This window comes from Vicia villosa, linkage group LG2, assembly GCF_029867415.1.
Source record: "Vicia villosa cultivar HV-30 ecotype Madison, WI linkage group LG2, Vvil1.0, whole genome shotgun sequence".
In the NCBI taxonomy this organism is placed as follows: Eukaryota; Viridiplantae; Streptophyta; class Magnoliopsida; order Fabales; family Fabaceae; genus Vicia; species Vicia villosa.
In genome coordinates, this window is record NC_081181.1 from 222,063,441 (window position 1) to 222,207,619 (window position 144,179).

The 144,179-nt window shown below is 33.5% G+C and overlaps 4 protein-coding genes and 3 long non-coding RNA genes across 7 annotated transcripts; 6 read left to right on the plus strand and 1 right to left on the minus strand.

Annotated features, from left to right (window-relative positions):
* Window positions 1-64,007: 64,007 nt before the first annotated feature.
* LOC131651423 (uncharacterized) lies at window positions 64,008-64,955 on the plus strand. Its single transcript, XM_058921089.1, has one exon. The coding sequence runs from the start codon at window positions 64,008-64,010 to the stop codon at window positions 64,953-64,955; it is 948 nt and encodes a 315-aa protein (XP_058777072.1).
* A 66-nt stretch (window positions 64,956-65,021) lies between these two features.
* On the plus strand, window positions 65,022-65,657 carry LOC131651424 (uncharacterized). The gene has a single exon (XM_058921090.1). It carries the CDS (start codon window positions 65,022-65,024, stop codon window positions 65,655-65,657), a length of 636 nt encoding a protein of 211 aa, XP_058777073.1.
* An 8,389-nt stretch (window positions 65,658-74,046) lies between these two features.
* Window positions 74,047-75,089, plus strand: LOC131648313 (uncharacterized). The gene is made up of 2 exons (XR_009298104.1): window positions 74,047-74,264; window positions 74,872-75,089. It is a non-coding gene; the product is annotated as an uncharacterized LOC131648313 (long non-coding RNA).
* Window positions 75,090-85,302: 10,213 nt separating this feature from the next.
* On the plus strand, window positions 85,303-86,345 carry LOC131648314 (uncharacterized). The gene is made up of 2 exons (XR_009298105.1): window positions 85,303-85,520; window positions 86,128-86,345. It is a non-coding gene; the product is annotated as an uncharacterized LOC131648314 (long non-coding RNA).
* Window positions 86,346-102,888: 16,543 nt separating this feature from the next.
* LOC131651425 (aspartic proteinase CDR1-like) lies at window positions 102,889-104,223 on the plus strand. The gene has a single exon (XM_058921092.1). The coding sequence runs from the start codon at window positions 102,889-102,891 to the stop codon at window positions 104,221-104,223; it is 1,335 nt and encodes a 444-aa protein (XP_058777075.1).
* A 28,012-nt stretch (window positions 104,224-132,235) lies between these two features.
* LOC131651426 (PKS-NRPS hybrid synthetase cheA-like) lies at window positions 132,236-134,401 on the minus strand. The gene is made up of 5 exons (XM_058921093.1): window positions 133,725-134,401; window positions 133,255-133,646; window positions 132,714-132,887; window positions 132,481-132,578; window positions 132,236-132,391 (listed from the first exon to the last, which is right to left on the minus strand). Exons 1-5 carry the CDS (start codon window positions 134,399-134,401, stop codon window positions 132,236-132,238), a joined length of 1,497 nt encoding a protein of 498 aa, XP_058777076.1.
* Window positions 134,402-139,489: 5,088 nt separating this feature from the next.
* On the plus strand, window positions 139,490-141,507 carry LOC131648315 (uncharacterized). Its single transcript, XR_009298106.1, has 3 exons — window positions 139,490-139,734; window positions 140,236-140,686; window positions 141,186-141,507. It is a non-coding gene; the product is annotated as an uncharacterized LOC131648315 (long non-coding RNA).
* Window positions 141,508-144,179: the final 2,672 nt, after the last annotated feature.

Here is a 144,179-nt window from a genome sequence, read left to right on the forward strand (position 1 = left end):
ATTGAAAAGTGTTGTGAAAACCGATACCAATAACAAAGTATAATAGGGAATTAGAGAGGATAAGAAGAACACAAGAATTGGTTATAACTGCTATTCTTTCACTTTCTCTTAGAACAAGATTACAAGTTTACAAGAATAACAAATAACCTCTCTCGCCCTAAATTAGGATTTGCAGCTTAGCAATGATGAGAGACTAGTATGCTATTTATAATAAAACCTAACATACTGACTAATGGGCTTTTTCAGCAAGGCCCATTACACAAGCCAACTTAATAAACAAGCTAACTTAACAAATTAGGGTTTAAACACTAAAACCTAATTTAACATGCTAACAACCCTAGCATCTTCGACATCTGCATGCTAGACCCATCTTCGACTACAGCATGCACACTTCGACACCAGCATGTGAACAATCCTTCGACTTCATGCTTAACTCTATCGAACTGTCGAACCAAGAAGCTACCTTTCGACAATACTAGAGTTCGATCCAATATCTCACAAATCTCCACCTTGGACCTAACTCTACAACGTCAAGGAACAAACTAGCTTTCTTCATGCAGCTTTATCAACTGCATACAATGGAAAAACTTGCAACTCGGCAATGTCTTAGTGATCATATCAGCAGCATTGTCTTCAATCGAAACCTTCAGCACTTGGACTTCTCCACGCTCGATTACTCCTCTGACGAAATGCAGCCTCACATCAATGTGCTTAGTTCGCTCATGATAGGCTGAATTCTTCGACAGGTGTATTGCACTTTGACTATCACATTTAACACTGATACCTCGACCTTGAAGTTTCAGCTCCTTCGCAAAACCTTCAAGCCACAATGCTTCTTTCACAGCTTCAGTTAGGGCAATATACTCCGCTTCAGTGGTTGATAGAGCAACAACCTTCTGAAGTGTTGCTTTCCAACTAATTGCAGTGCCAAACATAGTGAAAACATATCCAGAAATAGATTTTCTGGAATCCATACAACCTGCATAATCAGAGTCGACATATCCTTCTATTACTGCTTTACTATCTTCACCCAAGGCTCCACCATAAATTAGGACTCTATTCAGAGACCCATTTATGTACCTTAAAATCCACTTCAATGCTTGCCAGTGAGCCTTTCCAGGATTCGCGTATGCTATGTCGGGTCTAGTACAGACCATAGCATACATCAAAGAGCCGACTATATTAGCATATGGGATGTTGTTCATATAGGCTCTTTCGACATCAGTACTGGGACACTGATCAATACTCAGCTTGAATTGAGGGTTTGTTGGAGTCACAACTGGCTTCGAATTCGACATACCAAACTTTTCACGAATCTTCCGTAGGTATGCCTTTTGAGATAAGCATAACTTCGACTTCTTTCTATCTCTTCGAATGTCAATTCCAAGAATCCTGGAAGCAGCTCCCAGATCCTTCATATCGAACTCCTTATTGAGTTCAGCCTTCACCCTCGTCACATCTTCAACATTGTTGCTTGCTATAAGAATATCATCCACATAAAGCAACAAAATAACAAATGAATTACCATGTCGAAATCTGAAGTAAACGCAGTGGTCGAACTGACTTCTAATGAAACTTATGCGTGCCATGAACTTGTCGAATTTCCTATTCCACTGTCGAGGAGATTGTTTCAGCCCATACAAAGATCTCTTTAACTTGCACACATAATCTTCCTTCCCCTTTTCGACATACCCTTCAAGTTGCCTCATCAGGATCGTTTCATCTAGATCACCATACAAGAATGCAGTCTTCACATCCATCTGTTCCAGTTCAAGATTGAACTGTGCCACCATGGCAAGCAACATTCGAATGGACCTATGCTTCACAACAGGAGAAAACACATCATTGAAGTCGACACCTTCTTTCTGAGTGAAACCCCTTGCAACTAACCTTGCCTTGTATCTTTTCGACGTCACTCCTTCAATTCCTTCCTTAACTTTGAAAATCCATTTACAGCTGACTAACCTTGCCCCAACAGGTTTCTTGATCAGTTCCCAAGTATGATTATCATGAAGAGATTTCATCTCATCATCCATGGCCTTCAGCCATTCAGTCTTATTTCGACTCCTCATAACTTCCTTATAGTCTCTAGGTTCTTCGTCTAGAACCTCACTTGCAGAGATTAAGGCATAAGCTATAAGATCTGCATATCCAAGTCTTTGAGGTGGCTTGATGACTCTTCTCGACCTATCTCTCGACAATAGGTAGTCATCGTCAGTTTCCTCAACTTCAGCATCTTCTGCTTCTTCTTCGACTTCATCTGGGATATGCAATTAGCATCAACATGCTCCACCTCAACAGGAATCTCTACCTGTTCCAGCTCTTCGTCAGATGTTTCTGTACTTCGACCAACATCATCAGTTTTCTTAAAAGCCATTTCAGCTTCATTGAAAACTACATCTCGACTGGTGATACACCTCCTGTGACCTGGCTCTAGGTACCATAGCCTATAAGCTTTGACTCCTTCAGGGTATCCCATGAACATGCATTTCAGAGCTCTAGGTTCGACCTTGTCTTGCCTAATGTGAGCATAGGCTACACAGCCAAATACTCTCAGTTTGTCGAGATCTGGTGGATGTCCCGACCAAATTTCTTCAGGTGTCTTCATATCTAACGCTGTCGAAGGACATCTGTTTATCAGATATGATGCTGTCGAAACAGCCTCAGCCCAGAACCCCTTTGTTAACCCCGCACTAGTCAACATGCATCTGACTCTCTCCAAAATAGTTCGATTAAACCTTTCAGCCAAACCATTTTGCTGTGGAGTACCTGCAGTAGTTCTATGCCTTGCAATACCAGAGGCAGCACAAAAACTGTCGAATGCCTCATTGCAAAATTCAAGGCCATTGTCGGTTCTCAACCTCTTGACCTTTCCGCCAGTCTGATTTTCAACCAGAGTCTTCCAACTTTTGAAATTCTCAAAAGTTTCATCCTTAGTCTTCTGGATGAATACCCATAATTTTCTGGAATAATCATCTACTATGGATAGAAAATACCTTGCTCCTGAATGTGATGGACACCTTGCAGGCCTCCAAAGATCAGCATGGATGTAATCAAGGGATCCATGTGTTCTTTGTTTGCCTTTGTTGAACTTCACTTTGCAAGATTTTCCAAGTACACAGGGTTCACAAAACTTCAGCTTTTCGATTTTGTCTCCACCAAGCAGATTTTGTTTCCCTAATTCGACCAGACCCCTTTCACTGACATGGCCCAATCTCATGTGCCAGATTTCTGTTTTCGACAAAGGTTTCGTGGATGCAACATTTGTCGAACCACTTACAACTTCAGCCTCAAGGGTATACAAGCCTTGTTTCTTCACGCCTCTCAAGACTTCCTTCGAACCCTTCATGACTCTTAGGATACTTTTCTCTCATTGGAAAACATATCCTTTCTTGTCGAATTCACCAAGAGAAAGCAGATTTCTCTTCAAACCAGGAACATACCTGACTTCAGTCAACAACCTTATTGACTCATCATGGAGCTTGAATCTCACAGATCCAACACCTGCAATCTTGCAAGCCTTGTTGTTTCCCAGCAATACTGATCCACCATCTTGATCACATAATTCCTCGAACAAGTCTTTGTTTGGAGTCATGTGCCAAGTGCAACCTGAATCCATAATCCACTCCTTCTTAGAGTCACTGCTTGAAACCACAAGAACATCAGATGATTCGAAATCATCTTGAACAATGGCAGCGTTGCCATTATCCTTACCTCCATGATATTTCAAGCGTTTAGGACACACCTTTCTTGTGTGATCCTCCTTCTTACAATGGTAGCATCGAATGCCAGATGCTTCGCCACTGTAAGTCTTCGACTGGCTTTTGCCTTTCTTCTTGTCGAACTTACCATCCTTTCGTAAGAGTTTTCCTTTAACGGCCAAACCTTCGCCAACAGTCAAAGGTTTATGCTCCTTTCGTTCATTCAAGTCCTTAGAGTACAAGGCTGATTGAACTTCTTCAAACGTCAGGGACTCCCTTCCATACAAGATAGTTTCTTTGAAGTGAGCATGTGATCGAGGCAAAGAACACAATAGTAACAGCGCTTGATCTTCATCATTGATCTTCACATCAATATTTTCAAGATCAAGAATCAGCTTGTTGAACATATCCAACTGCTCAGCCAACACTTTGTCTTCAACCATCTTGAATGAATACAAAGCCTGCTTCAGGTAGAGTCGATTTACCAGCGATTTGGTCATATTCAAACTTTCAAGTTTCGCCCATAACCCTGATGCCGTCGTCTCCTTTGATACCTGTCGTAGAACCTTATCACCAAGGCTCAACAGAATTGCGCTGTGTGCTTTCTCGATCATAGTTGTCTTCTCCGCTGCCGTTAATGCAGCATTCATGGCTGCCTCTCCCTTTAACGCTTCCAAACAACCCTGCTGAACCAGTAGGGCTTTCATCTTCAAGCGCCACAGACCGAAATCATTCACTCCGGTGAACTTTTCAATCTCATACTTTGTTGAAGGCATCTTCTCCACGCTCACCGCACCAATTTGTTGTGAAAACCGATACCAATAACAAAGTATAATAGGGAATTAGAGAGGATAAGAAGAACACAAGAATTGGTTATAACTGTTATTCTTTCACTTTCTCTTAGAACAAGATTACAAGTTTACAAGAATAACAAATAACCTCTCTCACCCTAAATTAGGATTTGCAGCTTAGCAATGATGAGAGACTAGTATGCTATTTATAATAAAACCTAACATACTAACTAATGGGCTTTTTCAGCAAGGCCCATTACACAAGCCAACTTAATAAACAAGCTAACTTAACAAATTAGGGTTTAAACACTAAAACCTAATTTAACATGCTAACAACCCTAGCATCTTCGACATCTGCATGCTAGACCCATCTTCGACTACAGCATGCACACTTCGACACCAGTATGTGAACAATCCTTCGACTTCATGCTTAACTCTGTCGAACTGTCGAACCAAGAAGCTACCTTTCGACAATACTAGAGTTCGATCCAATATCTCACAAAAAGAAATTAATTTTGTATTCCTGGTAAAGACAAGGTTCAAATGCCCAAGTTACTAGTTTTTTTATCTACCATAGTTTTTACTTATTCTTGAATGTTGGAATTTCTTTTCTCTTGTTTCCTATATAAAAAAATATTTCATGCGATATGATTCGATAGTATATAATTTTATTGCTAATTTCTATTATTTTTTTATCATGTAGAACAAATCTATCGGAAGGAGATGTTGACGGATCAATGTCATAATTCGAACCCCGGATACTACAAGCAATAATGACTAATTAATATTTGAAATTTGTTTAGTTGGTTGGTTTAGCCAAATTTAGAGACATTGGTATAAAAATGTTAGTATTTGCATAGTCTTATAATTCTTGATCTTTGTTATATTATGAGATTTTTTCTCTTGTAGATTTTATAATATAATTATTCTGTCTTTTGAAATTTGTTTTATGAGAGTTCAAAAAAAAATTTTTTTTAATAGTTTTTAATATTTTGCGGGGGTTCTTAACTGCCACAGAAAAACCTCCTCCGTTTGTTCGGCTCGATACCAGCGGTCACTCAAAACCCCTGCAAATAAATTGTGGCAATCGAATAAGAGGCGGTTCTTATAACTCCCGCAAAACATTTTGAGGAGGTTGAAAACCCCCGCAAACTGGGATAAAAACCCCCGCAAATTTTGCGCGTTTTTTGTAGTGAAAAAACGTTGTCGATTTAGTGCTTCCTAAAACCAGTTTTGGCGTAGTGAATATTAAAAAAAAAGTCGTCGAAAACACGTCACGAACTCAGAAAGAAAAGTTTAAAAAATAATGACGTTAGGTTTGCACATTGGGGAAATTTGAATTTTTCAAAAATTAAGTTATGGCGCGTAAAACACGTCACAAATTTAAATTCAAAAATAAAAAATATTTGAAAGGGAAGTTTGCTGAGGGAGGAACTGATGGGTGCGGTGACTGACACCTTGATGTAGTGTCATATTTTTCACGTCCCAAAATTATAACTGATAGAAGATTGCGACATAATTTTCATGTTACTGACGTATTTTTATATTCCCAAATCATACGCTTATTACCATTATTTAGTTGCGACGTGATTTTGACGTCTCTGAAGAATCTATATATTTATCTTTCACACGCTCATTCACCCGTTCAGTAACATCACATCCTTCATTTTTTTTCCTTTCCTCTTGCTCCCTCCTCCAACATTTCTCCGATCTTCTTTAAAATTTCTAGCTTCTTCCTCCACCATCATCCATATATTATGTCCCTCAATTTTAGTTTTTTCATCTTTAAATTAAAAGGTATGAAGTTTAATTTTTTTCATTCTTTATATGTTAAATATTAAGTTGATTTTTTTTAACATTGTTGTTTCCGAAAAAGAACCTATCTTTGAGGTCATTGTTCTTTACAGGAACTTCTTGACTTTATAACTCAAAATCCACATTTTTTGGGAGTTCCTACTCAATGACAAAGTTTTCATGTGTAACTTGCTCTTCATTTTGGCCTTTGGAGCATGAAAAATGGTTGTTTAATGAAGAAGTTATAGTCTTTCAAAGTTGAGCATATAAACATGTAAAATCTACATAACTTAGAAAAATAGTCAAAACCCAAATTTTGACTTTTTGAACTTTTGATTGATTTTCTTGATTAAACATGATCAAATGGATTCAATAGTCATATTTTCATGATTTTTATCTTTTGAAGTCCATAATTGACCAAATTTCCCAAAAGTCAAAGTTGAACAATGCACAATTTACTTTTCCAGTTGAATTGCATTCCTTGAAATACCAATTGAATCAAGCTCTTCTAGTCAAATGAATGGTATGAGTGGGCTATAATGAACCATTTGAGATCTTTGAATCATGATTTGATCCATAAGACCATGCTTTGACCAAAAGTCAACTTCTTCAGAGAATTAGGTCAAAACCCTTATTGGTGTACCTGATGAATTTAAAATTTGTTGATCTTGAATTCAACCACACTTTGGCTTGGATATTAATGAGGGAGATCATTTGAGCATATGAGAAAGCTTAAGTCCCTTTGTGAGCCTCAAAACCCTAATTTCCCGCGTCTTTTTGATCAATCACCTATATTGTGAGGTAAGCAACAAGCAAACACGTTTCTATGTATATTTTTTTGTTAATAAATGATGCATGGATGATTTTATATGAAATGAACGATGATAATGATGATCATACTCTTTTAATTTCAATGCAAATATAGTTGGTTCTTAGGGTAAAAAAATGGGGTATGACACATACCCAAGGTATTCGTATCCATATTGTGAATTTATGTCCACATGGTGATTATTATTTAGAGGATTCATAACTGGTATCTGGAGACGGCGAGGTGCCTCATTCTTTATAGAGGGTGGAGCAGACCCTTCAGGAGAAGAAACAAGCCCTTCAGAAGGTGGTAAGTGTTTTCTTAGATGAGCAACACCAATTTTGGAGGGGCCGAACTCTGGAAAGAACCCTAGTAGGAGGTTATTATTGACAAGGGTGCCAACATCATTAGCGTGGAGAGTTTCTTTGAGAGAGGCTTTTCAGTCTTCATCTTGCTTTGCCAAAGACTGTTCAAGGCATTCATTATTTGCTCCATAGACCATTTCATTTCTTCTACACTTCCTTTTACCCCTTCTATCTTGTCTTTAAGGATACTTCTATGTTCAATGTGTTCCATCGTCTTCTTTCGATGTGCTCTAGTTTGGAGTCGGGAAGTCATCTTGCTTTTTCAATGTTCTGGTGAAGATGAGATGAAATAAATGAATTTTCAATGCAAATGTATATGCATGGGTATGGGTATGTATGCATATGCCAAATTTTTTTTTTTATTTAGATGGAACTTCAAAATTTATATTTATTATGAGCATTGAGAAGTACGAGAATAAAGATAAGAAATAATAGAGAAACAAGTTGTTGAGAAAGGAAAAATCTTATTTATTGAACACTCTGGGTCTTATTTCCTTTTGTTTAATTTTTAGTTTGTTTTATGTTATTTCTTTTATAATTTTTTTTAATAAAGTTAAAAAATATCTTAAAGTTATATTAAATCAAAAATCAAATAATTACTAATATCATTCCAAAATAAAGGATCCCTCTATTCCTTTTTATTTCTATTTTCATTTGATTTCTTTTATTTTGTTTAGCTTAATTAAGTAAAATGACTAACAAATATTTAGAAAATAATTTTTGTTTCTCAATTAATTAATTAATCTTTTTCAATAATCAAACCATTGTTCAAAACTTAATGGTTTTTTCTTTAGCCACCTCCCTATGGGGTCACCCCCAGCGAAAAACTCAAATTACCCTGCTTCGGAAATAAACTTCCGAAGCATTTTTTTTAAAAAAAAATTTCCACAATTCGGAAGTGCATCTCCGAAAACACCTCATGGGGGGTGTTTTCGGAGATGAACTTCCGAAAACACCTTTGTTCAGATTTTGGGGGGTTTCGGAAATGAACTTCCGAATTATGCAGAAACTGTTTTTTTTTTATGTTTTTCACAGTCTCGTATTTTTAATTAAAGGAAACCGGGAAATAAAATAAATGACATATAAACAGAAAAAACTAATATGATAAAAAAAGTAATATATACAAGCCGATCCAAATCCAAATAAAAATAGTGTGCTAAAGATACAATCCGAAAACAAAAAATAAATAAACCCGACCACTACTGGGTGTGCCTAACCCTCTCACCCTGGGCCCTCCTCTGCCGCCTGTATGCCGCCGCACGGCCCGCATCAGTGACGATCATCTCCATCACGGCGACTGCCTCTGGACCGCCCTGATGAACGACACCTCGATCCAACGCGTCCCGCCCAAGCATCTCTATCCGCTGGCAGATCGGCAGGAGATCAATGGCGTGGTCATCCTCGGCCTGCTGGTTCTCCAGGATCTCCTCGTGTGCTGGCCTAGGAGCGCCGGGAGCGTCGGGTGTCAGCAGAGGATGAGACACCCGGTAGAACCATGTGACGTACCCCTCCACACTGTGCCAGTCCTGGGTGACCCGCATGAGATGGTACTCCTCCGGTACCACATGATGCTCCCAATCGTCCCACATGGCAGTGAGCTGCACTCTGGTCACTGTTTCGGGAGCAGCCTCGAAGGGTGACCTGGGTATCATCTGCACGAATCCAAACTGCCGCATGCACCGCTCAGGGAGATACCGGACCATGATGGTAGTCCCGCATGCCAACCAGCCAAAATATTGAGATATGCCGTCAAAGGGGACAATTTGAGTGTAGTCGCCGAACGGCCTCCGGGTGATGTCGTCGTGCATCGTGCGGTCCAGGTACCCACGGTATGGTCCCACCGCATTGTTCCCCCTCTGGTGAACGTATCTGGCGGCCCTGAGCATGGCGTCAACGTACGCAGGATCGATGTGAAAGCCGTGGATGCGGGAGAAGTAGGAGATGATCCAGCTCTAAAACATAAATAAATACGAAACACAAATACGAAACATAAATAAATACGAAACAATTAAAATGAAACGTACCGTGAGTAGTGTGCAGGATCCAACCAACTGCCTCGTCCTCCAGTTGGAGGCCTCATTCAGCTTCTGGTAGAGGTATGCCAGAGTAGCTGCCCCCCAGTTCCACAGGTGAACGGTATCCAGGTCCATGAAGTAGCGGAGGTAGGTCACGTCGACGTACCTTGCACTCTTGTCCACAAAGCATGCAGCGCCTATCACATGCATGTACCAGCACCGGAGAGCGCAGCCGCGGTGATACTGTGTGAATAGATTGTCACCCGCGGCTTCGGCATCGGCCGCCGCGTCCAGGTAGTGCTCGAAATAGCGGCTCAGTGTGGTGAACTGGATATGAGGCCCAGATGTCGTGGCGCACTCAAAGTCAGCAACTTCGGGCTCCATGCCCAAATAGAGCGCCATCCACTGACTGGCCTCGACCCTCTGGATCCGGGAGTGGGTCAACAGCGGCCCCCTGATGGGCAGGTGGAGAAGAAATTGTACATCATGCAAGGTGATCGTCATCTCCCCAACCGGTAAGTGGAAAGAAGACGTCTCCTTGTGCCAGCGCTCCACAAATGCCCCCTGCATGCCGTGGCTGATGGTGGTGTAACCCGTCATGCAGAGCCCGCTAAGCCCTGAACCTCGCACTGCGTCGTTAAACCATTGAGCTGCTGGTTTAAACAGACTAAATATCTTCCGGGCGTGGTTCACCATTTTCAAAGGCTCTCTCTCCTGTTACAAAACAAAACAAATAAAAGCATATGTTAAATAGACCGTTAAGAAAATATCGAATAAACGTCTAAATTATAAACGGTTAAATTAAAAAAAATACCTCTCCCTCCCAGATACGCAGAGCGACGTGGTCACGGTAGGATATCAGCACGGAAGTGTCAACGGGCCCTCCCTGGTAGCTGTCCTCCTGCTCATCCTCCTCCCCAGGTGGAGGGTCAACATCCGGTACCCCCTCCGGCTCATGGTATGGCACTGCCACCTCCTCCTCCTCCTCCTCTTCCTCTCGCTGGCGGGAAGAAGATACCCGAGCCAACCGACTCCTAGATCCAAATGAAGAGGTACCCTCTCCCACGTCCACGGGAACTCGCACACGTCGTCCTCGGCCCTGCCCCCGTCCCTGGGTCGACGCCAGCTGCGCCGCCGCCTGCTCGCGTCTAGCCGATGCAGTCTGGGTCTCATTACCCTGTTTGATGCATGCTGGTTGGTTGCCTAACATGTTCCTGTAAACAATTGAAATCGATTAATATGCGAGACAAAAGAAAAAACAAAAAAATTGCACTTCTGATACAGTTCGGAAGTTCATTTCCGAAAACTGGGATGGAGATGTTTTCGGAAATGAACTTCCGAAACACCCTTGCGCAGAACTTCTCTGCAACCTCCAATGGCAGACCCCAAAATCAAACTTCAAAACAACCCATAATGCTTCTAAACAACCTAAATACTACTAACAACCTACCCCTATATCATTTATGCAATTGAAAACAACCCTAACATGCATTTGAAATATGGATCTAACAAATATAAAACTTACAAATTGAGTGATTTGAGGGCTTTTGAATGTAGTATAGCAAGGTGATTGGAGCCTTTGATGCAGCCTTGAAAGTGTGTTAGCAGAAAATCTCAGAGGAGTTGAGTTTGATATTGGTTTAGGGTAAATGATTTGGGGGGAGGGGGGCTGTTTTGCTTAATCTGCAAAACGCGCAATATTTCAGAAATGAACTTCCGAAATGGTGTTTTCGGAAGTGCATTTCCGAAATAAGTCAATTTTTTTTTAAAAAAAGGCGCTTTCGGAGATGCATATCCGAAAACACCTTTTCCTTGCATTTCGGAAATGCATTTCCGAAGTCAGGGGTAGTTTGAGTTTTTCAGCAGAGGTGGGCTAGAAGGTTGGGAGGTGGCCAAAGAAATTTCCAACTTAATCAATATTTACTATTCAAATGAAAATCCAATTCCAAACGTAGACAAATCAAACATGTTAAATCCTTTCATTAATAAAGTTGAATTAAAAAGGACAATTAGATGCATACCCTTTTGACACCATAATAATTGGACCCCAGGCGCACATCTCGATCTAACTGAGCATCCATCTTGCGCCTAAAATACTTAATTAAAACTTGGATTAAAAAGGACGATCAGATGAACATCCCTGAGTGATCAAACTCGAGGCGCACAACTTGGTCTAATTGGTCACCTGTCTTCCGCATAGTTAATTTCTATAGAAAAATTGGATTAAAAAAGACAATTGGTTGCAAATCCTATAGATCCCCGAATAATCGGACGTGAGGCGCACGCTTCGTTCCAAACGAGCATTCGTCTTTCACATAAAAACAATTTAAATCTATCAAACTTATTTTTTCCCTAGCGCATTTTAAGTCAAACTTTCACAAACAAGTGGTGCTTTATCCATTTAGACGTGAAACAAACAAATGCTTCAGCCTCCAAGTGCGAACGACAAGAGATTTTTAACCGTTCAATGTGACCTAAGCATCATTCTCTAAAAGCAACCAACAAACAAAGTTTTGGTGCCCAGAACCACGTAACCTTGAATTCCTCATAGCACATAAGGATAAATATGAGAAAGACTCGTAATATTGTCAAGAAACATAATAAAAAAAAATTTCTTTAGTTCTTTTTAACAAAGTACTACATAACTTTTAATTTCTCATCTTACCAGAGAATACGTAGGAGCAAGATTCAACATCTTCTCAACCAACCTAATAAAACATATATTTTTAGTCAAATACACTAAGCTAACACTCTTATTCACCAATTAACTAGACGAATTCTATTGAGTACAAACGATGTGAGGGGTGTTAATACCTTTCCCTTGTATAATTGACTATCGAATCCAATTTTGATTGTGATGACCATTCTTTTTCTCTTTTAGGAGAGGTTTGGTCATAACATATATTACAAGATTTGCATTGAGTCCAAATCAAGTCACTACCTGTATCTATAAAACCATAAAGCTTAAATGGCGGGGTACCAATTGAATAACTCATCATATACAAACCATAAATATCATATATCAAAGATGATTCGGGTTTGCTTGTATTAGGATTTAATTTTTATTGATATAATTGACACGATTGAAAGAACGACGTACATCATTGATTATTTGTTGAAACTTAGTTTGTGTCGGGTTATTATTAAATGGTGAATTAACAGAATCACGGTGAATGAGTTCAACACTAAAACCATTATTTATAGCGTGAGAAATAAATATCAAACTAGAAAGGAAAAATAAAATTATAACCCAGAGTCATTATTTCACTTCTTTTTATAAGATAAGAATGCACATAGGTATAAAGATAAAAATAAAGAAAACTCGAGCAATAAAATCATTGAATATTCCTCTAAGCTTTAATTTATTCTGTTTTTATTGACATTTTTCTAGATATTTGACTGAAGAAGAGTAATGATATTGGTACATTAAAAATGACATTACACCGTGTATTGATACTGTTTGGTTTTTTTAATTATATTTAATAATTATATTTTTTATTTTTTCAATAAAATGATACAAATCTGTGTTGTATATTACTTGGTGTAAGTTATATGGTGTAAAGATTTTATTGTAAGCATAGCACCCCTCTCTTGACTGAAAACTTGTTACCATAGTCACATTATTTTCCTTATTATTTTAAGATAAGAACGCACATAGATCAAAAAAGGAAAACTAGAGCACAATAAAAAGATTGAATATGGCTTTCGTCACAGGTTTATTATTTTTTTAGTAAATAAATATTCATGTCTATTGTTTTTTTTTTTGAACACTGTTAATATTCATGTCTATTGTTAAATCTAAATTTTTAATGTTAGCTACTCTTGTAATATCTAATTCTTTTAATGTTATTCACTCATGTTGATTGTTATATCTAATTTTTCAATGTTTTTGGTCTAGTAGTTTAATAGTCAAAATTCAAGCTTTAAATTATACCTATTTTATTATTATTTTTTTAATAAACAATGAGATTTAAACGGAGTATAAGAGGTACTCCGGCCGAAAACAAGGTGAAAAACCTCTAAGTCTCAAAACAAGAGAGGAGTAGAATATTCCAAACGTAAAAGTTACAATAATCCATTAAATTATAATAAGATAGAAGCCACGACCACGAATTAAAAACAACCTTCATCATGTATTCGGTAAAACTGAACGTCTCCTTCCTAAAAAATGAACGTCTCCGTCATATATTCATTCAATACTAAGTATACTACACGTGCAACGCACGAGTTTTTGTATAATATACTAGGGGTGATCGTATCCGAACCAATCCAAAAGTAAAACCGCAAATTGAACCAATCCAAACCGAAACCGCAAAAAACCACGTTTGGTTTGGATGATTTTGGATGATTTTTGGACTGAACCGCACGGTTCGGTTTGGTTTGCGGTTTTTATTTCAGAAAACCGAACCAAACCGCATATTTAACTTAAGTTTTGAATTTTAATAATTAACTAGTCAGAGACCCGTGCTTCCGCACGGGTGATTTTTTTTTCTGGTGTAGTATTTTTGTAATGATATGAATAATATAAATAAAAAGAATTATAAGCAATATGCATAATTAAAAGGAGTTGTTTTACTTGAATAGAGTTAGAGTTTTATTGGTTGCTCTCCCAATTCTTTGAAAACCAAATATCCATAGGAATCGTTTTGAAATTTGAAAATAAATACTTTAGTTTTCAAATAAAAGTCATTATTGTTTAAAATAAAATAGGCATTGTATTGAAAGTGACCCTTAAGATTAAACATTATTATCGTATTCATGTGCTAATTTTGTGTGTAATAAAGAACCATATAAAAAAGGATATGTGAGTTGGAGAAAAAATAAAATTTTAACAAATACAAATGTAAAATTTTAAATATAAATGAAAAATATGAAATAATTTACTTAATTGTAAATTTAACAATAATTATATAGAAAACAATGATCCACAAAAAAAATGTTTAAGATAGGTTAAGAACACAATAGCAAAATTGAGTCAGGTAATTTAATAATTGACGGTCCAACAACAGTTAAAAGAAAACGATATAGATCACTATGGTTTATTTTTAAATGAAAAATGATCATATAAATTCAATTATATTAAATAATCATATAAAAAATACTATAAGATGGAGATCATAAAAATGAAATATTAACATTTAAAAATAAAAATTATCTCTCAATTAATAGTAATTGTTGATTAAAATAAAATAGCTACTATGTTGATAATGACCCGTGAAATAAAAAAATAATTTGATGCGATATAAAATATATTTAAAAACAAATGTAAAATAAACAATAATCATGGAAATTTAATTGTATTAAATAATGATAAAAAATCTTGAGATGGAGAAAAAAATAAAAATAAAGATATTATCTCTTAAATAAAGACAATGATTGATTAAAATAAAATAGAAATTATGTTGATAGTGACCCGTGAGATAATAAATAAATAAATAAATAGAGAAAAAAATTAAAATAAAAGTAAGAAAGTGTGAAAAAATGTGGGAGAAATTTGAAATTTTAATTAAGATAGAGAAAATGTGTAATGATCGATTAAATATTGAGTTGATAGTGGTCCGTGAAATAATTAAATATTTTTGGGAATAATAATTAAATGATCGATTATTAATATTTTTTGCGATAATAGATAAATGTAGAAAAATTAAAATGAAAGTATGGAAAAATGAAATGTAAAAGAAATTTGAAATTTTTAGTAAGATTAAAATTTAAAAATAGATTATTAATATTTTTTGTGTTAATAAATAAATTAAGAAAAATTAAAATGAAAGTAAGAAAGTGTGGAAAAATGAAATGTAAGGGAAATTTAAATATGACTTCCATCATCCATGGCTTACATGTGATGTCATCACTCATGCAATAAAGTTGTAGGGAAAATGTTATTTAATTCGGACCAATGAAAAGCTAACACTTGAGGCATTCATTCAATAAAGTTGAAAGAGTGAATACTTAATTTGTTAGTTACAAAAATGACCTTTTATTAGTGCAAATAAATTTTGGTGAAAGGGTAATTTAGGCAATTTGGTCAATCTATTATTAATGAATAGATAGTAGATTTATTGTCTTTCCAAATCCAATTGCACACAGCCACTCCTCACGTTTTGAATTTTAATAATTAATTTATTAACTTAAGTTTTGGCATAATCCACTTAGTTTTTATATTTTATTGAGTTATATATATATATATATATATATATATATATATATATATATATATATATATATATATATATATATATATATATATATATATATATATATATATATATATATATATATATATATATATATATATATATATATATATATATATATATATATATATATATATATATATATATATATATTGTCTCATATATGTATTTCATTTATAATGTATTTTTAGTTCTCTACCGTTCTTGTAATATAATTTCTTTTGTATGGTATAATATCATATATTATATTGACATTGAATTACTTTTCTTTTTCCTTTTATTTTAGTACATTTTTATTTTATACTGTAAACCGCAATCCACCGAACCGATTCTAACCGCATTGGTTTGGTTTGGATGACTTTTTAAAAATCAACCGAACTAAACCGAACTGCATGCATTTTTATCTTGCGGTTAGGATGGCTTTTATACTTAAAACCGAACCAAACCGCATCGCGAACACCCCTATAATATACATTTAATTTTTTTAATAATTAAAAATAATTAGATAATAATTTAATGAATAATTTTCTTAAAAAAAATATTGCAATGCAATTGTATTCAATATTAATCTCAAAAAAAAAAATAAAAAAATATTTAAAATATGAGAATTCATATGAATTTAGATTATGAATTATTTAATATTTTTATATGATTAGTATTTATTCTTTCTATTATAAAATATCTAATATATTACAGGATATAACTTTAAAAATAACTTAAATTTATAGTTTTTTATCACGATAATTTTTTAACTAATATTTTATTTATTTCCTAAATACTTACTTTGAACTTTAATTAATAATTTGATTTAAAATTTTTTTCTAATCAAATATAATTCTTTAAATGAATACTAATAGGATAAAAATATTTTAAATACATTTTTTTCTGTTAACATTATTAAATTAATTTTGAATCTGCATCATTAAAATAATTCTTTAAATCTCGTAGTGTTAACATCATTTTTTTTATGTTAACATCATTTATTTAAACTAAATACCGAAAACCAAAATATTGTAGGTTAAATTAACTTTTTTATAAAATTTGTAATGGTGAAAGATTATTAAAATGCAACAAAAAGTCAAACATTATTAAAATGTAACTCAATTCCGGTAAAAAAAATTTAATGTAACTCAATTAAATTTAATTTTTTCTTAAATAACAAAGTTTATAAAATATCAAATTCTTTAATTCTTACTTTATTAATTTTGTTTTTCATTTTTGTTTTATAGTGTGTATTAGTTATAACAAATAATTTTAATGACTAAGTGATATGTGAAAGAAAATAAATTTAAAAATTGTGAGAATTAAAGTTTCAAAAATGATGACTCTTATGAAATGGACAATTCAATTAATAGTTAAGAAAGAAAATTAAATAGTGATAGTCAATAAAAAAATAGAAGAGATATTATTTTTTCATATAATATATTTTATCTTACTTTTCTATTTGAGAGATGTTTTTTGATGGGGTACATATAAATATAAATTTTATATTATAATCTTAAATTTTAACATGAAAATTATAATATAAAAGTATTAAAAATTTATAAGAGTATTGCATGTGATTTTTTATATAATATCACATCAAATAAAAGTCGTAAAAAAATTTGACCTATTTATGTGATAATTAAAACTGAGAATAAAAAAAAATGAAATTATAAAATGTGAAAATTAAAAGGATAAGATTAAAATTATAAAAAAAAAATGGAGGTACTAAATATTTATAATATTAAAATAAGACGGGTTAATACCTATTTTTTCCCCTGTCATATAGGCGTCATTTGAAAAACCCCCCTGCAAAAAAAAAAGTTGCAAGAATATCCCTAACATTTCAAGATTCTCTCATTTTTTACCTTCATCACATTCAGTCAGCAAAAAAGCTGACGTGACATGTATTTTTTTGATTTTTTTAATTTTTTTTGTTGACTGGATGACACATGTGACTTTTTATATTATTTAAAGCGCGTGACCATTAGGCTAGGTGGTTTGTTTTGTTCAACAAATACTTTGAATGGTATTAATAGCATACTGCAATTTTATTTACAATTCCAATAGTATATATATATATTTTCATTAAAAGCATTGTTATATTTTAACTTAATAAATTTAATTTAAAGATTTTATATAATTTAATATAAATTGTTTAGCGTTATAAAATAGTAAAATATTAAAATATTATTTTACTATTTTATAAATTTAATAAATTAGTAAAGTTAATAGTAAATTAAATTAAATTAGTAAATTAATAACGTTAAACAATATTAATTAATAAAGTTAATAGTAAGTTAAATTAAATATAAATATTAATATAAATTGTTTAAAATAATATTATTTTACTATTATCATTATAAACTAAATAATTATAAACTAAATTAATTTGTTTTAATTTAAATAGGTTTTACTATTTTTAATTTAACTATATTAATTAAACTAGTTTTAAATTAATTAATATGTATTAATATAATTAGTTTAGTTTATTTTTAATTTATTTAAATAGCTACAGTATTGGTTTTGTAATTTAACTAAATATTAATTAATAACGTTAACTATTAACTAATATTAATTTAAATATTAACTATTAACTAATATATTACTTTATTTGTACATTATTTTTATATAGTAATTTAAATATTAATATTTTTAAATAGAAACGATATTTAACATAATTATTTTAGTTTATACTAACTGAACCAATTTATATATATAGTTTATATATTATTATTATTTAACGTAAATATATTATTATTATATATAAAACGTAAATATTTAACGTAAGTATAGTCAAGGTTTTAAATTGCGGTCCGCAACCGCAATTGCAGCCGCAATATTGCTGATGCGGTAACCTCCGCATCCGCATCGGACCACAATTGCGGTGTGATTTGTAATCACGCGTCCGACAACACTAGACTTTGCATCAAACACCTTCAACCATGTTTCTTGACATATTTTCATCATAACTCAATATTTGAGAATCCATAAACATAATTCAAATATTTTCTAATTTAAATTCACGCCGTAACGACCGCAATGCGCATCGCAGCAACCGCAATGCCCGCAATCGCAACACCCGCAACCGCTACCGTAATTTAAAACCATGAGTATAGTATATATATATATATATATATATAGTATATATTATATATATATAAATATATATATATATATATATATATATATATATATAAATATATATATATATATATATATATATATATATATATATATATATATATATATATATATATATATATATATATATATATATATATATATATATATATATATATATATATATATATAACAACTTGAAACATTCAGCATAGTGGTCAGGCGCTCCACACCTTAAGTGGAAGGGTGTTAGTTCAACTCCCACCTCCAACAAATTTTTAACATGTTTTTTTATATTAATCAAAAATAAAAATAATATTTAGTACATGTGGCAATAAAAATAATAAATAAATAATCTTTTTTGCTGACTGGATGTGATGAAGGTAAAAAATGAGAGAATCTTGAAATGTTAGGGAAATTCTTGCAACTTTTTTTTTTGCAGGGGGTTTTTTAAATGACCCCTATATTGCAGGGGAAAAATAGGTATTAACCCAAATAAGAACTATTAAGGTGAGATTTAAATATTTCATAAAAAGAAGTGAGAATTAAAAGTTATAAAGGTTAATGAAAAAAAATATTTTTCAAAGTAGATATTATTTTGTAGTGACATTTATTTTAGATAAGATTGTATATCGTCTTTTTGTTTATTTTTTATTTTAAAAAATGAATTTATTATTTGAGAAATTTTATAAGTGTTAAAATAAATTAAATAATTAAATACTATTCTATTACTACTAAAAGAATCTATAAATGCCAATAAAATTAATCATACTTTACTCTTTAATAATTTTTTATTTATTTCGGAAGAGCAAAATAAAAATTTAACCAATTAATATTGATATAAGAAAAACTTAACTATTTTTGATTTTCTTCGAAGACAATTAAGGAGTCGTAAATTTTAAAAATTAAACATTTATTTTAAATTTGAATAAAAAAACATTAATATGCATGTGAAATCTTATTTACTATTATATTTGTAGTGAAATTATTCTTCTTTAAATAATCATTAAAAGATGTTAAGGTTAGATTCCATTATATTGAGATGTAGTTAGGTAGGCTAATGTATATAAACTACAAATAGTCTTTTCTAGTTTTTCTATAAGCTTTCCAAAGTTTTATTCTAGTTTCCTTTTAAGGTATGTCAAAATTGATCAAAGAACAAACGAATGTATCACTTTTATTTGAAAAAGTGTTTGATGAGTTTCAATTTTTATAACTCGTGACTACATGAATAATTGGTTAGAAACATAATTGATGAACTACATAGCACTATAAATACCGATTGCTATTAGAGATCAACCACATCAATCCATCTTCAAACAATATGGCAAGCAAAATAGCATCCTCCCTTTTTATTATTCTTGTTCTTTCAACAGCATTTGTGTTTGAAGCTGAAGTTTCTGGAAGAGCTGCTCTTCCTCAATGTTTTTTTTATATGATAATAATTATTCATAATTGTTATTTATAAGAGGTGCTCATAATTGTTAAATTACTAATAATAGGTACATAATTGTTATTACATTATTAAATAATAATATCAATTATCATTTGGAGTTGGAGACGGCAACAGTGGAACTGTCTATGCAAGGGGAGCTGAGCAATAACAGTTTGTCTTACACTCTTGATGGACTTAAGGAAGAGCAGCTCTTCCAGAAGCTTCGGCTTCAAACACAAATGTCATTGAAAGAAAAAGAATAATAACAAGGTCGGATGTTATTTTGCTTGCCATATTGTTCGAAGATGGATTGATGTGGTTGATCCCTCTTAGCAATTGGTATTTATTGATAGAGTAAGGATTGTGATTAATTATAAATAGAATTTATATTATTATTATTTAAGTTGTAATGCTTTTTAGAATGTTCTTAGGACCTTAAAATATTATTGAGGTGGACTTTAATTAGTTTTTGGACCTTTAGTTACTATCCTCTTCTACTATATATATATATATATATATATATATATATATATATATATATATATATATATATATATATATATATATATATATATATATATATATATATATATATATATATATATATATATATATATATATATATATATATATATATATATATATATATATATATATATATATATATATATATATATATATATATATATATATATAATCATTGAGAGATGACAAAATTATGAAATGAATGAAAATGTTATCTTTATTTTAATTTTCTTAGATAATTTTTAACGTTCTTTCCCTTTTCTATTTGAAACCCGAATCTCATAGTTTTTGTAGGAATTTCCTATGATTTATAGTGCTATGTGGTTCATCTCTTATGTTTCTAACCAATTATTCATGTAGTCACGGGTTAAAAAAATCACATATATTCCTTAGAAATTATTTATTATATTTTTCCTTATGTAAATTCATTCATGTAATAAATAACTAAGTCTACATCATGATATTATATTTATTTACTATTTATAACAATATTGTGCGTCTCGTGCGAACGCACGGATAGATGATTACTTAATTATTTTCTTTATTTTACCAACTAAAATATATATTTTTCGATGGGTCGATACTACTTAATTTGTATATATTTTATATACATTTTTTAACTATCACTTTACTATATTTATTTACTATTTATAACTATATTGCTTGACCCGCGCGAACGCACACACACCAGAAGATGTCTAATTAATTATTCCATTTATTTTGCTACTAAATATAATTTTTTTACAGGTCTTCGCTACTTAATTTGTATATATTTTATATACATTTTAAACTATCACTATACTATATTTGTTTTTGTTAGTAATATTTATTTATAAAATTAAAATAGTATTTTCAACTACCATGTTATTAGTTATATTTATAAAACAATTTTGTTTTTCTGTTTTTTCATTCTTATTACAATTTTGTTTTTATTTTAAAAATAATAACAAACATTGGAAAACAATTTTGTTTTTCTTAATTACATTTTTATTATATTTTGAAAACAAAAGTGTACGTATTATGCTAGAATCCGGGCAAACTTACGGGTTATTTCTTTTTTTTACAATTAAAGAATTAAAAGTTAATATATTTTAAATAAGGTATCAATCTGAACACGGGAAAAATGTATTTATTTATGTTACTAATATTTATTTATACAAGTAAACTAATATTTTCAAATACTATATTATTAGTAGATATTTATAAAACTAAATGATTGCATAAATATTTTTATAAATAATGTCAAAACAAATTTAGTATTTACATACGGGAAAAATATACGATTTATCCAAATATTTGTAAATATATGAAAAACCTATATTTATGCTCCAAATATAAATAAAAATATGTTTTTATCTTAAAAATAATAAACTTTTTTGGTTAAACAATTTTCTATTTCTAGCCTTTCATTTTTATTACATTTTTAAAATCAGTGCGAACGCACCAATATTCAGATCAGAATTTGTATGAAACCACAGGCTGTTACATTTTTTTTATACCTACAATCAAAGAAAAGAAAAATAAATATATTTAAAATTATGTACGAATCCAAACACGAGAAAAATGTGTCGTATTTTTATTTTAAAATCATTTTGAATTAATGATATAATATTTTTTAAAATAATATATGAAAAGTTGAAATATATTTTATTGATGTAAAACAATTTTGGTAAAACAATTTTTTATTTTAAAAATATATATTTTTATTTTAAATAATAAATTATTTTGGTAAAAACAATTTTATCTTTTTATTTACATTTTTGTTACATTTTGAAAATAAAAGCGTACATAACATGTAGAGATGCATGCCAAGAGGGGTCTTAGGCAAGGGAATCCACTATCCCCTATGCTTTTTGTAATTGTGATGGAATACTTACATAGGAAACTGGCTGAGTTGAAAAACATCCCCAATTTCAAATATCATGAGTTGAAAAACATCCCCAATTTCAAATATCATAGCAAGTGAGAGAAATTGAACATAGTAGACATTAGCTTTGTTGATGACCTACTATTATTCACAAGAGTAGGGATGGCAACGGGTGCCCGCGGGTGCGGGTTTTATACTACCCAAACCCGCACCCGAAATTACCACCCGAACCCGAACCCAAACCCAAAAGCTATCCGGGTGACAAAATAACACCCACGCCCACACCCGTTGGGTTCGGGTTTTTTCACCCAAACCCAAACCCGCAACAAAATACATAAAATATATTATTCCTACAATTTTCTTACAACTTTCCATAAAATATATATATATATATATATATATATATATATATATATATATATATATATATATATATATATATATATATATATATATATATATATATATATATATATATATATATATTCGGGTGTGATTTCGGGTTTCGGGCGCGGGTTTCACACTACCCAAACCCGCACCCGAAATATCGGGTGGCACCCGAACCCGAACCCAAACCCAGTCAACTCGGGTTTTCACCCGTTGACTCGGGTTCGGGTGCGGGTGGCCCCGCGGGTTTGGGTCTGTTTGCCATCCCTACACAAGAGGTGATGTGAATTCTGTGCAATTAGTAATGGATAGGTTTCACGATTTCTCTAAAGCCACAAGCCTGTATGTCAATCCTATTAAATGCAAACTCTATTATGGAGGGATGGATAGTTGTGTTATGAATCAGATTGTTGGAATCACTGGTTTTGGTATTGGATAGCTGCCATTCAGATATCTTGGGATACCACTGAGCAGCAAGAAGTTATCTGTCACCCAATGTATGACATTGTTTCAAAGAATAGGTGCTCGTATAAAGCATTGGAGCTCTCACCTCCTTAGTTACTCGGGAAGAATTCAACTTATCAATAGCGTGATTTTTAGCACAACTAACTATTGGCTGCAGTGTATACCTCTCCCAAAGGAGGTAACTAGAAGGCTGACAGATTTGTGTAGAACCTTCCTTTGGACTGGTATAGGTAATGTGACAAGGAAAGCCCCTATTGCTTGGAGCAAAATCTTCCAACCAAGATGTCAAGGTGGTTTGAGTGTGATTGATCTGGCTAAGTGGAATGAAGCTTGTATGATGAAACTTCTGTGGAATCTTAGTCCAAAAGCAGACAACCTGTGAGTTAAGTGGGTCCATATATACTATGTTAAAGATGATCACTTGATGAATGTCCCAATCAAATACTTGTGCTCATGGATCCTGAAAGGAATCCTTGGTAACAGAAGTAAAGTGGCTGACATGGTTTACTGGAGGAATCTGGAAATTTTAGAACTAGGAGAATGTACAATGGCTTAATAGAGCAGAGTCCCAAAGTGCCTTGGAGGAAGATTCTGTATGATTCTGAAGCATCACCGAGAGTAGGTTTTATTAAATGGCTGGCTTGTCATAATAGGTAGCAACGAAAGATCAGTTGTATAAGTTTGGTATGATACAAGAGGAAAACTGTGCATTCTGCCACGATAAAGAGTCGTTATAGCATTTCTTGTTTGAGTGTTGCACCATGAAGAATATATGGAGAGAGGTGCTGATGTGGATGGGTAGGAATCGTTGTCCTGTGGACTGGAAGCAAGAACTTGATTGGATGATAGACGCGATCAAGAACAAGGGCTGGCAAACCAGAATTCTCAAAACAGCATTTGCTGAAACTGTATATGCTTGTTGGATACATAGGAACAAATCTGTGTATAGAGTTAATGAGAATAGAATTGATACAAGTAGTATAGATAGAAACATTATAGATAGAGTAACACATAGATGCAGGAGAAAGCCTAAGTTGCGTGAACATATAGCTCAGCTGAGTATGGTTTAGATTGTACAGTTTGTGGTTTGTAATTGAACCCTATGGGTTGCTTTGTATTGGATTGTTTTTTGGATATAATATATAATATCTTATTTCTCCAACAAAAAAGCGTACATACCACGCCAGTACCCGTGCGAACGCACGGATATCCCACAAGTTATTTTGAAAAATGAGTTTCATTTCAGACTGGTTCCAGCTTTTAAGTATCTTATATTATGAATTTCAAAAGGAAAAAATGTTTCTAACTTTAATTGCAAATCACATATATTCCTTAAAAATTATTTAAGGACTCTTCTCCTAAAATCATTGAACATGGCGAAGGTATTCAATGAGATGAGAATATGCCTGATTCTTGTGATGAAAAAAAAGACGAAGATGGGCCAACCAATGATGATGCACAAGAGAAAACCGCGGTTGCTTATTTATCACAAAGAAGAATTGGATAATCTTTCACGCCATCTTGTTTTCCAAACCTCCTCTCCAAACTGTAGTTGCTTCTTTATCACAACAAGAATTGCAAAATCTCAATAAAAACAAACATTGAGATTATCTAAGATTGATGATGAGTACAAAGGGTAGCTTCAGTGATAGGTGTTAAAGCATGAAGAATGTTAAATTGTAGTTATATTTGTATATAGTTTTGCGGCACTTATCGTGTCTCTTTTTCCTCAACTTGTGCGTGAATGCGTATGTTTTCGTTATATTTGTACATATTACGTATTCTTCGAGTTTTCAATTCATTTATGTACCATTTGATAGTTTTTCATTCATTTTGTAGATATTCATTCATAATTGGAGCATCGAGTAATAAGAGCCAAAGGCTAAGCCTCAAGAATGCAATGTTTAGCAATTCATCAAAGAATAAGGCTCAAAATAAGGATGATAAAAATAATCAATTTGGTTTCATATATAGTGATTCTTAGATATAGAATTGAATGAGCTTTCCAAAGCTTTAAACTGGGCGCAAATCGGAGTTACAGTTCTTAAGTTATGGCCAAAACAATATTTCAAGTTGCAGCATATCGGGCTTAGCGTGCTTTTGTTACCGCTAAGCGAGATCTGCTGGGAAGAATTGTATATTTAGGGTAAAAACACATTTTTATTAGCTATGGTTTGGGCATTTTTAGATCCTAACACCATCACCTTCATTTCTTTGATTCTTGGAAGATTCTATAACACATTTGGAGCTTACATCTTGAGGATTCGGAGTCGGATTAAGCTTCAATTGCATTTGACACTGTGGGAGTTGGTTGATTCCTCTTATCTCTTCTCTATGTGTTTTCCTCTTGTGTGGTTTTTTATGAATATTTATTTTGATTCTATGTATATCTACTGATTATGGTGTTGTATAAACTCTATTTCTCAAATCTTTATCAGTGATTATCCTTGATTTATGTTTTATGCGTGGAGTTTGAGTTGCAATAGACATATACTTCTCGAATCTATATCTAGGAATATTATCTGTAATATTTTGGACTCTAGAGATAGATTTAGGTTTGATGTTCACAGTGGGTATTGGTTCTTAATGCTTTTGTGTTGTTGAGTTGAGTGCGACATCGCCTCCGAGACAATACAATTGTTCTATCAACTTTGCGTTAGACATAACCTTGTTGTGAGCGATATGTGATGATATTGACGAGTGATTTTGGTTGAGTACAATTGATCATTAGGTTTAAGTAGTTGATAGGTGGATGTAACAAAAACCTGTCGTATTTTCTTGGATTAAAAGAGGGAATTCTTTTTATGTTCATATCTTTTAGGCTTAAATGCACCTTTGGTCCCTGTAAGTTAGCGAGTTTTTGATTTTCGTCCCTGTAAGTTTTTTTTGTTGGTATGAGTCCCTATATCTTACTTTTTGCTTGCGGTTTAGTCCCTAAAGCCAAAATCCGCAGGAAAATCTGCAGCTTTTCCTGCGAATTTTCCTGCAGATTTTAATTTTAGGGACTAAAACAAACACGAAAGTGAAATATAGGGACTCAGACCCAGAAAAAAACTTACAGGGACGAAAATCAAAACCTCGTAATTTACAGGGACCAATGGTGCATTTAAGCCTATCTTTTAATTCCCGCATTTACTTTAAACTATTCAAAATTAAGCTCAGAAATGCAGAAACCGTTGAATGACATTCTAACCAGACCATTCTCTGTGGACACGATAAATCCCGAAATACTTCTAATCATACAACGTATAAAGGCCCCGAGCTAACAACGTATAATAAGCTCAGAAATGCGAAAACCGTTGAATGACATTCTAACCAGACTGTTGTATAACAAGCGCTTGTTTATTTTGTAAATTAGATGTTTAGGTGAAGTGGAGGTTAGATTGCAAGATCAAAAGCAACTCTAATTTTTCTGATTTTTCTTGGTATCGCTAAGCTCGGTCTCTACACGCTTAGTGCGCTCAGGAATTTTGGCCCTTTGTTTTGTGCCAATGGAATATTCACTTGGCCCCCCTTTCTCCCACTTTCACATTGTATGATGAAAACCTATGATCTGTGATGAAATTGAAGCATGTAGTCGGTAGAAATCATAACATTGGGACTGGATTTGTATAGGAAATCACAATAGGAAAACATGTTCGCACACATTCTCCTTGCGAATCGATTCAACCTCAGAGCGAGTCGATTAACCCAGGATACGCCGGGCGATCGAGTAGGCGAGTGGAGGGGTGAGGCTATTGACTTGGTTTGCCTAAGGGTTGGCCAGGTGAAAAAGGAACTCGCTTGTCTAATAAATTGAGAAAATTAGGTGTTAGCTACTGACTTCAGTTGTCAGGCGAATAAGGGGGCTTGTTGGGCGAATGTTGCATGAACCAGAATTTTTATGAAGGTCGTAAATTGAGTTTTCGAACTCTGTTTGACGCATCGTTCGAAGCATAGAGAAGCTAATAAAATAATCTATACCCTGGTGGAATAAAATGAGTTATAGGACATAGTTTTATAGTACTTGCTTTATCATGAGATGATGATACCTTGTGATGATATAATAGTAAGTATGCCTTCTATTATGAAATTGAATTAACCATGTCTAGTCATTACTTGACTTGTGTTCTATGATGTTTTGATGTTGTTGTGATGATATGTGTATTTATGAAGTACGTGATGAGGTAAGATTAATATGATGAATGATGATATGTCTTGACTAGCCGTAGTCGTATTTTATGTGTTGTTGCGCATCATGCATTCATAGCATTTTTCAGGACGAATAGTCTAGTGATGTTTTGCAGGATATTTATCCAGTTATGTATAAAGGATGGTACGGTCTAGTGATGGCCTTAATCCCATACAGTGGATTGAGTGCAATTTTGGTGAATTGCTCTAGTTCCAAGCAGGACCCGATCCTATTGGTATGGATCTTTGTAGATAGCTATGACTAAGTCATCTATGATGTTTTGGTACCACATGCATGAGTTTATTAATGTTGCACCTCATTATTTATGGCATTGCACAATATTTGAATTAAGTGATGTGTTTAATTTGATTCCTAAGTTTTGGTGTTTCAATGTGAAAAACTTATGATTGCTGATTTTTGCTATGAACGTAGTAAATGATGTTATGTTGTTGTCATTCCTATGTTATAGCTACTATATCTTTTAATTATGTATTTTATAATGATGATGATTTACTCACCCTTTCTACTTGAAAATGTCGCCTCGAAACGTGGGTAACTTCTAGGTAATCAAGATTAGTGCAGAAAACTTAGGAGGTAGCTTCAGAGTGAGCTTATTTAGTTTTCGTTGAGTCCAGTGGGTCTTGCTCTGATATATAACATCGGGTTTGGGTTCGATTGATTATGAACCTTGAATAATTTTGTTATTTTGAAGAATTTTGTACTACTTTTATAACCGTGAAGTTATAAACATGAAGTGTGATGATTTTGTTGATGTCGAGTTATCTTGCATGGTATTGATTAATTTGTGAAGAAGTTTTTAAGAATTATTTATTCCGTTGCAAAGTTTGAAGTATTTTGATTATTAGTTCCAAAGACACTATTTACGTTTAAGTGTTTTGCAACCCGTGTTACGGAGCAAGATTGTTTGTTATATGAAGTTATATGAAGATGTGACGCCATTATGGTCTATTTGTTTTAGTTTTTATTAAAATACATGCAAAAATATATGTGGATTAGAAAGGTGTTACATTAGTGGTATCAGAGCAGGTCAGTCTGTCCGGCCAGGTAGTTGAGTCTGTAGTGTCTAACAGTGGAATATTGTTGAGTTAGTTTCCAACCATTGTGACTATTCTGGATGTTAAGCACAGAAATGGAGGGAAGGAATGATGTTGCGATTGCTGCTGCTTTGTAGGCTGTTTGCTCAAGCTGTGTAGAATCAGCCCAACACTGGAGGGAATGATGGATGCCGTGTGTTAGAGATGTTTTAGAGGAATTATCCGCCTACTTTCAAGGTTCGACATGATCCTGATGGAGAAAATATTTGGATCAAGGAGATTGAGAGAATCTTTCAAGTCATGGATTATTCTGAGGCATCGAAGGTGCGCTTTGGTACGCATATGCTGGAGGTGGAAGGATGACTAGTGGGTTGAGACCCATCAAAGGTTTATAGTAGTTGGTGAGCCTATTACTTTGGCTGTGTTCAATAGGGAATTTCAGAGAAAATATTTTTTTGAGGATGTGCGCGGAAAAAAAGAGATTGAGTTCCTAGAGTTAAAGAAAAGGATAGGTGTAGAATCTTCGAGGAGGATAGCAAAGCTTATTCGACTCAGTACAAGAGTCTGAGTAAGAAAAGAGGAAAACAACATCAGAATCGTATGAAGCCTTACGATGTTGATAAAAGGAAGTAGAAGGCGTTTGATGGGTAAAGAATAAGTGGGGGAGGAGCTCCCGCTCCTATCAAATGCTACCGGTGTGGTGAACAAGGTCACCATTCCAATGTATGTGCACTACAAGAAAATTGTCATATATCAACGGAGATTTTTAGTGACGGTCTTAAAAACCGTAGGGATAGACTTCTTTTAACTACGAGTTCATGTTTATGTAATTATTTACGTATTCCTTAGGTATATGCATTAAAAACACTAAATATTAATATTAATATATAGTATGTTAATCAAAATAAAAATCAAACAAAAATGTATTTTATTTTAAGACATTTGAAGACATGAAGTTAAACTTGCATTGAGAGGTAATAAGAACGTTGGTGTTTGAAGAGATGATGGATGCATAGGGTCGAGAGGGTTTTAAAGGTTTTAGATTCACTGTCGGAAACTCAATTTGGTAACTACTTAAACACCGGTGTCTCTTTATGATTAATCACATAACCTATATGATTCATAACAAAACTTAGACTTATTTCTTAGGCGGTAATTAATTCAACTTTTCATTGTTGTTTCTATGATTACATTAAGCTTTTATTTTCTTTTTATTGAAGCACCAGAGAAAATATTGGAAAGGTGTAAGGTACAGAGGGATGGTTCTTGACTTAATAATTCACACATTGTTTATGTTGAAGGAGAGAACACCAATGACATTTATTACAAAGAGTCTTCAAATGTAGGAGGCCAAACAGTTGACTTAGAAGGTTCTTTCCTTACTTTATGATGCAAAGTAATTCCATAATGTTGATTTGTGCTGTTTTTCTGTACTTCACCTGCACAATAACTGCCTCACAGATATGTGATGAATTGTGATAGGAAGTTATTCCTATCAAAACTAGGGTTTATAGAATAGGAAAGGATAACACTAAAAGACTAGAGAAGACAAATAAAAACTAATTAAAAAGATAAAATTCATTTGATTTCTTGATACCCTTAATTGTGTCTAAGACACTACATATATAGTTCTCATAATGGATGTTCCATTAAAAGCCCAAATACACAAAAGCCCAATAACATATACTAATAATATAAGTCTTATTATTACCCCTATCAATAACAATACTAATCATATAATATCCTTCTATCATTCCCGCGGGGTTCACTTGAACCTTGTCCTCAAGGTTCTAAAATTACTCCCGGATCCCATTGCTTAAACTGAACAATCATAACAGAAAATTTATAAAAGGCGAGCAGTACCATACGCCCATGTGGATCCCATGTTGTACACTTGACAAAACCACTGCTAGTTGATGACCATTGTTCTGATGTCCCAGTGATTGTTTTCCAAAGATAAAATGTTCTATCAAATTTTGAAGCAAAGAAGTAATCTCCAGTGAAACTTACACAGTGAAGCTTACCAAATTCTGAGTCATTTCCAGTAACACAACTTATTAGGCCTTTGGGAAAACCAGCCAAGAGAAAGCAATGAACCAAGTGCAGAGCAGCAACAGCTCCCTGAGTTGGAGGCTTAAGTACAGTAGAATTTCCAGCAATTTTTGCCCATGATTTTTGTTCCAATTTTGCCGAATATATAACCTTATTAACCTCTTCTTGTGAACAAGCGAGAAACCCAAAACTCTGAATATCCGGCTTGCACGACATTTCTTCAATTTCCTTAAGCAAACTCAGAGCAATCTCTTCCTTCGAGTGCGCACAAGCAGTACTAATTCTAGTATTGAATGTAACAATATCTCTCCCAATACCTTGTTTAGGCATATCCTCAAACACTTCATAAGCATCTTTCAAGTTATTCACCACAGCCTGAAAGCAAGTAACCGTTTGAAAACACCTTAATTCTTGGCTAAAATCAGCCAACCCAATGGTATGATGAAGAATCCTATTACTTCCATAATCATTAGAATTAGGTTCACCAACGATACAAATAAGCGGCAAATTCTCACTATAAGCACCAGCTATGGCATTAAGAACACTAAGCCCACTGACAGTGAACGTAACCACACAATCTCCGACGCCACGTGATCGAGCGTAACCTTCGACAGCATACCCCGCATTGAGCTCGTTACAGCATCCGATTAAGTTAAGCCCCGGTTCATCGATGAGATGATCGAGTAGCGTGAGGATGAAATCACCGGGAACGGAGAAAACATCGGTGACGCCGACTTGGACTAGTCTCCGTGCTAGGTGGTGGCCTAGATTAGCGTCGGTGAATGAAATCGTGCATGATGGAATGGACGGCTGGATGGAGGATGTACTGTTTGCTTTAACGCATGAAACGACGTCGTTGCTGGTTGGTTTGCTTAAATCTAAAGAGCCTAGCCTTGTGTCTGATAGGAAGCTTGCGGAAACCATGGTTGACGCTGTGAATAGAGATTTGGGTGGTCTTGGGTCATATGGTTGGGTATTAGGGATCAAGGTGTCCACCCCTGTGCTGGATCTAATTGCATCTTCTCCACAGAGTGGCTCCTGCAGTGTGTTAGTTTGGTAATTTGTCAACACATGGACAAAACTGCCATCCTTCTCTTCCCAAATCTGTTGTAAATCCTTGGAACTTTCACGATGGAAAAGCCATCTTAGGGATTCTTTTTGCTGTTGGAGAAGATCTGATTTGATTATGTTAGAAGGAGGGTTTAATGGTTCATGAGTCTGGTTTTTGGAAGCTGGGTTTTCACAAACGAGTTTGAAGATTTGGTCTAGGTTTTCGTCACAGGTGATTTTTGTGGTGGTGGATTTGTCACGGGAGTTGTTTCTATTTGGTGGCTTTATCGCTAGGATTTTATCCATCGTATGAGCAAATGAAATTGGCCCCTCGGATGAAAATCGATTATCCACTGCGAACATACCCGAACCTTTGGGTTGTTTTACATACGGATCCGATGATTCTTCTAGGTTCTCCTCAACGATACAACTTTTCTCTTTCAAGAATGACGATTCTTGAACAGTGTCTTCTTCGTTCTCCTCAACAGAATTGTTTGGTGAATAAAAGGATCCCGTTGACTCATATGGTGGTTCCTGGTGTGGCTCCTCTTCTTCATCGTCCAGGGGTAAAATAAGTCTCCATTCCGGCTTAAATCTCCATAGTAGTGCTGTTGTAAAAGTATCCCAATTATATCTGCGATGAACACGAGACCACCATATCCACCATTTGAAAGCCGAACCTCTCAATGCTCCAACAGCTTTCAAAACCTTCAATGAATTGGGTGTTTGATGCTCCTTGAAAATTTTCTCCAAACAGAGTATCCACCAATAGGCATCTTCTTCTTCTTCTTCTCCATAGAACACTGGAAGTGCCATATAATTGGGGAGAATGAGATCGAAATGAAAGCACCAATTGATAGGAAGTTATTCCTATCAAAACTAGGGTTTATAGAATAGGAAACGATAACACTAAAAGACTAGAGAAGACAAATAAAAACTAATTAAAAAGATAAAATTCATTTGATTTCTTGATACCCTTAATTGTGTCTAAGACACTACATATATAGTTCTCATAATGGATGTTCCATTAAAAGCCCAAATACACAAAAGCCCAATAACATATACTAATAATATAAGTCTTATTATTACCCCTATCAATAACAATACTAATCATATAATATCCTTCTATCAAATTGTTGTGAACAAAATATTCAGTAGCTAATTCTTTTGATTCTTAGTCTACTACAAGTTCTTATTTTTATGATATTTTTATTCTCTCTAAATCATAACTTCATAATGTCTTATTTTTCAAGGAATTATTAGCTCTGTAGTAATTCCATTTATATCTAAATTTGCAATGCTATTTTCTATGAATCTGTTTGATCTCGTTACTGTGTGTTGTTTGGTAGAGCTAAGCTTTAAATAGTTATAACACTTTTAACTAGTGGAGTTGTGTTTTGTTTTATTAATTGAGTTTTATCCGTTAATTTCACTTAATTGTATGAGATTGAGGTTGTGCATTGGACATAGAAATTAAAATTTGAGGATTTGTTTTTGTGCTCCTTAGGTTATTGGAGCTACGAGGATTGTAGGGGAGTATCCGGAACATGTTGGACATCTAGTGTGCCAGGTACTTTGTTCTGCGCCTGCTGAATTACTTTCTGCATGTATATCAATTGATGATTGAGTTTAACAATTAGCTATTTTAAACTGATAGAACAAAAAAAAAACCACAATTGTGCCACTCAAATAACCAAACTGTAGACATCGTCACTTCATGATTCAATAAGTTGGAATGTTGAGTTCGGTTTTTAAAACATTGATGTTGAGTAGTTTTATTTTGAATGCATATCAGTTTGGATGTTGAGTTTTATTATGTTTTGATTGTCTTCAAAATCAGTTATTTTCATTTTGTATTGACTATATATCTGCTTATTATTAAACCGCGGCATTATATTAGAGGACGGGGTCATGCAAATTTGGTGCTTCATGCAGGTACCGCCATCGTAGACAGGCAGTATTATATATATATATATATATATATATATATATATATATATATATATATATATATATATATATATATATATGATTATTAAAAAATATTAATTATTAGAAAAAAATATTTGTTAAAAAAAGAAATATCAACGGCATTTCATCCTATACCAACGGATATATATTATGGGTAAAGTTATTAAATAGTGCAAGAAGTCGTTGCTATAGCCTCAAAATTTGTCCAACAGTTGAAAATTGTCGTTGGAATAAGATATTGGGACGGAAAATTGTCATTGGTATAGGAAATTATAGTTGATGGAAGCAATTTTCTGTTGGTATAGGTTTTTAACTTTTACCAACGGTTTTTGGACCTTTACCAACGGAATTATTCCGTTGGTAAATGGAAAATTTCTTGTAGTGGTGAGAATAAGGTGCTGAGGTGCTACAAGTGTGGCAAGAGTGGCCATCGTGCTCCTGAATGCAAGAATGATGGTCCTACTTGTTTCAATTGTGGCGAACAAGGTCATATCAGTACCAAATAACATAAGCCAAAGAAGGAGGTTGCAGCTCAGACCAACGACAAAGTGTTTGCTTTGAGTCGGTAAGAGGATTCCAAGAAGGACAACTTGATTCAAGGCACTTGCTTTAATGATGATTTTGAGTTAGTTGCTATTATTGTTACTGGTGTTACTCAATCGTTTATTTCTCTTGAATGTGATACCAAGTTGGAATTGAAGTTGTCTGATATGAATGGTAGTATGATAATAGATACTCCTGCTAGTGGTTCTATTACTACTACTTATGTTTGTTGGAAGTGTTTGTTGACTATCTTTGATAAAGGTTTTATGATGGATTTGGTATGTATTTGTTGAATGCAGTATAGGGCAAGCAACAAAAAAGTTTTGCAAATATTGATCCGGGAATTATCGTCCTCAGAGATGGAGAGATGCCATTCAACAGTTTCTACGGTTTCGAACTTTAGATTGAATGAGTAAAAAGTAAGCAAAGATATAGACAGGAAAAAAATAAACACATTCTTAAAAGAGAAAGAACTTATCAGGAATGTAAATATATTCACTCTTCACAAACATACACTTACGAACTCGTTATAATCAACCTACGATACTCATCTATGTCATCACGTATCTCTCACATAAGCGTCCATCTCTGGAGCACAAACGGGATCATCTCACAACTAAGGTTATCTCTAACGCGAAGTCAGGAGAACATCCGTATTCTCGCGTCGGCGATCTCTCGCGCGCCGCTCAAACATGAAAGCATTAAGTATAGATACCCAGAGTGAATGCTAGCTCTAAATCTGTCTCTAGAGTTCAGAACCAACAGATAATCATCCTAGATAAGGATTCAAGAAGTTTATCTCTAAAGCACCCCAAATCCCCAGCATAGAGCAAAAATCCAGAACAACATCAACACATATTTGTAAAGCAAGTTAAACATAACATTATAATCGGTAAATATACATAAGATTCAAGTAAATATACAAATAAAACCCAACCAAAGAGAAATACACAAAGAAGAAGAGAAATGAACCGAAAATATCCCGATCTGTCAGCTCCGTTCGACGCTCAATCCACCCCCGATCATTCGCATGAAACCTCCGAAGTTGTTTTCTAAGCTAATTTGATCTAAGAATGAAAATGATGGAGATGGGACTAAAACCTTCCCAAAACCATAACCCTAAAATGTCTCAATGAAGAAATATAAAGAAAATTTTGCGCAGGTTCGCTCAGCGGACTCAAAATTGCATCCAGAATCTGATTTTCTCCGCTGGAGTTCCGCTCAGCGGACCCCCTCCGCTTAGCGGATGACAACAAAAGTGAAATCTTGTTTTCGCCATAAGTTGAGAACCGTAATTCCGAATTGCGCCCGGTTCGAAGCGTTGAAAAGCTTATTCAATTCTCTATCCAATAATGAATGAATGGAAACCAAAATGATAATTTTTATCATCCTTATTTTGAGCCTTATTCTTTGATGGATTGGTAGAATTTGCATTCTTGAAGCTTAGCCTTTGGTCTTTATTACTCAATGCTCCAAAGATGCATGAATACCTATAAAATGAATGGAAAACTATTAATTGGTATAAAAATGAATCAAAAACACAAGTATGCACATATTTACACAAAAGTTAGGATTTTATTACAAAAATCATAAGAATAGAATCGATAAGTGCCACAAATATATACTCAAAATATCGACATTTTGACGCTTATCAAACTGTCCCCAACTTGAAACTTTGTTTGTCCTCAAACAATGTCAAATAAATCAAAGAATCAAAAGCAATAAACCAAAGAATTGTGAATCAACAAGTTTTGAAAACCAAAAACAAATGTATGGCTTAATACAAAAACGTATCAACAAAGTAAATACTTACCACTATCCTACAACGACAACATATGAGCGAAACAAATCCTAAGCACAAAGAGCATATAAAACATTCTAACATAATACACGCTCACATCATGATTCACACCTAGCAAAAATTCATCAATGGATGAAGAACACACCAAGGTGAAGGACTTTTAACACTCATCCAACAATCTTGCAAACAAAAGATTAAATTATGCATTCATCCAAAAATCACATTGAAGATACAAAAGCAAGAATCACAAGGACTTTTCAAGGTTGTAATGTGGCTTGGTTAACAAACAAGGGATATGTCCTAAGGCTAATCGAAACAAAAACTTGCCTAAACCTAAGGGAGTGATCAATACACTAAAGATTCTAACAACAAAATCTCGATTAAACTTCTTCCTTAACCACAAGTTTCTCAAACCAATACATACTACTTATTAGCACAATTATTCGCTTCTCATTTCTTTTTGTTTTTCAAAACTTTTTCACATTTTTTTTTATTTTTCTTTTCTTTTCACATTTTTTTCTTTTTCTTTCTTTTCAACCTCATAGCAACAACCACATAAGTAGCAACCATTTCTCTCCCCAACTTGAATTCAACCACATCATCATGTGAATACTCTCTACTTCTATGGCAAGGTAAAAATTCATACCAAAAATCATGGTTGAGGGTTCAAGAAAACAAAGAATCAATCATCCATGCAAAAATGAGAACTAAACACTCAAAGATAAGCATTCATAAAAAATAACATGGACATTGACAAAAAGGCTCAAAATGGTTAACAAATGATCACACACTCACAAGGTGAATTGACTATTTGGTTATGGTGGTTGTGCTCAAAATGAAACAAAATGCCTTGATCCTTTTCATGCTTCCATAAAATCAACATAAACAAAAGATCAAGCATAAAAAAATCCAGTTAAAACAAAGATTGTGGCCTCCAGCATATGTAAACAATGGAAAGCTTCCTCACATTTATGGTTTGGGAACTAAAGTGATTCAATCAATAAGCAAGTAATGCAAAAGAATGAATGGTATGTAATTGTACAAATGAAAAGTTTTCTAAACATGTTATGCTATAGAAAGCGATAAATGAGTACCTTGAATGATACGACTTCAAAAATAATATCCTACCATACATTCGCAAGTTGAAACACTCAAGCTTTGGAAAATTACCTCAAAAATCTTCAAATTACGGACAAAATTTAAGTATAAACAACCAACAAAAGAATTAGAAAAACAAAACTAATATATATTACTAATTAGCCTTGGTGAAAGTGGGAAAAAGAATGAACCAAGTTGAATGGAAACCCCACTGGTACAAAGCAGGAAAACAAAATTTTACTGTCATCGCTTAGCGGAGCTAGGCTCGCTTAGCGGATGATAGAAAAATCAGAAAAATCAGAACAGAAACAGCTGTTCCAATTTTCCTCCACTTCAGCTAAATACTTCTTAATCCTAATATAAACAACATTTACAACATTTGGGGTGCCTCCCAACAAGCGCTTGTTTTACGTCGTTAGCTCGACGCCTTTATTGTTTCGGTGTTTGGAAAGTAGCTTCCTCCAATCATGCCATGGCGACGTCTCACCGCACAAGCCTAAAGAAAGTGTCCTAACCAAACACTCAACAAACGTTACGAGTATAACTATATACAATGATTAAACAAACATAAAGGAAAACACAAGTATACAAATATGTATATGAACAAACACATATATACAAACATGAAACACATATAACTATGAACATACAGAAAGAGAAAGTTGGTGAATGTTGGATGCACAAGTTTAAAAGTGAAGAATTATAAGGAAATAGCTAATCCGAGATCAACATGTTTCACCAACATTCACCAATAAAAGTATAATTATATGTAACATATACAAGTAAACTTATATGGTGAACATAAACAAGTAAACATGTACAAGTAAATATATATACAAGTGAAACTATACAATATATACAAAGCTCAAGACCACAGAAACTATTGCGATGCAATCACAACCATCCCCGGCAACGGCGCCATTTTGTTGAATGCAGTATAGGGCAAGCAACAAAAAAGATTTGGAAATATTGATCCGGGAATTATCGTCCTCAGAGATGGAGAATTTCCATTCAACTGTTTCTACGGTTTCGAACTTTGGATTGAATGAGAAAAAAGTAAACAAAGATATAGGCAGGAAAAGAATAAACACACTCTTAGAAGAGAAAGAACTTATCAGGAATGTAAATATATTCACTCTTCACAAACATACACTTACCAACCCGTTATACTCAACCTACGATACTCATCTATTTCATCACGTATCTCTCACACAAGCGTCCATCTCTGGAGCACAAACGGGATCATCTCACAACTAAGGTTATCTCTAACGCGAAGTCAGGAGAACATCCGTATTCTCGCGTCAACGATCTCTCGTGCGCCGCTCAAACACGAAAGCATTAAGTACAGATACCCACAGTGAATGCTAGCTCTAAATCTGTCTCTAGAGTTCAGAACCAGCAGATAATCATCCTAGATAAGGATTCAAGAAGTTTATCTCTAAAGCACCTCAAATCCCCAGCATAGAGCAAAAATCCAGAACAACATCAACACAGATTTGTAAAGCAAGTTAAACATAACATTATGTCATACCCTAATTTTTGACCCCCTGAGATGTCATATCTTTTAGATTTTTCATCAAAGACAAAATAAATACTCAGAAGAGTCACTTGTTCATCTGATACCCAGTCTAGGGTTTTGAGCCCCCATCAAAACCCTAGAAAACTCTAGAAAATCAGGGATCACATTTGGGAAACCCTAGAAAACTCCAGGGCATCACTCAAAGGCATAAATCATCTTCAAGTAGCTCATATGACAACATCCATTGGGCATTACACTCCAATCCAAGATCCACAGTCATCAATTTCATGTGGTCGACAATTAGGGTTTTTGACCTAATTCACCTGGATGGTTGACTTTTAATCAGGACATGGATCCAAAACTCAAGACATGGTTCAAGGACTTCAACTAACTCAATATAATCCATTTACATCACCCATTTGAGGAGAAGAGCTTGATTCCACACAAAAGTCCAAAATCTCACTTTATCAGAAAAAAGTCAATTGTATAGGATCACCCTTGACTTTTAAGGTTTTTGGTCAAACCATGACTTTTAAAGATAAATATCATTAATGTATGGTTATTAAATTCATTTGACCAAAGAAATTCAAAGAGATTCACCAAGGAGCAAAAAGTCGAGAATTAGGGTTTTTGAAGGCATTGTCGGAACTCAAAATTTCACCTACACAACTCAAAAAACTTCCAACATGAAAGTTGTAGATCTTGCAAACTAAAACAACATCTTTCATAGGTACTTTTTTCAAAAGATCAACCATTTAAGAGATTTGGAATTTTGAAGCTTTAGGTCATGAAAACTTAGAAATTTTTCTAAGTGTTTTTAACCTAGTTTTCATCCAACTTTGGGCTCATTTTTCACAATTTTCCCAAATGATTCTGAAGAAACCATAAACTAATGATTTGAATTAGATGTTTAGGGATATCCAAATTGTGCTCCACCTTCTCCAAATTCATTTTGAGCTAGGAGTTATGCTTGTTCAAAGTTGGCCTCATGAAGTGAAATTATAGGTCATGCCCCATTTTGGAACTTTGAAATTTTGTGCACATGACCTCACTTATGGATGCTACAGGACCCATAACACATCTGAAAACATTCCATGCATTCATTTTCACCATAGCATAAAAATTGAGGAAGATTCCCAAAACAAGAACATGTGATTATGTAATGATTACATTTGGGAATTTTTGGCAAATTGATGAATCACCCAAGGAATCTTCTCACCAACCAATTAGAGCTCATTTCTGTCTCAGAATTGTCCCCTAAGATCAAGCAAAATCGAGGGCTAGGGGATTGATCAAATGGAATGAAAATTCTCATCATTGCATTTTGGATATTTTTGAAATTCCTTCATAGCCAAGAAACTAAATGAACCTCATTAAGCAAGCTCACTCTCTCAATCAGTACTGAACCATTTGCCTATAAATAGAGGGCTCTTTCTCATTCAGAAAACACACCAAAGAAACCATATTCCTTGCTTTCTCTTTCTCTTCTCATGCTTATGGTTTTTCAAAGTTCTTTGGCAAGAAGAATCGTTTTCTTCAAACCAGAGCTTCTCTTTGGAAAGTAAGCATTCTAACATCTCAAGGGGGCTCATTTGAGGTGATCCAAGCACCTGGATCACTTCTGTAGGTGGAAGAACACCATTGTTGCTCTCACTTTGGAGCTGTTGCAGTTGGAGGTCCATAGAGCAATTCAGAAGGTTTCCAACAAAGCCAAGCATTCAGACACATTCCTGTGAATACAAGATCATAAGCACAAAGATGTTTTTGATTCATGGCAAAACTCAATAAGCATACAAGCAACAAGGCACAAGCAGAAGAACTCAAGGAAAAGCAAGCATTGGTCATTTGGAACAGAGTAGGTCGACCTACTATGCATATAGGTCGACCCAACACAAGCAAAATAAGAAAAATGCAGAAAAGCAGCAATTAGGTCAACCTACTGTCAACCTAGGTCGACCTAAAATGGAGAAAAATTCATATACTTCTGCTAGGTCGACCCACACATCAACTAGGTCGACCTAAACTGAAGAAATATCCCAAAAACTCATTTGAAGAGGTTTTTGGTCGACCTACTTCCCAAACAGGTCGACCTAACTGGGAGCAAAATCATTTCAAGTTAATGCACCTCTGTTAGGTCGACCTAAGCTCTACAAGAGGTCGACCTAACTGATCAAAAATGCCAAAATGTCTGTTATTCTTGGCTCCAACTGAGAGGCACTCACATATATTATCAAGTGTTCATTCATTGTATTCAACACCAACGACTGAAAGATACACAAAGTCTTCTCATCTTCATTCTTCGTCATCTCCAACACAATTACACATAATCATTCTTGCGTTGAGGGTTAGTGATGAGTTCGATAACGTCCATGGAACGGAATTGAAGATTCCTAGTGGGTGAAGATTTGTGGGGTTTTTGGTGAGTAAAATCTGCGGGTTTTGTCCTCCACGACAGGTGGTTCTTGGGGGTTTTTATCAAGAGGTTTTCATCGAGGATTCGGCTGAGTGTGACGATTGAGGAACAAGGGTTCAAGTAATCAAGACACTGCAGAAAGGAATCAAAGTGAAACTCTTGGATCACCTTGATCTTGCTCAAGATTAAGGGGGAAGAAGATTCAAAGGATCGACATAAGTAGTTTATCATTTATCGCTTTGTTATCTTCTTTGTATAAACTACTTTCAACATTAATGAAAGATTTCCCAATTTCAATTTGGAATTGGGGGCAGACGTAGTCGTAGCGAGGACGATCGACGAACTGCCTAAACAAATATCGTGTTCTTGTCGCTTTTACCTTTTAATTTACATTCTGTTCATAATTGGTATAATTGCAAAATTGATTAACGATTCAAGTGTTAAAATTGTGAATTAAAGTTCTGCATAAACATCACAATTCACCACATCTTGAATTATCATCAATTTGAACATTATCACCAAGTGTTTGTCTTTTTGCTTATTCCACTATTACTGCATTGCAAATCAAAGTTTGTCAATCTAGAAGTTAATTGATTTTCAGTTGTGAAACGTATTTATTCGATAACATATCACTTCATCGTTAATCTCAATTATCTTGTGGTTTTGTAACATATACGACCCTTGCAATAGCGGTCCGGAATAGACGCAAGTCGATTCAGAGCCGCTTTCGCTCTAGTTCGTAATAATTCCGGAAAAACTGCGGAAGATCTATTCACCCCCCTCTAGATCCTCAGGCCAGCGTCTAACAAGTGGCATCAAGAGCTTGGTTAATTCCGTGCTACGTGAAAAACTTATTGGAAAGATGGCTTCCGGACCTAAAGGGGCTCATAATAGAGCTCCAGTTTTCAACGGTGAAAACTACGGCTATTGGAAGGATTGTATGTGTGTCCATATCAATGCAATTGATAGGAACATCTGGACAGCTATTGTCAATGGTCCATTTCAGATCACCATGACAAATGCAGTTGGTGCAGTTGTTCCAAAACCAGAAAATACTTGGGATGCTGAAGATGAAAAGAGATGTGCATACGATTGGAAAGCGAGAAACATTCTAATCTCAGCTCTAGGAGTTGATGAATACTATCGCGTTTCCCATTGTAGATCCGCTAAAGCGATGTGGGACACATTGCAAGTTGCCCACGAGGGAACAGATGATGTCAAACTAGCCAGGATCAATACGTTAACTCAAGAGTTCGAACTGTTCCACATGGAAGATGGTGAATCCATCGAAAACATGCAGAAGAGATTCGTTCACCTGAAAAATCGGTTAAATTCTCTTGATAGACCTGTTTCCAATGCAGTTGCTACTAACAAAATCTTAAGATGTTTGAACAGGGAATGGCAACCCAAAGTTACAGCAATAAAGGAAGCAAATGATCTAAACTCTTTAGACATTACCACTCTCTTTGGTAAACTAGAGGAACATGAACAACACCTTAAATGCCTTGACATGCATGAGAAAAGGGCAAAGAAAGAAAAGAACATGGAGAAGGAGGTAGAGAAGAAGTCAATAGCTCTAAAAGCTTCAAGCTCCAAGACCTCAAGACAAGAGCTAGAGGATAGTGATACAAGTGATGACGAAGACTCCGATGATGAGGAAATGGGACTGTTTGTGCGAAGATACAACAAATATCTAAAGAAAAATGGAGCAAAACATTCTGAAAAAGGCTTGATCAACTATAGAAAGCAATCAAACAAGTTCAAACAAGATGACAACAACAAGGGAAAAATCAAAGGGCTTTGCTTCAATTGTGGGAAAGCCGGTCACTACAAACCGGACTGTCCATACCTTAAGAAGGAAAAAGAGAAGAACCAAAGCAAAGGCCATAGCAAATCTAAAAGAGCCTACATAGCATGGGAAAGTGATTCATCTAGTGAAAGCTCATCAAGCAATGAAGAAGAATTAGCAAACTTATGCTTTATGGCTCATCAATACAAGAGAAAGAAAGCTGTAAGTCATTTTAAACCTGAACTTGTAGATAAGGTATCTCATGATCAATTGAAATTAGCTTTTGAAAAACTACATAGAGATGCAATTGAAGCTTTCAAACTTTTGGCCTCAAATAAGAAAATTTTTTCATACCTTGAATCAAAAGTTGAGAAGACCGAAAAGGACATGGAAGCTTTAAAACAATCTATGCTAGACATTCAAAAGGATAAAGTTGATATCGATCCTACATCATGGTTTGGTTGTGAGACATGTCACATTTGGCAAAAAGAAGTGAGAAATCTAAAAGCCAAATTAGACAAGGCTCTACAACCAAAAGTGACCTTTGCGGTTGATCCAAACAAATTCAAGAGATCTTATACTCCGCCATATAGCAAATACACCTTCGTACCTAAAGCATCAACCGGTAAAACGGTATATTCTCCTCATATTACATGTCACTATTGTTGCAAAAAGGGACATACCATTGAAAAATGCAAGTTTAGGAGAATCTTAGTTCCTAAAGGCGTATTTCAATGGTTGCCTAAGTGCAACAATGTCTGTACTCACCATCTAGGACCCAATGAAGATTGGGGACCTTCCACTCTAAATTAATTTTTGCAGGAAAAGTGTCTTGACATCGCCAAAAGGTGGTGGTCCCTTAATAGCTGATGCTCAAGACACATAAAGGAAGACATATCACTCTTGGTATGTCATCTATGAAGACAGCAAATCGAAGAACTACACTTGGCAAAGAGAATGCAGGTGACCTGGCCACCACAAATGTATAAGATACATCACAAATACAAGTTAACCCGAAAAACACAAAAGACTCATTACTTGATGTGCAATTGGAAAATTGCATTGCAAGAAAATTTAAACCTATTCTAAGCAGAATAATGTTTGGGACCCTGTCCCGCATCCGGGAGAACATCAAGTGATCGATACTAGATGAGTTTTTCGCAAAATCAAGTCATGAAACATTCTATCAAGACAATTCATCATCAAATCTAGGAGTATGGCACACTGACAAGAGGACTCCACACAATGATGACAAAACACCTACACATTGAGAAAGCGGTAACATGCTTATTGTTCACTTCCAAATATTTTATTGATACTATAATATGCTATCAATTAACATGCTTATAGTGACTTCATGTATGTCTATCCATATATCTCAATTACATATATGTGTTTATCATCTCCATTCATAACATATCATGTTTTGGGCATACAAGCAAGTAACTAAGCATGAATGCATCATATAGTAACATTTCTAAGGCATTTCAAACATTTAAGGCAACTTAGGTCGACCTACCCTGCATCTGAGTCGACCTACATAAGAAAACTTTCAGCAGAAATCAAAAATGCTCAGTTACGTCGACCTACCCACATTTTAGGTCGACCTAAATTGATCATTTTTCACATTACTTCTGTCAGGTCGACCCAGCCTCCTTTTTGGTCGACCTACTGCTGTTATTTTTCCAAATTTGGGTCTGTTGGTCGACCCGACCCATCCCCACTCATTCATAATCTTTCATCTTTCCATTCCCACTCATTCTCATAACATTGTGTACGGCTAACCCTAATTCCTCAAGTTCAAAGAGTGTCAAAGATCATCTCTTTTATTCTACTACTCAACAATCATGCCTCCAAAATCAAGAAAGGGAAAGGAAATTGCCTCTAGTTCATCATCTCAACCGGTAAGTGCTCTTGTTCATCTTGATTGTAGGGAAAATTTTGAGAAATGGCAGATGAAAAGAAAAATCGTTAAGCAATATACCTATGATCCAAATCTTGTCAAAAACATGCATATCCCCGAAGTCGCTGCTTTGATTGAACATCAAAATATTCATCCCTTAGTGCAATGTGATACTCCGTACTGTGAAAATACCGTCAGGGCTTTCTATGCAGGATTTACAAAAGGGGATGGTTGTAATTTCCGTTTCAAAATGGGCTCTAGGTCGCATGTTGTTGACAAACGGGCTTGGATTAGTATCTTTGGCCTCAAAATTGTAGGTGATGAATTATGCATAGAAGACGGGGATGTACCGGGAATCTATGACCATGTGGCCTACATGAAGTCTATCCTCAAAGACCCTTTTGTCTTTGACAAACCAAATGAAACTATAACAGCCGGTCACCTGAAGAGAGATCCTAGGCTCCTAAATTGGGTCATCTCAAGAATCATTTGACCAAGAGCAGGAGGGTACTCAAGAATTGAAAGGAATGAAGTCATACTCATGTATCTACTGCAAAACAGAACGCATATACATTGGCCTTACTTCCTAGCTGCTAAGTTTCATGAGGTCCAACAGAAAACTACAGCCCTGTGTTATGGATCAATCATTCAAACAATTGTCAATCACTTCGGCATGCGGCTTGATCACCTACACTACATCAGCATACACCAATCTCAAGAATTCTCACAAACCACCTTGACTCTTATGGGATACCATTGGAATCCAGTTAGGAAAACCTACTATCTCATTCAAAAGGGAACCGGGAAGGTTATTTACAATTATGATGATCCCACGGAGTTTGGAAACAATGCAGGAAATGAAGAAGAAGGACTTGATCAAGACAATGCAAATAATGATGATCATCACATGGAAGATGTTGCACAAGATACGGATGCAAATTGGAGATATGTTCCGCCACAACAAGAGGATATCCCTTGGGGATATACGGCTCCGCCTCCGCCGGATCAAACCAACATCATCTCCATGTTAGAGAATATGCAACTCCTGCAACAACAACACTTCCACACACAACAACTCCAATTCCAACAAATGCAACAGCTCCAACAAGATCGCTATGATGAACAACAACGACAATATCAATCATTGTACAACTTAGTTCAAGACCACAAAAGCGATTTTGAGACTTTTGCCTCCAACTCGACTCTAAGACAGAATCAGTTTGAGGAAACGGCATTGCATCGTCATGCCAACATAAGCCAAAGCTTCAACACTCTCAACCTGTCTGTGCTGGATCTGTTGGAATAAGTTGAAGAAGATCGACCTCATACATTTCAGAGAGGACGAGGAAGAAGGGGCAGGCGTTAGGATGCATTCTCCATCATATCATCATATCATTGCATTTCATTTCATTATTATTATGTTAAAATCCTATATGTTGTCGTACTTTTTTCTGTTTTGTTAATCTCCTGGATTATTATGTATGTTGTAGTGTTCTTTTAAAACATGTTTGGTTCTTATGGTTTCACTATCTACATGTTATCTATTACTATGAATGCCGGTATTTTCTTTATGTTTCTCTTGTTACTCTCCTCTTCTGTTCCTTTGTTTCTCTTTTGATGTTGTCAAAAGGGGAGATAGAAGCTGAGTGTACGGGGGAGATCAGCTGAGTGTACGGGGGAGCTTTGTTATAGATGCTGAGTGTACGGGGGAACCTTGTTGAGCCTTCATTACTTACTGCCAAAGAGCTTCTACTATCGGTTTGCCATCATCAAAAAGGGGGAGTATGTGAATACAAGATCACAAGCACAAAGATGTTTTTGATTCATGGCGAAACTCAATAAGCATACAAGCAACAAGGCACAAGCAGAAGAACTCAAGGAAAAGCAAGCATTGGTCATTTGGAACAGAGCAGGTCGACCTACTATGCATATAGGTCGACCCAACACAAGCAAAATAAGAAAAATGCAGAAAAGCAGCAGTTAGGTCGACCTACTGTCAACCTAGGTCGACCTAAAATGGAGAAAAATTCATATACTTCTGCTAGGTCGACCCACACATCAACTAGGTCGACCTAAACTGAAGAAATATCCCAAAAACTCATTTGAAGAGGTTTTTGGTCGACCTACTTCCCAAACAGGTCGACCTAACTGGGAGCAAAATCATTTCAAGTTAATGCACCTCTGTTAGGTCGACCTAAGCTCTACAAGAGGTCGACCTAACTGATCAAAAATGCCAAAATGTCTGTTATTCTTGGCTCCAACTGAGAGGCACTCACATATATTATCAAGTGTTCATTCATTGTATTCAACACCAACGACTGAAAGATACACAAAGTCTTCTCATCTTCGTTCTTCGTCATCTCCAACACAATTACACATAATCATTCTTGCGTTGAGGGTTAGTGATGAGTTCGATAACGTCCATGGAACGGAATTGAAGATTCATAGTGGGTGAAGATTTGTGGGGTTTTTGGTGAATAAAATCTGCGGGTTTTGTCCTCCACGACAGGTGGTTCTTGGGGGTTTTTATCAAGAGGTTTTCATCGAGGATTCGGCTGAGTGTGACGATTGAGGAACAAGGGTTCAAGTAATCAAGACACTGCAGAAAGGAATCAAAGTGAAACTCTTGGATCACCTTGATCTTGCTCAAGATTAAGGGGGAAGAAGATTCAAAGGATCTACATAAGTGGTTTATCGTTTATTGCTTTGTTATCTTCTTTGTATAAACTGCTTTCAACATTAATGAAAGATTTCCCAATTTCAATTTGGAATTGGGGGCAGACGTAGTCGTAGCGAGGACGATCGACGAACTGCCTAAACAAATATCGTGTTCTTGTCGCTTTTACCTTTTCATTTACATTCTGTTCATAATTGGTATAATTGCAAAATTGATTAACGATTCAAGTGTTAAAATTGTGAATTAAAGTTCTGCATAAACATCACAATCTAGAAGTTTTACCTTTTCATTATCACCAAGTGTTTGTCTTTTTGCTTATTCCACTATTACTGTATTGCAAATCAAAGTTTGTCAATCTAGAAGTTAATTGATTTTCAGTTGTGAAACATATTGATTCGATAACATATCACTTCATCGTTAATCTCAATTATCTTGTGGTTTTGTAACATATACAACCCTTGCAATAGCGGTCCGGAATAGACGCAAGTCGATTCAGAACCGCTTTCGCTCTAGTTCGTAATAATTCCGGAAAAACTGCGGAAGATCTATTCACCCCCCTCTAGATCCTCAGGCCAGCGTCTAACAATTCCTTAGGTCATAGTGAAGCTGTTCAGATGGCTGCAGCTCATCTGTAACTCAAGATTCATCACCCTCCATGTCCACTTGAAGCTTAAATCGAAGGTGTCGGGTAGAGCAATTCAGAAGGATTGAAGTCACAATAAGCATTCAGTTAGCATCACTGAGTCCTAAGTAAGCTTTTAAGATCACTCATACAAGCCCAGGTGTTCTCCATCATCCTCACGACCTCCATTTTTAGAGGTAAGTTTCTCAACTCCACCTCTTTAATTCGTGTACCTTTTTGGTTAAAACTCAACACTATTTCATTCAGCATCATAAGAGGATCAAAAACCCTCTATCATCATTCATTTATCCTTCAGTATAGCCGTTTAATTTGATTTTCGAATTTTAGGGTTCTTCACATTTTTTAGTAAATTTGTTAGATGTAGTTAATATAAATCTGTGTTAGTTACATATTTGAGTTCGTGAGGAAATTTAGAGTGAAATCCATGTTTACATCACCCTGTTTGGTTGAGAAATGAGCAAGTTCACAAATTCAAAATTTGAGAGCTTGAGGAAGAAGACGATCATGGCTATGGCGCGCAAATTTCAAATCTCTGGGCAAAGTTTATTTTATTTTCAATGGTAGGCGTTTCCTAAAAGAATGAATAACCTGCCCCAGTGGCCTCACATGCGCTCTTAGTCTCCTCATGCCTCAAGTCTGGGGTTTGAATCCTCCTCGCCCCAGACTTTTTGATTCTTTTATTTTTCAATGATTTATCACTTGTTTTGAAACATAACCAAATGGGTGTGTGTTATAATCACCAAGCGCGCGTTGGCTCAGTGGTGTTATTTTGAGCTGGTGACTTAGAGGGCGTGTGTTCAAACCTTGGAGGAGACAAACCCAATTTTTTACCACTATTTTTCTTTGTTTTATTCACAAACTTCACACAATTATGTAACCTATCAAATAAATCCATTTTCACCTCATTTTTCACACACTTGTTATTTAATATATCTATTTTGTGAATAATCAAAAAAATCATAAAAATATTATTTATTTCATATATTTTTATTAGGTTTAAAATTATATGTTTTAAGTATTTTCTTAAATACTTTGAAAATATATATTTTCATTTTGTTTTAACCTAATTATTTTGTGAATAATTTTATGATAAAACCCTAATTATTTAGGTCTTAATTAGGTATAGATTTCATCTTTGCCTTAATTAAGTTGACTTTTGTCAATGTTCAAAACTGTTTTCAGTCTCTGATTAAACGGATGATTAAGATTTTCAAACAACAAAACCTTATATCATTTCAATCATTGTTCAATTGTTTTCATAAACGGTAAATCATTTTCATGGGCCTCTATTAGAGTGTAAGACCCAACACCTTCTTTCTTTTCATAGTTTGTTTTCAAAAACTGTATTTACAAAATCTTCCTTTCTGTTTTCAAAACATTCTTCTGGTATTTGAAGGACATTATTCCCGGTGAAACTCTTCAGATACCTATGTGACCTTTGTCCATCTTCACTTCTTCTGTTTTCAAAAACCTTTAACTGTTTATCATAAATATTCAACTGTTATCAATAAAACAACAAAAATTGCTGGTAAAGCTTTGTACATACTTCTTCAAAGGCCTCCACTCCATCCAGGTTAGGCTTTACAAGCTTTCAATTTACAGTCTTTATTTAAATTACTGTCAAATATAGAACTGTTTATATATATATTAGAACTACGTTTGAGTGTGAACCCTAGGACAATTAAACTATATATATATATATATATATATATATATATATATATATATATATATATATATATATATATATATATATATATATATATATATATATATATATATTTATTATAGGAATATGTCCTAGGATTGAGAATGTCTTCCCGATGAAGGCTCTTTCCTAATTAGAGATCTGTAGTTCAAACCCCCAAGATGAATTATCCCCGGTGAAACATCTTGGTAAAAGCCTTAGAACAAAAAATAGGACACATCCACCCAAAGAGGAATTATTCCCGGTGAAACCTCTTACCCATTTGCTTAAAGCCAAAATAAGTTCAAAACCACATAGCTTTCTCTTGTGCTATAACAAGGACCCTCGATGACCCTCGATTAGCCTCCTCTTGGGCTTTGTACAAGGACCCACAGGCTTCTTAAAAGCATTTCCAGCGTCCTCTTGAGCTTGTATACAAGGACCCATCAGGTTTCTTATAAACATAGGAACAGGTCTTTAGTTACCTTTTAGCCTATCCTGGTGAGTTTCTTCCATTCTTTAAACCAGACTTTAAACAAACTAAGTTTGTCTCAATTTCACATTGAGCACACCTTTTGGAATGAGAGACATGGACAGTCTCTGTCACCCTTATCTTCATCAATCTTCCTTAGCAGAGTCTAGGATCCATGTTTTGTTTATCCTCAGTCAGTGTCAGCCTTAATCTTGGGCTTTAAAACAAGAAGTCTCCATTAGATAATCTTTCTGCCATTCATTTTAACAAAAACCCCTGGAAAGGGTTAGCCTCCACATATTCTTTCATTTCAATAAAAACCTCTGGAAAGGGTTAGCCTCCACACATTCTTTCATTTCAATAAAAACCCCTGGAAAGGGTTATCCTCCAAACATTCCTTCATTTTAACAAAAACCCCTGGAAAGGGTCAGCCTCCAAAAAACATGATAAAAATTCAGTCTTTTAATAGTCAATTTCCCCAAAAAAGTCAAAATCCCTGGAAAGGGTTAGCTTCCAAAAACACAAAAATAATAAATTAGTTTGTTAGAACCTCTAGCAGAATAAAACTCCCCCAGTGAGTCTTTCATTTTTAGCCACAACCTTGGGCTTTGTACAAGGCAGATGAACCATATTTCCCTGTGTCAATGATTCCTAATCTCAAGGATCTTTCCCCCATAGAGTCTTCCATACTCAGTTTCTTTAAAAGTCGTTACAACCTTGGGCTTTGTACAAGGCAGAAAGTAATATTCCCCTAGATAGAGTAGCAACAACCTTGGGCTTCATACAAGGCAAATTAATAACCATCCTCAGCAGCCAGCCACAACCTTGGGCTTTGTACAAGGCACACAAAATAGAGTCATCTATAGTCTTAAAAAACCCAGTTATCCTCAGCAGTTAGCCACAACCTTGGGCTTCATACAAGGCACGCAAATAGAGTCTCCCTAAGTAGAGTCAGCCACAATTCTGGGCTTTGTACAGAACACCAAATAAAATCCATCAAATAAACACTCTCCAACTAGAGTCAGCCTCAATTCTAGGCTTTGTACAGAACACAAAAACTCCTTATTTTAAATTCTCCCCAGTAGAGTTATCTTCCAGAGTCAATAAATCAATCAAAAAGCCTCAAGCTTGGGCCTCATGCAAGCCAGCTAAAGTCAAATCTTTTATACAGTAGATAGACATAGCTTATCTCTATAGAGAGATATTTTTACTACTCTACCACATTCAAACAAACAAACATTACATTTCATTTTAATTTCAATCAAGTCTCCCATTTAGGATTTTGAAAGGCATGAGCTGGCAGTAAAACCCAGACATGTGATTAACTTTCCCTAATTTGGACGAGCATCTTTCTTTCATTTAAGAGATACTAGCATACTTGCAAACACACAAGTAAGGTCACTCTCTTAATGAAATGATTTCAGTTATTTTGTCACTCTTTTAATGTTTGTGGTAGAATAGTAGAAGTACTTCTCTATAAAGATGGCTTCATGTCTCTTTACTGTAAACAGAGATTTAATTCAAAGCTTCAACCTTGAGCTTCAAGCAAGGCACCAAAAATAATTAATTTCCCTAGTTAGTTCCCCGAACTACATTAAGCTCTGACTTCCACTAGGGATATGTAGGCATGAGGTTCACAAGGAATCTCAGCGAGCTAATAAAATACCAAAAATAGTCAGTCAGTCAGTCTGTCTGTCTTTTTAAATCAACTCAATTCTCTCTCCTAACACAAAGGAGAAACTTTCCCAATCATTAGCAACAAACACAATCACAATGACACAGAGAAGGTTCCCGTAGAGTACTACGGATATGTAAGGTGCTTAAAATCTTCCCTATATATAACCGACCCCCCGAACTCCAGAATTTCTAGTCTAGGTGAAATCCCCACACTTAGCAAACTCCTAGGGTTTAGTTGAGATCTTTTTTTTCCTTTCCTACTCGTAGGACAAATAAGAAAGTTCGTGTGATATCGTAGGAAGAACTGAAACAAAATCCATCCCATCCCGGGCGCATTCTCCTTCCAAATTTCGCGTGAAGGGTCTAGCGTGCCGTCCTCCCAAGTGAAACCGGGAGGTAAAAAAAACGACACCACACATTATAATGGGTAAATATACATAAGATTCAAGTAAATATACAAATAAAACCCAACCAAAGAGAAATACACAAAGAAGAAGAGAAATGAACCAAAAATATCCCGGTTTGTCAGCTCCTTTCGACGCTCAATCCACCCCCGATCATCCGTATGCAACCTCCGAAGTTGTTTTCTAAGCTAATTTTGATCTCAGAATGAAAATGATGGAGTTGGGACTAAAACCTTCCCAAAACCATAACCCTAAAATGTCTCAAATGAAGAAATATAAAGAAAATTCTGCACAGGTCCGCTCAGCGGACTCAAAATTGCACCCAGACTCTGATTTTCTCCGCTGGAGCTCCGCTCAGCGGACCCCCTCCGCTAAGCGGATGACAGCAAAAGTGAAATCTTGTTTTCGCCATAAGTTGAGAACCGTAACTCCGAGTTGCGCCCGGTTCGAAGCGTTGGAAAGCTTATTCAATGCTCTATCCAATAATGAATGAATGGAAACCAAAATGATAATTTTTATCATCCTTATTTTGAGCCTTATTCTTTGATGAATTGGTAGAATTTACATTCTTGAAGCTTAGCCTTTGGTCTTTATTACTCAATGCTCCGAAGATGCATGAATACCTATAAAATGAATGGAACACTATTAATTGGTATAAAAATGAATCAAAAACACAAGTATGCACATATTTACACAAAAGTTAGGATTTTATTACAAAAATCATAAGAATAGAATCTATAAGTGCCACAAATATATACTCAAAATATCGACATTTTGACACTTATCAAACTCTCCCCAACTTGAAACTTTGTTTGTCCTCAAACAATGTCAAATAAATCAAAGAATCAAAAGCAATAAACCAAAGAATTGTGAATCAACAAGTTTTGAAAACCAAAAACAAATGTATGGCGTAATACAAAAACGTTTAAACAAAGTAAATACTTACCACTATCCTACAACGACAACATATGAACGAAACAAATCCTAAACACAAAGAGCATATAAAACATTCTAACGCAATACACGCTCACATCATGATTCACACCTAGAAAAAATTCATCAATGGATGAAGAACACACAAAGGTGAAGGACTTTTAACACTCATCCAACAATCTTGCAAACAAAAGATTAAATTATGCATTCATCCAAAAATCACATTGAAGATACAAAAGCAAGAATCAAAAGGACTTTTCAAGGTTGTAATGTGGCTTGGTTAACAAACAAGGGATATGTCCTAAGGCTAATCGAAACAAAAACTTGCCTAAACCTAAGGGAGTGATCAATCCACCAAAGATTCAAACAACAAAATATCGATTAAACTTCTTCCTTAACCACAAGTTTCTCAAACCAATATATACTACTTATTAGCACAATTATTCGCTTCTCTTTTCTTTTTGTTTTTCAAAACTTTTTCACATTTTTTTTTTATTTTTCTTTTATTTTCACATTTTTTTCTTTTTCTTTCTTTTCAACCTCATAGCAACAACCACATAAGTAGCAACCATTTCTCTCCCCAACTTGAACTCAACCACATCATCATGTGAATATTCCCTACTTCTAAGGCAAGGTAAAAATTCATACCAAAAATCATGGTTGAGGGTTCAAGAATACAAAGAATCAATCATCCATGCAAAAATGATAACTAAACACTCAAAGATAAGCATTTAGAAAAAATAACATGGACATTGACAAAAAGGCTCAAAAGGGTTAACAAATGATCACACACTCACAAGGTGAAATGACTATTTGGTTATGGTGGTTGTGCTCAAAATGAAACAAAATGCCTTGATCCTTTTCATGCTTCCATAAAATCAACATAAACAAAAGATTAAGCATAATAAAATCCAGTTAAAACAAAGATTGTGGCCTCCAGCATATGTAAACAATGGAAAGCTTCCTCACATTTATGGTTTGGGAACTAAAGTGATTCAATCAATAAGCAAGTAATGTAAAAGAATGAATGGTATCTAATTGTACAAACGAAAAGTTTCCTAAACATGTTATGCTATAGAAAGCAATAAATGAGTACCTTGAATGATACGACTTCAAATATAATATCCTACCATACATTCGCAAGTTGAAACACTCAAGCTTTGGAAAATCACCTCAAAAATCTTCGAATTACGGACAAAATTTAAGTACAAACAACCAACAAAAGAATTAGAAAAACAAAACTAATATATACTACTAATTAGCCTTGGTGAAAGTGGGAAAAAGAATGAACCAAGTTGAATGGAAACCCCACTGGTAAAAAGCAGGAAAACAAAATTTTACTGTCATCGCTTAGCGGAGCTAGGCTCGCTTAGCGGATGACAGAAAAATCAGAACAGAAACAACTGTTCCAATTTTCCCCCACTTCACCTAAATACTTCTTAATCCTAATATAAACAACATTTACAACCGTTGGGGTGCCTCCCAACAAGATCTTGTTTTACGTCGTTAGCTCGACGCCTTTATTGTTTTGGTGTTTGGAAAGTAGCTTCCTCCAATCATGCCATGGCGACCTCTCACCGCACAAGCCTAAAGAAAGTGTCCTAACCAAACACTCAACAAACGTTACGAGTACAACTATATATAATGATTAAACAAACATAAAGGAAAACACAAGTATACAAATATGTATATGAACAAACACATATATACAAACATGAAACACATATAACTATTAGCTTATAGAAAGAGAAAGTTGGTGAATGTTGGATGCACAAGTTTAAAAGTGAAGAATAGTAAGGAAATAACTAATCCGAGATCAACATGTTTCTCCAACATTCACCTATAAAAGTATAATTATATGTAACATATACAAGTAAACTTATATGGTGAACATAAACAAGTAAACATGTACAAGTAAATATATATACAAGTGAAACTATACAATATATACGATATATACAAAGCTCAAGACCACAGAAACTATTGCGATGCAATCACAACCATCCCCGGCAACGGCACCATTTTGTTGAATGCAGTATAGGGCAAGCAACAAAAAAGATTTGGAAATATTGATCTGGGAATTATCGTCCTCAGAGATGGAGAGATTTCATTCAACAGTTTCTACGGTTTCGAACTTTGGATTGAATGAGAAAAAAGTAAATAAAGATATAGACAGGAAAAGAATAAACACATTCTTAAAAGAGAAAGAACTTATCAAGAATGAAAATATATTCACTCTTCACAAACATACACTTACCAACCCGTTATACTTAACCTACGATACTCATCTATGTCATCACGTATCTCTCACATAAGCGTCCATCTTTGGAGCCCAAACGGGATCATCTCACAACTAAGGTTATCTCTAACGCGAAGTCAGGAGAACATCCGTATTCTCGCGTCGGCGATCTCTTGCGCGCCGCTCAAACACGAAAGCGTTAAGTACATATACCCACAGTGAATGCTAGATCTAAATCTACTCTAGAGTTCAGAACCAACAGATAATCATCCTAGATAAGGATTCAAGAAGTTTATCTCTAAAGCACCCCAAATCCCCAGCATAGAGCAAAAATCTAGAACAACATCAACACAGATTTGTAAAGCAAGTTAAACATAACATTATAATTGGTAAATATACATAAGATTCAAGTAAATATACAAATAAAACCCAACCAAAGAGAAATACACAAAGAAGAACAGAAATGAACCGAAAAATCTCCCGGTTTGTCAGCTCCGTTCGACGCTTAATCCACCCCCGATCATCCGTATGCAACCTCCGAAGTTGTTTTCTAAGCTAATTTTGATGTAAGAATGAAAATGATGGAGTTGGGACTAAAACCTTCCCAAAACCATAACCCTAAAATGTCTCAAATGAAGAAATATAAAGAAAATTCTGCGCAGGTCCGCTCAGCGGACTCAAAATTGCATCCAGACATTGTATTGTTAGTCACCAGCAGTTTGGCTCGTACATTGTATTGTGAGTCACGGCAGTTGGTCGTGCAAGTGTAATCAGGTTCTGATTATAATGGATTAAGACCTCTATCGAGAGAGTAAAATCACCTTGTTGAGGGTTGAATGGAGGTGGCCTTAAAACACACTTATTCAACCTCCCTTCTAAGTGTTTTCTCAACCTTCAATATTTGTACCCGCCTATACCCATGTGAATATCCGTGGATTTTGAGATACCCACAGGTATTAAAGAGATATCCATGAATAATATTATTTAAATACTTTTCTTAAAAAATAACATAGTTAATTACGTTACAGTTTGTTACAGTTCGCGGACGATACGATCAATGTGGGTTAAGCATCCTGGCAGAATTTATGGAGTTTGAAGGTGGTCTTGCACGGTTTTGAAATGGTATCCGGGTTGAGAGTTAACATGGCGAAGAGTAAACTGTATGGAGTCAGCATTGATGAAGGTTTCTTGGAGACTGCTGCACAGTTTGTGAGTTGTAGTACGGATAGCATCCCATTCAAATTTTTGGGGCTGACTGTTGGTGGTAATCATAGGCGTGTGAATTTTTGGAATCCCTTAATTTCGTCATTGAAGGCTAGGTTGTCAACGTGGAAAGGTCGATTGTTGTCTATGGGGGGAAGAATAGCCTTAATTAATGCTATCATCTCTAACATTCCTATTTACCAACTTTCATTCTTCAAGGTCCCGTAAAAAATTGCGTATTTAATCACTTGCATCCAAAGGGATTTCCTTTGGAATGGATCGATAGAGAAACGCGGTTTGACGTTGTTGAGTTGGGAAACAATCTATAGATCAAAGGAGGATGGGGGCTTGGGATTAAGGATGTCGGCGTCTTAATAAAGCACTAATGTTCAAGTAGATATGGCGGTGTATTGTGGATGAAAATGCGGTTTGGCAGAATGTCATAAAAATGAGATACAGGGACACTGTTACTCAGTTTGTGGCTGGGGGGAGGTAGAAACAAAGCTAAACAATCATTGTGGTGGCGTGATTTGCGGAATCTGAATGAGTTTCATTTTCTAGAAAATCACGGTTTCTCGAATTTATTGAATTGGAGGTTGGGGAATGGAACAAAAATTCTGTTTTGGTATTCTAAATGGTTTGGAACAGAGAAACTGTGTGTTGGTTTTCCAGGTTTGTTCAAGGCGGTGGTGGATAAGAATACAACTGTTAGCAAGTGCGGTGAATGGGACGTTAATGAATGGAAGTGGTCGTTTGCGTTTAACGTGGTGCAGAATAACCCTGTGATCCTGGCTGAAGCTACTGAACTGGAAGTTTTGTTGCGGGGCTGTTCGCCAATTTCTACGAGTGCGGATCGTGTCGTTTGGCCGTTTGATTCCGGAAACCAATTCCCGGTCAAATATTGCTATGCAAAGCTGGAACAGGGGCGGGTTGGTGCTGATATTCTTGTGCAATTAAAAGAAGCTCTTGGCTTTAATTGGAAAACTAAAGTTCCGCATAAAGTTCAAGTGTTAGGTTGGAAATTATTTTATGAGCGCATACCGATGCGGGATTTACTACTAACGAGGGGTATTATTGAGGAGTTGGTTAATTGCAGGTGCGTGTTTTGTAATGATGTAGTTGAGTCATGCAATCATATTTTTATACACTGTGTTTTTGCTAGAGCAGTTTGGAAGTTGATTTTTGACTGTCTAGATTTGAAGGGGAATGATATTGAGATTCAATTAGGGGATGTTTGTTGTAGCCTTCTTCATTAAATTCCTGTTGCGTAAGACTTCTCGTTATCGAGAAGGTATATGATTTGGTTGACAACAGTGTGGTGCATTTGGAATTCTCGTAACAGGATTATTTTCAAAAACGAAGCGGGGGATGTAGAAGAATTGGTTTTCAAAATCAAGATGCATTCTTGGTGGTGGCTCCAAATAGATGCTAATAGATTACAATGTAATTTTTATGAATGGTATAAGTACCCGTTGGACTTTTTGTAATATTGGCGATTTAGGTTGAGGTGGTGAATCGGTGATTTTTGTATGTCGGGTTAGAGTACCCCTAGTACTCTGAAGTGGAATATACTTTGTTGCTTATAAAAAAAAAACAAATGATTTGAGTTTTATCAAATTCTATATTTTTTAAAATCAGATAGTGAAGACAATTTTTTTTTTGTCTGATATGCTATTTAAATATCACTAGAAAAACTATTAATCTATATAGAAATCTTATTGGACCTAGTTTATAGTAACGTATCATGCTTTTCACGTGGTTTTTTTTTAGGTAGTCATACAAAGACAATAATTATAGGTAGTAGTCATATAAAGACAAGAATGTTAGGTAGTAGACATAACAAGATGAGGCTAGACAATAATGATAGGTATGCTCTCATGAAGGTAGATATTTATCAGCTCCTTCATACAAAACAGTGTGTAACATATCAATGTTAGAAGTGTTTAGTGTTTAGTGTTTATTGATTCTAATGTTATTCATGTTGAATCAACACCACAACTCCTCCATATTATAAGAGAGAGTTTATGCTCTTGTCTTAAATCTTAAAGATGCAGCAGTAAGAGTTGTGGTGGTAGATTCAACATAAATACCATCAGAACCAGAAGAAGGAATTGTAGTAGGTGGTAGATTGTAGATTCAAGTTAATGTCTTACATTTTCTTTATCTTCCTAAAATATGTCATTGATTAGTACTGAAATTTCAATATATATATATATATATATATATATATATATATATATATATATATATATAGGGCATATCATATGAGAATGGTTTTTTTATATGAGAATGTGAGAATGAATCAGAACCATTGGATTTTAAAATAAATAGTGGAGATTATGTGTGAATCTTTTTTTTCTCTCTCCTCCATCATTAATATAGGAGATTGAAGAGAGATAAAAAATGATTCACACATAATCTCCACCATTTATTTTAAAATCCAATGGTTCAGATTCATTCTCACATTCTCATATAAAAAAGTCATTCTCATATGATATGCCCTATATATATATATATATATATATATATATATATATATATATATATATATATATATATATATATATATATATATATATATATATATATATATATATATATATATATATATATATAGGGGACGACTCAAGTGAGAACACTTAGTTATTATGAGAAATGAGAACAATGAATCACGACCATTAAATTTCGATTTTGTGGATTTTAATGGACATGATTGGATCTTTCTATGATCCTTAATATTTAATTTAATTAAAACATAGAGAGAGAAATCAATCCAGTCCATTAAAATCAACAAAATCAAAATTTAATGATCGTGATTCATTGTTTTCATTTCTCATAATAATCAAGTGTTCTCACTTGAGTCGTCCCCTATATATATATATATATATATATATATATATATATATATATATATATATATATATATATATATATATATATATATATATATATATATATATATATATATATATTGAAGTTACTTATTATAATTTGTAATAGTATTATATTTTTTGATGTTATCTCTCCACACACAGTTTTACCAATATAGATTTATGGGTTATAGATAGAGGAGAAGAATTATTTTGCTCTGAGTAAGCTGGTGGAATCCAATCTCAATGATGAAGTTCTGATATTGATGAATCTACTCAAAAGTGCAAATGTTAGGTTGGAGAGTATTTAGAAATAGACTGTCATCGAAAACAGAATTGAAGAAACGAGGATTGAAGCTCAACCCAAATGAGGAAGTGTGTCCACTTTGTTTCAATGCAATAAAGACATAAAGCACTTGTTTTTCTCTTGGATTCCAATCCCACCAACTGAGGAGGATGATCCTTTCACTCATTGTAGAATGTTTGCAGATTTGATTAGAGGCAAAGTCAGAATTAACAAGGAGTTACTAGGGTGGTTTGCAACAATATGGTGCTTCTGGTCTGAGAGGAATATGATTCTATTTGAAGGTGATATATGAATTAATTAATTATGTAATGAAAGTTTCTTGAGTTTCATTAATGGAATTTTAATTGTAACAAAACATCAAATAAAAATAAATATAGTAAAGTTCGACACAATTATGTGGTTAAGGCAGCTCTAAAATTGTCGCCGCCAGTTAGATTTTTTATCTCTATTAAAGACAAAAAAAAATTTAAATTTAACCATAAAGATAATAATAACAAAAATAATCACATTCATTTTGTTTCTTCTTTTATCAAATAAATAAATTCAACTAAATAATTCTAATAATATACTATAATATTAATAATAGTTTTATATTAAACAAATTAATATTTAAGTAATTTTGCTAATTATTAGTTTATACGGATACCCGCCGGCACATATACCAGCAAATCCGTATCTGTTCCCGTAAGGAAATGGATAACTAAATATCCGTAGATATCCACTAAGCCATCAAGCTCGTATCCGTGACGGATTTTACCAGCAGGTATATAGGTATACTTGTGATCATGATCAAATGCAAATGAATGATATGTGGAATTTTAGGAGTAAAAATTAGAGAAAGGCACTATTCTTCTAACGTTTAGCCATAATATTAGCATTATCATCTGAATTTCTTCAAGTATTTTATAATTTCTCTGACATGCTGGACATTTAAGATATATATGTCAGAAAAATCCAGCTTACAATCCTGTGGTTTGCAATAGAAATCCTGACAATTGGCGGTAACTTGGTGATTTCAAAATCTTGCTACTATGCGATCTTTGCTTATCGATTGTTTGTAAATTATTCCTTTACGAAGGACGTACTCTGGTATCAAATTTACATTGGAAGTAGTTACAATATGGATCTCATCAATTTTAGATAATTGAGGTAAGATGAAATATGTATGCTTTGCCCACTTTGCCTGGCCGAGTACTTTGCGTTCTCACTTTCAAATTACTATGCGTTATTCATTAATCGGAGTATTCGTGTGCTAATCTTATAGATTAGCCCAACTCCGCCGTATTGGAAGCACATATCACCACACCTTAATTTTCTTCACTTGGTTAACATATATTTGCTCAGTCAAAACATATTTTATATATATATATATATATATATATGTATATATATATATATATATATGTATATATATATATATATATATATGTATATATATATATGTATATATATATATGTATATATATATATATGTATATATATATATATATAGTGAGCATATCAAGTGAGAGCATTTTTAAATGAGAGATGAGCGGAAAAAATATCAACCATTGGATTCATCAAGAGAGAGAATGTTAACACATTAATGAGGCTATTAATTTCTCTCTCTTGATGAATCTAATGGTTGATATTTCTTCCTCTCATCTCTCATTTAAAAATGCTCTCACATGATATGCTCCATATATATATATATATATATATATATATATATATATATATATGCATATCAGATGAGAATGTCATATTTATATGAGAATGTGAGAATGAATCTGAACCATTGGATGTTAAAATAAATGGTGGAGATTATGGGTGAATCTTTTTTTTCTCTCTCGTAAATTTTGAAATAAATGATGTAAGAGAGAGAAAAAAAATTCCCTAATTTTTAACATTCCCTAATAATTCTCTCTCCTACATCATTTATTTAAAATTAGAGAATCCTATAACCAAAAAAAATTTTCATAAAATTTTAAAACCATTCGATTTTTCTATCGCAATACCTTTTTTAACTTTTTAAAAATCAGTCAAAACATGTGTATATATCGACTACTAAAATATTTATAAACGAATTCTTAAATTATTAAAACTTTGGATACAAGATAATATGATGACCATTTTTTAATAGTTTGATTCAATTTCAATCGTTTCAACATAGTCACAATCTATATCTTAATTTTCTTAGGCAGGGCCGGTCCTTTGAATTTGGGTGCCCTGGGCGAATCAAAAGAGTGGTGTCCAAAAATTGATTTTAACAATAAATACATAAGGATAAAAGAAATAATTGGATAAAAACACATTTTCATTTGACATTGTGCAAAAAGAATATAAGTATGGATCTTAGAATCAATGTTTATATTACATCAAAACATAAATCACTATAAAGAGACTTTTTATTCTTCTTCTTCTTGATCCGATTTTTTTTCTATAATTTTTTTTACTAAACCTTTAAATTATTTAAATACCGTCCTCTTAATATTTTTTATTGCAAAATCATTAATAATTTGCCCATACTCAAGGTTCCTCAAAAAATTATTTTCAATTGAAATCAATGCAAGACTATTTAATCTATCTTGTGACATAGTAGATCTAAAATAAGATTTTAATAATTCTAATTTCGAAAAACTTCTTTCAGCAGATGCAACACTGGTAGGAATAGTCTATATTATTCTATAACGTATGCGTGTATTAGAAAAACAATTAAAAGTATTTAAAAAACTCAATATCATATAGCTTGATTTTGATTCAATTGTTAAAACTTTTCTAATTAATTTAAATTCTTCAAACGAAATTTCATTATCAAGATCAACAGAATCGTCATGTTTTAAACAAGTTTCAAGATGTTTACAACATGCTTTCAAGTCCCTATCAGATAATGATCTAAGCCTTTCAATACTAAACAAGAATTCAAAAATATTTTCATATGTGCTATACTGCTAAAATCTTCTATCAAGTGAGCCAATTGTTTGATCTGCCATATATAAGAAATAGTTATTTCGGAAATACTCTTCAACAGACTCAAGATTCAGTTGTGTGAGTTGAGACAGATTTTCATCATAGTGTTGTTTTTAGGGGATTTTCATCATAATATTAATTGATTTTATTCTACTCTTTATTTTATTTATGGAAAATTACATTCTTTTATTAATTAATTCTTACTTTGTAGTGCCGCTATAATTTTGTTAGTCAGTATTTATCAAAAATAAAATTCTAGCAAGTATTTTTATATTAGAAAATTTTCTTTTAATATATATAGGGGTAAAAAAATATTTTTGGTGCCCCTAAAATTATGGGGCCCTGGGCTCCTGCCCCACAAGCCCTTGCTCAGGACCACCCCTGTTCTTAGGGAATCAAATATTAATAATTCTCATCTTTCTTCATCCACAAAGCCCCATGTGCATTGATACAAAAACAAAATACAAAGTACAATCATTCACGTTTTCTAGCCTAATGTAATCTAGTGTAATGAGTAGAGATATACATAGTGATCCAGAAGTTAGGCATATGTTTCCTATCTATCATAATGGTAAAAAGAAATCCCAAGAAAATTGTTGCTTTTAATGAGGAAAAAAAAGACAGAAAATACTCTATTTTTTATTGAAGCTCTAATATTCCATTATATTACTTTTATCCATATATTTACTACCTATATTTTTATTATCTATGGTTGAACTTTCTCCCATTTTAAATTAACTAAACTATTCCATTGAAATATTGATAGACTCTAATAATTTTATAAATTGAAAGAAATAAAAGTTAACTAGATTATAAATTAAGCAGATAATCCTTTATAATTATAATTTAATTATTATACAAAAATGTAAGTAATTGTCTTATAATAAAAAAATAGTTACTTTTTTATTTGAATAAATATTAAAATATTTTAAGTGTCTATTATTAAGAAGATCCTAAAGTCCCACATTAGTTGGAGATAGAGCATTGAAAGAGTATATATAGAGGGTTCAGAGTGAATGAAGAGTTTGAAGTTAATCTTGTTCAGTTTGCAGACAATACTATCTTGGTGGCGGAGGGAATTATCGATAATATTTGGATGATGAAATCCATTTTAAGGGGGTTTGAGATCATGTCTGGACTGAGGATTAATTTTAATAAGAGCAGAATTTACGGTGTTCATGTTACTCAATGGTTAATGGAAGCGGCGTCAAACTTATTATCTCGTGACATTGATTATCTTCCGTTTAAAAATCTTGGTGTTTCTGTTGGTAAAAGTCCTAGAAAGCTGTCATTGTGGAAAGGTCTCATTTCTAATTTGAAGAACAAATTGTCTGCTTTGAAAGGTAGGTATCTCAACATGGCTGGTCGGGTGGTTCTTATTAATGTCGTTTTAAATGCTATTCCCATCTATACGTTATCCTTCTACAAAGCCTCGTCAAAAGTGATTCAAGAGATTCGTCATATACAAAGTAATTATCTATGGCAAGGTCGGGATGGAAATTATTCAACTCATTGGATTCGTTGGAGTACTGTTTGTCTCTCCAAGGAGAAGGGTGGCCTAGGAATAAAAGATGTGAAGACTTTGAATATAGCGTTGCTCAACAAATGGAAGTGGAGGATAATTAATGAGAAAGAAGTTGTTTGGAGAGACATTATTAGCCACCGTTATGCTAATCTGGTGTTGAAAATTTTCGTTGGAGATAAAAGTGTGCTGAGCAAGAAAGACTCCATTTGGTGGCGAGACTTGATCTTGTCGGATGATTCTGTTAACTCAAATTTTTGTTTTGCAGGTGGTGTTGTAAGCAAGGTCGCTAATCGGCGAGGAACATCGTTTTGGTTTTCTAATTGGATGTGCCAGCAATCTCTGAAGGATGCTTTTCCGGAGGTGATCCCTTTAGCTCTTATCAATTATTGTAGTGTTGAAGATGCTGGCAACTGGCAGGATGATGAGTGGCATTGGAACTTAGATGGCATTGTGGAGTCCCATAATCCGGTTGTCCAGAACTTTAGAGGCGAAATCCCTGCTTTGCTTAATGATGTGATTCTGATCAGAGAAGATGAATACAGTTATGTTTAGCTGAAGAATGATGAAGGACGGTTTATGGTTCAGTCCTGCTACTCTTGGCTGACGGCGGACAATGCCATGGACTCAGTTTCTCGTGCTGTGTTGGGTGCGTTATCGTGTTGTTGGAATTCTGCAGCTCCCAAAAAGTTGCAGTATTTTGGCTGGAGATTGCTTCACGACAGACTTCCATCAAAGGATCATCTTTTCAAATGTGGTATCATTACGGAAATCACCCAACTCAAGTGCGTTTTTTGCTTGTTTGATGAATTTTCTGTGCATCTGTTTGTGTCGTGTCCATTTGCGGATAACATTTGGAGGAAAGTCTACGCTTGGATTGGGTCGATTGCGGAATTGAGTTTGGAAGAATTCAAGTCCTTTCTCTTTAATTGTGAGAAAATCTTTTGTAAGCGGAAGCGCAGAGTGGTGTCAGTGATTTGGTCTGTCTCTGCTTGGAACATATGGCTTATGAGGAATGATATTATTTTTAATAATGTTAGTCCGAGTTTCGTCGATTGTATGCCGGCCATAATTTTTAGATCTTGGAATTGGCTATCCTCCTTTTGTAAGATTGTAGATTGTTGTGATTTTTACACTTGGAACACTTTTCCTATCCTTTGTTTTGAGATGAATTGGCTATCCTCCTTTTGTAAGATTGTAGATTGTAGATTGCCGGTGTTTGTATTGTCGGGTGGAGCTCACTTTAGTTTCCTTTAATAGAATCCTTGCCTATTAAAAAAAAGTATATATAGAGGGACACTCCTCATCTTACCAACCGGTTTTGTAAGGTGAGTTTGGTCAAACTCTAATATGGTATCAGAGCCTATCGATTGGATCATGGGCCGCCCACCGTTAATATCCACGCACCATGTCAAAAAAAGAGTCTTGGGCGTGAGGGAGTGTATTAGGAAGATCCTAAAGTCCCACATTGGTTGGAGATAGAGCATTGAAAGAGTATACAGAAGGACATTCTTCACCATATCAACCGGTTTTATTAGGTGAGTTAGGTCAAACTCTAATATCTATGAATAAGTTTAACCCTTTTGCCTAACTTTCATATCATAGAAATTTTAAATTTTTTAGGACAAATGATAACCGATTTTATCATAGAATAAAAGTAAATATATAAGATAATATTTAAAGATAAAGGTAATGTTGATGATACACCAAAATAAGTCTGTCCTTTTCTCAAAGAAGATTTTGTTAATATAAGAAATGTGTAATGAAAATCATGTGACACTTTTTGGCATTTACGTATAGGCTAGTATAATAGCTTCTCAATAATGTTACTATGTCTTATAACTTTTGCAATCTAACTATAAATAAAAATTGGTCAATAGAGGAAATGTATAATTGAACTCACGTGAAACTGATAAAAAATTAAAGATAGGTTAATATACAGGTAAAAGAAATTATAACTTTGCAAGCTCCCTGTAAATAAAAATGATTTACATCATTAAATGCAAAAACGTATAGTTTTGCAAACTCACTCTATAAATACAAGCTTTCCTCTTCGTTCCTTACCATTCCTATTACAACAACCAAACCAACATTACTAATATTTTATCACAAAATGAAGAACTTTTCAACAAATCTGTTTGCTGTCCTCCTACTTTCAGTGTTTTATGCTGAAGCAGCCAATAAAGGCTGCGGTGCAAATTGTTGCAGCCAGCCACCCTGCAGCAGCTTCATGATCGGTCACCATTGTTACTAAACTTTGGTCATATTCTCGGTATTAAGTTAATCAATTCTGTGATAATTTGGTTAGGTTTGTGTGTCTTTTGTTTATGTTTTTGTATTTTTATGCTTAGCGTCTTTTGTGTGGTGTTTAGATTAATGAGATGTTTTTTTTATGCTTTATGATCGCTCAATTTCAGTTGATGTATTTGATGCTTGTTTCCGAGTTTCTGTGTATTTGTGCAGATTACGTGAATGGCCGAAGGACATATGAAGAGGGAACATTGGAAAATAAGGAAGAAAAGTCGAGCCCTGAAAGCTGCACGGCCTATGCTGAAGCACACGACCCGTGCAGAGTTGAAGAACATTCCCAATACAAAATCCAGAGAGTTTGCACGGGCGCCCGTGCAGCTTGGCACGGCCTGTGCAAAAATGTCTGAAGCTTGAAGATTTAAAGTGCAAAGTCAGGGAGTTGCACGGCCCGTGCAGACCTGCACGGCCCGTGCTGAGTGCGCGGACAGAATTTCTAATTTGTGGAATTTTTAAGTACACTTGTCCAGAAGGGCATTTTTGGCATTGGACTTGGTTGTAATTGACCTAGGCTATTTAAGTTAATTTGTAAAATCACAGAAGGACCTTTTTTTGATTTTTTTTAGCTCGTACGATAGAATTCCCAGAGAGAGATAGCTTCACCAAGGGTTTGGAAGACGAAGAGATTCAACGGTGGACACCATTGAAGATCAGAGTTTTCATTAATCTTTGTAATGTCTAAACTCTTTAATTTACGTTTCTTGAATACTATGAGAGGCTAAACCCCCCAATGCCAGGGGGGTGTCCCTGATTTTTATTGTAATGACTATGATCTACGTATTTCTTTAATCAAATATTCATGTTCTGAAATTTAGTTGTTTAATGTTTTTATGCTTTCTTTGTTGGCCAAACAAGGATTGATCTATGGTTAATGATCTGTAGGACTACGGTCGTTAAGGTTTTTAAACAATTAAATCTTAGGGTTATCACCTAGGACTAGGGATACCGTAAGGTTATTTGAATAGTCTTGATCATTTATATCTTTGGTTCACAAACCTGTGTTTCTAAGGACTTAGGCAATAGGATTGCAAACCAAAAGGTTTTCACTAAGGACTTAGGAAAACATCCTTAAGAACAAATAGTTGCACTTCATGAACTTGTTGAAGAGATCTGTTGTTACAATGTCATTATAGGGAAAATCATACACCTACCTTGGCATTACTCTATATTTATACTAAAAAGCTCAACTCTACTTTCAGCTTATTTATTTTAACTATCTTATTTCAATATAAGAAAAATACCCCTATGATATTTTGTTTAATTGACTCCATATAATAATTTGTATTTCCCACGCAATCCTCGTGATCGATACTTGGGGTAAAACCCATTATTACTACATCGGTGAAAATAGTACACTTGCTATTTTTCCGATCACTTCACCTCCGCTGGAATCGCCGATGCTCCTCCCACCAGAAACGCCAATGCTGCCACTGCTCCTCCCACCGGAAACACCAATGCCGCAACCGCTACTGCTCCTGCCGCAAATTAATATTATCTTGTATGAATGAATGTACCCCCGTCTAAATAAAACGTTGTTATATGAATGTCTTGTCTTGGGTATATTATATCTTTCTAGTCTTATTATTCTTCACTCTTTTTATTCTTCCTTAAATCTTCCACCAGAAATTCAGTATGCTGAAGAACTACTATAATCATTCAAGTTGTTGATTCACAATACAACAACATGAAAAGCAACATCATACAACATTCTATGACAAAAATAGAATAATATTACCCCCAAACTCAAAGGATAAACTCACATTAAGGGATCAAAGAAAAAATATTATTTGATAAATAACTTTTCAAAACTGTTTTTAAAACAAAAAATAAAAAAATTTATTTGCTAAACTAATTCTTAAAAACAGTTTTAGAAATAGAAAACTAAATATTTTATTCGGCAATTAATTTTTTTATTATTAGTAATTAAATTTGAATTACTTAGTTAAATAAACACATACACAATTTGAATTACTTAGTTAAATATACAATTTAGTTTATCTTTTGAGTGGAGATTATAACTTGTTCATATAATTTTTTTTATATATATAATATAAAAATATCATTTTATTGTGAAAATCGGTCAATATAAATATACATAAAGGATAAATTAAATTAAAATTCATTTGCATAAGTAAAAATCATAAAATATTATAAAAAACAATACTCTTTGTTATATTATGCAATATACGAGTCACATAAGAAAAAAAGAAAAAAAAACTCTACCTAATACCTATTATGTTGTGCAGTACAGAGTTAGAAAAAGAGTTTAGATATATTATACAATTTCCATCCATCAATGGAAATTAACTCTTCTCGTGTTTTTCAATTTCTCTATTTTCAAAACTAAAATTCAGAATTTGTTTACGAAAGAAAACACTAAAATTCAGAATTGGGATTTATTTTTATTTTAAATAAAAGTCATAATATAAACAAAAGAAATTAAAAGATGGGAGTAGGTGAAGACCCACTCAAAAAGAGAAGGTGTTTGGGTTTTTTAAGGTTAACTCAAAAAGAAATTAACTCTTCTCCGAGTTTTATTTTTCAATTTTTCTATTTTCAATGTTAATATTTTTCATTACGAATCACTTGTTAATTGTGTTTTTGGGTTCTCTAAGGTTGAGTTATGATGAAAATATGTGGAAAACTATGGGTGAAGGTGCTTGATGAAAATTCTAGTGTTGTTGAACATGTGATTACAAATCACCCCGTATATGCAGTCCGAGGCGGATGTTGAGGGTACCGCATCAACAATATTGTAGCTGTAATTGCGGTTGCCGACCGCAATTTAAAACCATTATTAAGCCCACTTTCTATTATGACATTCTCTGTGTGTTTTGTGAGCTGCACGAAGAAACAGTCTCTCATCTTTTTGGCTCGTGTACTTTTGACCATGGAGGAGTTTAAGCTCTTTTTCTTTCATGCTGACAAAAGTAACCATGCTTTCAAGGGGAATGTCTTAGGTGTCATTTGGCTAGTTTCAATGTGGAGTTTGTGGATTATGAAAAACGATCTTATATTCAATCAGGTTGCCCCTTCTTTTGATGCTTGTATGTCAGTCATTGTGTTTAAATCGTGGATTTGGCTCTCCTCTTGCTGTGCTCTAAAAGATGGTTGTAATTTTTTCACTTGGAATACTCTTCTCTCCTTTGTTTTGGGAAGTAGTGGTTTTCCGTCTTGTATTTCGGGTTGAGTATCCCTTATACTCTATTTTTAATAGATCACTTGCCTATTAAAAAATAAAAAAAAATTATAGAGGTTACATCATTTATCTTGTTTATCTCCTATTATGTAGATTACTTTTTGTTGTTTTTTCAGAATTTTAGGTTGTAATTTTGGATATTTTCTTGTCATTTTTGTCACATCTTGTACTAGATTGACTTGTTTTGGTTGTTAATATATATTTCATTTTGGTTTTTTCTAAAACAAAGACTGCTTTGTAAGTTTAGTTTCAAAAAAATTTAATAAGTACTATAATTTCATTGAATTCATTTGCAAAAAATTTCACCTATAATACACATTTAATTTTTTAGACAATTAAAACAACGAAAGCTTGCATTTAACCCTGAATGGAAGAGGAGGCATCCAAGTGATATCTCATATGAAATAAGGGCATGAGGAGTAATGGAAATGTTGAAAGCCTTAATAATCTAAAGTCAGTGATGAAAGAAGTAGAAGAATGCTTGGTTGCACTACCAGAAATGGCAGAATTGAAATTGATCCAGGACTTTTTAGAGCTAACCATAGGCATGGAATTAAGAATTATTATCCCATTTATTGAAAATAAAATAACTTTATATTGATCATAGTAGCATTGACCACTATCTTAATTTAGGTCCATATGCGATGCTGCAAATGTTCCATAACTGAAAAGCATTAGAGACCTGCAAAGGAAGGTTATGAAGTTTGCCTACCAATTCCAAAGATAAATGAAAAATATGAATTAAAAAAGTGGGAAGAAGATTCAGGGGAGCTATGGAAGAGATTTTAAAAGGGAGGGCAGCTAAGCCTTTAGTCATCAAATTCTCATATGATGGGATTCTATTATGTATAAGTCTCCAAACAAGTAAATGTATAGCAAGGTAATATATGTATTCTAATATAATTTCGACCACTACACATATTGGACAGGTGGAGATACATGCATAGAAGCTCCTTTTCAGGGAAATGAAGCATAAAAGGGGTGCTTCCACGCTAACTTTTCATATATATGGTCTAAAAACATGATGATTTTAGTGAATAGACCAAAGATATTGGGAAAAGAAATATGGAGATAGACATGAATATTTCAATGACCATCCATTATAAAAAATATCATGATAGGTTTTGTGAAGGTTGAACAAATCCAATATAGTTATCTCAAAGAAAATATATAAGATAATACTTAAAGAAAATTTTGTTAATATGAGAATTGTGTAACTAATCATGTGACACTTTTTGCCATTTACGTACTGGCTAGTATAATAACTTCTCAATAATGTTACTATGCCTTATAACTTTGCAAGCTGAAAATTGCTTAATAGAAGAAATGTATAATTGAAATCACGTGAAACTGTTTTTGCTTTTAATATGTAGGTAAAAAATTTATAACTTTGCAATCCCCTGTAAATAAAAAAGGGGACATCATTCAATGCAAAAACTTACTATAACTTTGTACGCTCACTCTATCACTCTATAAATATAAGCTTTCCTCTTCATTCCTCACCATCCCTATTACAACAACCCAACCAAGATTTCTAAAAATTTATCACAAAATGAAGAACTTTTCCACAGCTCTGTTTGTTGTCCTCCTACTTTCAGTCTTCTATGTTGAAGCAGCCAACAAAGGCCGCGGTGCCAATTGTTGCAGTCACCCTCCTTGCAGCAGCTTCACCACCATTAACTTTTCAAAACTGTTTTTAAAACGGAAAAATAAAAAAATTTATTTGCTAAACTGATTCTTAAAAACAATTTTAGAGATAGAAAACTAAATATTTTATTTGGCAATTAATTTTTTTTATTATTAGTAATTAAATTTGAATTACTTAGTTAAATATACACATACGCAATTTGAATTACTTAGTTAAATATACAATTTAGTTTATCTTTTGAGTGGAGATTATAAATTGTTCATATAAATATTTTTATATTTATAATATAAAAATATCATTTTATTGTGAAAATCGGTCAATATAAATATACCAAAAGGATAAAATAAATTAAAATTCATTTGAATAAGTAAAAATAATAAAATATTATAAAAAACAATATTCCAAAGACAAATGAAAAATATGAATTAAAAAAGTGGGAAGAAGATTCAGGGGAGCTAAGGAAGAGATTTTAAAAGGGAGGGCAGCTAAGCCTTTAGTCATCAAATTCTAATATGATGGGATTCTATAATGTATAAGTCTCCAAACAAGTAAATGTATAGCAAGGTAATATATGTATTCTAATATAATTTCGACCACTACACATATTGGACAGGACGAGATACATGCATATAAGCTCCTTTTCAGGGAAATGGAGCATAAAAGGGGTGCTTCAACGCTAACTTTTCATATATATGGTCTAAAAACATGATGATTTTAGTGAATAGACCAAAGATATTGGGAAAAGAAATATGGAGATAGACATGAATATTTCAATGACCATCCATTATAAAAAATATCATGATAGGTTTTTGTAGCGCTAAAAATTACTCGAGGTATTACACACTCGAAAAAGTACAGAGTCGCCACCGATATTTATTTATTCCAATAGGAAAGGGAAAATGTCGAATAAAACCCATGAATAAAAACAAATGAATAAGACGGTCAACGCAACCAAATTAGAGTTCGGGAGTCGGTTAGGCAAGGGGAAGGTATTAGCACCCCTCACCTCCATCGTACTCGATGGGACCCATTTAGTTAGTTTTATGAATAAGTGTTTGCGTAATGTTCGCGTTCTTTAGTTCTTATGCTTATTAATCGAGAAAAAAAATGAAAGAAATGTTTTTTAGGGTTTTTATTATTATGAAGAAAAAAGAAAAGATTTTTTATTATTGTGCTCGCCAAGACGCTTGTATCTTGTGCCTACGTATTCCCTAGTTCAATGGGAAAGTCAGAGCAATCGTAGTTCGGACGAACTACGAGTTTGTTGATTAATTCTATGAAGGATGTTTAGTGTTTGGTTCAAAGGATCAAAGGTATTCAAGAGGTGTGCACTTCTTGTCACTCGATCACTTCGATTTAATTAAGAAAGATTGTTTATTCAAAGGATCAAAGGTATTCAAGAGGTGTGCACCCCTTGTCACTTAATCACTTTGATTTAATTAAGAAAGATGTTTATTCAAAGGATCAAAGGTATTCAAGAGGTGTGCACCCCTTGTCACTTAATCACTTTGATTTAATTAAGAAAGATGTTTATTCAAAGGATCAAAGGTATTCAAGAGGTGTGCACCCCTTGTCACTTAATCACTTTGATTTAATTAAGAAAGATTGTTTATTCAAAGGATCAAAGGTATTCAAGAGGTGTGCACCCCTTGTCACTTAATCACTTTGATTTAATTAAGAAAGATGTTTATTCAAAGGATCAAAGGTATTCAAGAGGTGTGCACCCCTTGTCACTTAATCACTTTGATTTAATTAAGAAAGATTGTTTATTCAAAGGATCAAAGGTATTCAAGAGGTGTGCACCCCTTGTCACTTAATCACTTTGATTTAATTAAGAAAGATGTTTATTCAAAGGATCAAAGGTATTCAAGAGGTGTGCACCCCTTGTCACTTAATCACTTTGATTTAATTAAGAAAGATGTTTATTCAAAGGATCAAAGGTATTCAAGAGGTGTGCACCCCTTGTCACTTAATCACTTTGATTTAATTAAGAAAGATTAAAGAAACTTAATTAACGCGTTTTAGTCCAAAAGATCAAGGTATTTAAGAGGTGTACACCCCCTATCACTCGAACTTTCGGCATGATTAAGAAAACGGTTTTTGAAAAGAAACTCGACGTTGGATCGAGAAATTGTTATTTTAAACGAAAATTATTTGTGAAAATAAGTTTATTTAATTAAATTTAAACAAGTATTTAACTAAGTTAATTAAAGTCCATCCAAATTGATTAAAAGAAAAAAAAAAATTAATTGACCTAGTTTTAATTAAGAGAATTGATTGCTTTTTTTTTAAGAAAAATAAAAAAAAGTTTGAGAAAGCAAGTTGGGCCGTGTGGGGTGTTGAAGTCCGGAGGGAGTAAAGGCCCATAATAAACAGATAAACAAATAAGGCTGCCAAAAAACAGGTATACTGAACTGGGTCGGTTTGAACCCGGATCCAACAAAAAAACCAATTTCAATTAAAACCCTAATCCCAATTACTAGAAAGAGCAACGTTCTTATTCTCATCTCTCTGCATTCTCTCAGTGGTCTCCTGATTCAAAATCCAACAAGTTCAATAAAAACAAATCGATTCTCCTCAATCTCTTCTCTAATTCTTTCTCGTTACTCATTCTCATCTCTCAGTTCGATACTCTCTCTTTCTCGCTAAACAAGTATGAGTCAAAAGCGACAGAGATCCATCAAGCTTGAACTTCAATGGCTATTTTCGAGTAAGTTTCTGAATCTCTTATTCCTTGCCTTTGTCTTCATCTGTTCGATTTGTTTTGTCTGATTCGTCTATCTTTCTGTACCTCGTGTTGCTATGTGCCGCGGTTTGGTGATTGTGTATGTTTGTGAGTATTTGTCGTGATCATGGAGTTGTTCGGATTTATGAGAAATGGAGGGATTTTGCAGGTTCTGTGAAGGTTTTGGTGCGTGAGTGATGGTGAGAATGAGTTTTTTTTAGTTTTGATTTCTCTGATGTTTGATTTTTCTGGGTAATGAACAATGAACCAATTTTTGGTCTTTGGAAAGTGATGATTTAGGGTTTTCTGTGGTGGCTGCCGATTTCTCCCCCTCCTCTTCAATGAATTAGTGGATGAATATATAGTATGTAGGTTTGGCGTGATTCTAGGTTAGGATGAATTCAAACTTGGTTTGGAATTATGAAGGGAAAGATAGCAGGTGGACTTTCATGTGACAGTTTGCGTTTTTTCCATTTTCTTGCTACTTCTCTGCTTTTGTCATCTTGTGCACTCCACATTTTTTTGATTTTTGTGTTTGAATTAGTGCTACAAATGAGTTTAATGGGCCTGTTTTTGTGTTTTGTTTGTGTAGGTTCTATGCAACATGAAACAAGGCCTTTGGGAGTAAGCATGAAGGATGTTTGAAGAATGTTAAGGCATGGAAATTTCGAGGACTAAGATTAAATTAGCATGAATTCTCTTGTAATCCCTTTGTTATAACACTTCAAAAAAAAATGAAACACTTTAATATCTTGTAACTATGAATTTTACTTGGTGACATCTTTGAATGCAACTTAAAAATTTGAGTAATGTCTTGATGAGCAATGAACAATGTGATGAACTTTGATACTTGTAACTTGACAATGCATTCCTTTGCTCGTTTTGTATTTTATATACCAAGGAACCATATGAATGAATCTTCTTATCTTAGCCTTAAATCTAACAATGATAAATCATGACTTTGAGACCTTGGATCAAGATTCCTTCTTCACAAAATTGGATCCAATAAAACTTTCATCCTATGTTTCAATCTCAATTCCACAATAATCAATCACCTTGGTGCACAACCTTTTCCATAATCCTCTAACTTTGGATGTTCAATGACGAAGAGATGACTTGGGAGGAACCAAACCCTAATCTTGCATAAAATGCTGATTATTTGAACTCATGCCTTATTGAATGAATGATATGCAAATGATATGCTGGAATGAAATGTATGGGTCAAAAATTGGGGTATGACAGATGCCCCTATTTAAGTGTCTTCAATCTAGAGATATGAAGATTGAAATCTTCGTCTCGACGTGATTGAAGAGACTTAAATACAAAAATACACAATTTTTGGCCCTAAGAACCGCAAATATGCATATGATATGTATGAATGCATATGAGGGAAATTAATGGTACAAGGTGTCACAAGAGACAAACTACCACTAGAGGAACAAAGTAAAAGACAAATGAACTCCATAAGAGAATATCGGCAAAGCGACCTAACTATGAAAGGGATTACAACAAAGGGATATCCAAGTCCATTAGGAAATGGAATCCAACTCCACTGGAGAAGAGATTATAAATCTACAAGGGAAAATACCTCACTGGTATAGAAATAAAGAACGCACCGACTTTTACTGAAGGTGGACTGCCAACTTTTACTGAAGGTAGAGGAATGAAAGATACACCGACGTTTACTGAAGATGGACTACCAACTTTTACTGAAGGTAGAGAAATGAAAGATACACCGACGTTTACTGAAGGTGAACTACCGACTTTTACTGAAGGTAGAGAAACAAAAGAATCACCGACGTTTACTGAAGGTGAACTACCAACGTTTACTGAAGGTAGAGAAATGAAAGATACACCGACGTTTACTGAAGGTGAACTACCGACTTTTACTGAAGGTAGAGAAATGAAAGATACACCGACGTTTACTGAAGGTGAACTACCAACGTTTACTGAAGGTAGAGAAACAAAAGATACACCGACGTTTACTGAAGATGGACTACCAACTTTTACTGAAGGTAGAGAAACAAAAGAATCACCGACGTTTACTGAAGGTGAACTACCGACTTTTACTGAAGGTAGAGAAACAAAAGAATCACCGACGTTTACTGAAGGTGAACTACCAACGTTTACTGAAGGTAGAGAAATGAAAGATACACCGACGTTTACTGAAGGTGAACTACCGACTTTTACTGAAGGTAGAGAAATGAAAGATACACCGACGTTTACTGAAGGTGAACTACCGACTTTTACTGAAGGTAGAGAAACAAAAGAATCACCGACGTTTACTGAAGGTGAACTACCAACGTTTACTGAAGGTAGAGAAATGAAAGATACACCGACGTTTACTGAAGGTGAACTACCGACTTTTACTGAAGGTAGAGAAATGAAAGATACACCGACGTTTACTGAAGGTGAACTACCAACGTTTACTGAAGGTAGAGAAACAAAAGATACACCGACGTTTACTGAAGGTGAACTACCAACGTTTACTGAAGGTAGAGAAATGAAAGGTACACCGACGTTTACTGAAGGTGAACTACCAACGTTTACTGAAGGTAGAGAAACAAAAGAATCACCGACGTCTACTGAAGGTGAACTACACCCTTTTACTGAAGGTAGAGAAATGAAAGATACACCGACGTTTACTGAAGGTGAACTACCAACGTTTACTGAAGGTAGAGAAACAAAAGAATCACCGACGTTTACTGAAGGTGAACTACCAACTTTTACTGAAGGTAGAGAAATGAAAGATACACCGACGTTTACTGAAGGTGAACTACCAACGTTTACTGAAGGTAGAGAAACAAAAGAATCACCGACGTTTACTGAAGGTGAACTACCGACTTTTACTGAAGGTAGGGAAACAAAAGAATCACCGACGTTTACTGAAGGTGAACTACCAACGTTTACTGAAGGTAGAGAAATGAAAGATACACCGACGTTTACTGAAGGTGAACTACCGACTTTTACTGAAGGTAGAGAAATGAAAGATACACCGACGTTTACTGAAGGTGAACTACCGACTTTTACTGAAGGTAGAGAAACAAAAGAATCACCGACGTTTACTGAAGGTGAACTACCAACGTTTACTGAAGGTAGAGAAATGAAAGATACACCGACGTTTACTGAAGGTGAACTACCGACTTTTACTGAAGGTAGAGAAATGAAAGATACACCGACGTTTACTGAAGGTGAACTACCAACGTTTACTGAAGGTAGAGAAACAAAAGATACACCGACGTTTACTGAAGGTGAACTACCAACGTTTACTGAAGGTAGAGAAACAAAAGATACACCGACGTTTACTGAAGGTGAACTACCGACTTTTACTGAAGGTAGAGAAAAACAAAAGAATCACCGACGTTTACTGAAGGTGAACTACCAACTTTTACTGATGGTAGAGAAACAAAAGATACACCGACGTTTACTGAAGGTGAACTACCAACGTTTACTGAAGGTAGAGAAACAAAAGATACACCGACGTTTACTGAAGGTGAACTACCAACGTTTACTGAAGGTAAAGAAACAAAAGAATCACCGACGTTTACTGAAGGTGAACTACCAACTTTTACTGAAGGTACAGGAATCTTCATCTGGACATCGACTTTTTACTTGAAGATGCAGGGATCTTGTCATCTGGATACCAACTTTCACTGAAGGTACAGGAATCTTCATCTGGACATCGACTTTTTACTTGAAGATGCAGGAATCTGGTCATCTGGATACCAACTTTTACTGAAGGTACAGGAATCTTCATCTGGACATCGACTTTTTACTTGAAGATGCAGGGATCTTGTCATCTGGATACCAACTTTCACTGAAGGTACAGGAATCTTCATCTGGACATCGACTTTTTACTTGAAGATGCAGGAATCTGGTCATCTGGATACCAACTTTTACTGAAGGTACAGGAATCTTCATCTGGACATCGACTTTTTACTTGAAGATGCAGGGATCTTGTCATCTGAATACCAACTTTTACTGAAGGCACGGGAATCTGGTCATCTGGATACCAACTTTTACTGAAGGTACAGGAATCTTCATCTGGACATCGACTTTTTACTTGAAGATGCAGGGATCTCTTCATCAAAGGTGTAAAATAAATACACTCTTGATCCAAATTTCATGAGAGGTCTAAATGATCAGAGACAAAAATCAATCCAAGAATGAGTTGGAGAGAAACGGTCAACAAGGACTCTTCCTCACGAGGAATAAGATCATGTAAGGATTTATCCTATCCAAAATGGAAAGGAAAGCTAAAGCAAACACTCCCACGAGGGATAAACTCAGTGGGGAATTCAGAAAGGATACACACTTTTCTGCTTAGGGCTGACACTCTATTGGAGAGAGAGAATACACTACTTGGTGATAAACACAACCAAAATAGATTTAGGATTATTAGGAGATGCAAATGTGCATGAATGATATAAGTATGAATGTATGAATGCCATGCATATGCTGACAAAACAGATAAACTGGGGATCTTCAACGCATCATAGTGTAACGGGATACTCGACTAATCTCGAATAGATGGAGACTTCTACTGGAGATGAAATAAACTTATGCTGGAGATGAGAGAAATCCGATGGGAATTACATCCATTGGGGAAATAAACCTTAGAGGGATACCACACTTGTCGGAGAAACTTGCTAGCAGCAGAACCACGCCTACTGGGGTAACCCAAAGCGAAATCTATTGGGAAAATCAATGATCAACTGGAAAAAACCCCAAAACTCTCAAGGTTTCAAACACTCTCAATATTGCAACAAATAAACCGGCCGGAGGAGAATCACCATCAATCAAACAAATCATGATTTACAAATCATTGAAGAATCTTATGCACTGTTGTAAATGAGGATATGAGATTTTATGCCCCTATGCCCGGCACTCGGAAGGAGATTGCCCCTAAATGATGAACCCTTTAAGTAACTGGCTACACTATTTCAGTAATGTAACATGCCCCAGTGTGAGCCTTTGAGAGACCTTGTCTCGAGGTAACTGCCCCAGATCAACTGGATCTTGAAATAAATTGCCCCAAGATGACCATGCTTGGTAAGAATGTGCCCATGGTTGAATCACTTGCCGATAATTAATTTCACACAAATTCAACTCCTTTAGTGCTAAGTGTTGACTTGCAAATAAAACAGTTAATTCAAAAATGGTAATTTTAATGCAACGCATATGGAAATTTTAAAAACAAATCATTTATTGGATGATAAAAGTATAACAAAAGGTGAATCCTTATGAGGAAAATTTTTTTGAAATTCAATTTGTGAAAGATAACGTGACAACATGATGTCAACACAAATGATTAGCAAATAAATTAGGAGTCAAGTTAACGCAACCTTGCAATAGTATGCTTTCAAAAGAAATCTTGCTTCAATTAGGTCTTTTTAGGGTTGTAACGTGGCCAGGTTCACGGTTTAAGAAATAAAGGATATAGGCTCAAAATTTGATTTAAACCCACCCATTCTTCGTGATGTACTTCAGTCCTAAGTTCAGTTAACTGACACATGTATTCAACTTCCAAGAGGAGTTACGAATGATGCTTGAGAACCAATAGATTCTAAGATAGGAGTCACCTATTCTTCTTTGGAAGTCACACAAGCTTATTCTTGCTTTTCTTTTGACAATGATCTTTTATGACATTTCAATCCAGCGGGACGCCCTAATTTTTGCCTAAGTCTCCTTTTTAGGTTTTGACTTAGCGGGCCTTTCTATTCTTTTAATTCTCTTTTTTGGAACAACTTGTGTGACGTATGTCCATTTGAGTTGAGAATTTACAGATGGTGACTGCCATGTTGATGGTTCAAGAGAGTACAACCATTGTAAGCTTTGGATTTTCGCTATTCTTCGACATTGTGTACGAAGAAGAGGACACAATTAAACCTCTTTTGGGATGGTTACTTCAAAAATGCATGATTCTCTTGGAAATGAATTAGTCATTGTAACTGAATAACTACCCTGCCCCAGGTTCAACATTAAGGTTTTTAATTTCTTGTAAAAATAAACTCCAACTCCTAGGCTCAAAGGGGTTAACGAGGGATTATCTTCCTTATAACTCCAGTGTTTGGGGATTTGAAACAATGCCTGTACATCGTCAGCAAAGTTTTATTTAAAAGCATACTATTTCAATTCGGGTATTTTGTTTTCATCATTCTCCCTCCAATACTTGCCTAACAAAAACATTTTTTGTTGTTTTTTTTTTTTCTGTAAAGAAGAAAGAAAAAATATAGAGTGAAACGAATGGATTAATTCAAAACTTGCATTCATTTCATTAATATTACCATTAAGTTTAACAACATTTTTATAAGCAAATAAACACTTAACAAGAGAAAAAACTCAAATGCAAATGATAAAAAATGGCTCAATGATCTGCTTTGATCCACTGGCTTTGGGGATGTTATTGGTGTCTCAGCACTGATTATGGCATAGGACCAATATCCTTGAAAGAGAGTATCTTGTTGTCAACCAGATCTTGAACTATTTCCTTCAGGACATTGCAATCTTCAATGGAGTGACCTGATATCCCACTATGAAAATCACACTTGATATTTGGATCGTATTCCTTGGGAAATGGAAACTTTGCAGGCTGGGTTGGTCTGGGAGCTACCAATGAGTTCTGAATCAACACAAGATACAACTCGGTATAAGACATAGGAATGGTATCAAAGCGACGAGGCATCTTTTGTTGTTTCCTCGATGTCTTATTCAGCTTCTCGCCTTGCCACTGATATCCTTGGCTTTGTCGAGGGATAGACAAAGATTGTTGATCAGGAATTTTCGAGAAGGAGGGTTGAGAAGGATCTATAGGAGACAGGCCATGGGTTTCCACTTGAGCAACCACTGGATAATACTGCCTTTGGGCTATAGGAGCTTGCACTTCTGATGCAATGATCGGTGGAGAGATTTTTCCCCCTTTCAGTAAGACTTCCAGAATTCCCATGATATGATTCATCTGCTCCCTCAACTGGCCAACTTCCGCTCTCAACAACTTTTGGTCTTGTTGAAGTTCTTCCATAGTCTTGAGGAATCAGCTTCTAGTCAATGTTTCGAGGAATCAACTTGACGATTGAGGGTGACTGAATGAAAGAGACAGTTGGAATGAGGTATAAGGACAACATGGATGTATGCATGATGCAAATGATATGCAATGGCATGCAATATTGGATGTAAAGCGTGATAACAAAACAACCTATAGGAAGGCTCCTTGAGTTAGGATAGTTCTAAGTTCTTTACCCAAAAAAATCCCCTCACAAGGTTAGCTCTAAAGTTTTTGGATATAACGGTTCCTAGAGGCACCCAAGCATGATCAGAATTTCATCATGCGACAGGTGAACCGTCTTATAATGAACTTCATGAATATGCAACCTCTAGGCGAGGTTATTGTATCAATCAGACAAGGAGTGCACCTTGGGGATCGATACATAACTTCTTTAGATGGAACAGGTTCTAAAAGGTCCTTGGAGTTAACGACAAAATCAGATTTCGGCCATGCGATGGGCGAACCATCTTATGACAAATCTCATGACTAAGTCTCCTCCAAGTGGGGTTTTCGTATTAGCCATTCAAGGTGTTCACCTTGGGGACTAGCACTACACAACCACCTCCTAACTTATGTTTTTCTCTTGTTTTTCAAAAGCTCGGGTTAAGAGCTTCACTCAAGCATCGTTCCCATTCCCACAGATGAATATATATAGCAACATAAATACAAACAATAAAGCAAGAGTAAAGAAACATAATATAAGAGTAAACATAAATAACACAAGAGCAAAAGTATAAGCATAAAGAACATAGGAACAAACAAACAAAGGCAAACACTTAAACATAAAACAAACTAAACTAGGGTTGACTCTCTTAAGATTTCTAACGTCCCCAGCAGAGTCGCCAATTCTGTAGATTAGGAGATAATGATGATATGGTGGCTTGGTATTGGTATTGAAACTCTGTCTGCAGGGGGCTGTGCTCAAATATCTCAGAGTTTCAATGTGAAAACTCTGAGTATTTCTTTGTATCTTTTGCTGAGCTTTAAGTGATGAGTTTAGGGTTTTTGTGACAAAGGGTGGCTGTCGATTTTCTTTCCTCCTCTTGTTCTAGGGTTTAACAGCATTTATACAAAGAGTCTTTGAGGCTTGGAGGGAAAAGAAATTTGAATAGAATTCTGGTTTTGGATAATTCTGAGCAATCCTTTTTCGTTTTCCTACTCCTTTCTTTTTCTCTCCTCAATTTGATGCAAACTCTGTCTTTTGTGTTGCAAGCTTTCTCTAATGTAGTATCTGTTTCCTACTCTTTCTGTAGCAGGTTTCTGTTTTGCCCATTTTCAGGTAATTGACTTGGTGCACACAGCAGGCAGCAGGCCTTTTGGATGGTTTTGGTGCACACAGCATTGGGCAATGTCTCAGTAACAACAATGGGCTTAGCAGCACTAGTTTAGGGCTCTTAGAGTTTGGGTATAGGGACTGGTTTCATGTAGTAACTTGTGCAATTCATTTTGTAACATTCTCAATGCTTATTTCAAATATTCACTCCAATTGATTAATGAAGCTATAGAATGTATCATGTAACTCTTGTAATTTTCAAATGAAGTCTCTCTTTTTTCTTGTAGGATGTAATGTTATTTGAAATTGAATGAAAAAGTGTTATTGGAATTGTGGATGAATTTGCCCCTTTGGAATAATTTTGGAAGTTTTGAATTTTCTTTGTTTGCATTTCTTGATTCGCCTTCGAGTTAATTCACATGAATTTGATCTTGAAAAGAACATTAGAATGATGAATAAAGTTGAACTCTTGCCATTTTTTATTTGGAATTAGAAATCTCGACGAAAACCATGAACTCCAATAACTTGTCTTCCAAGGAATTCATGTAAATGAAACTTCCCATTTGAACTTGAATCACATCCTTTAAATCTTCGATTCAAATCCAATTCAATTTGCAAACAAACAAGTTGAATAGGCAACAAAACCTTGTCAAAAGAATCGTAACCACATCTTTTCTTGTGCAATTCATAATCAATGAATCTTAATCTTCTGACTTTAGGTGCTTAATGATGAAGAAACGACTTTGATTCTATGAAATTTCAAAACAAATTTCAATCTATTGACAAGTATCATCACAATATGAAAACCTCGATTCAAAGATCTTCAGTTGTCTTGGTGTAACCCTAAACACTCTAATTCAAAAATCTTGCATCCTGATGCTGAGAAGAGAAGAATAGCCTTGTAGCTTGATGAGGAAGAAATCTATAATAACCATAATTCAAAACCCTAATTCACGAGGACCATTGCTCAAGAGAAGAACCAGATGAATCTGTCTTATTTGGTGAGAAAGTCTCAAAACCAGCGTGAAATCCTAAATTGCACAAATGTCGTTCATTTGAAATCATGCCTTAGTGAATGACTGAATGAATGATATGCAAATGATCTAATGGAACAAAATGTATGGGTCAAAAATTGGGGTATGACAGATGCCCCTATTTAAGTGTCTTCAATCTAGAGGTATGAAGATTGAAATCTTCGTCTCGACGTGATTGAAGAGACTTAAATACAAAAATACACAATTTTTGGCCCTAAGAACTACAAATAAGTGTTTGCGTAATGTTCGCGTTCTTTAGTTCTTATGCTTATTAATCGAGAAAAAAAATGAAAGAAATGTTTTTTAGGGTTTTTATTATTATGAAGAAAAAAGAAAAGATTTTTTATTATTGTGCTCGCCAAGACGCTTGTATCTTGTGCCTACGTATTCCCTAGTTCAATGGGAAAGTCAGAGCAATCGTAGTTCGGACGAACTACGAGTTTGTTGATTAATTCTATGAAGGATGTTTAGTGTTTGGTTCAAAGGATCAAAGGTATTCAAGAGGTGTGCACTTCTTGTCACTCGATCACTTCGATTTAATTAAGAAAGATTGTTTATTCAAAGGATCAAAGGTATTCAAGAGGTGTGCACCCCTTGTCACTTAATCACTTTGATTTAATTAAGAAAGATGTTTATTCAAAGGATCAAAGGTATTCAAGAGGTGTGCACCCCTTGTCACTTAATCACTTTGATTTAATTAAGAAAGATGTTTATTCAAAGGATCAAAGGTATTCAAGAGGTGTGCACCCCTTGTCACTTAATCACTTTGATTTAATTAAGAAAGATTGTTTATTCAAAGGATCAAAGGTATTCAAGAGGTGTGCACCCCTTGTCACTTAATCACTTTGATTTAATTAAGAAAGATGTTTATTCAAAGGATCAAAGGTATTCAAGAGGTGTGCACCCCTTGTCACTTAATCACTTTGATTTAATTAAGAAAGATTGTTTATTCAAAGGATCAAAGGTATTCAAGAGGTGTGCACCCCTTGTCACTTAATCACTTTGATTTAATTAAGAAAGATGTTTATTCAAAGGATCAAAGGTATTCAAGAGGTGTGCACCCCTTGTCACTTAATCACTTTGATTTAATTAAGAAAGATGTTTATTCAAAGGATCAAAGGTATTCAAGAGGTGTGCACCCCTTGTCACTTAATCACTTTGATTTAATTAAGAAAGATTAAAGAAACTTAATTAACGCGTTTTAGTCCAAAAGATCAAGGTATTTAAGAGGTGTACACCCCCTATCACTCGAACTTTCGGCATGATTAAGAAAACGGTTTTTGAAAAGAAACTCGACGTTGGATCGAGAAATTGTTATTTTAAACGAAAATTATTTGTGAAAATAAGTTTATTTAATTAAATTTAAACAAGTATTTAACTAAGTTAATTAAAATCCATCCAAATTGATTAAAAGAAAAAAAAAATTAATTGACCTAGTTTTAATTAAGAGAATTGATTGCTTTTTTTTTAAGAAAAATAAAAAAAAGTTTGAGAAAGCAAGTTGGGCCGTGTGGGGTGTTGAAGTCCGGAGGGAGTAAAGGCCCATAATAAACAGATAAACAAATAAGGCTGCCAAAAAACAGGTATACTGAACTGGGTCGGTTTGAACCCGGATCCAACAAAAAAACCAATTTCAATTAAAACCCTAATCCCAATTACTAGAAAGAGCAACGTTCTTATTCTCATCTCTCTGCATTCTCTCAGTGGTCTCCTGATTCAAAATCCAACAAGTTCAATAAAAACAAATCGATTCTCCTCAATCTCTTCTCTAATTCTTTCTCGTTACTCATTCTCATCTCTCAGTTCGATACTCTCTCTTTCTCGCTAAACAAGTATGAGTCAAAAGCGACAGAGATCCATCAAGCTTGAACTTCAATGGCTATTTTCGAGTAAGTTTCTGAATCTCTTATTCCTTGCCTTTGTCTTCATCTGTTCGATTTGTTTTGTCTGATTCGTCTATCTTTCTGTACCTCGTGTTGCTATGTGCCGCGGTTTGGTGATTGTGTATGTTTGTGAGTATTTGTCGTGATCATGGAGTTGTTCGGATTTATGAGAAATGGAGGGATTTTGCAGGTTCTGTGAAGGTTTTGGTGCGTGAGTGATGGTGAGAATGAGTTTTTTTTAGTTTTGATTTCTCTGATGTTTGATTTTTCTGGGTAATGAACAATGAACCAATTTTTGGTCTTTGGAAAGTGATGATTTAGGGTTTTCTGTGGTGGCTGCCGATTTCTCCCCCTCCTCTTCAATGAATTAGTGGATGAATATATAGTATGTAGGTTTGGCGTGATTCTAGGTTAGGATGAATTCAAACTTGGTTTGGAATTATGAAGGGAAAGATAGCAGGTGGACTTTCATGTGACAGTTTGCGTTTTTTCCATTTTCTTGCTACTTCTCTGCTTTTGTCATCTTGTGCACTCCACATTTTTTTGATTTTTGTGTTTGAATTAGTGCTACAAATGAGTTTAATGGGCCTGTTTTTGTGTTTTGTTTGTGTAGGTTCTATGCAACATGAAACAAGGCCTTTGGGAGTAAGCATGAAGGATGTTTGAAGAATGTTAAGGCATGGAAATTTCGAGGACTAAGATTAAATTAGCATGAATTCTCTTGTAATCCCTTTGTTATAACACTTCAAAAAAAAATGAAACACTTTAATATCTTGTAACTATGAATTTTACTTGGTGACATCTTTGAATGCAACTTAAAAATTTGAGTAATGTCTTGATGAGCAATGAACAATGTGATGAACTTTGATACTTGTAACTTGACAATGCATTCCTTTGCTCGTTTTGTATTTTATATACCAAGGAACCATATGAATGAATCTTCTTATCTTAGCCTTAAATCTAACAATGATAAATCATGACTTTGAGACCTTGGATCAAGATTCCTTCTTCACAAAATTGGATCCAATAAAACTTTCATCCTATGTTTCAATCTCAATTCCACAATAATCAATCACCTTGGTGCACAACCTTTTCCATAATCCTCTAACTTTGGATGTTCAATGACGAAGAGATGACTTGGGAGGAACCAAACCCTAATCTTGCATAAAATGCTGATTATTTGAACTCATGCCTTATTGAATGAATGATATGCAAATGATATGCTGGAATGAAATGTATGGGTCAAAAATTGGGGTATGACAGTTTTGTGAAGGTTGAACAAATCCAATATAGTTATCTCAAAGAAAATATATAAGATAATACTTAAAGAAAATTTTGTTAATATGAGAAATGTGTAACTAATCATGTGACACTTTTTGCCATTTACGTACTGGCTAGTATAATAACTTCTCAATAATGTTACTATGCCTTATAACTTTGCAAGCTGAAAATTGCTTAATAGAAGAAATGTATAATTGAAATCACGTGAAACTGTTTTTGCTTTTAATATATAGGTAAAAAATTTATAACTTTGCAATCCCCTGTAAATAAAAAAGGGGACATCATTCAATGCACAACATAATAGGTATTAGGTAGAGTTTTTTTTTCTTTTTTCTTATGTGACTCGTATATTATGCAATATACGAGTCACATAAGAAAAAAGAAAAAAAAACTCTACCTAATACCTATTATGTTGTGCAGTACAGAGTTAGAAAAAGAGTTTAGATATATTATACAATTGCCATCCATCAATGGAAATTAACTCTTCTCCGTGTTTTTCAATTTCTCTATTTTCAAAACTAAAATCCAGAATTTGTTTACGAAAGAAAAAACTAAAATTCAGAATTGAAATTTATTTTTATTTTAAATAAAAGTCATAATATAAACAAAAGAAATTAAAAGATGGGAGTAGGTGAAGACCCACTCAAAAAGAGAAGGTGTTTGGGTTCTTTAAGGTTAACTCAAAAAGAAATTAACTCTTCTCCGAGTTTTATTTTTCAATTTTTCTATTTTCAATGTTAATATTTTTCATTACAAATCACTTGTTAATTGAGTATTTGGGTTCTCTAAGGTTGAGTTATGATGAAAATATGTGGAAAAATATGGGTAAAGGTGTTTGATGCAAATTCTAGTGTTGGTGGACATGTGATTACAAATCACCCCGTATATGCAGTCCAAGGCGGATGTTGAGGGTACCGCATCAGCAATATTGTAGCTGTAATTGCGGCTGTCTACCGCAATTTAAAACCATGATTAAGCCCACTTTCTATTATGACATTCTGTGTGTCTTTTGTGAGCTGCACGAAGAATCAATCTCTCATCTTTTTGGCTCGTGTACTTTTGACCATGGAGGAGTTTAAGCTCTTTTTCTTTCATGCTGACAAAATTAACCATGCTTTCAAGAGGAATGTCTTAGGTGTCATTTGGCTAGTTTCGATTTGGAGTTTTTGGATTATGAAAAACGATCTTATATTCAATCAGGTTGCCCCTTCTTTTGATGCTTGTATGTCAGTCATTGTGTTTAAATCGTGGATTTGGCTCTCCTCTTACTGTGCTCTAAAAGATGGTTGTAATTTTTACACTTGGAATACTCTTCTCTCCTTTGTTTTGGGAGGTAGTGGTTTTCCGTCTTGTATTTCGGGTTGAGTATCCCTTATACTCCGTTTTTAATAGATCACTTGCCTATTAAAAAAATAAATAAAATTTTTTGGAGGTTACATCATTTATCTTGTTTATCAACTATTATGTAGATTACTTTTTGTTGTTTTTTCAGAATTTTAGGTTGTAATTTTGGATACTTTCTTGTCATTTTTGTCATATCTTGTACTGGATTAACTTGTTTTGGTTGTTAATATATATTTCATTTTGGTTTTTTCTAAAACAAAGACTGCTTTGTAAGTTTAGTTTCAAAAAAATTTAATAAGTACTATAATTTCATTGAATTCATTTGTAAAAAATTTCACCTATAATACACATTTAATTTTTTAGACAATTAAAACAACGAAAGCTTGCATTTAACCCTGAATGGAAGAGGAGGCATCCAAGTGATATCTCATATGAAATGTGGGCATGAGGAGTAATGGAAATGTTGAAAGCCTTAATAATCTAAATTCAGTGATGAAAGAAGTAGAAGAATGCTTGGTTGCATTACCAGAAATGGCAGAATTGAAATTGATCCAGGACTTTTTAGAGCTAATCATAGGCATGGAATTAAGATATATTGTCCCATTTATTGCAAATAAAATAACTTTATATGGATCATAGTTGCATTGACCACTAGCTTAATTTAGGTCCATATGCCATGCTGCAAATGTTCCATAACTGAAAAGCATTAGAGACCTGCAAAGGAAGGTTATGAAGTTTGCCTACCAATTTCAAAGACAAATGAAAAATATGAATTAAAAAATGGGAAGAAGATTCAGGGGAGCTAAGGAAGAGATTTTAAAAGGGAGGGCAGCTAAGCCTTTAGTCATCAAATTCTCATATGATGGGATTCTATTATGTATAAGTCTCCAAACAAGTAAATGTATAGCAAGGTAATATATGTATTCTAATATAATTTTGACCACTACACATATTGGACAGGACGAGATACATGCATATAAGCTCTTTTTCAGGGAAATGGAGCATAAAAGGGGTGCTTCCACGCTAACTTTTCATATATATGGTCTAAAAACATGATGATTTTAGTGAATAGACCAAAGATATTGGGAAAAGAAATATGGAGATAGACATGAATATTTCAATGACCATCCATTATAAAAAATATCATGATAAGTTTTGTGAAGGTTGAACAAATCCAATATAGTTATCTCAAAGAAAATATATAAGATAATACTTAAAGAAAATTTTGTTAATATGAGAAATGTGTAACTAATCATGTGACACTTTTTGCCATTTACGTACTGGCTAGTATAATAACTTCTCAATAATGTTACTACGCCTTATAACTTTGCAAGCTGAAAATTGCTTAATAGAAGAAATGTATAATTGAAATCACGTGAAACTGTTTTTGCTTTTAATATATAGGTAAAAAATTTATAACTTTGCAAGCCCCTGTAAATAAAAAAGGGGACATCATTCAATGCAAAAACTTACTATAACTTTGTACGCTCACTCTATCACTCTATAAATATAAGCTTTCCTCTTCATTCCTCACCATCCCTATTACAACAACCCAACCAAGATTTCTAAAAATTTATCACAAAATGAAGAACTTTTCCACAGCTCTGTTTGTTGTCCTCCGTCTTTCAGTCTTCTATGTTGAAGCAGCCAACAAAGGCTGCGGTGCCAATTGTTGCAGTCACCCTCCTTGCAGCAGCTTCACCACCATTAACTTTTCAAAACTGTTTTTAAAACGGAAAAATAAAAAAAAATTATTTGCTAAACTGATTCTTAAAAACAATTTTAGAGATAGAAAACTAAATATTTTATATGGCAATTAATTTTTTTATTATTAGTAATTAAATTTGAATTACTTAGTTAAATATACACATACGCAATTTGAATTACTTAGTTAAATATACAATTTAGTTTATCTTTTGAGTGGAGATTATAAATTGTTCATATAAATATTTTTTTATTTATAATATAAAAATATCATTTTATTGTGAAAATCGGTCAATATAAATATACCAAAAGGATAAAATAAATTAAAATTCATTTGAATATGTAAAAATAATAAAATATTATAAAAAACAATATTCTTTGTTATATTATGCAATATACGAGTCACATGAGAAAAAAGAAAAAAAAAACTCTACCTAATACCTATTATGTTGTGCAGTACAGAGTTAGAAAAAGAGTTTAGATATATTATACAATTGCCATCCATCAATGGAAATTAACTCTTCTCCATGTTTTTCAATTTCTCTATTTTCAAAACTAAAATCCAGAATTTGTTTACGAAAGAAAAAACTAAAATTCAGAATTGAAATTTATTTTTATTTTAAATAAAAGTCATAATATAAACAAAAGAAATTAAAAGATGGGAGTAGGTGAAGACCCACTCAAAAAGAGAAGGTGTTTGGGTTCTTTAAGGTTAACTCAAAAAGAAATCAACTCTTCTCCGAGTTTTATTTTTCAATTTTTCTATTTTCAATGTTAATATTTTTCATTACAAATCACTTGTTAATTGAGTTTTTGGGTTCTCTAAGGTTGAGTTATGATGAAAATATGTGGAAAAATATGGGTAAAGGTGTTTGATGCAAATTCTAGTGTTGGTGGACATGTGATTACAAATCACCCCGTATATGCAGTCCAAGGCGGATGTTGAGGGTACCGCATCAGCAATATTGTAGCTGTAATTACGGCTGTCGGCCGTAATTTAAAACCATGATTAAGCCCACTTTCTATTATGACATTCTGTGTGTGTTTTGTGAGCTGCACGAAGAATCAGTCTCTCATCTTTTTGGCTCGTGTACTTTTGACCATGGAGGAGTTTAAGCTCTTTTTCTTTCATGCTGACAAAATTAACCATGCTTTCAAGAGGAATGTCTTAGGTGTCATTTGGCTAGTTTCGATTTGGAGTTTTTGGATTATGAAAAACGATCTTATATTCAATCAGGTTGCCCCTTCTTTTGATGCTTGTATGTCAGTCATTGTGTTTAAATCGTGGATTTGGCTCTCCTCTTACTGTGCTCTAAAAGATGGTTGTAATTTTTACACTTGGAATACTCTTCTCTCCTTTGTTTTGGGAGGTAGTGGTTTTCCGTCTTGTATTTCGGGTTGAGTATCCCTTATACTCCGTTTTTAATAGATCACTTGCCTATTAAAAAAATAAATAAAAAATTTTGGAGGTTACATCATTTATCTTGTTTATCAACTATCATGAAGATTACTTTTTGTTGTTTTTTCAGAATTTTAGGTTGTAATTTAGGATACTTTCTTGTCATTTTTGTCATATCTTGTACTGGATTAACTTGTTTTGGTTGTTAATATATATATTTTATTTTGGTTTTTTCTAAAACAAAGACTGCTTTGTAAGTTTAGTTTCAAAAAAATTTAATAAGTACTATAATTTCATTGAATTCATTTGTAAATTTTTTTACCTATAATACACATTTAATTTTTTAGACAATTAAAACAACGAAAGCTTGCATTTAACCCTGAATGGAAGAAGAGGCATCCAAGTGATATCTCATATGAAATGTGGGCATGAGGAGTAATGGAAATGTTGAAAGCCTTAATAATCTAAATTCAGTGATGAAAGAAGTAGAAGAATGCTTGGTTGCATTACCAGAAATGGCAGAATTGAAATTGATCCAGGACTTTTTAGAGCTAATCATAGGCATGGAATTAAGATATATTGTCCCATTTATTGCAAATAAAATAACTTTATATGGATCATAGTTGCATTGACCACTAGCTTAATTTAGGTCCATATGCCATGCTGCAAATGTTCCATAACTGAAAAGCATTAGAGACCTGCAAAGGAAGGTTATGAAGTTTGCCTACCAATTTCAAAGACAAATGAAAAATATGAATTAAAAAATGGGAAGAAGATTCAGGGGAGCTAAGGAAGAGATTTTAAAAGGGAGGGCAGCTAAGCCTTTAGTCATCAAATTCTCATATGATGGGATTCTATTATGTATAAGTCTCCAAACAAGTAAATGTATAGCAAGGTAATATATGTATTCTAATATAATTTTGACCACTACACATATTGGACAGGACGAGATACATGCATATAAGCTCCTTTTCAGGGAAATGGAGCATAAAAGGGGTGCTTCCACGCTAACTTTTCATATATATGGTCTAAAAACATGATGATTTTAGTGAATAGACCAAAGATATTGGGAAAAGAAATCTGGAGATAGACATGAATATTTCAATGACCATCCATAATACACTGCCCAAACTTAGAAAAAAATATCATAATAAGTCTTGTGACGGTTGAAAAAATCCAATATAGTAGGTCCACACCATTGATCAAACCAAAAGTTAATAGTTGCTCCTTCCCCAAGCAATAAGAATGAATTATCTTGAATAGTCACTATTATTATAATTGGTTGGCTTGTGTTTGTAGGCAGCATGTTGAAAAGCATGTATGGGTTTTTGATACAACAAAACCTAAAGACAAAGGCCTACAAACCTAATTCCGAGAGACAAATATTTCTCACCCTACTATCATTTTCATAATAAGACCAGGAGGCCATTAACATATATATATATATATATATATATATATATATATATATATATATATATATATATATATATATATATATATATATATATATATATATATATATATATTTAAGCTTTAAACTAAAATTATGTTTAAATTATGATGTTGGACTTCTGAAGTAGTGTTGCAAGTTTTCGACGCAGTGTATCATGGGGAAGAACATACAATGTTATGAGACCAAGACTCAAGTTAGTTAATCAGTCAAAAATGGGGGTGCAGTGACATATGTGTGTACCTTTAATTTTGTGCATGTAGAATTACTTCTGGTTGTGTTCCTGCACCACATATGTATTGATCAAGGACCTTATGAAAAAGACAAATTGACCTGCTCATATTTTGAGTTAAAAAATATGGACCCCACCATTCTACAACAAAATGGCCCCATGATTGAGCCGCCCCATTTTTGTCAACAGCAGCTTCGAAATTTATTGTCTTAAGGAAATTAGAATTTCAAGCGGGAAAACATATTTGGCTAACACCATTTTTTTCAAAAAAAACATATAGAAATCTTCTTCCGTTGTTAAATGTTTACTTCAAAACTAAATTCTTCGGTATTTGGGCATCAAGGGAAAAACAGAACCTTATTACTAGACCAAACTCTGCTAATATTATTGGAAGAAGATGAAATTACAAGAATTATTCATATTTGAATATGAATATTATTATAAATAACGTGCATCTTGTAGCACAATGCTATACTCAAAATGAAGTAGTTTATTTTGATGAAGCTTTTTTACTTGCTTTCAATCTTGAAGCCATCAAATTGTTGCTATGTTTGTCATATCTTTTTAAGTTCAAACTCTATCAGAGAGATGTGAAATGTGCATTCCTCAACGGGTACTTAAATGAGGACTCCTTCGTTGAGTAGTCAAAAAGATTTATTGATCATTGTCTTTCCAATATTGTTTACAAGCCAAGAAAAGCTATTTATGGGCTCAAAAAGCTCATGTGGCATGGTATGAGAGACTTACTAAATTCCTAACTAAACATGGATATTTTCCCGGAGGAATTCACAAAACTCTATTTGTGAATAAAGAAAATGGAAACCATATGATAACTCATATTTATGTTGATGACATTGGGTTTGGAGGAATGTCAAAAAAGATGGTAGGTCATTATGCTCAACAAATGCAATATGAATTCGAGATAAACATGATGGGCGAGTTTACTTATTTTCTTGGTTTTCAAGTGTAGAAAATGAAGGATGGCATTTTTATTCTTAAAAGCAATTATGCTAGAAATATTGTGGAGAAATTTGGGTTACAGAATGTGAGGCATAAACGTACACTTGCTACCACTAATGTAAAGCTCTCTAAAGATGAATAAGATAGAGAAGCAAAAAATTAGCATTGTTGTATTATATTGTTTAACATTCTTGTATGAGATTGAGAATAAGAAAATTAGCCAATAACAATAAACAAATACGAAAAAGGAAGTACAATAGGAGAAAGAAGAGTTGCAGCGAATACAATCAATGCCATAACATCTAGTCATGGTACAACGACCATTCCCTCGACGGCAATCTCTTCAATAATAGTTTCACTGGCCATACCTTTGAACGCGCAAAGTATACCAAATGTTTCCTCTTTAGCGACTCAAGGTCAACCCACGACCCTAGCCCCTCGGATTCAACGTAACAATGCCACATACCCTAGGATTTTTTATCCTTATGCGAGATCCTCCATATGACATGCTTACATCTTTTATGGAAAATTTACATAATAGTATACATCCAAATACACGAATCTTTTTGACATTAACATTTTCAAAATTACAAGAATCGGGTTCTGGTGTGAACAGTTTGGGTCAAAATATTCGACCAACATGATTCGTTGCCCAGTTGCCTTCACTCACCACAAATTCTTTGGCAATTTTAAGGCAACAAATGGATGACAACAATCACGAGATAGAGGGGGTACTTGCTTAATAAATGAGTATTATTTTCAACCCATTAATCCATAATGCAACCCAGATGAATTTAGAAAATGCCCAAGCGAACCAACAAATGGCAGCGGAAATGGGACAAATAACAAATTTCTTTAAGGCTCCCAGAGAACCAATTCAGCCACCCCATCGTGACTAGATAAGGGATAATTAGGATAGAGAATTCGAAGAGGATCCCACAATTAACTATGTTAATGCTCAGAATTGTGTGATTGGCATTTATGTTTGGCTAAAATATAGTAGCAGCAACATGTAATAGGATTTATAGAACTTGCAAATATAAACAAGTACAAAACAGGTACAACAGCAAGATGTCGTATGGAATATTGATACATGTTTTGTGACAGCATGTCTTATGAGATGTCATATGCAAAAACTTATGACATCGCGCCTGCTGAGATGTCTTATGTAGTCAACAAATGTAGAATATTCTATGAAATATTATCCAGAAACTCATGACATCGTGCCTGCTGAGCTGGAATTATGTGATTGGCATTTAGTATGTTTGAGCCTCGTAGATCTGTTCTAACTTTTGTGAATTTTCGGATCTCAGTTGACCTAATTTTTTTCTATCAGAAAAAATAAAATATAGAGATTAATTTTGTAGTTGGTTAAAATATATCAACTAAAAATGTAATTCAATCTAATTATATTTAAAGGAATTTAACTCTACCAAATTAAATTGAAGTTACCAATTTTTGTTGTTTTAAAAACTATATTATTTTCTGTAAAAAAAAAACTATATTATTTATGAACGAGAGATGTAATTTTTAAAAAAAAAAATAATTGAAACAAAACTACAAAATATCATTTTAGTTATTTTTAAACATAAACTTTCTCTGTTCACTATAATAAATAAAAAAAATTTAATTAAATTTATTGAATAACCTATGTAATTGAGCTTTTTTTAGATTAAATACATCGATAATTATTATTTTTTTCAAGCGAAAACATCAATTATAAAAGAAATATTTTTTTATAATAGTCACAAAAGTATGTATATTTTAATCTTTTAAGAAAATATTTTATTAAAGATAATGGACTTAAATGGACACCGAGGTAAATTTAAGAAGAAAAAAAAAGTATTTTGCTTAATTTTTATTATCAATTTTAAAGAAATCATAATTTGTTTAATAAAATAAAATTATATTCAATATAGGCATTCTTATTAATATTTAGTAAAAAGAGGAAACAAATTTTTAATATTTATTAACAATACTTATTTTTATATAAAAAATAAATATTATTATAAACTTTAAACAAATTTTATTTTTTATTTAAATAAAATTATATTATATTTACTTAAAATAAATTATAAAATTGATATTTTTTTAAATGGCATTTAAAATTATATAAAAAATATAACTAAAACACAAATAACGAGTAATGGTTAACCCAAAAAAGTGTAGATAAAGTGAACAATAAAATTGAAAAATTTTCACCCATCGTTAGTTGGTTCAGAGGTGATTGGTGCTGAACTCGATCAGAAGTGGGCTTGACTGACTTGATGCCAGAGTTGACCCCTAAGTTTTCATTACACATTATTTAAAATTGAAACAATTATAGTATTTATTTTAAATAACATAATATGATTTTATTTAAAGAAATTAAATAAGGTGATTTTGAAATATAAAGAGGTTTTTTTTTATTTAAAACCGTGATTTTTAAGGAAATAAAATCATTTTTTTAAGTGAAGAGTTATTGAGTTATTTGAAAAATGGGAGAGACCTATATAATTTTATGTGAAGGAGGAATTATAATTTAATAATAAATATTAATTATTACAAAAGAAAAAGGAGGATATTATGTTAAATAAGAGTCCTAAGTTAATAACTAGCCATTTCTAACCATTGAATTAAAATAATATCAATTGTGTGTAACTTTTATAATTTGTTTGGATTGATGAAATGAATGGAGCAGAGTGGATAAAAAGATATAAGACCAATGAATAAAAACAATTCAAACTAGAGCATTTAATATTTCTTTCCCAATAACAAAAGTCAATATTCGTTTAATTTAAGTTTTTTTTTGTAAAATACTATATATCTTAAATAATAAATTTATTTTAAAGATTAAATTTGCCTCCTATGACCACTTTGAAAGTTTTTTAATAACAAAATGATTATTTTGAAACTTTTTAAAGATAAAGGATTAAAATCGATCCCAATATAAATTTATGAAAAACAATATTTACCTACAAATTATTTTATAAAAGTAATATTTGTTATTAAGAAATATTAAAAATCATGTATTTTAAAAAAAATAAGAAAAGTTACGTAATTTAAAGAAATAATAAGAAAATCATGTAATTTTTATTAATATCTATTAAAATACATGATTTTAAATATATAAAGAAAAACTTGAAATTTCTATAATTAAATATTTCCATTTTAATTTTGTTTTGAAATGAATAGAAATATGTTAATCATATCCGTTAACAAAGTAGACAAAATCAATCTTTTTTTTTAAGAATGATAGTTAATATATATATATATATATATATATATATATATATATATATATATATATATATATATATATATATATATATATATATATATATATATATATATATATATATATATATATATATTCTAAAAAATATTTTGTTGCACATAGGAATCAAACCCACAAACACATATTTAACATGCCAACACCCAACCAATGAACCAAATCAGTTTATTTGTTTAAATATTGCTCATTAATTTATATATTATATGTTAACATTTTAATTTATCTTTCAATATAATTATATTGTTTTATATATATTAACTCAGTATTTTTTTTTAAATTGTTTTTTTTGTTTTATATGTAATTAACGTTTTTTTTTTATAAAATTTTTTATAATTTTTTTAATAAATTTTTTTTATTTACTCAGTATATAACGTATTTTTATATAAATTTTTTTTGATATTGCATTTTTAAACATATCATTTTTTATAAATTACTCAGTATATAATTATTTTATATACTGTATTTTTTAAAGATATCATTTTTTATAAACTGTATTAATTACTTTTTTAAAAACGTTAATATATACAGTATAATAAAACATTAATATAATAATAAATAATGTTAGTTCATAAATTATTTATTTAAAATCATGTAGTTTGTTAATTTATAAAAAATGTTTGTTAGTTTATAAACAATGTTAGTTTATAAATAAAATGTTAGTTAGTTTAAAATTATAAAATATAAAATATATTTTATTAAAACAATAATATAATATATATTATAAAAAAATGTAATACCTTAGAAAAAATAATATATATTAACGTTAAAACAAATATTAAACATTAGAACACATTTATGTTAAAAAATGTATTAACGTTAGAACATTAGACATTAGAACATACATATTATAAAACATGTCATACAATATAATAAAGCAAAATGAGATTTTTGACAATTTTGACAAGTGTCATAATTATAGAGAGTTTACTATTTTTATTATTTCTACATTAGGAAATCTTACTATATTTGTTAATTTAATAATTTAATTTAATATTTTTAAAATTATTATACTTCGGTCTTGCATAACACGTTTTTTTTTTAATAATTTGTTTATGACCTTTCATTTTCATTATCCTTTTCCAAAACATTGGCAGCCTAATTCCCCTTCCCCATAAAAATCAAACCGCAAAATTATCAACTTATTTAATTTACAGATTTTCCTATAATAATTATGAACCATTTGTCATTTTGCAAGTTGAAACTAATTAAACATGATTATTCATGTTCCTAACGTCATTTTGCATTCTTAACCATTTTAAAATTTTTTAAAATACTGTGTCATAGTTACTAATTATTATTTAACACTTTACAATGCATATTTTAAAAGTGACTCACCATTTTTCAATGCAAATTCAAAATGCACCACTCAATGCATGCAGCAACCAAAAAATCACAATTAAAGTTAAAAGGCTTATCACCATGTTTTAGGAAGAAAGTACATTATTTGTTCTAAAACACTTTCAGGTGCATACAACATTCAAAGAGCAAACCTTTATTTTCCATAACTTTCATCATCTCAATTTCAAACATTCACCTTGGTCATTTTCATTTTAACACACCAAACACAAAATTCATTCATCAGCAACACAAACCATGTTTTTGAGAATAAAAAAATAAAAAATGGATTCAAAGAGAAAAAGAGAGGATCTGAGCATCCTGAACTTTTTTTGAAAATCGTAAGTTTGTTGTCTCAATCTCTCTCTACTTCATATCTTCCGAACTACAAGGACTGTGCTAGCTCAAGCTTGTTTTATATAATTGGATTTTATTTCAGTTCATGTTTCATGAGTGTTGTCACCAGTTGTTGTTGTTGTTGTTGTTGTTGTTAAGAGAGTACTATTATCACTTTTATTTATAACAATGAGTTGTTGTTGTGCTTAAGAGAGGAAGGAAGAAACTCTGTTTTGATTAATTCGATTTATAATTTCAAATTATTTTAGTTTCTTTAGCTATGATGCTAGATTAAGATACTTAGTCTAATACTTAATCGTTTGAGTTTTGTTGCTATTTGATGTTATAGATGGAGAATATGGTGGATATGACACATGAAGGTTGTGTTAGTGCAGTTAAAAATAAGTTGCAAACGATTTATGGTAGGTGTTTTTTATTTTGTTTAAGTGCTTATTAGTTTAAGTGTGTTTTTAATTATTCTTGCATTCTAAGCACAATGATTGTTAATTAGTAAATAATTTAATTCATCGCAACACAATTTGGAGGGAACAATATATTTTAAAGTGTGAAAATTTAAAATTTTAAAACCAAGTATCTTATTTTCATATATTTTGTTTCAGTTGAGTTCAAATAGCTACACGTGAATACAAAGAAGAGTTGAATGAACTGTCCATTTCATATCTGCTATATCATCTAAGCAAAACAGAGGCATGTCAAAACATTAATTTTCTTTTCTATTCTCATCTAAATGCATAAACATTCATGACATTTAAAGAGATAGATATTTAAACATATATTTATGCATGAAATATATTTTGAGAAGTTTGTGTATGAGTGATAAATTCCCATTGAATATATTGACTATATTGAAATATATCATGGTATCTAAATCAAAATATATCAATATATTAAGCGAAAATATTAAGCGAAAATGTTACATAATTATGTAGAACGTTGGAATTGTTTAATATAGTAGTAATATGTAATTTGCATGTGAAGTTGTCTTAAACATCTGTTTTATCAAGAAAAGAGACTGACAATGTAAAGTATCGTTCAGAGGAATTCAACTCAAATATTTTGAATAAATTCTATCTATAATTTTGATAGTAGTTTCTTTTTATTTATTAAAAGTAGATTCATATTATTCTTGCAACCATATCATATATGTACATATTTGTTTATAATTAGTTTAAAGAGCATGTTGCAAAAGTTGTTACCAGTTAAGAAAATGTTTATATATTCTTGACCTTTTGTTTTTACCTTTATCTTCATTTATATTTCTAAATTTCTAAATTTCTAAATTTCTACTTCTATCCTGCGTAGTATTCAATATTTGCATCTGGAGAAAATGAACTTGATTTTAACAGTGCTTTAACTCCTCTTAAAGTGGATTAAAAAATTGCAATGGATGTTTATGCTGATTGTGATGTAGTTAAAGCTACACAATACTCAAGGACCAAGCCACTGAAGACTTCTCATTACCCATGTTTCCATTGCTATAATTAATAAGATATTTTGTAATAAAGAGAATTAACAGGATTTTACATTGTGGAGTAACTTTTCACTACCTCTCCACTCATCTATTGCACCGTTGACTATTAGATTTCTTCTTCTTTCTCTCTTAATTCATTTCTCTATTTTCTTTGTTTTTTTTTTCTTCTTCACTATTTTTTCGTTAATTTATTTTTCGATTACTGTTCCCTAATATAATTGTTTTTTAATTTACTATTTTTGAATAATTTATAAGTTTATCCATTTTTTATGATTAAATATGTTGTATAAATATATATATATATATATATATATATATATATATATATATATATATATATATATATATATATATATATATATATATATATATATATATATATATATATATATAGCCAATTTGTAAGTGATAATGCTAATTAGGTTAGACACTTTGACAAATTTATCATTTTACTCATTTGCAAATATTACATTGTAAATTTCTCATATAGTATTTTTGTTTGTTTTGTAAATTAATGTTCAAATTAAAGGATCCATATTACGTTATGGTCAGATAGTTGAGCACAACCCTCTATCACAACTTTGCAAGTTGTATCTACAAATTTTTAAACAAAAGTTAAAAAATATTATTACTAAAATCATTTAAAGTTACATTAATTAAAAATTAAAATCAAGTGGCTACATTAAATTTATATAATTGTATTTCACATTAGTACAACTAATTTGATACCAATTTCAATTTACTACTACTCATTATTTTAAATTTATATAATTGACATTAATACCAATTTAAATAGTTATTTTAAAATTTATTACTTTTTTAAATAAACAAATTTTTATATTTATTATTAATTTTTCAATACTACTAATTGTTATTTCATCCACTAACTCCATTATCCTTCCCTTTATTTTCACATTACTTTTGTTTAAACTATTCTTTTACTAACTATAGGTATTTTTTTAATTCAAATTTTATTTTATTATTTTTAATAAAAATAATCATTAATTATAGACTTAAGAAAACTAACTCAATATCCATTTTAACAAATTTTGTAACGATTTTCAATCACAATCACTCCCATTATTTTTAATCTGCTGTATAGTAAAAAGAAATAAATATGTTTAACAATTATCAACCAATTTTACTTCGATAAATAAATATTTTATTGAGATTTTATTTCATGAATTTTTCTTTCATTTTGGCTTTTGTGTTATGCGTTTAGTATGCAATAATTTTTCTACTTATCAATAATTTGTTTTACATTTTAATTTGCTTTTTATTAAATAATAATTTTAATATCATTTAGGATAATGTTTATTTTTACTTTTTCATATTATACATTGTATTTTATTTACAAATAATTAATATTTAATAAATATTTTACACCTTAAAAATAAATAAATACATTTAAATTTAAATATAAAATTTACTATTTTAAATAGTTTTATTTTAAAATTTACCTTGGGCTTTATATTTACCTTGGGCTTTTATTATACTACTATATTTTTATCATATTACCGTATTTTATTTAAAGCTTTTAAATATATAATTTATTATTATTTTATTTATTTTTATTTTATATTAATTTTTTAAAGTGAAATAATTTCCGTGCATCGCACGGGTACAACTACTAGTATAATATATTAATGTTAAAACAAATATTAAACATTAGATAACATTGCTTATTGTTATTAATAACAAAAATAAAAGCCTTTGTAGTTAATAAAATGTTGTAGCTCAGTTGGTGGAAACAGTGCTTAATAAAAGCCTTTTAATTGTTTTTTTGCTTAAAATGCCACGCTTCCAAACAAGGGAAAAACTAAAAAATAGTAAAACCACAATCAAACAAATATTCACTATTTTAATGCTTTAGTTTTTGGTGCTCTTATTTGTTTAAATTTCAGATTAATATTTGTTATTTATATAAAAATAAATTGTGTTATTAATAAATATTAAAAAATTCTTTTTTTAACGAAATATTAATAAGAATAAGTGTATTGAATATAACTTTACTTAATTAAAAAAAGTTATGATTTCTTTAAAATTGAGAGTATAATTTATAAGAAACAATAATACTAAAAAATTATGATTTCTTTAAAATTATGATTTAAAAATATTAAAAAATCACGTATTTTTAAGAAACAATAAAAAAAATCAAGTAATTTAAAAAATATTTAAAAAATCATGTAATTTTTATTAATATTTATTAAAATATGTGGTTTTAAATATATAAAGAAAATTTTGAATTGTCTATAATTAAATATGGCCGTTTTAATTTTGCTTCGAATTGAATAGGAATATGTTAATCATACTCGGTAAATAAAATAGACAAAATCAATTTCTTTCAATAAAGTCAAATCAAATCTTGAAAATAGTAATAATTTCTTAACATGTATATTTTTTTTACCAAAAATAATAAAACCAAATCAAACAAATATTCACAATATTTTAATGCTTTACTTTTTGGTGTTCTTATCTTTGCATTAAGGTTAATTTTCATCCTATAAAAAGCACTGAAAGAAGATAACTTGGGATAACAATTTTTCACTCAAATATCTAAACCAATGTCACCGTTTTCATATTTTATCCTTATTTTGTCTTGCATTTCTTGCTTAGCTATCTCTCATGAAATAAACCGTGGTTTTACTGTTGAACTCATTCACCGTGATTCTTATAAATCACCATTGTACAACTCCAACCAAAATAAATTTCAAAGAACTCTTAATGCTGTGCAACGGTCTATCAATCGTGCTAATTATATTTACAATGAATTTTCTCCTACTAAAAGCAAACTTGAGTCATCTATGCCTTATGATGATGGTGAGTATCTAATGGGTTATTCAGTTGGTACTCCACCATTTAAGGTTTATGGATTTTTAGATACAGGTAGTAATTTAATATGGTTACAATGCAAACCTTGTAATAGATGTTATAACCAAACCTCTCCCATTTTTAATCCTTTGAAATCTTCTAGTTACCAAAATATTCGATGCTCCTCTAGAACATGCAAATCTATGGAAGTTACTTATTGTTCTTATGATAGAGACGCTTGTCAATATACTTATGATTATGGCCAGGGATCGAAGACACAGGGAGATCTTAGTGTGGAGACTCTTACATTAGATTCAGCCTCCGGCTCTTTTGTCTCATTTTCTAAAATTGTAATAGGTTGTGGACATAATAATAGTCTTGGGTATAATGTCCAAACTCCAAATTTAGGTATAGTTGGCTTTGGAAGTGGACATATGTCTCTTATTAAACAACTAGGATCTTCAATTAGGGGAAAATTCTCATATTGTTTAGTTGATGAGGATAATAGCAAGTCTAATATATCTAGCAAAATAAATTTTGGAGATGCTGCTATTGTTAATGGTGACAATGTTGTTTCAACTCCTATAATCAAAATGGTAGGAAATCGTCAAAAAGACACTTATTATCTTCACTTGGAAGCTGTTAGCGTAGGAAATAAAAGGATAAAGTATAGAGGATTCAAACGCGAAGGAACAAATGCTTCTACCCATAACATCATAATTGACTCTGGTACAACTGTATCTGTTCTTCCACATCATTTTTACAATAGGTTGGAATCAGCGGTGAAAAAAGTGGTTAAACTAAAGCGTTTTCAAGATGATACTGATTCATACAAACTTTGTTATAATACCACATCCAAACAACCAAACTTTCCACAAATTACGGCACATTTTAAAGGCGCAGATGTTAAGTTAGATTCTAAGGGAACCTTTGATTATTTATATGAGGGGGTTAAATGCTTTGCATTTCGCCCACGCAAAGACGGATTAGGTCTTTTTGGAAACCATGCACAAATAAATTATTTAGTTGGTTATGACCTCAACAAAAACATTATTTCTTTTAAGCATACTGATTGTTCTAAATATTAAATGCCTACAACTATTGGCTACAAAAATTTGTTTGAGATTTTTATTATTTATCTTTTATTTTTAGAAAAAAAGTTTGAGTATCATAATATTAATAAGCTGCTTTTCCACAAAGCTATATCATTTTTATGCAATTCATACACTTTTTTATTAGTAAAAAATCAAATTTATTTTTGGAAAATAAATATTTTATTCATTCCAAAAATACTTACAAGCAAAGCGATCCAGTTGGATTCAACATTCAAAAATCCAAAACTATCACATTTTCAATAATTTTTTAAGACTATGTCTCTATGAGGGTTCTCCTTATTAGAGCAAATTATGTTTCGGTACTTCCAAATCTCATAAATGGTTTCCATAAAGCACATTTTAATCAGCTGGCTTTCAAACCCTTTCCTTTGCAATTGTCCATAATCCAAACTATCTCCTTATTCCAACCTTGTGGGCTATGGTCTATTTGAAGCAACTGGAGAATCTGTAGCCAAATCTCTCTGAAAGGACCACATTGAAATATAATGTGATTAAGTGACTCATTTACACTGCAGAAAAAACATTTAGTGTCACGAATCAGACCAAATTCACCAGAGCATCTCTTGTCGCCAATCTGTCATGACATGCCTGCCACAACATAAATATGGCTCTAGGCCTTGCTATTTTTCCCATCACGAGTTTCCTCCACCTGACCGGTTCCTGAATTTCCATAAGACGATCATACATTACTCTTGTTTAGAACATGTCCATCTGCATCCTCCATTTCCTTGAGAGGCTTTAATTCTGTCTATGTTTCAGATTCTTTATATAGTAGTAGTGCAACCATTTAACCTATATGTTTCGGGAATGTTATTGTTATATATGATTAAGGTCAAAAGTGATATCTTAGAAGAGTTTAAAAGATTCAAGAGCTTTTTTGGTGGCTCTATAATCATAGTAAGTCTATCATAGTAAGTTTATTGTTATCGCTGATGTTTATTGTTGTAGAGTACATGGTTTGTTGCTAACAGCAAAATTATTATATTTTCAGATGGTTTCAACATCCTGCGCAAACATATTGGAAGATACCGTTCTTTTTCACGGATTAACTTTGATGTTGGTTGGTATTTTAAGTGCGCTAAAAGACTTAAATGGTTGGATATTTGTTGCTTTGTTATTTTGTAGTAGTCCACCGTGTGTAAACTTTCTTATAATTTTGTACACTTGTGTATTTTAGATTAATACTTCTGTAAATTTTGAAGAATATATATATGCATCTTAGCTATTTGGTGCAATGAAATTATATCCTTCACTGGTTAAAAAAATATGAAAATAGTGACCTAAATGTGGTATGTGTGTTGTGGGAAAAATGTGTAAAATAGCGACCTAACTTTGGAATGTGTGGTATTTGAAACATATATGGAAAATTAGGTACAAAAAAAATTACAGATTAAAATAGGAAAAACAGCTATTATACGCTTAAAAGCAAAAAACATATTACATCGGGTAAAATGGAAAAACGATGTAAAAACTTATCTATTACATTGGGCAAAGTGGAAAACCGATGTAAAAACTATCTATTATATCAATCGGACAGGACAACCGATGTAAAATATGATGTACATATTTTTTATTAAAAAATTGCATTATTTTTTCACATCAGACATCTGATTCAACCGATGTGGTATGTTAATTTATCACATCGGGCCTTGCCCCGATGTAAAATGTCTCTGACTTATTACATTGTCTGGCTTTACATCGGACCCAGGCCCGATATAAAAGGTACTTTTCGCCCAATATAAAAAGTACCTTCTGCACTAGTATATGAGATGAGTCACCTAGTTCTTGAGGGACAAGAATGGTACTCAAGTTTTATTTTTATTGTAATGCACCTAGCGTGTGAGAGGTGGGGATAATATTAAATACTTTAGTATTCTATAATTTGGATGTTGAGATCATGCGGGGTTTGTTGATCCGGATTTGGGGTTGATTATTTGAACATTATTTATAAAATTGGACAACTTTGACTTGTCACCACAAAATATCCCTTTAGAGAGAGTTTCGTATGCTGAAGCTCATTGAGAAAAGTGATGGGAAACATATATATATATATATATATATATATATATATATATATATATATATATATATATATATATATATATATATATATATATATATATATATATATATATATATATATATATATATATATATATCGCATCCGTTTTCTTTTCTCTATGTGTGTCTTATGTTATTTTAATAGGCAATGGTTCTTTCAATGGAGTAAAAGGGATACTCCACTTGGAAAACATCATAAAAACACTTCCGAGCATTTGCAATTACACCCGACATACAATCATAAAAACTAAACGACTCGCTCATTACGCTTCAACCAAAAGATCCAAACAGTTGCAAACCAAATAACTATAACAATAGACCTTTTAGAAAGATTCTTCACCTTTTCACAATGAACAAAAAAAATTCGAACTCCGTTAATGTTAACTGTTTAAACGAACCAATATATCCACTCGAACGCTTTCATCCAAATGTTTGATGGTATCAACCAAAGACCCAAAAGATACGGTAAAGATTCCTCCTCCGACAAACAAAACACACAAGATAAATCTCCAATATCCAACAAAATACCTCTCTTCTTTAATTGATCTTATGTGTCTTGTCTTATGTGAATTATAGAAAACAATCTCTCACTTTCATTTGTGTTTTCCGCGGTATATGCACTTTCCAAAATATATGTTTTCTTTTATTTCATCATCAAAGGTTTTAAGTCACACTACAAAAATCTCCACCTTGACTACAGGCCTAATTGTTAACCCTCAGAAATGTAAAATTTTCAGTGGGGGGATCCATGAGGAGACTAGAGATTGTTAGACGCTGGCCTAAGGATCTAGAGGGGGGTGAATAGATCCAACACAGTTTTTCCGGAATTTTTACAGACTATAGCGAAAGCGGTTCTGAATCGACTTGCGTCTATTCCGGACCGCTATTGCAAAGGGTTATATGTGTTACAAAACCACAAGATATTCGAAATTCCGGATAAGGAGATATGCTATCGAAACAATACTTGTCACAACTGAAAATCAATTAACTTCTAGATTGACAAACTTTGATTTTCAATGCAGTAAGGGGAATTAAACAAATAGACAAACACTTGGTGACAATATTCAAATTTGATGCTAATTCAAGATGTGGTGAATTGTGATGTTTATGCAGAACTTTTAATTCACAATTTTAACACTTGAATCATTGATCAATTTAGCAATTATACCAATTATGAACAAAATGTAAATGAAAAAGTAAAAGCGACAAGAACACGATATTTGTTTAGGCAGTTCGTCGATCGTCCTCGCTACGACTACGTCTGCCCCCAATTCCAAATTGAAATTGGGTAATCTTTCATTAATGTTGAAAGTAGTATATACAAAGAAGATAACAAAACGATAAACGATAAACCAATTATGTCGATCCTTTGAATCTTCTTCCCCCTTAATCTTGAGCAAGATCAAGGTTATCCAAGAGCTTCACTTCGATTCCCTTCTGCAGTGTCTTGATTCCTTGAACTCCCCGTTCCTCAATCGTTACACTCAGCCGAATCCTCAATGAACGCCTCTTGATAAAAACCCCCAAGAACCACCCGTCGTGGAGGACAAAACCCGCAGATTTTATTCACCAACAAACCCCACAAACCTTCACCCACTAGGAATCTTCAATTCCGTTCCATGGACGTTATCGAACTCATCACTAACCCGCAACGCAAGAATGATTATGTGTAATTGTGTTGGAGATGATGAAGAACGAAGATGAGAAGCGTTTGTGTATCTTTCAGTCGTTGGTGTGTAGGAATAATTACCCTTGCACAATATATATGATTGCATAACAGTTAGAACCAAGAAAAACTGATTTTTGAACTTTCTTGATCAATTAGGTCGACCACTTGTAGTGCTTAGGTCGACCTAACAGAGCTTGCAGAATTTTGCTCCCAGTTAGGTCGACCTGTTGAAGGAGTAGGTCGACCAGAATCCTCTTCTGATGCATTCTGGGGACATTTTCACAAATTAGGTCGACCTAGTTGATGTGTAGGTCGACCTAACAGGCTGGTATGTGGAATTCATCAATTTAGGTCGACCTAAATGATGTGTGGGTCGACCTAGCAGGAGTATATGAATTTTTCTCCATTTTAGGTCGACCTGGGTTGATGGTAGGTCGACCTAACTGCTGCTTTTCTGCATTCTTCTTGTTTTGCTTGTGTTGAGTCAACCTTTAAACATGTAAACATAATGGGTTGACCTATGAGTGATCAATGCTTGCTTTTCTTTAAGTTTTCTGCTTCCGTCTTGTTGTTTGAATGCTTATTTGAGTTTGCCATGAATCAAAAACATCTTTGAGTGTAATCTTGTATTCACATACTCCCCCTTTTTGATGATGGCAAACCATTCGTCTAAGCTTTGGAAGTAAATGATAAAGACTCAACAGAGCTCCCCCGTACATCCAGCATCTATCTATCAACAGGGCAATCTCTCAACAAAGCTCCCCCGTACATCCAGCATCTATCTCCCCCTTTGTCAACATCAAAAAGAGAAAACAGGAGAATAGAAGAGTAACAGGAGGACCATAGATAACAATGCTAGCATGTACAGTATAGTAGATAAAAGGTAGTTAATGATAGCATGAGACACATATGTGAGCAAGAACAGTTTTTATGCATGAAGTCACTATAAGCATGTTAATTGATAGCATATTATAGTATCAATATTATTTTTGGAAGTGAACAACGATTACGTTACCGCTTTTTCAATATGACGCCTGGCTTGATGATGAACTACCTTTATGCTAAGAAAAATGTTAGCAAGAAAGATATATATATACATAAAGTAAAGAAATAATATTAAGAGAAAACAAACGTAATTAGCCCAAATTAGAGATATCGAGTATCCCTAATTCCCTACGAATGTTGAAGTATTGCTCCGTTGCTAGAGGTTTGGTGAAGATGTCAGCTAGTTGCTTCTTGCTTTCTACATGTTCAAAAGTAACGTCTCCTTTCTCTACATGATCTCGTAGAAAGTGATGCCTTATTTCAATATGTTTGGTACGTGAGTGTAAGACAGGATTTTTACTCAAGTTTATGGCGCTTGTGTTGTCGCACATGATAGGTATGCGATCAAGCTTAATACCAAAGTCAAGAAGTTGTTGCTTGAGCCATAATATTTGTGCACAGCAGCTTCCAGCAGCTACATATTCTGCCTCAGCAGTGGATAATGCAACCGATACTTGTTTCTTACTATGCCAACTTATCAATGAGTTTGAGAATAGATGACACGTTCCACTAGTGCTTTTTCTATCGGATTTGCAGCCGGCAAAATCTGAATCGGAGAATCCTACCAAATGACACTCATTTCCTTTTGGATACCATAGGCCATATGTAGTAGTTCCACGTAAGTATCGCAGAATTCTTTTGACGGCTTTCAAGTGAGATTCTTTTGGGCAAGATTGATATCTTGCACACATACACACACTAAACATAATGTTTGGTCTTGAGGCAGTAAGATACAATAGTGAACCTATCATTCCTCGGTATAATTTCACATCAACCTCTTTACCTTTCTCATCTTTGTCTAGATTTGTATTTGTTGCCATAGGTGTGTCAATTTCCTTTGCTTCACTCATTCCAAATCTTTTGAGCAGCTCCGTACAATATTTAGTTTGATTCACAAACGTTCCATGACTGAGTTGCTTGATTTGTAGGCCAAGGAAGAAATTTAGCTCACCCATGAGACTCATCTCAAATTCACTCTGCATAAGCTTAGAAAAGTCTTTGACAAGTTTTGCATTAGTCGACCCAAATATAATATCATCTACATAAATTTGGACTAAGAGAATATCCTCATCTTTTCTTTTAATAAAGAGAGTAGTGTCAACTTTACCTCTAGAGTACCCTTGACTAAGGAGAAATTTTCTCAAACGTTCATACCAAGCCCGAGGGGCTTGTTTAAGACCGTATAGAGCACGTTTCAGCTTATAGACATGAGTTGGATACATGTAATTTTCAAAGCCGGGTGGCTGAGCAACATAGACTTCTTCATTAATATAGCCATTTAGAAAGGCACTCTTAACATCCATTTGGAATAGTTTGAAGTCTTTAGAACAAGCATAAGCAAGTAAGAGGCGAATAGCTTCGAGACGTGCTACAGGAGCGTATGTCTCTTCATAATCAATACCTTCCTCTTGATTATAACCTTGGGCAACTAATCTAGCTTTGTTTCTAGTAATAACACCGTTTTTATCAAGTTTGTTACGAAAAACCCATCTAGTGCCTATTACTTGATGATCTCCCGGATGAGGGACTAAGTCCCAAACAACATTCCGTTTAAATTGGTTTAATTCTTCTTGCATGGCCATTAGCCAATGCTCATCAAGTAATGCATCCTTAGCGTTTTTCGGCTCAACTTGTGAAACAAAAGCAAAATGATGACAGAAGTTACTTATCTTTGAGCGTGTTGTAACGCCCCTTGAGATGTCTCCTATTATATTGTCAATTGGATGGTCTTTCACGTTTGTCCAGGCTTTGGGAAGTTCTTCATTGTTTGAGATGCTTTCTTTTTCATTTTCATTGTGAGACTCATCTTTCTCTCTCTCAGCATCTTTCTTTACAATACTTTCATCCTCATCTTCCTTATCCTTGACAATGTCTTCAGTGGATGGACCTGCATCATTAAATGAAAGACCTTTCTCGACATATTTTGCATAAGATTCATCAAAAGAAACGTGTACTGACTCTTCTACTATAAGTAATCTCTTATTATATATTCGATATGCTTTGCTAGATTGTGAGTAACCAAGGAATATGCCCTCATCAGCTTTAGCATCGAATTTGCCAAGATTATCCTTACCATTGTTCAAAACAAAACACTTGCAACCGAATACATGGAGATGAGATACATTTGGTTTTCTACCTTTTAGTAATTCATAGGGAGTTTTGTTCAGTATAGGACGTATTGTTATCCTATTCAAAACATAACATGCCGTACTAATCGCGTCAGCCCAGAAATACTTTGGTAGATTACCCTCATTCAGCATTGTTCTTGCCAGCTCCTCTAGAACCCGATTTTTACGTTCAACTACTCCGTTTTGTTGAGGTGTTCTAGGAGCTGAAAAGTTATGCTCAATTCCATGTTTATCACAGTATTTTTCAAAAAGAATGTTTTCAAACTCTCCACCGTGATCACTTCGAATTGCAACTATTTTGTTGTTCATTTTGTTTTGACATAATCTTGCAAATTGTGTGAAAGTTGGAAAAGTTTGATCCTTACTAGGTAGAAAGATTGTCCAACAAAATCTCGAGTAATCATCGACAATGACAAAACCATAGGTGTTTCCACCTATGCTTTTAGTCCTTGAAGGGCCAAAGAGATCCATGTGTAGTAGTTCAAGAGGGCGTGATGTTGAGACCACATTCTTTGATTTAAAAGAGATTTTTGTTTGCTTTCCCTTTTGACACGCATCACATAGATGATCTTTTGAAAACTTCATCTTAGGTAAGCCGATTACTAAATCTTTTGAGACAACTTTATTAAGTAAGTCAAAATTTATGTGGGCGAGACGTCTATGCCAAAGCCATGAGTCATCGCCTAGAGCAACTAGACACTTGGTACTAGACTTAGATACCTCATCCAAGTTTAACATGTAGATGTTGTTTACTCTTAAGCCCTTAAACATAATGTCTCTTTTCTTAGTATGTTCTATTGTGCATCCAGAATTTGTAAACATTACTTTGAAATCTTTGTCGCACAATTGACTTATACTTAAAAGATTATGTTTAAGACCTTCTACTAGCCGCACATCAGTTATAGTAGTGGTAGAAGGGTTACCTACACTTCCTTTACCAAGTATGGCTCCCCGATTGTTATCTCCATAGGTGACATACCCCTTTTTCTTTGCTTGAAACTCAACGAAAAGAGATAGGTCTCCAGTCATGTGTCTTGAACATCCACTATCAAGGAACCACAACCTTTCGGCAATGTCAAGACACTTTTCCTGCAGGATTAATTTAAGGAGGGAGGTCCCCAATTTTCATTGGGTCCTTGGTAGTGAGTACACAATTTGTTGCACTTAGGCAACCATTGAAATACTCCTTTAGGAACTAAAATTTTCTTAAATTTGCATTTTTCAATGGTATGTCCCTTTTTGCAACAATAATGACAGGTAATATGATGAGAATATGGAGTTTTGCTAGTTGATACTTTTGGTACAAAAGTGTATTTACTATATAAAGGAGTATACGATCTTTTGAACTTGTTTGGATCAACCGCAAAAGTCACTTTTGGTTGTAGAGCCTTGTCTAACTTGGCTTTTAGATCTCTCACTTCTTTTTGCCAAATGTGACATGTCTCACAACCAAACCATGATGTGGGATCTATTTCAACTTTATCCTTTTGAACGTCTAGCATAGATTGTTTTAAAGCTTCCATATCCTTTTCGGTTTTCTCAATTTTTGATTCAAGATATGAAAATATTTTCTTATTTGATGCCAAAAGTTTGAAAGCTTTAATTGCATCTCTATGTAATTCTTCAAAAGCAAGTTTTAGTTGAGAATGAGATACCTTATCTACGAGTTCAGGTTTAAGATGACTTACAGTTTTCTTTTTCTTGTTTTGATGAGCCATGAAACATAGGTTTGCTGATTCTTCTTCATCGCTTGATGAGCTTTCACTAGATGAATCACTTTCCCATGCTATGTAAGCTCTTTTAGATTTGTTATGACCTTTGCTTTGGTTCTTCTCCTTTTCTTTCTTAAGATATGGACAATCCGGTTTGTAGTGACCGGCTTTCCCACAATTGAAGCAAAGACCTTTGATCTTTCCTTTGTTGTCGTCATCTTGTTTGAACATGTTTGGTTGCTTTCTATAGTTGATCAAGCCTTTGTCGGAATGTTTTGCTCCATTTTTCTTTAGATATTTGTTGTATCTTCGCACAAACAGTCCCATTTCCTCATCATCGGAGTCTTCGTCATCACTTGTGTCACTATCCTTTGGCTCTCGTTTTGAGGTCTTGGAGCTCGAAGCTTTTAGAGCTATTGACTTCTTCTCTACCTCTTTCTCCATGTTCTTTTCTTTCTTTGTCCTCTTCTCATGCATGTCAAGGCATTTAAGATGCTGTTCATGTTCCTCTAGTTTACCAAAAAGAGTGGTAATGTCTAAAGTGTTGAGATCATTTGCTTCCTTAATTGCTGTAACTTTGGGTTGCCATTCCCTGTTCAAACACCTTAAGATTTTGTTAGTAGCAACTGCATTGGAAACAGGTCTATCAAGAGAATTTAATCGATTTTTCAGGTGAACGAATCTTTTCTGCATACTTTCGATGGTTTCACCATCTTCCATGTGAAAAAGTTCGAACTCTTGAGTTAGCGTATTGATCCTAGCTAGTTTGACATCATCCGTTCCCTCGTGGGCAACTTGCAATGTGTCCCACATAGCTTTAGCTGATCTACAATGGGAAACGCGATAGTATTCATCAACTCCTAGAGCTGAGATTAGAATGTTTCTCGCTTTCCAATCGTATGCATATTTCTTTTCATCTTCAGCATTCCAAGTATCTTCTGGTTTTGGAACAACTGCACCAGCTGCATTTGTCATGGTGATCTGGAATGGACCATTGACAATAGCTGTCCAGATGTTCCTATCAATTGCATTGATATGGACACACATACAATCCTTCCAATAGCCGTAGTTTTCGCCGTTGAAAACTGGAGCACTATTATGAGCCCCTTTAGGTCCGGAAGCCATCTTTCCAATAAGTGTTTCACGTAGCACGGAATAAACCAGAGCTCTTGATGCCACTTGTTAGACGTTGGCCTAAGGATCTAGAGGGGGGTGAATAGATCCAACACAGTTTTTCCGGGATTTTTACAGACTATAGCGAAAGCGGTTCTGAATCGAGTTGCGTCTATTCCGGACCGCTATTGCAAAGGGTTATATGTGTTACAAAACCACAAGATATTCGAAATTCCGGATAAGGAGATATGCTATCGAATCAATACTTGTCACAACTGAAAATCAATTAACTTCTAGATTGACAAACTTTGATTTTCAATGCAGTAAGGTGAATTAAACAAATAGACAAACACTTGGTGACAATATTCAAATTTGATGCTAATTCAAGATGTGGTGAATTGTGATGTTTATGCAGAACTTTTAATTCACAATTTTAACACTTGAATCATTGATCAATTTAGCAATTATACCAATTATGAACAGAATGTAAATGAAAAAGTAAAAGCGACAAGAACACGATATTTGTTTAGGCAGTTCGTCGATCGTCCTCGCTACGACTACGTCTGCCCCAATTCCAAATTGAAATTGGGTAATCTTTCATTAATGTTGAAAGTAGTATATACAAAGAAGATAACAAAGCGATAAACGATAAACCAATTATGTCGATCCTTTGAATCTTCTTCCCCCTTAATCTTGAGCAAGATCAAGGTTATCCAAGAGCTTCACTTCGATTCCCTTCTGCAGTGTCTTGATTCCTTGAACTCCCCGTTCCTCAATCGTTACACTCAGCCGAATCCTCAATGAACGCCTCTTGATAAAAACCCCCAAGAACCACCCGTCGTGGAGGACAAAACCCGCAGATTTTATTCACCAACAAACCCCACAAACCTTCACCCACTAGGAATCTTCAATTCCGTTCCATGGACGTTATCGAACTCATCACTAACCCGCAACGCAAGAATGATTATGTGTAATTGTGTTGGAGATGATGAAGAACGAAGATGAGAAGCGTTTGTGTATCTTTCAGTCGTTGGTGTGTAGGAATAATTACCCTTGCACAATATATATGATTGCATAACAGTTAGAACCAAGAAAAACTGATTTTTGAACTTTCTTGATCAATTAGGTCGACCACTTGTAGTGCTTAGGTCGACCTAACAGAGCTTGCAGAATTTTGCTCCCAGTTAGGTCGACCTGTTGAAGGAGTAGGTCGACCAGAATCCTCTTCTGATGCATCCTGGGGACATTTTCACAGATTAGGTCGACCTAGTTGATGTGTAGGTCGACCTAACAGGCTGGTATGTGGAATTCATCAATTTAGGTCGACCTAAATGATGTGTGGGTCGACCTAGCAGGAGTATATGAATTTTTCTCCATTTTAGGTCGACCTGGGTTGATGGTAGGTCGACCTAACTGCTGCTTTTCTGCATTCTTCTTGTTTTGCTTGTGTTGAGTCAACCTTTAAACATGTAAACATAATGGGTTGACCTATGAGTGATCAATGCTTGCTTTTCTTTAAGTTTTCTGCTTCCGTCTTGTTGTTTGAATGCTTATTTGAGTTTGCCATGAATCAAAAACATCTTTGAGTGTAATCTTGTATTCACAGAGATGCAGTCAGGGAGATCACTGGATTTGAGATTGGGCATCTGCCAGTGAAATACCTTGGGGTACCATTGAAAGCAAAAGATTTAATATCACTCATTACTTACCACTGATAGAGAAGATTTTAGAGAGGGTGAGACACTGGACTACTAGACTCCTCAGTTTTGCTGGGAGAATGCAGCTGATTCAAAATGTTTCTTATGCTATAGCCCAATACTGGATATAATGCTTCCCTATACCTAAATATGTACTGCATAAAATTGATGCAATATGTAGAGGTTTTCTGTGGACAAGGAAACAAGATAAGAGCATAAAAAGTCCAATAGCATGGCAATTAGTTTTCAAGCCAAAGAGTAGTGGAGGCCTTAACATTCTGAACCTTACTCTTTGAAATCAAACCACTTTGCTGAAATGCCTTTGGAATGTCCAAAGGAAAGCTGATAACTTATGGGTGCACTGGATTCATGTATATTACCTGAAGGGCAAGCCATTTATGGAGGTGATACATAATGCCAACTGGTCTTGGATGTTTCACAAGATCATGAAGCAACGTGATACTATTCCACAGGTTCAAGGGACTTGGGATAACATGGTGAGCACAATGAAGTTTCCTATGAGAATGATCTATGATAGGTTGATGGATGCAGGTAGAGTGGATTGGAGTCATTTAATGAGACACAACCCAGCAAGCCCTCGTGCTATTTCTGTCTATGGATGCAGTGCCATGATAGATTGCCTACCAAGGATATGCTTCATCGTTTTGGGTTTATTCAAGATACATTATGCAGCATGTGTACAAGTGAGATTGAAACAATGCAGTATGTGTTTTTTGATTTCAGGATATCCTTGAGTATCTGGAGAAACATCTTGACTTGGATTGGTAATTTACATACTCCTTATGCTTGGAATGAAGAATTGAATTGGGTTATTGCTAACTCTAAGAAGAATGGATGGCGGGCAAAGATGCTAAAGTTAGCCTTCACTAAGACAATCTACGGGGGTATGGCAGTATCGAAATACTAAAGTATTTGATAACCATGATGGACTCAATACCACTCATAGCATTATTGAGAACATTACTCATAGAGGTTGGAACGATAAGAGTCTTAGGAACCACTTAGCAAGCCTTATGATGTAAAGCCTGATAGCTTTTAGACTGTTTGTTTATCCTTGTATAGCTGGATCGATAGATCGCTTTGCTTTGTATTGTTTTTTGAATTAATGATTCATTTTGGTTCAAAAAAAAAAGTTTAATCAATTATTTCTTATTAATCAAATTAGTGTTTGGAATTTTGGATTTTAAAAAGGTTGCATTTATATTTTGAAACCTGTATAATATTTTTTTAAAAGTTTAAAACATAATATACTATATTGACATATAAAATCATATTCTTTCTTATCACTACAAGAAATATGCCCTCCAACAACGTGATTTTGTGACGTGGATACCATGTGACAAAAAAAGTGTTATTGGGACGTGGGAATCACGACACTATATTTTTTTTAATACTTAGAAATCAAAACTACGTTATCACATGAGTCAGAGGATATTTAAAAAAACAATATTGTGACGTTAGTCCCACGTCGCAAGATTTAAAATAAAAAACATGGAAACCTGTAACGTACATATTGAAAAAAAAAGTTGTGACATGTATATCCCGTTGCAATACTTTAAGAGGAAATAACTCTGACATTGACTTAACTAGGTGCAGGTAATGGCAGGTAGCAGAGTTAAAGCTGGTGACCGTTTGAATTTGCGACGTGGAATCTACGTGGGAATGTGATTTCCATGTCACTACTAAGTTACCACACACTCCCCAACTGCATAGACGTACACGTCGCAAAAATTAGACTGTGACGTGATTTTCAACTTTGTGGCATGAGAATCACGTCACTCATAAGTTTTTTTTAGTGTATAATATTCTTCATGACTATTTCCAATGAATTATTTGTAGTAATATAAGCATAATTCCAATTAGAAAATAGTGTTAGTGTATTCCCAAATGTTTGTGTTGCTGCTTCAAAGTTTAAGACAAGTGCTTTTATATATATTTTACATGTATGTGTGCAACATTTAAAAAAAAAGGATTAAATATGGTTATAGTCTCTATAAAATATTTTATGTTATTTTTGTTCCTTATAAAAAAGTGACATGTTTTGGACCCTACAAAATTATTATGTACGTAGTTTTAGATTCTACAGTTAAATTAATGTGTATTTTTGAATATTTATTTTAAAGACATGTTTATAACGTTTTAAAAAGTGTCTTGAAAGAAAAACATAAAATTTGATTTCTAAGTCGACATTTTAAAAAATTCATATTTAATTCTTCTTATTTTAAAAAATGTAATAGTTTGATAAATAAATATTTACAGTATTATAAAAATATATTTATATTTGATTCAAAAAAAATTATTCAAAAATATAAAAATTAAAGTGCAATTAAATTGTTTTAAGAAATATAAGGTCTATTGATTCATATGAGGTGTTTGATTCAAGTCTCTGGAGCACCATGATAAGTGCCAAAATGTACTTATTTTGTGTATGTAAATAGTGACACTTATCGATACTTTTGTTAATACCGTTTGAATAATTCTCCGTTTTGTGTATAAATACGTATAATTTGTGAATAGTTGTATTTTCATATACTTTTATACCATTTGATAGTTTTTCCTTTGTTTTTATAGGTATTCATGCTTATTGGAGCCTTGAGGAATAAAGTGTCAAAGGCACGGCTTCGATTTCGCAATTTTGGTGAAAGCCCGCTTAGCCACCGTCAAGCGGACTTCCAAAGACTCAAAATAAGGATGACCAAAATCATCATTTTGGTTTCCATTCATTCATCATTGGATAGAGCATTGAATAAGCTTTCCAACGCTTCGAACCGGGCGAAATTCGGAGTTACGGTTCTCGAGTTATGGCAAAAACAAAATCTGATTTTTAGCAGACTCCGCTAAGAGGAGGGGGGTCCGCTGAGCGGAGCTCCAGTGGAGCAAATCAGCGTCTGTATGCAATTTTGAGTCCGCTTAGCGGATGGGGTCCGCTAAGCGGACCTGCTAAGACAGCAGCTCGTTAAAAGGGGCCAAAAAACACATTTTTAGGTTATGGTTTGGGTATTTTTGAGTCCCAACACCATCAACTTCATTCTTAGAGTAGAATTGGCTTAGAAAACAACTTCGGAGGTTGCATACGGATGATCGGGGGTGGATTGAGCGTCGAACGGAGCTGACAGACCGGGAGATTTTCGGTTCATTTCTCTTCTTCTTTGTGTATTTCTCTTTGGTTGGGTTTGTTTGTATATTTACTTGAATCTTATGTATATTTACCGATTATAATGTTATATTTAACTTGCTTTACGAATCTGTGTTGATATTATTCTAGATTTTTGCTCTATGCTGGGGATTTGGGGTGCTTTAGAGATAAACTTCTTGAATCCTTATCTAGGATGATAATCTGTTGGTTCTGAACTCTAGAGATATATTTAGAGATAACATTCACTGTGGGTATATGTACGTAATGCTTTTGTGTTTGAGCGGCGCACGAGAGATCGCCGACGCGAAAACACGAATGTTCTCGTGACTTCGCGTTAGAGATAACCTTAGTTGTGAGATGATCTCGTTTGTGCTCCAGAGATGGACGCTTATATGAGAGATACGTGATGACATAGATGGGTATCGTAGGTTGAGTATAACGGGTTGGTAAGTGTATGTTTGTGAAGAGTGAATATATTAACATTCCTGATAAGTTATTTCTCTTCTAAGAATGTGTTTATTCTTTTCCTGTCTATATCTTTGTTTACTTTTTGCTCATTCAAACCCAAGCTCAAAACTGTAGAAACTGTTGAATGGCATCTCTCCATCTCTGAGGACGATAATTCCCGGATCAATATTTCCAAATCTTTTGTTGTTGCTTGCCCTATACTGCATTCAACAAAATGGCGCCGTTGCCGGGGATGGTTGTGGATTGCATCGCAATAGTTTTCGTGGTTTTGAGCTTTGTATTTATCGTATATATTGTATAGTTTCACTTGTGCATATACTTACTTGTACATGTTTACTTGTTTATGTTCACCATATAGGTTTACTTGTATATGTTTACATACAAGTATACTTTTATTGGTGAATGTTGGTGAAGCACGTTAATCTCGGATTAGCTCTTTAATTACAAATCTTCACTTTTCAACTTGTGAATCCAATATTCACCAAATTTTCTCTTTTTGTATCATAATAGTTGTTTGTGTTCCATACTTGTGCATATGTGTTGGTTTGTGTACATAATTATATACTTGCGTTTTCTTTTATGTTCGTTTAATCATTGTATATATTTGTACCCGTAACGTTTGTTGAGTGTTTGGTTAGGGAACTTGCTTGTGGTTTGCACGGTAAGACGTTACCATGATATCGTGAGGAAGCTACTTTCCAAACACCGAAACAATAAAGGCGTCGAGCTAACGACGTAAAACAAGCGCTTGTTGGGAGGCACCCCAACGGTTGTAAATGTTGTTTATATTTCTGTTTATGAGGTATTTAGGTGAAGTGGCGAGTGATTGAAACAGCTGGTGCAATTCTGATTTTTCTGAGTTTTGATGTGCCCGCTAAGCGAGCTCAGCTCCGCTAAGCGAGCATAGCAAAATTTTCTTTTTCTGCTCTGTACCAGTGGGGTTCCTATTCCGCTTGGTTCCCTTCTTTTTCCCACTTTCACAAAGGCTAATTACTAGTAGATAATAATTTTGTTTTTCTAATTCTTTTATTGGTTGTTTGGATTCAAATTTTGTTCGGTAATTCGAAGATTTTTGAGGTGATTTTCCAAAGCTTGAGTGTTTCAACTTGCGGATGTATGGTAGGGTATTGTTTTTGAAGTTGTATCATTCAAGGTACTCATTTATCGCTTTCTATAGCATAACATGTTTAAGAAACTTTTCATTTGTACAATTACCATACAATTCATTCTTTTGCATTACTTGCTTGTTGATTGAATCACTTTAGTTCCCAAACCATAAATGTGAGGAAGCTTTCCATTATTCACATATGCTGGAGGCCACAATCTTTGTTTTAACTGGATTTTATTATGCTTAATCTTTTGTTTATGTTGATTTTATGAAAGCATGAAAAGGATCAAGGCATTTTGTTTTATTTTGAGCACAACCACCATAACCAAATAGTCAATTCACCTTGTGAGTGTGTGATCATTTGTTAACCCTTTTGAGCTTTTTTGTCAATGTCCATGTTGTATTTGCTAAATGCTTATCTTTGAGTGTTTAGTTGTCATTTTTGCATGGATGATTGATTCTTTGTTTTCTTGAACCCTCAACCATGAATTTTTGGTATGAATTTTTACCTTGCCTTAGAAAGTAGGGAGTATTCATATGATGGTGTGGTTGAATTCAAGTTGGGGAGAGAAATGGTTGTGTACTTATTTGGTTGTTGCTATGAGGTTGAAAAGAAAGAAAAAAAAGAAGTAAAAAAGTGAAAAGAAAAGAAAAAAAAAAGTGAAAAAGTTTTGAAAAAGAAAAAGAAAAGAGAAGTGAATAATCGTGCTAATAAGTATTGTGATTGGTTTGAGAAACTTGTGGTTAAGGAAGAAGTTTGATCGAGATTTTGTTGTTTGAATCTTTGGTGGATTGATCACTCCCTTAGGTTATTGCAAGTTTTTGTTTCGATTAGCCTTAGGACTTATCCCTTGTTTGTTAACCAAGCCATATTACAACCTTGAAAAGTCCTTGTGATTCTTGCTTTTATATCTTCAATGTGATTTTTGGATGAATGCATAATTTAATCTTTTGTTTGCAAGATTGTTGGATGAGTGTTAAAATTCCTTCACCTTTGTGTGTTATTCATCCATTGATGAATTTTTGCTAGGTGTGATTCATGATGTGAGCTTGTATTGTGTTAGAATGTTTTGTATGCTTTTTGTGCTTAGGATTCGTTTCGTTTACATGTTGTCGTTGTAGTATAGTGGTAAGTATTTACTTTGTTTATACGTTTTTGTGTTGAGCCATACATTTGTTTTTGGTTTTCAAAACTTGTTGATTCACAATTCTTTGGTTTATTACTTTTGATTCTTTGATTTATTTGACATTGTTTGAGGACAAACAAAGTTTCAGGTTGGGGAGAGTTTGATAAGTGCCAAAATGTACTTATTTTGTGTATGTAAATAGTGGCACTTATCGATACTTTTGTTAATACCGTTTGATTAATTCTCCGTTTTGTGTATAAATACGTATACTTTGTGAATAGTTGTATTTTCATATACTTTTACACCATTTGATAGTTTTTCCTTTGTTTTTATAGGTATTCTTGCTTATTGGAGCCTTGAGGAATAAAGTGTCAAAGGCACGGCTTCGATTTTGCAATTTTGGTGAAAGCCCGCTTAGCCACCGTCAAGCGGACTTCCAAAGACTCAAAATAAGGATGACCAAAATCATCATTTTGGTTTCCATTCATTCATCATTGGATAGAGCATTGAATAAGCTTTCCAACGCTTTGAACCGGGCGAAATTCGGAGTTACGGTTCTCGAGTTATGGCAAAAACAAAATCTGATTTTTAGCAGACTCCGCTAAGCGAAGGGGGGTCCGCTGAGCGGAGCTCCAGTGGAGCAAATCAGCGTCTGTATGCAATTTTGAGTCCGCTGAGCGGAGGGGGTCCGCTAAGCGGACCTGCTAAGACATCAGCTCGTTAAAAGGGGCCAAAAAACACATTTTTAGGTTATGGTTTGGGTATTTTTGAGTCCCAACACCATCAACTTCATTCTTAGAGTAGAATTGGCTTAGAAAACAACTTCGGAGGTTGCATACGGATGATCGGGGGTGGATTGAGCGTCGAACGGAGCTGACAGACCGGAAGATTTTCGGTTCATTTCTCTTCTTCTTTGTGTATTTCTCTTTGGTTGGGTTTGTTTGTATATTTACTTGAATCTTATGTATATTTACCGATTATAATGTTATATTTAACTTGCTTTACGAATCTGTGTTGATATTATTCTGGATTTTTGCTCTATGCTGGGGATTTGGGGTGCTTTAGAGATAAACTTCTTGAATCCTTATCTAGGATGATAATCTGTTGGTTCTGAACTCTAGAGATAGATTTAGAGCTAACATTCACTGTGGGTATATGTACGTAATGCTTTTGTGTTTGAGCGGCGCGCGAGAGATCGCCGACGCGAGAACACGAATGTTCTCGTGACTTCGCGTTAGAGATAACCTTAGTTGTGAGATGATCTCGTTTGTGCTCTAGAGATGGACGCTTATGTGAGAGATACGTGATGACATAGATGGGTATCGTAGGTTGAGTATAACGGGTTGGTAAGTGTATGTTTGTGAAGAGTGAATATATTAACATTCCTGATAAGTTATTTCTCTTCTAAGAATGTGTTTATTCTTTTCCTGTCTATATCTTTGTTTACTTTTTGCTCATTCAAACCCAAGCTCAAAACTGTAGAAACTGTTGAATGGCATCTCTCCATCTCTGAGGACGATAATTCCCGGATCAATATTTCCAAATCTTTTGTTGTTGCTTGCCCTATACTGCATTCAACAAAATGGCGCCGTTGCCGGGGATGGTTGTGGATTGCATCGCAATAGTTTTCGTGGTTTTGAGCTTTGTATTTATCGTATATATTGTATAGTTTCACTTGTGCATATACTTACTTGTACATGTTTACTTGTTTATGTTCACCATATAGGTTTACTTGTATATGTTTACATACAAGTATACTTTTATTGGTGAATGTTGGTGAAGCACGTTAATCTCGGATTAGCTCTTTAATTACAAATCTTCACTTTTCAACTTGTGAATCCAATATTCACCAAATTTTCTCTTTTTGTATCATAATAGTTGTTTGTGTTCCATACTTGTGCATATGTGTTGGTTTGTGTACATAATTATATACTTGCGTTTTCTTTTATGTTCGTTTAATCATTGTATATATTTGTACCCGTAACGTTTGTTGAGTGTTTGGTTAGGGAACTTGCTTGTGGTTTGCACGGTAAGACGTTACCATGATATCGTGAGGAAGCTACTTTCCAAACACCGAAACAATAAAGGCGTCGAGCTAACGACGTAAAACAAGCGCTTGTTGGGAGGCACCCCAACGGTTGTAAATGTTGTTTATATTTCTGTTTATGAGGTATTTAGGTGAAGTGGCGAGTGATTGAAACAGCTGGTGCAATTCTGATTTTTCTGAGTTTTGATGTGCCCGCTAAGCGAGCTCAGCTCCGCTAAGCGAGCATAGCAAAATTTTCTTTTTCTGCTCTGTACCAGTGGGGTTCCTATTTCGCTTGGTTCCCTTCTTTTTCCCACTTTCACAAAGGCTAATTACTAGTAGATAATAATTTTGTTTTTCTAATTCTTTTATTGGTTGTTTGGATTCAAATTTTGTTCGGTAATTCGAAGATTTTTGAGGTGATTTTCCAAAGCTTGAGTGTTTCAACTTGCGGATGTATGGTAGGGTATTGTTTTTGAAGTTGTATCATTCAAGGTACTCATTTATCGCTTTCTATAGCATAACATGTTTAAGAAACTTTTCATTTGTACAATTACCATACAATTCATTCTTTTGCATTACTTGCTTGTTGATTGAATCACTTTAGTTCCCAAACCATAAATGTGAGGAAGCTTTCCATTATTCACATATGCTGGAGGCCACAATCTTTGTTTTAACTGGATTTTATTATGCTTAATCTTTTGTTTATGTTGATTTTATGAAAGCATGAAAAGGATCAAGGCATTTTGTTTTATTTTGAGCACAACCACCATAACCAAATAGTCAATTCACCTTGTGAGTGTGTGATCATTTGTTAACCCTTTTGAGCTTTTTTGTCAATGTCCATGTTGTATTTGCTAAATGCTTATCTTTGAGTGTTTAGTTGTCATTTTTGCATGGATGATTGATTCTTTGTTTTCTTGAACCCTCAACCATGAATTTTTGGTATGAATTTTTACCTTGCCTTAGAAAGTAGGGAGTATTCATATGATGGTGTGGTTGAATTCAAGTTGGGGAGAGAAATGGTTGTGTACTTATTTGGTTGTTGCTATGAGGTTGAAAAGAAAGAAAAAAAAGAAGTAAAAAAGTGAAAAGAAAAGAAAAAAAAAAGTGAAAAAGTTTTGAAAAAGAAAAAGAAAAGAGAAGTGAATAATCGTGCTAATAAGTATTGTGATTGGTTTGAGAAACTTGTGGTTAAGGAAGAAGTTTGATCGAGATTTTGTTGTTTGAATCTTTGGTGGATTGATCACTCCCTTAGGTTATTGCAAGTTTTTGTTTCGATTAGCCTTAGGACTTATCCCTTGTTTGTTAACCAAGCCATATTACAACCTTGAAAAGTCCTTGTGATTCTTGCTTTTATATCTTCAATGTGATTTTTGGATGAATGCATAATTTAATCTTTTGTTTGCAAGATTGTTGGATGAGTGTTAAAAGTCCTTCACCTTTGTGTGTTATTCATCCATTGATGAATTTTTGCTAGGTGTGATTCATGATGTGAGCTTGTATTGTGTTAGAATGTTTTGTATGCTTTTTGTGCTTAGGATTCGTTTCGTTTACATGTTGTCGTTGTAGTATAGTGGTAAGTATTTACTTTGTTTATACGTTTTTGTGTTGAGCCATACATTTGTTTTTGGTTTTCAAAACTTGTTGATTCACAATTCTTTGGTTTATTACTTTTGATTCTTTGATTTATTTGACATTGTTTGAGGACAAACAAAGTTTCCGGTTGGGGAGAGTTTGATAAGTGCCAAAATGTACTTATTTTGTGTATGTAAATAGTGGCACTTATCGATACTTTTGTTAATACCGTTTGATTAATTCTCCGTTTTGTGTATAAATACGTATACTTTGTGAATAGTTGTATTTTCATATACTTTTACACCATTTGATAGTTTTTCCTTTGTTTTTATAGGTATTCTTGCTTATTGGAGCCTTGAGGAATAAAGTGTCAAAGGCACGGCTTCGATTTTGCAATTTTGGTGAAAGCCCGCTTAGCCACCGTCAAGCGGACTTCCAAAGACTCAAAATAAGGATGACCAAAATCATCATTTTGGTTTCCATTCATTCATCATTGGATAGAGCATTGAATAAGCTTTCCAACGCTTTGAACCGGGCGAAATTCGGAGTTACGGTTCTCGAGTTATGGCAAAAACAAAATCTGATTTTTAGCAGACTCCGCTAAGCGAAGGGGGGTCCGCTGAGCGGAGCTCCAGTGGAGCAAATCAGCGTCTGTATGCAATTTTGAGTCCGCTGAGCGGAGGGGGTCCGCTAAGCGGACCTGCTAAGACAGCAGCTCGTTAAAAGGGGCCAAAAAACACATTTTTAGGTTATGGTTTGGGTATTTTTGAGTCCCAACACCATCAACTTCATTCTTAGAGTAGAATTGGCTTAGAAAACAACTTCGGAGGTTGCATACGGATGATCGGGGGTGGATTGAGCGTCGAACGGAGCTGACAGACCGGAAGATTTTCGGTTCATTTCTCTTCTTCTTTGTGTATTTCTCTTTGGTTGGGTTTGTTTGTATATTTACTTGAATCTTATGTATATTTACCGATTATAATGTTATATTTAACTTGCTTTACGAATCTGTGTTGATATTATTCTGGATTTTTGCTCTATGCTGGGGATTTGGGGTGCTTTAGAGATAAACTTCTTGAATCCTTATCTAGGATGATAATCTGTTGGTTCTGAACTCTAGAGATAGATTTAGAGCTAACATTCACTGTGGGTATATGTACGTAATGCTTTTGTGTTTGAGCGGCGCGCGAGAGATCGCCGACGCGAGAACACGAATGTTCTCGTGACTTCGCGTTAGAGATAACCTTAGTTGTGAGATGATCTCGTTTGTGCTCTAGAGATGGACGCTTATGTGAGAGATACGTGATGACATAGATGGGTATCGTAGGTTGAGTATAACGGGTTGGTAAGTGTATGTTTGTGAAGAGTGAATATATTAACATTCCTGATAAGTTATTTCTCTTCTAAGAATGTGTTTATTCTTTTCCTGTCTATATCTTTGTTTACTTTTTGCTCATTCAAACCCAAGCTCAAAACTGTAGAAACTGTTGAATGGCATCTCTCCATCTCTGAGGACGATAATTCCCGGATCAATATTTCCAAATCTTTTGTTGTTGCTTGCCCTATACTGCATTCAACAAAATGGCGCCGTTGCCGGGGATGGTTGTGGATTGCATCGCAATAGTTTTCGTGGTTTTGAGCTTTGTATTTATCGTATATATTGTATAGTTTCACTTGTGCATATACTTACTTGTACATGTTTACTTGTTTATGTTCACCATATAGGTTTACTTGTATATGTTTACATACAAGTATACTTTTATTGGTGAATGTTGGTGAAGCACGTTAATCTCGGATTAGCTCTTTAATTACAAATCTTCACTTTTCAACTTGTGAATCCAATATTCACCAAATTTTCTCTTTTTGTATCATAATAGTTGTTTGTGTTCCATACTTGTGCATATGTGTTGGTTTGTGTACATAATTATATACTTGCGTTTTCTTTTATGTTCGTTTAATCATTGTATATATTTGTACCCGTAACGTTTGTTGAGTGTTTGGTTAGGGAACTTGCTTGTGGTTTGCACGGTAAGACGTTACCATGATATCGTGAGGAAGCTACTTTCCAAACACCGAAACAATAAAGGCGTCGAGCTAACGACGTAAAACAAGCGCTTGTTGGGAGGCACCCCAACGGTTGTAAATGTTGTTTATATTTCTGTTTATGAGGTATTTAGGTGAAGTGGCGAGTGATTGAAACAGCTGGTGCAATTCTGATTTTTCTGAGTTTTGATGTGCACGCTAAGCGAGCTCAGCTCCGCTAAGCGAGCATAGCAAAATTTTCTTTTTCTGCTCTGTACCAGTGGGGTTCCTATTCCGCTTGGTTCCCTTCTTTTTCCCACTTTCACAAAGGCTAATTACTAGTAGATAATAATTTTGTTTTTCTAATTCTTTTATTGGTTGTTTGGATTCAAATTTTGTTCGGTAATTCGAAGATTTTTGAGGTGATTTTCCAAAGCTTGAGTGTTTCAACTTGCGGATGTATGGTAGGGTATTGTTTTTGAAGTTGTATCATTCAAGGTACTCATTTATCGCTTTCTATAGCATAACATGTTTAAGAAACTTTTCATTTGTACAATTACCATACAATTCATTCTTTTGCATTACTTGCTTGTTGATTGAATCACTTTAGTTCCCAAACCATAAATGTGAGGAAGCTTTCCATTATTCACATATGCTGGAGGCCACAATCTTTGTTTTAACTGGATTTTATTATGCTTAATCTTTTGTTTATGTTGATTTTATGAAAGCATGAAAAGGATCAAGGCATTTTGTTTTATTTTGAGCACAACCACCATAACCAAATAGTCAATTCACCTTGTGAGTGTGTGATCATTTGTTAACCCTTTTGAGCTTTTTTGTCAATGTCCATGTTGTATTTGCTAAATGCTTATCTTTGAGTGTTTAGTTGTCATTTTTGCATGGATGATTGATTCTTTGTTTTCTTGAACCCTCAACCATGAATTTTTGGTATGAATTTTTACCTTGCCTTAGAAAGTAGGGAGTATTCATATGATGGTGTGGTTGAATTCAAGTTGGGGAGAGAAATGGTTGTGTACTTATTTGGTTGTTGCTATGAGGTTGAAAAGAAAGAAAAAAAAGAAGTAAAAAAGTGAAAAGAAAAGAAAAAAAAGAAAGTGAAAAAGTTTTGAAAAAGAAAAAGAAAAGAGAAGTGAATAATCGTGCTAATAAGTATTGTGATTGGTTTGAGAAACTTGTGGTTAAGGAAGAAGTTTGATCGAGATTTTGTTGTTTGAATCTTTGGTGGATTGATCACTCCCTTAGGTTATTGCAAGTTTTTGTTTCGATTAGCCTTAGGACTTATCCCTTGTTTGTTAACCAAGCCATATTACAACCTTGAAAAGTCCTTGTGATTCTTGCTTTTATATCTTCAATGTGATTTTTGGATGAATGCATAATTTAATCTTTTGTTTGCAAGATTGTTGGATGAGTGTTAAAAGTCCTTCACCTTTGTGTGTTATTCATCCATTGATGAATTTTTGCTAGGTGTGATTCATGATGTGAGCTTGTATTGTGTTAGAATGTTTTGTATGCTTTTTGTGCTTAGGATTCGTTTCGTTTACATGTTGTCGTTGTAGTATAGTGGTAAGTATTTACTTTGTTTATACGTTTTTATGTTGAGCCATACATTTGTTTTTGGTTTTCAAAACTTGTTGATTCACAATTCTTTGGTTTATTACTTTTGATTCTTTGATTTATTTGACATTGTTTGAGGACAAACAAAGTTTCAGGTTGGGGAGAGTTTGATAAGTGCCAAAATGTACTTATTTTGTGTATGTAAATAGTGGCACTTATCGATACTTTTGTTAATACCGTTTGATTAATTCTCCGTTTTGTGTATAAATACGTATACTTTGTGAATAGTTGTATTTTCATATACTTTTACACCATTTGATAGTTTTTCCTTTGTTTTTATAGGTATTCGTGCTTATTGGAGCCTTGAGGAATAAAGTGTCAAAGGCACGGCTTCGATTTCGCAATTTTGGTGAAAGCCCGCTTAGCCACCGTCAAGCGGACTTCCAAAGACTCAAAATAAGGATGACCAAAATCATCATTTTGGTTTCCATTCATTCATCATTGGATAGAGCATTGAATAAGCTTTCCAACGCTTCAAACCGGGCGAAATTCGGAGTTACGGTTCTCGAGTTATGGCGAAAACAAAATCTGATTTTTAGCAGACTCCGCTAAGCGAAGGGGGGTCCGCTGGGCGGAGCTCCAGCGGAGCAAATCAGCGTCTGGATGCAATTTTGAGTCCGCTGAGCGGAGGGGGTCCGCTAAGCGGACCTGCTAAGACATCAGCTCGTTAAAAGTGGCCAAAAACACATTTTTAGGTTATGGTTTGGGTATTTTTGAGTCCCAACACCATCAACTTCATTCTTAGAGTAGAATTGGCTTAGAAAACAACTTCGGAGGTTGCATACGGATGATCGGGGGTGGATTGAGCGTCGAACGGAGATGACAAATCGGGAGATTTTCGGTTCATTTCTCTTCTTCTTTGTGTATTTCTCTTTGGTTGGGTTTGTTTGTATATTTACTTGAATCTTATGTATATTTACCGATTATAATGTTATATTTAACTTGCTTTACGAATCTGTGTTGATATTATTCTGGATTTTTGCTCTATGCTGGGGATTTGGGGTGCTTTAGAGATAAACTTCTTGAATCCTTATCTAGGATGATAATCTGTTGGTTCTGAACTCTAGAGATAGATTTAGAGCTAACATTCACTGTGGGTATATGTACGTAATGCTTTTGTGTTTGAGCGGCGCGCGAGAGATCGCCGACGCGAGAACACGAATGTTCTCGTGACTTCGCGTTAGAGATAACCTTAGTTGTGAGATGATCTCGTTTGTGCTCCAGAGATGGACGCTTATGTGAGAGATACGTGATGACATAGATGGGTATCATAGGTTGAGTATAACGGGTTGGTAAGTTTATGTTTGTGAAGAGTGAATATATTAACATTTCTGATAAGTTATTTCTCTTCTAAGAATGTGTTTATTCTTTTTCTGTCTATATCTTTGTTTACTTTTTGCTCATTCAAACCCAAGCTCAAAACTGTAGAAACTGTTGAATGGCATCTCTCCATCTCTGAGGACGATAATTCCCGGATCAATATTTCCAAATCTTTTGTTGTTGCTTGCCCTATACTGCATTCAACACATCACCATCATCATCCATAAGAATTTCTTGTAATTCTTTGCAGTCTTGTGTCTGCATTAACGCACCGCCATAATTGAGTTTATTGTGCATGTTGTTGTAGTTTGAATATGTTATTTGAGTTGATACGGTTATTGGTGGGCGGTCTGGTTGATTGACTAACAACATTGGTGTTCATGCTTTGTTGAAAAAAGGGAAAAAAATGATTGTTGTGGTATTTGGTGGATATTTTGATATTGTGATGTTTGAGTATTTTGGCTGTGGTAGGAAGTGTTTATATCATACGTTTCTTATGTGTTTTAGTTAGGGTAGGCTGTGTTGGCGGCGTATCTTTATTAGGTGTATAATCAAGTGGCTGTTGGCAGTATGGAGTATGCTTATGGTTTTGCAGTTGGGTGGGTGACATGTATTGGTTGTGGGTTTGGGTGTTTCTAGGTTGGTAAATTTATTGGGATTTTAAGTGGTTTGATAATTTTATTGGATAGATGCTGAAGCTAGTTGACGTGGGTCGACTAAATACTTATTTTTGGCCACAAACTCAATTATAGTCTATATATACCAATACATAGAAGCCCTATTTCCTTTTTCCTCTTCTTATTGACCGTAGAAGGGTTTGCTAGAATGATGCATAAAGCTTCAAGATTGGTTGAATTTTAATAGTGTCGTTATAATGAAATCACCATTTGTTTTGAACATAATTTTGAAGTTAAGAAAAATAGAGAGAAACTACACTAAAAGAAGCTAACAAACCTAAAATTAACTTTTCCATTCATTTCCTTGATCATATTGAGCCAATTTTTAAGGTAATAAACCCATTGGATTTTGAGTTTTAAGATAAAAGTATAAATAAATAAATAATTATTAAAACGATAAATCATTATAAACAATGAGAAAATCATACTATAGTAATAAAAAAATTCTAAGTTTTGACCAAAATTGTTTCAGAATTTTTTATTATTATATAGACTAAAATTTCATTTTAAATTATATTTAAAGCCGTTTAAAATCCAGAATATCCGTCCGAATTCACTGGCAATTTGTTTAAAATCGACCTATCAAATCTATTTTTAATTTTTGACGAAAACCATTCTATCCGGCCCGTTGTCCATTCTTAACTGCTTTTAGGCCCAGAACCATCCTATCGGGCCTGTTGTCCACTCTAACTGGAAAATTATACCTTGTACCCCAGCAATTATCCCTATACACCTACAAAATATTTTTTGGACGAATTTACCCCTGTATAAATAGTAAAAAATTTAAAAAATTTCACTTTTCACTCCTTTTGCATAAAATTACTCTAGAGTGCATAAACCGGACATACAAAAATTCGTTCTCAAATATACAATTGGACAACCCAGAAGTAGGTGTTTCGGTCCTTATTTTTTTTAAGTTTTAACCAATCGGACAACACATTAGTGGGTGTTCCGATTTTTGAAAATTTTTAAAAAAGCAAGCGGACAACACATTACTGGGTGTTCCGGTTTTTGAGAAATTTTTAAAAAGAAACCGGATATCCCATTGATTGGTTTTCCGTTTTTGAATGCACAACAACCGGATATCCTAGCTGTCTATTGTTCGGCTCATGTTTTTTATTTATTTTAAATTTTATTTATATTTTAATTATTTTTTAATTATCTTTTATTTATATATTTTAGTGTTTCGTAGACGAGTAGGTTCGATCGACGGAATGCTCCGGGGAGGAAGAGAACGTCGAGAGACTGATGGCGAGGGACATCAGGAAGATGCACCGGAGGCTGGTCCGTAGCATCCGGGATTTCCCAAAGGACCAAGCGATACTTCTCTTTTGACTAGGTATCTGCACCAGAGGCAGATCCTGATCCCGACATATTAAAATAGTATAGCTCGTCAAAATAATATATCTCTAATAAAATAGTATATTTCATAATCCAATTTCTCATAATCTAACATATTTTGGCAGTATAGGCGTAAGATGTTGCCAATGTTGTAGCCGCCCGGCAAATCCTACCATCCAAGAAGTCGCATCTTTTGTGCGATATTTCTTCCAATCAGTTGTGACAGGTGGCAACAGAAATCCTTCATTCATGTTTACCTTTATAGAAAATAAATATCACAAGAAAGTCAATGGTTTCCAAAGTTGTGTTACTAATTACTTCTATACAAAGTTGTGTTACTAATTACCTGAACCCAATGGTTTCCATTTACAAATCCAATGCAGTAAATGGATGCATTAGGTGAATGTGCACTCGTCTTAGGAAAGTAACTCAAACTAGGGTAACCTAATGAGACGAGAACAACGTTATACTAATTAGCTATTACATAGCCCATATCAGGTAACGTCATCCATTTATTTGGTGGTTGTTGTCCTAAAATTTCTATCACCAACGATGATCTAACTTGTAAAAGGCGTTTACCAAATAATTCCTCATACAACTTGCTTCTAGGACTTATAATTTCTTTCTCCAAATCCCGACGAACCATTGACCATCCATCTGTGCCATAACCATTCAAAGATGCAATGGCTCTAAACCCACAATTTCCATGATCTCTTACATCAACAATGTCATCAATAAATGGTCTGATGTAATCTGGAAATTGTACAATTTATTTATTAGATTCTTTATTTTTTGAGGTTTGGGATAATTGTGAACATAACCTCTTTGAAGATTTTTGAGAACTCGGGTGTGCTTGATCAACATACTTATATCCCGAAGGATCACGATGAATATCATTTCCCACAGGTCTCTTATCTTTTCTTCTTCACCCCTCCTTTGGTTTTAATTTTTTCAGGTGGTGGACACATCTTTGTTGTAGTTGGATAAGCAATCTCACACACTCTTCTTTTTAATGCTCTTTTTCCTACAACATCTAGTGACCTCCACCTTTTCCAAATTTCATCGATTACATTGGTCATGTCTATTTATGATCCATCATCTGCATCTACATCTTGATTACCTTCCATACTTAGTTTTCTCCAATGAATATGAATAGCCTCAATTGGTATCGCATCACCACTTAATGTATATCTCCCTAACTCACAAGCACATGGTAACCCATATATTTTTCTATGAGTACATCTACATTTTTTAGTATTTGTACCTACCATGTCAATCCTCAACCACTCTTCAATAATCTGTCTCAATGCAAATCTTGATACTGAACCACGCAAATTTGCGTAAAAAGGACTAGTGTGTGCATGCTTAACTTCATAAAAACTCTTCTGAAATGAAGCTCTGATGTTGCCCACTTGTATCTTGATATTGTCATTCATAGCCTCCCAACATTTGCATAAATCACCTAAATTATTCTTTAACATTTGCTTAAGTTTCCAATACGCAAACTCCACCCTTTAAATAAAACAAAACAACTAATTATCTGTATTATTAAGATAAAGAAACGATGTCGATAAAATCACATAAACATACCTATTGGTTGTGGTGTTGCCCAAATGTAACACTTGATTGACCCATGCTTTGACAAATCGATGTCTATGCGGTGTCAACCATGTGTCAATCACATAATTAATAAAATCTTTGGAGTCAACACATACATCCTCTAGTTGTTTCAATTTTTGATGGTACATCATCTCATCACCAGCCCTTATAAGTTCATACCACATTTTCTCCACAGTTTCTCGCATATTATCCACAACATGATCCTTACACTTTGATTTCACATTTTTGTTGATGTGAAATCGACAAAGAAAATTAGTTGTCTTTGAAAATATTGTTTCAATGGCGTTCATTAAAGCAAGATATCTATCAGTCAAAATTACTTGTGGACAAAAATCCTGCTTAATAAACAACTGTTTCAACTTATCCAATACCCAACAAAAAGTACCTCTCTGCTCAAATTCCATATAGGCAGATGCAACAACAAATGTTAATTTAGTTGATGTCATACCAACTATTTCAAACAACGGTTGGATATACTTGTTTGTCTTGTATATGCAGTCCATAATCAATACAATGGGAAATAGATTCAATAGCTTCACTGATTCTGGATAAGCCCCAAAAATATCTCTCACAACTTCTGATTCATCTTTTTTCCTGCTCCAGTAAACATAACCCGATTCTTCAACCAACTTGAACAATTGTTGCATTTCTGTTATGGGACCCCTTATGTCATTTTGTATCTTACTCTTATGTTGTATATTTGCGTGATCCGAGTGACATTCTCCGGGTCACGCTCTTGCAATGAGAATAATATGTGTCTTGGTGGAACATGGCGTTTTGTTAAATAAACAATATGTTGTTGATCATTTGCATTTAGTCGATTTACGAAAGCATGACCTTCAAATCTATCATGTAAGCCATGGTTGTGTACTCCGCATTTTACATCGATCTTCCATCCAGAACCATCTTTCAATGGTGTTGACCTAATTTTGAAAGGACACCCACATCTCTTACTAGCACTTTGGGTTTCGCTATTTTTTCCTTGTATTTTCCACCTTTATCACAACCAAATATTAATTTGTCACTTCTTCCTCTCTTGTCTGTTTTGGTATCTGAACGAGTTATTATAACTGTTATTTTATTCCTGATTCCATCCTCCCCAATCCAGCTTATTGCCTTTTCTCTTGTAGCAAAGTTTTGACCAGTTAAAAAACTGCAGTTATATCCACACATGTTTGATTTAAATCGCATTTCATCAAAGGAGGATCTACACCTATCAATTAAAATTAAATAAACTTAATAAATAATTTGTCAAAAAAATTAAAAAAAAAAACGTGAACCGGAATACCCATAGAGGGGTTATCCGGTTGGTAATGTAAAGAACCGGAAATCACCACAACGGGTTATCCGGTTGGTAATGTAAAGAACCGGAAATCACCACAACGGGTTATCCGGTTGGTAAAGTCAAAACCGGAAGTCATACAGTTGAGTTATCCGGTTGAATATGTTACTGGCTGGAATTCTGCATCATGGGTTATCCGGTTAGCTTACGTATCACTTCCAAACTTTCGACATTTACCGTACAAACAATAAAAGTAAAAAAATAAAAAATAAAAGTAAAAAATAAAAAAGGATAAAATTGAAATATTTTTAAAATTATTGGAGTATAGAAATAATTGTTGGAGTACAGGGTATAATTTTCCTCTAACTGCTTTGTATGCTTGTCCTGCTAATTACTCATTTTGGTTTTGACTTATCAATGCCGCCAATGTTTTAGTTTTAACCAATAAATTTTGCAATTTGATCTGACACTTAGGATTAGGACACACAATGACAATATTTTATAAATTGTAAATATTTAAAAAATATATATATTTATAAAACTGAAAACTTTTTAGTTTTATAAATAAATTTCTTTTTGAAAAATATTTACAAAAAGTAACAACCGAATAAAAATCATGCTTGTATTTTATGTACTTTTCTTTTGTAACTTTCCATTTTTATGGTTCGTACTCTTTATATTGCCAGCTAAATTATTAGGGGTTGTTTTGTGAAACACCTTAATCATGCCAATCTCTTTGTCATTTGATTATTAGAGAAAGAATAGTCACGAGAAAGAATAGTCATGAGGAGAAACGAATATCCTTCAATATTTATTTATTGGTTTCTACCTATCATCTTTTAAATAATAATAATTTAAATAATAATGAAATTATCTTTAGAAATTCCGGTTGGATCATCCGTGATATTGTATAAAGTTGTAAAGCGAATGTTTGGAGGTAGTCTTTTATCGCGAATATTTCTCATGCCAATTGTAATTTCTATAAGTTCGACAAAAACCCTTTATTTTACTTAAGATAAATTTCAATTGGTGGACAATTTTCCTCATGTGGTGTAGATCCCGTTTTTTGTTTTCTCGCTTTGAGGCGTTTTGATATATAATATTTCTTGCTTTAAAAAAAATATAATAATTTAATTTTCCATTTTTTATGTGGTCAATTTTATATTAAAATCTAATAAATATTTAAGAACACACTTTTGTAAATTTTGTAATGGTCATAAATTAGATTTAACTTTACATAAATTGATTTTGATCATGTCAAATTAGATTAACTTTACATAAATTGATTTGATCATGTCACTTCCTTAGTCAAATCTTTATAAGGGTAATGCTAACTTGTACCCTAAGTGCAGATGTTAAGAAAATATAAATGGAATGTTTGTATTGAAAAAGTAAATAAATAAATTAACTATGAACTTTTAATCAAATCAATATACAATTTTCAAACACAAAGTTTCTATATCCAACACAAACATTCCATTATTGATTTCTTAAGATGTACCATTGGGGCACAAGTTAGCATTACACATAAAATAATTACAAGAGAAATGTAATATGTACATTAAAAGTGACATTTACACCGTAGTATTTTAAGGTTTTGCTTTTTAAAAGTACTTAATTATTAATTTCTTTATTTTGACACAAGAATACATGTATCTATGCTATATATTTATATGGTGTACATGAATTGGTGTATGCTTATTGGTGTACAAATAACAAGCCTATAATTACAATTATAATTATAACAATCAAACTAATTATTTATCATGGATACCTATTATTCTCTCCGTTCCACAATGAGTGACTCATTCGAAATAAAATGATGTTTTTAAATGAATGATTCATTTCAATTTTCAATATAATTTTTCCAATTCTACTGTAGTAAAAGTTCATAATAAAGTACTATAGTAATTTTAAATACCTTCTAATTAATAAAAAGTTCATAATTTCCAATACATAATAAAAGTATTATAGTAAAAACAATATTCTCTCTTACTTTTTTACACTTTTCTTAATATGTGTAAAATTGTATACTGAGTCATTCATTGTGGGACGAAGGATTTTTTCTGAGATCATAAATTTCAACTCAAGCACATACTTACAAAAATATCTTCAAAAAAAACTTTTCAGTCTATTATGGCCATTTTCAACTTAAACAATTGGTTTCTCCTTGTATAAAAAAAATTAATTATTATTTTTACTGCTTTTGTTAGAGTATTTGGCTAATAAAAATGGCTAAAATTTATTATTAATGATTTTTAAATTTAAAAGTTATGGAAAAATTCTAGAGACAAAAAATAATTTCGAACCTTTCAATATTTTTAAAAGATGAAAAACATAGAATTCTTTAATAATTTCATATGAAAAATAATAAATTTAATTATTTTCTATATGAATATTTTTTAATAGCCATTTTTTAATGGTAAATTTTAATTGTGTTGTTTAATGGCATGGAATAATTTCTTGTATAAGCAAATGTATTGTTAAAAGAGAGTATTTATTTGATGACAAGGAATATTTATTTAATGACATAAAAAAGATTGTATATAAATTTTATTCATTTTATTGGTTATTAAAAATTTGGTATATAATTATTTAATTTTAAAAAATTTTGATTTATAAATACTCTTACATCCAAACTCGAATCTCCGAACACTCCTCACTCACTACAAAAGCGCGAATTGCATCATTTTACAACCAGTGCAAAAAAAATTGTGGCATCTAACTGCTTGCGACAATTTTAGAGCTGCCTTAACCACATAATTGTGTCGAACTTTACTATATTTATTTTTATTTGATGTTTTGTTACAACTAAAATTCCATTAATGAAACTCAAGAAACTTTCATTGCATAATTAATTAATTCATATATCACCTTCAAATAGAATCCTATTCCTCTCAGACCAGAAGCACCATATTGTTGCAAACCACCCTAGTAACTCCTTGTTAATTCTGACTTTGCCTCTAATCAAATCTGCAAACATTCTACAATGAGTCAAAGGATCATCCTCCTCAGTTGGTGGGATTGGAATCCAAGAGAAAAACAAGTGCTTTATGTCTTTATTGCATTGAAACAAAGTGGGCACACTTCCTCATTTGGGTTGAGCTTCACTCCTCGTTTCTTCAATTCTGTTTTCGATGACAGTCTATTTCTAAATACTCTCCAACCTAACATTTTCACTTTTGAGGGGATTTGTATTTTCCACATTTATACATCAATATCAGAACTTCATCATTGAGATTGGATTCCACCAGCTTACTCAGAGCAAAAGAATTCTTCTCCTCAATCTATAACCCATAAATCTAAATTGGTAAAACTGTGTGTGGAGAGATAACATCAAAAAATATAATACTATTACAAATTATAATAAGTAACTTCAATGACATATTTTAGGAAGATAAAGAAAATGTAAGACACTACAACATTTATTGCTTTTGGCAACATTTTTTAATGCTACATGTGTAAATTGTTGCCTAAAAGTGGATCAGGCAACGATTTTTGTGTTTTGCAAAGACATTTCTCGCAACCCCTCACAAATGTTCCCTAAAATACTTTTGGGAACAATTTTCAAACGCCCCTATGATTTATCATTTACAACAACCGATAAATGTTCTCTTAAATACTTCTGGGAACAATTTAAGACTGTTACATTATTCAAAACAAAAAGCTACACTTTTTAAATGTTGCATAATCTTTTTTTAAAAAAAAGATTAGGAAGCAACTTTTCCTCCCAACATCGTAATATTTTATTTAATGTTTTTTCTAAATATTATTAAATTTAATAAAAAAATATATGCTTATGAGATTAAATTATTAAAAACATATTTCCTAGTGTGTATATATATATATATATATATATATATATATATATATATATATATATATATATATATATATATATATATTCTATTGAATTATTTTAGAATTAAATTATTTTATTTGATAACTATAAAAATAATGTCAGTTAACTTAAACTTTTTAGCTTTTTCTAATTTAACTTTTTCTAATCAAACTTTACGCTTTTGGACTAAAAAAAAATCTAACTTTATGTTGTTATTAAATGGTATTAGTTTTTGCAAGAGCTGTGAAGAGTCCACATGCCGTAGAATTTGAAGTGAGACTTAAACCGAATCTGTGAGAAAGAGCTATCAGTCAGGATGGGATGATGATCAGATCTGTGCCGGGGGAGAATAGTCGACGAGACGACAAAACTTTCGTTGAGCCAAACTTGATTGCAAAAGGCTCGATCCAACTTTCTTTCAATAGAAGCATTTCCGGTTCTACCATTATACCAAGTTCTTTAGGTTCGCGTAACTTGGGGCTAACTGGTTCCCCGTTTTGTACCGCTTATTTTTATATATATTATCATCTTATTTAAAAAAAAATGGTATTAGTTTATATAAAAAAAGTGTTTCTAAAATAATAATAGTTTTTTTGAATATTTATTGTTTTATCAAAAAGGTAAACGAAACGGTGTGGCATATTTCTCTCTCTATTTCATAGAGATCCCTAATTCTCCTCCACATTCATAGTGAACCAAAGTGATGTTCATATTCCTAACCTCTTCATGGTTCTTTCAAGCCGCCGCCGTCATCGGACCTTCCCTCGCCACTGTTTTCGGCCACTACGAAGCCGAACATAAAACAAAGACCAATCTTGTGTTACCTCAGGCCGTCGCGGGCTTCTTTAATTGCTAAGGTGAGTATCCTTTTCTCTCTAACTTCTGAATTTAAGTTTTATTGAGGAGAAGAATCAATTTTTGTTGAAACCCTAACTTTCTACAAAATTAATACGAACTACTATCATTTTGTATAAATTATGAAATGTAACTTTTGAAAATCTATCAGATAAATCCGTTTGGATTTAGAGTATATGAATTGTGGTTTGAACTATGGTTCTTGTTTTGAGTAATTCAATCAATTTTCTATACTTGTTATTTGCATAATGTTTATGGGATTTTACTTTTGTTCTACAGAAGTTGTTTGTTTATATATGATAAGAAGAAGTATTTCAAATACAAAGCTTGGTTGGTTCCATTTTATTTGTTAAAAACTAAATTTTCTAGAATTGGATTTAATTAATTGGTTTACCGGTTCTGTTTGGTGGATTAGACCAGGTTAGTAATTTTGATAATCTTCAATCTAGTCTTTATCTTTTAATTTCTAAGAAAAGATTGATAATGACTACTCAAACTTGCAGGAACCTTAGTTTCAATCTGCTGACATCCTTTGGTGTAGAGCTGGAAAATTTGATAAGAGTTCAAATTTTGTAAGTCTGCACTTTACAAGGCGTTGGACTATTCTCATTCCTTCAATGAATTCTGGTTTAGTCTTTTAAACTCATAATAACACTGTTAGCCTAGTCTTTCATGCATCCTAATTTAGTCTTTAAACTTTATCTTATAATTATTATGTTTGATTTTAAAGTGTAATACTCGGTCTTTTTGGTGGATTTTTAATTAGTAGATTTTGTTTCATACTTTTTCTATTTCCATTTTATGCAATATTTTTCTTTTCTCTGTCTTTTTCCTTGGTTTCTTTGTTTGCTGGATATTCACGATGCAGGGAAATAAAAGAGTGGACTTGAAAGGCTTGATAGAGAGAGGCAGGCTGACTTCTTAAACATGTTGAAAGAATTTGTAGTTAATCAGGTATAATTTAAGTTTGTTTGTTTTAAGTTCCTCCTTATGTAGAACTTAGTTTTCCTTTCAGGAATGTCCCTTGGCATGTCATTGAAGTAACATTTCATGAATCTGTTCCTTCCATGAATGTCCCTTTCATGTTTGTGTGTGTTTCTGTTGGTAGCTAGATGAATGAAGAAGTTTACATTTGATGATTAATTTAAGTCCTAGTCTTTATGATTATATTTTTTTCCAGAAAGAAGCTGCCAATTTTCAAAGGGTAAATACTTTCTCACACTAAATAGAGTTTGTTACATCAATCACAAGGTCTATAGATTTCTTAATCATCATTTTCTCTCATTGGATAAGACAAACACTGTCTTGAGATGTATTTTATATAATGTTGAATATGGTGTCATACTCTCGATTTGTGATATAATTGTGCTTTGATTTCCTCTTAGTTCCAATATTTTTATTTATTTTGTAGTTCTAATTGATATAATATGGTTTCTTTGTTTTTGATGTGCAGGTTGTCTGAAACAACTTCATATGTCCAAATTATAGTCTTCATTAGAGCATTAAGAGGGGGGAATTTTTTGTTTTCATTATGCGTTTTGACGTTTTTTTTCTTATAGTGTTGTGAAGTGTAATTTGTTTTGCTCCTATCCAGACACATCTTGTTCTTGAATTTATAATTTATAAAATTATTTAGATGTTAAAATAACTTATTTATCACAATACTCAATTTGAAGAATCTCATGTACAAATTCAATGCATGAATTGAAAAAGTTAATGTATTTACAGTAATTTCCATGAATTGGAAGCTGTAGTATCCATGAATTAGACTCTCATATACAAGTTCACTTTTAGGCAACGTTTTATAATTGTTGACATTGTTGATAGATATGGGAACAATTGTAACTCGTTGCCTTAGGTAACAGAGAAAAACGTCCCCTATTCTTGTATAATAGGCGACGTTTCTATTCTTGTATGATAGGCGACGTTTATAAATAGTGTGCCCAAAGAATGAGAAAAGCGTTGCCTGAAACCATAGGCAACACTCGCATAGAAGACGCTCGAAAATTGTTGCCTATTCTTTTTGGCAACAGTTTTTATGGTTTTGGCAACAATTTTCCAGTGTTGTGAAAGATAATAAATGTTGTAGTGAGACATTAACTTGAATCTTCAATCTACCACCTACTACAATTCCTTCTTCTGGTTCTGATGGTATTTATGTTGAATCTACCACCACAACTCTTACTGCTGCATCTTCAAGATTTAAGACAAGAGTATAAACTCTCTCTTATAATATGGAGGAGTTGTGGTGTTGATTCAACATGAATAACATTAGAATCAATAAACACTAAACACTTCTAACATTGATATGTTACGCATTGTTTTGTATGAAGGAGCTGATAAATATCTAGCTTCATGAGAGCTAGCATACCTATCATTATTGTCTAGCCTCATCTTCTTATGTCTACTTCCTAACATTCTTGTTTTATATGACTGCTACCTATAATTATTGTCTTTGTATGACTACCTAAAAAAAAACCACGTGAAAAGCATGATACGTTACTATAAACTAGGTTCAATGAGATTTCTATATATATTAATATTTTTTCTAGTGATGTTTAAATAGCATATCAGACAAAAAAATTATAGAATTTGATAAAACTCAAATCATTTGTATTTTGGTCTCATTCTTAATAAAGATGATAATTATTATAGGTTTTGTTTAAACAGCACTATTATCCCCCTTTAAATTATATTTGAGTTATATATTTCTCTAAAGATACAAAATTGTTTTTCCCTCTTAAAATGATATTTTATAAGAACGAGAGGGGATAGTAAGATCACAACACATAAGATCGTAATTAAGATCGAAAAATCTTATAAAATAATTTTGTAAGTCAAAAAGCTACACAAATCATCACTGTCAGATCATGCAGTTTTATTTTGGTTGATGACTCATAAGGTTGCCGTATGGATATATTGGCATGTAAGCTTCAGTTTTCTTTGTTATAAGCATTTTTTAACATTTTAATTCTTCATTAGATCTTGTTTCAAAGTGGTTGGGTGAAAGTGAAAAATTGGTTTCAAAGCTTTTCCGATAATTAAATCTATAGCTACTTTGAGAATGATTCATACAATTTAAACCTTTACCTTTTTTTAGACATTAAAGGCTAATTAAATCTTTACCTTTATTAATTTTTTATTGAATAACACAAATTCAGAGATCAATGCTTTGAAAAAAGTACTCAATGAAGAAGTCTCTACATTAAAGGCCTATGCTTAAGCATTAAACTTAAGGAAACTATGCATTTTGTCATTTTGGTAGACTTATACTTCTAAGTGTTAATCTTATAGTATTAAGTAATGTTAGATATTATGTCTATTGTATGTACACAATTGAATTATTGTTTGAAGTTAAATATTTGAGTTAATGCTTAAGCATCAGGATAAAAAAAAAGTATTTCATCATTTTGCTACATTTTATTAACACAACTTTTTTGGAACATGCAATTTATGCTTATCATAATTCTTGTTTATATTGTTTATTTTATAAAAAAAAATATGGTAAAAAATATTCCAAAGTAACTTATAGAAATATTTATCAAGTGTGATTACTATTTCATGTTTAGGGAACAATTTGTAAATATTGCCAGATATGACAACATTTGAAAACAGACTCTAAAGAGTATTCTCACTCTACCACTTTAAGGAGACATTTTTTAGTTGCAATTCTTAACCACACTTTAAAAACGTTCCCTAAGATATTATGGAAAAACATCCCTTTTTTCTACAGTTAAGGGAACATTTTAAGAAAGTGTGCCAAAAAAGCAAAAATAAACGTCTCCTTAAGTAATAGGTAACGCTCCCACAGTGGACGACTAAAAAACGTCCCCTATTATTTTAGGCAACGTTTTTCTCAATTCTGGCAACACTTTCGAGTTGTTGTCAAAGAGGAAAAATGTTGAAGTGATTTTTTACCATTTGACTACAACACGCGATTCTACTTAAGTTTGATATCATTGAGGGCGTGTGAGATCACAAAATATTAATATTATAATATCTAGATCAAGATCTTAACAACCATGTTTTAATCTCTTCACAGTGACTTAAAGATTTGGAGCACATAAATTTTTGAGTTTTTGGATGCTATAATTGTTTTGACTTTAGAGAAAATTAGACTATTTGATCTTAAAGTTGAGGATGGTACCCTTTCTAGAGATGATGTTGTGAAGAAGATATCGATCATATATCTTAACTTAGTTTTGATGAAGACAAAAACTTATCATAGAAGAAAGATCAAAGAAAAAATATAGAAATTAAATATCAAGATTGGATAAGCTTTGAAAATCAAGCTTTAGCAATCAAAGAATTGAATTATGTATATAAGCTTCATGTGCTTAAAATATTTTCATATAAATCATTCTATGTTTCTTAAACATTCATGCATGATGGTCATTCAAAGCACAACTTTTAAAAGACAAAATTTCAAGTTTTCTAAAGCAACAGT

Excerpts from the sequence above, each read along its gene's own strand:
- LOC131651424 (XM_058921090.1), top strand. The coding sequence starts at position 65,022 with ATGGACTCAGTTTCTCGTGCTGTGTTGGGTGCGTTATCGTGTTGTTGG.
- LOC131651426 (XM_058921093.1), bottom strand. The coding sequence starts at position 134,401 with ATGCAACAATTGTTCAAGTTGGTTGAAGAATCGGGTTATGTTTACTGG. Across the intron at positions 133,647-133,724 it reads GGCAACACCACAACCAATAG|GGTGGAGTTTGCGTATTGGA; the intron begins GTATGTTTATGT and ends TTTTATTTAAAG. Across the intron at positions 132,579-132,713 it reads GTTGTATGAGGAATTATTTG|GTTACCCTAGTTTGAGTTAC; the intron begins GTAAACGCCTTT and ends TCGTCTCATTAG.
- LOC131651425 (XM_058921092.1), top strand. The coding sequence starts at position 102,889 with ATGTCACCGTTTTCATATTTTATCCTTATTTTGTCTTGCATTTCTTGC.
- LOC131651423 (XM_058921089.1), top strand. The coding sequence starts at position 64,008 with ATGTCTGGACTGAGGATTAATTTTAATAAGAGCAGAATTTACGGTGTT.